Source organism: Protopterus annectens, chromosome 7.part0, assembly GCF_019279795.1.
Source record: "Protopterus annectens isolate FY-2018-M chromosome 7.part0, PAN1.0, whole genome shotgun sequence".
NCBI lineage: Eukaryota > Metazoa > Chordata > Ceratodontiformes > Protopteridae > Protopterus > Protopterus annectens.
In genome coordinates this window covers 682,897,181-683,041,359 of record NC_056739.1, presented here as the reverse complement: position 1 = coordinate 683,041,359, position 144,179 = coordinate 682,897,181, and positions in this window count along the sequence as shown.

Below are 144,179 nucleotides of genomic sequence, written 5' to 3'. Positions count from 1 at the left end.
TAGGAAGACAGTGATGCGATCTATTTGAGGAGTCTGTTGCAAATTTGGCAATTTTGTTGTAGCATGATTCCATTTTGTGAAGTTCGGTCCGGTGAAGGTTAGTTAAGATAGGGGAAGTGTAGAGAAGGATAGAGAGGAGATGGCTTCTTGCAATAGTGGCTTTGGTCTGAATAGTCATGAACTTTTATTTCTATAGAGTAGACCCAGTTTTCGGTTGACCTTTTTGATGGTTTGTGCTATATGGATATCATACTTTAGATGGTTATCAATGTCAACTCCTAGTAGTTTGGTGTGGTTGGTTGGTGTGATTTGAATATTGTTTTTGGAGTTTATAGTGAGGTTATAGTCAGAGTTGGATGATCTGCCAGGGGTGAATAGTATTAGTTTGGTTTTCTTTGGGTTGAGAAGAAGTTGTATTTTAGTAAACCAGGTTTCTGCTAGGGTAAAGTTGTATTGGGTGATGGTGTGTAGTTCCTTAATGCTGGTGGCAACACAGGTTATGGTGGTGTCATCAGCATATTGAACTACTGTAGCAGTGGGTAGTGAAGAAGAAATGTCGTTAGTGAAGAGGGAGAATAGCAGTGGACCAAGGATTGATCCCTGAGGGACTCCTATGGAAACTGGTAAGAGGGGGGAACAGATTTTCTTGCCAGAGAACTGCTTGTTGGCGTTCTGATAAGTAGCTGCTGAACCAGAGTATGGTGGCGGGGCAAATATTGAGACTAGTTAGAGTACTGAGGAGCAGATTGTGGTTAACCATGTCAAAGGCTTTTGATAAGTCGAGGAAGATGGAAGATACGAAAAGACCTTGGTTTCTAAAGTGATTGACTGTATTGGTATAGGATAGAAGGGCAGTGGTTGTGCTGTCCCATTGATGCTGTGTTTTTGCTTTGCTGAGGGCGGCTCTCACCTGGGCATCTAAGATGACAGGGAGGTTACATTCAGTGTCTGAAGGTCCCCAATGTCGCTGTATATGAGTTCTATAATGATTCTTTCCATAGCTTTGCAGACCAGGCTGGTTAAGCTTATGGGGCGGTAGTTCCCAGGGTCTGTAGAGGTGCCTCCTTTGTAGAGTGGGACCACTGTTGCTGTACGCCAGTGTTCAGGTACATATCCTGTAGTAAGGCTAAGGTTAAATAGCATTTTTATATGTGGGTTTAGCTCCTCTTGGAGTTCACATAGCACGCAACCGGGGATACCATCAGGTCCCATTGATGCTGTGTTTTTGCTTTGCTGAGGGCGGCTCTCACCTGGGCATCTAAGATGACAGGGAGGTTACATTCAGCTGGGATAAGTATTTCTTCTTTTGGGGGTGAGGGAGGGGAGAAATTTGCACTGAACCTGTCTGCCAGAATGTTGGCAATATCTGTGGGTTCGGTGACTTTTTTGTCATTGTGTACTAACTCTGAGCATATCTGAGGGTTTCCGCCCAGGTTTCTAACATAACTGAAGAAGGCCTTGTGGTTATATTTAGTGTCCTTGGCGATTTTTCTCTCAAAGTTGGCCTTGGATGTTTTTATGAGAGAACGTAGCTTTCTACTAGTGATGATCAGAGATGCCTTCCCTTTATGGGATTTTGCTCTGTCTTGCAGTAGCTTCCTTCTTTTGTTATACAATTTGTTTATGGTTGGGGGTCCACCAGACAGGACACTTTCCCTTGGTGGAGAGGGTCTTGGTTTTATTTGGGATTGCATGATCCATGCATTCTTGGAGAGGTCAGTAGAAAGCATTTGTAAAGGATTCAGCATTGTGGGATGTGGTTTCCACTGGCCCAGTGGGCTTAAAGGATACCATCTCTGTCTTAAGAAGTGTAAAGTCGGCTTTTGAGAAGTTTTTCACTGTAGTCTTTTGTGCTGGGGGTGGAGGTAGGATATGTATATCCAGGGCAATTAGTTTGTGGTCAGATCTCACTAGTGAGGGGTATACTTCCAGTGTGGAGCATTTTGTCCCCATGTTTGTGATGATCAGGTCTAGTATATTATCTCCCCTTGTGGGAGAGGTGACTAGCTGTTCCATTGCATTTGAGTTTATGAATTCCAGGAACCTTTGGGCTAGGGTGTTAGGGCTAGAATAGTGCACCCAGTCTATGTTAGTGTAGTTGAAGTCTCCCAATATGATGGTATTTGGTGTGACATTCATATCCTCCAATGTCTTCAGAAAGGCTGAATGGGGTTCTTGAGATTGGGAGGGTGGTCTGTAACATGCAACCAGTTGTATAACAGTTTTGCCTATGGTTAGTTGATTGGCTACACCCTGAAACACAATGTGTACCTGGACACAACATTGCTGTGCAAGTATTATCAGCTCTGCAATGCCCTGTGCACCATCACTCACAGGTATACATGCCATGGCTGCATGTGTTATCTGTGTGACACATAGATTTCCATGTCTGAGTACAGTGTCTGTGTCCATAGCAGATACTAGTGGGCACAGGTGTAGCACATGCATGCTATGTACACACATGTGATGAGTGGTGCATGTTGACATGAAGGAATCCCAATGCTCGACATGGCCAGTGTACAGTGGTTATGGTGAGTGTGGGACATATTGCAGATATGTCGGTGCCAGCCATGGCATGATATGCTACATGACTGCAACATTAAACACCACACATACCCAATGTGTGTCATGTGACCTACAAACCAACTAGCATTCCAGGACATATATATATATATATATATATATATATATATATATATATATATATATATATATATATATATATATATATATATATTTGTTTGGATGGCGACTGCTGTGCATATTGTGTATATTGGCATATGCAAGCACACACACAACATGCTATGCATACTGTGTATAGGTGCATATGTTTGCACACACACAACATTGAGGTGCACAGCAATGACTGCTATGAGTAGTACTGTGGTCACTGTAACTGGATGGGGTGTAGTACCCTGTTCCATCATCATTTTGCATCTTGTGGTCACTCACAGCTACTTATGTGTGCAAGACCACCGCCTAGCATGCTGTACCCGAACTGCAGTGCCGTGGCTACGTTCACAATTACACAGCCACTTTGTACATGGGTGTGTGAGGTGCCCAATAGGGAGCATTGCCTAACATGACTGTGTTATGTGTTGAAGAGTGTTGCACAGCCCCATGATATGCCTCTACCCCTGAGGTACATCATGTGTGTGTGCATGACATGTAGGACACTGAAGTGTGACCTTACAGTGGGTGTGTGGTAATGCCAAATGTAGCATGTTTTCGTGTACTGCGTATGATAAACGTTTTCTGTTGTGTACAGCTGTAGCAACTATGCATATCCAATGTGCAGTACAGTGTTGCCACAAATGTGTCTGCTGCTCTGTGCATTGCATGTGATTGAGACAGCTACTGACTTTACTGAGATGTTTAATGTCTCACAGCAAACATGCACAGCATGCATTATGCGCAGGTGTGTTATGTGTACATGGCCTACACCTCACCTATGACATGCACATGTCATTACCAATATTAAAGTGTTAACACACTCACCAGCATGTATCGTCTGCCCTGCTGTCACACCAGAGGGACCTACAAGAATATGACACAGTTTGTCAGTGGCCACAACTGTGGCATTGCTACTGTGAGTGTGCTAAACTACAGTAGAACAACAGTCAACAGTCACAGGTGTACAGATACTTTTCCAAATATCAGTATTGCACAAAACAGGCAGCACAACTGCTGAACACACAGTACACATCTCACATATGCATATTCTAACAATACAGGTAACAGTAGTTTACAGCTAGGGCATATTACCTGCACGCTCCATGTCATCATGTTGGGTGGCTCCGGCCTCCATGATAACACATGTGTGATGCTTTTGCTGCTGTAGGTCAGGAGCCACCATGCTTAGGAGCAGCTCCTCCACTCTGGTGAGGGGGGATGTATGGCTGCCCCACCACCTGTGGCAAGCTGTTGTGTATGGATATCAGATGCATGCCACTGGACATGTCTAATTAAATCACTGCAGTGATGGCGTACCTGCTCATATGTCTGGTTATGCATGCCTATGTCATTTACCTGACGAACAACATCTTGCCACAGTGTTGTACGCTCATGCTGGTGCTGGCTGGCCCTGGAAAACAGCAGTGTATAGTGCTGCACCAGGCTGTTGTGTATTTCCTGTTCCTCCTCAGCTGTATATGACTGATTGCATTGATGATCCATAACCCTGGAAGACAATTAAACGATATGTGTGAGCAAGTCATGTGGCACACGTAACATTATTAAGTACAGATATCACTTAACTGCCATATATAGCATGTGTTTGTCTGTCAGAGGATACACACGTTCAATACCACATATCAGTGCTCAGCCCACAACTGACTGACAGTGCCTGCCACACTCCATATAACAAACCAGTATACACCAGTACTTGACACACTGTTTGGGATACAATGCACAACCTCGCCACGGGGGTATATATCAAGCTAATGCATGAAGAAATATGTCATCCAATGCAATGAACATAAAGTACATTTACAGTATTAACAGTAAACCACACTAGTCTTTGATGCCATACCCCTACCTAACATATGTGCATGGTTGTTAATATAGCTGGCATACTGCTGTAACAGTGGATACATGTTGCTAAGTACACACACATACCCATAACACACATGCGATTGCAGACATGGTACAGGCATCATTACACACACATCAGACATACATACAACACACAAATGTATGCCGACACAGATGAGCATTACCTGTGTACCTTACAGTACTGTGTGCCCCTACTTACAGATACCTATGCCTGAGGTATGTAATCTGTGCAGACTACAGGAAACACACAAGACAGTGTTACCAGGGAATGTGAACATACATCATACTGTACTGTTTAGGGCTACAGCTTCAGGTAGTACAACAGTTCATATGTGAGCTGGATTCACCAGCAGTACCACTTACTGAGCATACATATATTGCTTCAGCCTACAATGGGACACCACAGTCATACACAAGGAACTACGTCACAACATATGCCATCCTACTATGTCTGCATCCCAATAACTGACACATCTTTCTCTGGCCTCACACCTAGGACACAAACTACCATGACAGAAACTACCTCACACTAAGCTATCACACCTTTACAGACCTTGCACACATTCACTGTCACACTCATTCCACCTCACATAGCAGGTATTGCACTGAGTACATGTGTGTGTGCATTGCGTCATAGGTAGGTAATACGCTATTGGCCCTAGGGCCTAAAGCAGCCTAACCATATGCTACCCTGGCCTTTGACACACATGTAATGTGATTCCACTTGCTCCTGTCAAACAGATACACAGAGGTGACTCCCAGGGCATAGTACCTATCTCCCAAACAATCATCAGGAGTATGTATGACATCTGCTAATGAGGAGCCTTGTTTGTTAATGCTGGGTGGTTTAGTCCAGAGTATGGTATATTTGTGGATAGGAACCTGTACCTCCAGTATGTGCTGTTTAGTGAGGTGGCGAGGATTAGGGCCCTAGGTCATGTAGCCCGGAGGGATTGTGAGGTGTTGACATGGTGGTTGGCTGACTGCTATGGGTGTGACATACCTCTGTATGTCCGGCAGAGGTAACCTCTGGGTGGGCGGTATGCAACGCACTCTAGCTGTGGTTTTGTGAGTTAGTCTGCATAGGGCATGTATTTGAGGGCAGTATTACCCTTTGTGAGGTATGTCTGTGGCCTTTCCACTTGCTGTAGTTGTCATGTGAGGTACATACCACATGGGGCATTGTGATGAGTAGAGGGGAGCACTAACCTATATTTCCATGGATGACACACCTTTTGTGATGACACGTAGCATGTAGACAGATTACAAGACTAGTGTGGCACTGTGATTATCAAAGGGGAGACTACTTTCCACCTGTTCCCATGTTCCCTTCTGACACCTTCAGTGTTAGGCAGGCTACCACCTATGTGGTAGTTACTGGGTAAAGTGGTTTGGAATGGGGTATGGCACTGCAGTAGCAACACTGGTGTTCAGTCCATGCCTTGGTCAAGAGGCACCTGTTGAAGTACGTATGACCCCGTGTCTCCCTCTCTCTCTCTATATATATATATATATATATATATATATATATATATATATATATATATATATATATATATATATATATATATATATATATATATATATATATATATATATATATATATATAAACATATATATATATATATATATATATATATATATATATATATATATATATCAAAAATAATGCACAAAGCACCAAATATTTCTTTTTTTTAACCCAACCATAGTAAAGAAAGGAAAGAGGTTTAGCGCATCTAGATAACTAGACTTCCTCAGAACATATCCATATATATCCATATATATATCTATATATATCTATACATATAAATATATATATATATATATATATATATATATATATATATATATATATATATACATATACATATCCATATATATCCATATATATATAATCTTTATATATCTATATATATATATATATATATATATATATATATATATATATATATATATATATATATATATATATATATATATATGTATATATATAGATCTATATCTGTATATGTATATATATATATATATATATATATATATATATATATACTTACATATATATATATATATATATATATATATATATATATACATATATATATATATATATATATATATATATATATATACACACACATACGTGTATACATCCATTGCTGTACATATAGATGCACATATAGGCACATATACTGCCCACCTTTCATGGTGGGGATGTCAATTATGCAACAGTTGTGAGACATACGGTTATGTGATAATATTGCACAGTGTTGTGCAGAATGCATTTTGCTGTCCTCAAGCCATATAGCTGTAGCAGACCTCACTGCCTGTAGCTCAGTCCCCCAATGGTTAACCACCACATGACATACCGGCACTGCTTGCTGTCGGCAATGCCACACACTACAACCTATATACATATGTGCACATAGCAACCTTCAACAACATATATATGTCCAGCCTTCACTAACAGTTGCAATATGCACATGTGCATGTACATATAGATACGGACTGCTGCCACATATGGATGATTCACAGTATGTAGAGTACCCTTCAGACACATCATTCGGATGCCAGAAAATTCATATCTGTCACATACCTTACCTTTGTATTCCTCATCTCCATCTGTTGTAGCTGTTGATTTGTTTTTTTTTTTTTTTGGTTTTGGTTTCCTCTGTGTGTTGGTCTTTCTTTTCAGTGTCTGTCTCTTACAGCCTGTTTGTCCCTGTCTGTCTGTCTGTCTCTGTCTGTCTGTCTGTCTGTCTCTCCCTCTCTCACTCTCAGTTGGTGCAATGATATTATTGCATGTGTGGACAGCAAGTACAGGCTGCTTTTCTAGGTATCTGCACATGTGCATGTGATGGCCTCTGCACCAATTGGCACCAACCATTTAGTAATTACATGCAGCCTGCTGTGTGGTAATTGCAGTACTCACTGTGATTGCAGGACACTGCTATAAAATGCTAGGTTAGGTAGGCATAGCCCTTTCAGTTGTGCAAGATGGGGCCAATGCTTGTTTGCTGTAGACACTGTTGTCTCAGTCAGAAGGTTGGTATATGTCTTATATCTGAAGCTAGGGTTGTAGCCAGTGATATGCATGTTGTACTGAAACCTGACTGTTGCTTCTTCCAGTGCACTCTTCTCAGTGTGTAAGTTTACTCACACCTCCTAATGCTAACATTGGATACATGGGAGTATGTACTTTCTTTTTGAATTAGAAAATTAACTGGCATACAACAGTAGTTATTGCAATGTGTTCCTATGGCTTTCCTATTTTCCCTTTACTTTCACTCATTGTAATGCATGATACATTTATTACAGCACCAAGTTATTCTATATCTGCTGTGGCTTAATGGTACTTCATGCAGATTGGTGAGTCCAAGGTGTGGGGTTCGAGACTGACAAGGGTATTTTATTTTGCTGCTGAGCAGTACAAGGGCCCTGTCATACACAGTGACGAAGGCACTTTTAAGCAGTGGTAAGCGGGTTTGCACGGGTTTGTGCGACGCTTAGCGACACTTAGCTAAGCACACACATGCGCACACTGGTGCAAACCCACTTACTACTGTTTACAAGTGCTGACTGTCGCTAACCCCCATGCTCATTTCTTTGACAGAAAAGTAAATGGGGAGATATGAATGTGGTGATAAAGGGTGCACAAAGAGGGTAAGACAGTAGGGAAACCAGCTCAGGATGTACAGGATGGGTGAGGGGAAGGTCCATAGCTGCCCGTTTCTTTACCAGCAACAGCTGTGCATATGCAGTACATTAGGAGTGAAATTTGAAACCTTCCACCCCTGAGAGAGGGGTGAGGACAACTAAGTATGCTGTACCACCAATTATGAATATCAGACACATGCACTGTTTGTGAACTGCTATACTGTCATTAGTATGTTACTCACTTCTGAACAGTTTGTGGTTTGTTTGTGTTGACATTAGCACAGTCTGCTCAGGACAAGTGGATATATTTCAGTACTGTGTATGCCTACCTACACCCGTGGGTGTGCCTGACTATACAGGTATATGGTACTTTTGGGTAGGGGTGCAGAACTGCGGAGAGCATTATTTATTATTGTGTGCTGTTTATCTTGCTGAACATGCAGAGTTGCTGTGTACCTTTTAGTCTATAAAGGCTAGTAGTTTGTATCAGTAGCTCCCACCTGTGGACATATCCAGATGGTAGACAGAGGTTAGCCTAGTATCCTTTGACTGTTCACCACACCAGTCGTTTCAGCACCTGAACAATGGCAGTCCTGCTTTCATCTCTTCAGGTCTGCATGGTGGTGACGGACCTCTTCACCAGTCCAAGGAACGCCTGTGGCACTGGTGACGTCACAAGCTAACTGGTTCCAAGCCTCTGCCTTTTACTCCATCCCTTGGAACTGGCCCTGCAGGAGTCTTGACTCGTGATGGTGGACAAGGAGCCAAACCATGTATTTGGACTACTCGATGCCCCAACGTTGCGCTCAGAAGCGTGTTTCCTCTCCGACACCAGACATTCTAACTGCAGATGTGAGCTACAATCAGTTATGGTGAGTATTCCCGCCTGTGGGGCTTAAATATGCCGCATTTCTCAAACTTTTTTGTGATTGGCCATTTGTAAAATTCTCGGCTGACTGCAGACCTGCTTAGTAATGGTTAAACTACCATTCGTAAGTATATGAATGTTAATAGTGGATGTTTCCCCTATGTTGTCATGGCTTATTGGTTCTGTACTTTGCTTCTGATGCACAGAGTCCTGGGTTCGAACCTTGTCATTCATTTTATTTTCATACTATCCAGACAGGCTAGGGGGTGTGGCTGCATTTAAGCAACTTTGCTCTATGTTGCTCCTCGGTGCCCTACGGTGACCTGGTTGGCGTGGAGCGCACATCCGCACAAACACATGTCACTGGATAAAGTACCATTGAACTATGGGCAACTCTATTGTGCTGGGTAAAGTGCTATGAAACAATGGGCAACTCTATTGCGCTAGGTAAAGCACTATTAAACTGTGGGCACCTCTATTGCACTAGGTAAAGCGCTATTAAACTACGGGCAACTCTATTGCGCTGGGTGAAGCGCTGCTTAACTGCAGGCAATTTTATATCAGGATCCTTTAAAATATTTATTTTGTTCACTAATACATTGGCCATTTCACTGCTTTTTAGTAATGTTTAAACATATTTGTCAGGTATTATTTCATATACTGATTTAAAAAATAAATACGAAGGGGAGTGGTGGGACTCGAATCGTGAATGCCTCTTCTTTGTGCGAATGCTCTACCATTACACTATTGCTATTTGGTGTGATTTGCATTAACATTCTTTCTTATGCTCTTCCATGTCAGAATTGCTAACTCTAGCTAAATAATGGGCACACCCACGCACACGCGCAAATACGGGCAGCTATTTTGGGGATTTAAAAAAATATATTTAATGTTTTGCGTTTTAGAACTGTGATAGGGGCTTACAATATCTGGGAGTGTAGTGTTGGGTGTAGGGACATTTAAGCGGAGTCGCTCTTGTGTGTGTGTGCTTTGTTTAGTTTTAAAACACTTGCAGGGGTGTGGACATTTAGACTGCTTGGCAGTCGGACACGCCCCCTGCTTTCTTCAACGGTACGTGTAAGACTTACGGTTGAGTCAGGGTGCCCTCATGCATATTCATGGCACGCTGACATTATACCGTTCAACTGCAGCCTCCGAGTAAGTCTTATTAAGTCTTACACGGATGATTAGTGAATCCGGGGGTAGGACTTCTTCAGAGTCACCATTTCATAATCACAGACTTCCTTTTATGGGAAGAAAAGGTTAATTGATAAAAGGTGTTAAAGGAATAGTACATGTAAAAACATGTAAAAACAATGCATATGAGAACTTCTTCACTCAATATTACCCCAAACATGACTATTAAAACATAGTATTTTACAAACACCATATTGAAACCACATATGAAGTAATTAGATGGAGCTAGCTCTAACATTAACTACTGGCTGCAAAGAAGTACTTTCATTCAAGCCTGAGAATATAGACGCCTGTAATCTAAGATGCCACTTTAACTCTTTTTTTTTTCAAGCTAAGATTTAATATCCCCTCCCCTAGGGGTAAGTTTTACTTGCTCTAAAATACCAAAGCCAAAATTTTTATAAGCCATCCCAAAACATTTAGCAAGATAGACCACCCATTTGGATTGACAATTACTTTTTACCAAACAAATTTTTGAATGTATATCATTTCCCAGGGTGAGAACACCTTCTAAAATAAAGGGACATTGGGCACACATTCCACATTTTGTGGTCCCTTTCTTGTGGGTATCTTATTCATTCTTAAACAAATTCTCTAATATTTCTCTTTAAGATTTGGACCTGCTTTGAAGGTGAAAATTGGATGGGTGCCCAATAATTTGTTAATGTGTTGGTTACCCCTTAATATGTTCCAATTGCTGTTAACAATATTTTTCACCTCCCTAGCTTGTGGTCCATATTCAACAACTAAGGCTCTCTCATAAATTCATTGTTCTTTCTTGTTGTTGGGACTATTTATATATTCTATGATTAGCTAAAAATGTATATTTTGTTAATTATTTCAATAGCTGTAACCTATAATGAGTAACTAAAACTTTATATATAAATATAGATATAAGGCAGCTTTGATCCAGATGTTCAAAACTGAGTTATCAGATCTAGAACCAGAAAAATCCCAAACATTATCTCACACAGTTGCAGTTTGTCTACTGCACACACACACACACACACACACACACACACACACACACACACACACACACACACACACACACACACATGTTGTTTGTCTTTAGGCTTTTTCCCGGTAAGGGGTCACCACAGCGGAACTCCAGTCCACTAAGGATTGGCAGTAGATTTTTATGAAACACCAAGGTGCCAGCTCGACGCACTACCTTCAATGAAGGCACGCCCATTTATGCACGCATGTCTTTCAGACATGCAGACTCCACACAGAAGGCACTCCCAAGCCACGCCGAGAATTGAATGGGAGAACCTCTTGCTGTGAGGTAACAATGCTACCGTCGTACCACAGCGGCATGTACACATACACACACACACACACATATATATATATATATATATATATATATATATATATATATATATATATATATGTATATATAAAATACACACACCACTTAAATACTGTTCCATATGAGACCTAGAAAAATGGGTTCTATGTCTAAAAAATTCTACATCTTACTTATCTTCCATAGAGGTATTATATAAGTTAAATAAGATAAAACAGAAAATTAGCACTGTCCATTTTCATGGTTTTTAAAAATGAACAGCTAAATAAATAACTAAAGAACCAATGTGGATGTGCAGACTCGTAGATAAGAAACCGCTCGTACAAAGGATGAAAAAGTTTATTCACAAACGAAGTTACAAAGTCACTGGTTAAGCTCTTTCAACTGGATAACCCAGTCTTCATCAGAACAATACTGTGATGAACAGCTGAGACTAAATAGTCATCAAAGCTCTTAATTAATTCAAAAAAAAAATCTTAATCTTATACATGAAGTTACTTAACTTAGATCCCCAGTATGGTTTGTGTTACATTTTAGGTAGTGTAGCTTTAAAGTTTTTGGCTGGTTTTTTTGAATTAATTAAGAGCTTTGATGACTATTTAGTCTCAGCTGTAACTTCGTTTGTGAATAAACTTTTTCATCCTTTGTACGAGCGGTTTCTTATCTACGAGTCTGCACATCCACATTGGTTCTTTAGTTGTTGTTCTTCACCTTCTGGATTGGTTGGTATACTCGTGATGGCAGGTCCGGATGATATTTCACCAACTTCATTGTCTAAGGATGAATTCTGCAGTCTATGAGCTGAAGTCACAGTTCTACAACAAGAGGTACACAGACTTTTAACTTTGGTCACTAGTTTAGTGACCATTAATGATGCCATTGGAGAACAACGCAAATATGCACCAGTCGTAACTGTGAAGACTCATAACAGGTCTCGTAGTTGCGAGACGGATTTACCCGAAAGGTCACATATACCAGATGCAAAGCATACACCGGATTGTGGGTTTCCTGCAGCATTACGGGAAATGGAAGATCATCATAATAGTAGCACTAACGGGATTGATTTGCCTGGTGAGCATCACGATGAGAATACTGACTGCTTTGGTTCTACATCTAATGTCGAAGAACATTATTTGGCTAACGAATGACTGTGTCTTTCACCTGCACAAGACTTTACATTAGATTTCAGTTTCAGTAGAGTGCGACAGGATGCCGAACGGACAGGGGCTCGTCCGAAGGATTTCATACCAATTAAGAAATACGGCAACAACAAACAGAAGGTTCATTCTGTTTCTAAAGGTACTGTGTCTAACAATGCTTCTAGTCCTTTTAAAGGACGTAAGACTTGTACACAAAGACAAAACGTGGACTATGAATATTGTGTGGTTAACAATAATGAACATAAAAAAGTGGCGCAGGAGGATTGTTTAATTGAACAATTTCTATGTGACAACTATGATTTTAATGATTATGTTGACAAGGTTCCAAATATTAAACCTAAAACTGTAGAACATGTATATGCTTCCTTGAAGGATTTGATATACGATTTTGGTAGGAAGTTGGTGTCATACAAAAATACGAAAATTGATAGTAGTTATTTGTCCAGATGTTTGAAACTCAAAATTGTACCGAAAGGCCTTAGATTTTTAAGTTGCCTTTAGGTATTGTGTACAGAAATGATACAGTAAAATAATTTAATGATTTATTTGATAGTTTTGGTTTTTCTTTTATTAAAATTTTAATTAAATATCAAGATGAGAAATTGATTACATTAGCTAATGAATTAGAACGTATGAATGAAGCTATAACCAAGCATAATGACTTTGAATTATGGAAAGAGCTTTTTACCAAGCAGTTTACTATTGCTGAAAACAAGACACATACAATGTTTGAGAGAAAGAACAGGAAAATATTACGGAATGTAGAATTATATAAATGTAACAGAGCCTATATTTGGCCATCTGACAGAGCTGCTGAGCATGTATGGGGGTACCAGGTCAATACAAAACAATCCAAAAGTTCCATCAGGGAGGAAAATTTTAAGGGGGGCAGATTTTTTTCTTCACGCAACCCCAACAGACAGTGGAACTTGCACAGGACATGAACAAGGACGCTTGTTCCTTATTTAGGCCATTAGTGGATGTTGATGAACATCCATCTGTTTCTCTTTTAACAGATTTTTCAGATGTAGAGTTAATTAGTAAAGATGACTTTGATTCATCTGGTAAAAATCAACAGAACAACCAACAGCATATTTTGACCATTTTGTCGATTCTGATTTTGTCAAACTAATGAGCAAGGGTATGAAATTCATACCTATTATTGGTATGGATTTAGTGGACAATATTAAAGAAATTAAATTATTTTGTCGTAGACATAACCTTGCCATACAGTTCGACAAGGGAGGTGAGAGATTGAACGGGATAGAAGGTACAGACCTTGGGAAGAAAAGCACATATATACCTATTTCTAATCCACAAATAAACATTTTTGAGAAGTTGGTATGCAAAGATATTTATTGGTTGTAATACAATTTTAGGAAAGGAAAAAAGGACTTTATGGCTACCTGTGACAATCTTTCAGTTAAAGAAAGAGAGAGTTTAAACAAAGTTATGTTTAATAGAGACATTAGGATCATGAAGCCTGACAAGGGGGGAAGAGTGGTAATATACTATACTGATGAATACAATTCTTGCATTTACAACCTCCCCCATGGGTCAGGTAATTATGAAAATGTTTCTATTAATCAAATTAACATAGGACACAAGAGAATTGACCTCAGTATAGAGGAATATCTTATCGACAACAGGATTTCCAATGACACATACACATATTTGAAAATAGATCATCCTGTCTTAGCTAAAATGGTTGGTATTCCAAAGGTACATAAATCGTTAGAGAGCCCACCATTCAGACCCATCGTGTCAGGTTCTAAATCTAAAACATTTCATATTGGAAAGCTGATAGACAGATGGTTAAAACATATTTACAATGTTATTCTGCACATCATGAAGGATTCATGGAATTTTTTAAGTTGTTTAACTAAGGACAAATGGAATCCTAATTTAATTTTTCTTACCATTGATGTGGTGGATTTATTTTCCAGCATTCCCAAAGACACGGGTCTGGAATTTTTTGCCAACAGCCTTAGGAAACATTCAGGGTATAGTTGGGACAGGATTTGTTTAATTTGTGACATGATGTCACTGGTATTGGATCACAACTATATAGCATTTCAAGGCGAGTATTTCAGGCAAACTAAGGGAGTTGCTATGGGGGCAGCTTGCGCCCCCATCTTTGCGAACTTGGTAATGTTGGAATGGGAGTCCGAATTTTTATTTAAAAGTGAGTACCATTCTGACATTGCATTTTACGCAAGGTATTTGGATGATATTTTTATTCTATGGAAGGCATCTTCAGATAGGTTACATGAATTTATGAATTTCATAAATGGTACCACCGAATTTTTGAAATTTACACATAGTTTTTGTCATAAAGAAATATCATATTTAGACATCTTGGTTGGTCACAATGATGATGGGTTTACCTCCAAAGTTTGCAGGAAACCAACTTTCTCTAATGATTACATCCACTTTACCAGTAACCACCCTCCATATGTTTTTAAAAACGTGGTAAAAGGACAATGTATCAGAGTTGCAAGAATGTCATCCACACAGGAATTTATGGAGGCCGAAATACAGAAAGTATATAATTTGTTTCTTAACCGTGGTTATCCTGAGAACATGTTAAATGACATCACCCAATACATGTCCAAACAATGGGGGCAGAAATACAAGCCATTGTTAGGCAGCTGTGATTCCAATAATACAGGTGGACAGACAATGGGCAACCAAAATAGTTGTGGAAAAGAAACTTTTGGAAAAGTGTGTGTGTTAACTTATACTCCGTATGTCGGTGCTATCAAGGAGATCTTACAGAGACACTAGGATGTCATTATTTCACACAATTTGGGGTCACAGGTTGGCAATTTACCTAAATGTGTATACAAGACAGCCCCCAATTTGAAGAGGCTATTTGAAAAGGCTGGTAGGTACACATACTGAAAGATTGGAAAGTCATAAGGGTACTTCCAAATGTGGTAGCTGTCGCCAGTGTAGATATATTAATGAAGTAAGGAATATCTTTTTAGATGACATCAACCACACTACTATCAAGTGTAGATCAGGTAGCTGTAATTCGAAACAGGTGGTCTACGTGGCAACTTGTATAAGTTGCACCGCCTACTACATTGGCAAAACAGAACGACAACTTAAAAAACGAATATACGAACACCAATATAGAATACAGAAATGTGATACTAAAAATGCTCTATATAGACATATTTCAGAGAGAGGGAATATGCATGGATTTCTGTTTGCCATTATAGACCAAGTTACGAGCACACCCCATGGAGGTAATTGGAAAATGTTTTTAGCATACCTGGAAAGTAAATGGCAGATATACACTGACGCCACTAGATTTCCAGGCCTTAATGAATTTATTAGTATCAAACCTTTTTTAGCTCTTTCCCCATAGAGGATTAGGTTTATGATGATTATCACTATTTTTACGATTATGATTATTACCATCTTTGTAATATTTCTATGCATATATTCACTTGTTGATATAGTACTGGTGTAATATATCATACAACAATCATATATCATATAACTATTTTATGACAGTCTGCAATTTATTTTTCTGTTAGTTGCTCAGTAGGGACTTTGATAAGGATTGATAGTTAGTTGTGATTTCTCACATAGTCCTATATTTCTTGGGCTCTGCTTGATAGTTATTTGGTTCTTATATACCCCTCTTCTTGTTTGGAGCATTTGGGTTCCACTATGAGACCTAGGTAGATAGAGCAGATTGCATATCCATCTAATATATTTATATTGAGTTTATGTATTATTTGTTACTGCTGTTTAAGGACTAGCAGAGTCTTGCATTCAACAGCGAGTGAAGTCTTAATATCTGCCACGATTGAGTGTGCTGCTATAGTGAGTTTTTGTCAAATGGTGTATTTTTGTTTATTTATTTTTTACCTGCTTTACTGCTGATGTACACCTTAAGTGTATGTTACAGCTTGTAACACAATGCTTTCACTTCTATATATGTCAAAGTATTGTGTGTGTTATGTTACTTTAACATTATGTAAACGAGGGTATGATGAATGCCTAGCAAGCTAGAGTGAGAGCCAACACAAACTGCTCTCTATAAAGGATTTATGAGCTGCTGTAACATTAAGGTGCTTAGTTAGCAATCAAAATATATATAAATATATATATGCTGGTTCTTTTGAATGGATTTTCAAGCTGTTATGCTTTCAGGTTAGTGACTTTTATTGTCATATGGTTCTGTTTTCGTTTGTATTCAGTTAGAGTTTTCATTGTGTTTACCTAATGTTGTCTTTTTTGCTTTCCTGGATACATCATGAACTAGAGTGTGATGTTTGTTTTTTTTAGATAATCCAACACTTTAAATAAGTTAAGTGCATTATGTGAATTTTATGTGTTTTCTGCACGCTGCAGTATTTGAAGCACTTGTTGTTCAGACTGTTTTATTTTATGTTTGCAACTCAGCTGCATTAGAGTTGCTGTCATCCAAAGGTGTTTATATGTTAGTTGTTGTATTAATCACCATATATAATGTTTTAATTATATGTACTTGTTTAGTGTAGATTTTAGCTTAGATATTGAATGTTAGTATATATGTCAGTAGTTTATATGACATTGTATTTTAGGCAATATATTTAATATTTTTTAGTATTGCTTTGAGGCAACTGTTTGCAGCATTTTCAGCATAGGCTTTTCATGTGTTAGATATGAGTTAATGACCTTGCTGTTTCATTGATAATTTATGACCAATGGTTTTCATTTCATTAGTTTTAAATAAGTCGATTTCTTATTTTGTATAAAGTCTGATGAAGCCTACGGCTAAAGCTTAACTACAATAAATTATTATCCTTTACTTGTGTCTCGTTTACTTGGATACTTGAAAGAGTTTATGACCTGTGTTCCTGAAGAGGACTTTATGACCTGTGTTCCTGAAGAGGACTTTTATTCCTGTGACGTGGTGAGAATTGAAAACTGAAACCAGTTGAACTGCCATTAGGTACCCACACTTTTATGACTGTTTTGGTTTATGAACTTTTTTCCTGTTTGCTGTGTGTGGCCTTTTTTTGCTATGAACAAATTACCACTTTAAACTGTACATAATTGTGAGACAGACTGTATTACAAAATCTGCACAGCACAGAACTAATACCTCCTAAAATTATTATATAAATATATATTGAATGAAATTTCAGTCATTTAGACTATGTGGATTGATAAATCAAAAAGTGGCATACTACAAAAGAAATTATAATTGCTCAACATTTAATCAGCAGGAAACATTGAGCACCCCACAACAACTACATTGTGTTCAAGTGCTGGTCAAGGTGTTCTGTTAGAAGCCAAACACAGAAGAAATCAGGAGCAAAAAGCTGGTTCAAATAAGGCAAACTGTTGAAACAAACAGATAACGAACCAACTAAGCGGCACTGGCGTAGAACCTCTTTAATAAACAAATAAATGCAAAAACTAAATAAAAAAAAAATTCAAGTATTTTTTCACTTACTCTGGGTGCTTCATCAGATCTAGGAAAACATCAGTAAAACACATTTAAATACCATAAAAAATTATCGACTCAAACCCCGTGACCTCAAAGCAGGTCTTAAAGGGATATGCTTGTTCAGTTCTCTACCCCTAGTTGCTTGCAGTAACATTATCCATTTAATCTCCAGACATTCTGTGGGAGTCCTTGTGTCACCTCCTCTTACATTAGCATAATATAACTCAAGAGCTAAAAACTTAAACACATGCATATTACTTGCATTAACCACATGTCTACCTAAGGCATTCCTAACATCACCTCTATTTAATATTATAAAGATGCTGTCTAATATGATCTTTAAGACAACGATTAGTCTTCTCAACATAATAACATTGACATATCTCACAGACTGCTAAGTAGACAACATCCTTAGTACTGCAATCAGCATACAAATTACACTCAAACACATGTCCAGTATCGGGATGTGCAAAATGGTTCTCCTCTTTAATGTACATTCAAACATTACATGCCCTACACAGGAAGGTACCTACCCTGTCAGATATTTACATTTTCTTTCTTGTGTCGATATTTAGTTGCTTATAACAAAGTATCCTCTTCCCAGAAGTGTAATTCTTAAAAGAAAAGCCTGGCTGCTCACTAAGGACATTCTTACATTTCTCATCAGACATAAGCAGTTGGCAGTGCTTCCTAATGATGTTGCATACAAGGGGAACATTATTAGAATATGTCAAACACATTCTTAACTGACTCCTCTTGTTCTCCAAAATGTCATTACCCATCCTTGAAAAATATGGCCTCACTCTAGTCTGTCTATGGGACAAACTTCATCTTTGCCTGGACTATATCAAAATCAGAATAACCTCTTTGACAAAACTCATTAGTTAAAAATTCAGTTAGGATTTTCAGTAAGAGGTGACTTGCAGTTTGCTGTATGCTGAGGTTAACACTGCAATGGAAAACAACAGGTCTGAGTACCGAATATGAAAACTGACTGTTGTAAAAGTTGAGAATATGGGCAGACTAATACTGTTGACAGAGGTGATTTTAGTGGCCTGCATCTATGCAGTATACTGGCACTGTTCCTTTCTGCTGCACAATGCACAGCTCAGCATAATCCAGGAAACAGAGGCCAGGGGCATGAAAGGCATTGCTATTTAAACAGACAAAACAAAATGTTAAAAACAGCTGATCAATTTAACTTTCTTGTTCCCTGGGTCAAACAGTTGTCCAGAATATCAGTCAGTCACTTTCTCTCATAAAGCAAAAAAACTTTGTACACAGATAGATTTTTCTCCTACCACACTATAGTAAAACAAATTAGCTTACCTCAGAATGTAAATATATACATTTTCTGACAACCACAGACTAGACAAAAAGCTAGAACAGCCAATCAATTTGAATGTTCTTGTTCCCTTGGGTCAGTTAGTCACCTAGAGCATCAGTTAGTTATGTTTTTTCACAAATCAACATGATTTGATGTATAGGGGATTGTCAATATAGATACATCCTGTAAAACAACAACAACAGGAGACCTATTGTGCAACTCAGTGCAGCCCAACAAAATATAGATGGTTGCTTTCTTTGGGTGTTAGGTTTACTCTGGCTTTGGGGGTTATTTTCCCCATTGAACAGCATTAATTGTCTATGGTTAGTGGAAAGAGACCCAGTAAACTGTCATTGGATAAATCAATAAATAAGAAGAGAAGAACAAGGAAGCATACATAACCAGTTATGCATAATATTAATTGCACACCTTTTAGCTACTGCCCTTCATTTTTTCAAGGATCTTTATAGAAATTCTCAGCATGGTTTTGTAAAGGAATGCCATGGTATCACAACTGAAAAAGCCATGTAGCTATCCCTACTATGTATACATTATGCACCTGTATTGTAACATTTATGACATTTGTTCTGGCCAGTTTGTCAAAGACTGAAAAGCATTGTTTTATTTAACTTGAACCTCTGCCAACATGACTGACACTGCCCGATCCATTTGTCCTTCTACTTTAAGATATGTCATCAGTGACTTCTGTCTTGGGTGACTAAATCTGTGTTTTTTGCTCATCCATTAAAGCTCTCCAATTCCTCTCTGTAAGGATTTTCTCCAGATTATTTGGCTTTTTTCACTTTCCTAACCAACAGCATTATGCTACACCAACCTTGGATTGTTTATACATATTCTGTATTCACCCTTGACCTTGCGATTCAGTTTATTGCTGAAAATGGCCAGGCTACCTGGTTAACAAATGACAAAATAAATAAGAAAAGAAAAAGAGGCCCACATTGGATACTTCTGGTACATGCTAACTCCAAGGTCTTGGTTTGAGACTGATCTCTGTTTACAGTCTTTAGTATTTTCTTGTTCTTCTTTTATCCATATGGGTGCCTTTGGAGTACTCCAGTTTTGCCACTCTCTTTCACTTGCCTTAGCCAACAGACTTATGGCTGAAAAGGCTTCATAAGATTTATCTACTTACAGAGTTCCCAAGCTGTCACCTACATAAATCTCTGTGTAAAAGACGAACATCTGAAAATGTTGTGCATGAATACTCTCTCTCACTCTTTTACAAGGAGATATTATAGTGGTCCACCTCATGCAATATAAAATAACAAGTATGCAGTTTTAATAAACATTTGTTATACATCATTGTGTTTTTGTTAATTGTTATATTTGCTTGAGATCCAACATTTTCTTTTACAGATGCATGTAATATCATTCTTGTATGCATGTAATAACATTGTTTTTTATGGAATTCAGGAAACTCTGAAGTCCTTTAAATGTTTGATGAAACAAGCCTAGAACTGCAATGTGGTATTACTCAAGGAGATATAGAAAGAAATCCATGCATTATAACACTGGCAGTGGGTTTATAAAACATTTTTTAACATAATGTTGCCTCATCCTATCGTATTTGTGCTCTATTTCAATAGTGGTAATTGTGCTGTGGGTTTAAATGTAAATGTACTCAATGTATTGATAGCCCGTGACATACATTGTGCTGTTATTGTATACATGCAAGTTGAAAACTGCATGTTGCACATTTTGATTTAAAGTTGAAATACTAGTTTTGCATTCCATTATCTTCTGATGGCTTGCCTTTATCTTTGAGGTGGACTCATACATTTATTGTGTATTTCTTAATAACAAATAATAATAAAAAATAAAGGCAAGGAATAAGAATGAAGTATTTTACTACTTTGATCACTGAAACTTATGCAGCTCTTGTCAAAGCAATTCAGCTGAATTAATTTTACAAACTGTCTTATCATCTCCATGCTGCAAATAATTTACTTCATGTCCCTAATGTTTTTCTAGTAAGGCTACTTCATTTGATTAAACATTCAGCATTGAAAAGTTCATGTTTTAGGTCCATCTGAATATACGAAATGATTTTACAGGTCTAAACTTTCTAGAAAGGAATAAATATCTGCCATTCATAAACATGGAAATATAGCAATGAATGGTTGTTATGTAGTTAATATTTTGTTGGTGTTTGTGTACAGCTAATGGGGGTTCTTTATTAAGCAAAAAATCATGTACTGAGAACAGAATAATTTCAATTAGTTTTACTAGAGAAACAAAAAAATAACATTGCCTAAATTCATAATGGACTTCAATCTTAGCATGGCAAAGTAAGTTACCAAAAAGTAAAAAAAAAAAAACATTTGAATATGTACAAATCAGTCATATCCACAACAGAAAACATATATATATCTCCTACATTCATTAGACTCTCTTCTCAATGTGGCAAAATAACTTACAGAAAAGCAAATTACACTTCAACATTTACAAAACGGTGAAAATCCACAAGAAAAACAATTGCTTAGATGTACTTCTGATTACAAAAATGTATAACCAACTTCTCTCTTAACAAGGTAAAATAAGTTACAAAAGAAAACAGTAAGAAACAAACAAAGGAATAATCACCTAATTAAATCAAATATTTATAAAAAAGTTTCAAATGGTAGCAACACGTATAATACTATATAAACCATAACTTCTCATTTAACCTTATATGATTCATAGGTAGGTACTAGGCTGTCGGCTGAGGGCCTATACAAGCCTAGCCATAACAATTCCCTGGCTAGACAAGACATACAATGACCACACAGTGCATCTTGTCAAATAAAGAAAGTCCACAAGACTAAAACAATAAAACAAATATAATAATCATAATGCTGAAAATGTCTGATAACTTCTTATTAATGCAAAATAAAAGAAAACTCACAGTATAATGCAGATCAAACAATGAATTATGCATTATTAACCAACATTGCAAGAGATGTTGTTTCTTGCAAACACAAATAACTCAAAGAAATACAATAAAACACTTGGTATAAAGTGCATAAATTTAAGAAAATGCACAAAAATAGATTTTCTGAGGATATTAATGCTCTTCTAGGTAGACATTATAGGGAATTAATAGTATACTATATATGAGAAGACCCTCCCCAGGATTCATGAAGCTTGCACCAGGTGCAGGCATAGCGTAGGCGGTATGTTGCCAAATATAGGTTCATAGGTTTATACTAGGCTATCTGCCCTAAGGCATTTATAAGCCTTATTGTGCCCATTAGTTTGTTGTGCCTCTGTCCAGCAGTGACACAGAGGTCAAGATTTCTCTTGTTGAACAGAGCCAGCGAGGTGCTCTGCCTCACATGGACCGGGATTTTATTCCACAGCATAGTGAGTCTCTGAGTGACAAATCTATCCCTCCAGCATGTCTTATTTATATCAGTGCTAAGGTTTAAGTCACTTGCTCTAGTGGATCTGGTAGATTTGGATTTTTTTGGACATGGCCTTGTATGTCAGGCACAGGTCACCTCTGAGCAGACGGTATGCAACTGAATAGAGCTGGAGTTTCTTCAGTCTGGCAGCATATGACAGATTTTGGAATCCCTTTATCCTTTTGGTGAGGAACTTTTGGGGTCTCTCCAATTGCTGCAGGTGTCGGGTGAGATACATCCATCATTGGTCTGATAAGTGAAGAGTACAGGGAACAATGACCTCACTTGATCTGGATGTGAATCCCTTCATGATCAGGTGGGCAATGTAGAAGGTCTTTCTAACCACTTTAGCGATGTGAGTGTCAAAGAAAGGCCACTGTCAACCTGGGTCCCCAGGTCCCTGATAACCTCTTCTGTGCTTAGTGGATTGCCACCTATATGGTAGCTTGGGGTTACCTTGTTTTTCCTGAAGGGTATGACTATACATTTTTGGCATTTAACTTCAGGCCATGGCTCTGGCACCAGCTATCAGTTTCCATGAGACCCTCTGAAGGATATCTGTGTCCGATGTACTTTCCACTCAGTTTGCAGTCATCTGCAAACTTTGTCAGCCATAGTCCTCCTATGTTTGCCTGTACTTCTGAGAAGTAGATGCCGAACAACAGGGGCCAAGGACTGAGCCCTGTGGGACACCACTTGTGACAGTCTGACATGGTGCCATCAACTCTAACCCTGTGGGTTCTGTCCTATCTTGTGACATATGGGTTTACATTTAAGCTGGTAAGTTTCTCTATAATACCTGAGTGGGGTATTGTGTCCAAAGCTTTTGCAAGGTCAAGGTAGGCTGTATGGACTGCCTTTCCCTCATCAATGGCCTTGGTGAATGTTTTGAAGAAGTCGACCAAGTTCAAAAGGCATGATCTGCTCTTGACAAAGCCAAACTGGGTCGGGTCCAATGTCTGCAAGTCCCCTATGTCTTTGTTTATGAGTTCCATTATGATCCTCTCCATAGCTTTGCAGACCAGGCTTGTTAGAGGCACCGGAGTGGGACCACAGTTGCCGTACGCCACTCCTTGGGCATGTATCCTGTGGTAAGGCTAAGATTAAACAGCTGCCTTATGTGCGGGTTTAGTTCCTCATTGAGTTTATGTAGCCACCATCCAGTCCCATTGATGCTGTGTTTTTAGCTAGAGAGCAGCTTATTTGAGATGTCTGGGAGGCTACACTCCACTGGGATAGTTATCTCGCCTTTTGGGGAGGAGAGGGGGGTGAAGTTTGCACTGAACCTGTCTGCCAGTATGTTGGCAATGTCTGTGGGTTCAGTGATTTTTGTATCATTTTGGACTAATTCTGAGCATATCTGGGAGATTCCACCCATGTTTCTAACATAGCTGAAGAAGGCCTTATGATTGTCTTTTGAATCTATGGCAATTTTTCTCTCAAAGTTGGCCTTGGATGATTTTATGAGTATTTTTACTAATAATGATCAAGGGTGTCTTCTCTTTTATGGATTTTGCTCTATCATGTAACAGCTTTCTCCTCTTATTGTAAAGTTTGTTTATGGCTGGGGTCCACCAGACTGGACGTTGCCCTTGGTGGAAAGAGTCTTGGTTTTATTAGGGATTGCCTGATCCATGCAGTCCTGGAGGTGTTCGTAGAAGGCATTTGTAAGGGCTTCCAGCTTGGGTTGTGGTTTCCACTGGCTCGGGGCCTTGAAGGATACCACACCAGTCTTGAGTAGTGTGAAGTTTGCTTTAGAAGTTCTTCACTGTGGTCTTTTTGTTTGGGGTGGGGCGGGATGTGGATTTCCAGTGAGATTAGTTTATGATCTGATCTCACCAATGAGGGATATACTTCTGGTGTGGAGCATTTTGTCCCCATGTTTGTGATGATGAGATCAAGTATATTTTTTCCTCTTGTGGGAACGGTGACTAGTTGTTCCATGGCATTTGAATTTATGAACTCCAGGAACCTTTGGGCTAAAAAGTTGGGGCTTGAGTAATGTTCCCAGTCTATATTTGGGTAGTTGAAGTCACCCAATATAATGGTGTTTGGAGATACATTTATACTCTCCAGTGTCTTCAGGAAGGCTGTGTGGGGTTCCTGAGTTTGAGAGGGTGGCCTGTAGCATGCTATAAATTGTAGAGCAGTTTTGCCTATGGTTAATTGCACCTGGATGGTTTCCGATGCTTCGTGCATTGCCACCAATCTGGAGGTGTGGGTATCCTTGATGAATATGGATACACCCCCTCCTTTTGTGGTGTGGTCCGGGTTTTGGGGCGGGCATGATATGAGGTAAAACCTGATAGTGCCGGGGTGCTCTCAGGAGCCTTGAACCAGGTTTCAGTTTCAGCACAGACATCAATGTTCTCCATACTGAGAAGGGCCTGCATTTTGAGATTTAGACTTTTGGCATTGAGCAGCATTACCCTTAGTTTCTTCCCATTTTTGTTTTCTAGGGTGGTAGGTTTAGAATTTGAGCCTTGCCTAAAAAGGCACTATGGGGTTGGCAAGTGCCTTAGCCAATATCCGAATCCCAGGGTGACAGGTGCAAGCCGTCCCTTGTGAAGCAGCGTGGCTTGTCAAGCATGTCATCCCAGGCAGACAGACACTGGATCCCCTTTGAATGACACCAGGAATTAAGCCAATTGTTAAAGCTGATCATCTTGTCTCTATGTTGTGGCATCATTCTTGGTGAAGGAAGGATACTGCTCAGGGTCAGGGTCATACCTGCCTGGGCTACATAATCAGAGAGCTCCTCTATGTCTCTTTTCATGTAGTCCAGGGAGGTAAGCGATTCGGGTACGATCCAATTCCACGTGCACTACCGGCGTACGCCAGAACTGCGCAGCCCCTGGCTTAGGTATGCTAATCACCCCATGCACAGTGTCGCACCATGCAAATGAAGGCATATAGTGATTCATGAAGTGGTGCAGGTGTAGCGCAAGCCCACGGAAATGTAAACCAAAAAACACGGTTTACATTTTCCCAAACAGAACATCGGAGCTATGGAAGCGGGCCAGACCCAGGTATCACAACGTTAACATATGCCAATGGCGAAATACACAGCCAATGGCATAAGAAAAGATGCACAACACGTAAATAACAACATTTAATGTCATATCCACAGTAACGCACAGCACAACCGCAGGGCATGTGTGCGGAAGCTGCAACCTAAAGAAATAATATAAAAATGCCATAAAATCGCAACATAATAGAAATCAGGTTTACAGCATAATACACAATGGTAGGCATGGAACACCACAACCAAGGTGCAAGGGTTGCTAAGGGCCTGCGATAGTGTCCGCGATGGTAACTATGAATTAGTAGTCAATGCCATGCAAATGAGGCAGATAATACTGAATCGCAAATGTCCCGCCGGATGAAGGTTGTACCATACGGCACAGTGGTATAACACAAAGGAGTGGCTCAGAGGAGATACTTGACATCAGCAGAGGGGTGTGCCACCGTAACAGTAAGCACATTGGAGCAATGCAAATCTGGCCTGTCTGTTGGTAAGCAAAGCTGCAGGACAGGGGTGGGGAGGAAGGTATCGAATCATTTAGCTGAGAGCACACATGGTGCCCAAAAGCGCATGTGTACGGGGATGAAAACATACCCGAAACCCAGTAATCAGACGCACACGCCATGAACAATAGCACAAACAGGAAGGTCAGGGGAAGAAAAGAAGGAAATGCTGAAGTAGGGTAATTGGAGTACTAATGAGCAATCAACACCAATCAACCCATGATGGACAATCGACGGCAGCTGACAAGTCTGCTTGCAGAAACCTGCAAGACAGGATAGGGGAGGCATTGGAATGCAAAGAAAGGAGGGGAGGTATTGGATTGCAAAGATAGGAGACCTGACACAGCAGAGCAAAGCAAACCAACAGCAGACCGGCAGTAGCACACATAACGCAAGATACGCCAGGTCCAGGAAAGTACAAATGAAAGTAGGCTGCAGGATGCATGCCAGAAAATGGTAGGTGCAACGTGCAGAAATGTAAAGGGAAGGTCAAGAGGTAATCCACGGCAGCCAAATGTAATTCAACACCAAAGGCACCACAATAGTAGTTCCGGCAGTAAAATACATAAGATACCCTGTAGCTACAATCGTACATACACACCCTATGACATCATCGGTGTTCACAGCACAATAGTATAAAGTGTGAAAGCACCCTACACACACCTGTGTATTCCCAAACACTGCACCATAGGTGTAAACACACAGGGAACTTTTAAAATGTACATGTTGGGAGCTGCCATAGCTGTGATTCATCAGCATGTGTTAGAGACTGACGGTGTTGTGGAGGATGATGCCGACAACCACCGCAGGTCTCGGAGGAGAAGGAGAGTGTTCAGACCAAGGGTAACCTACCAGGGGCTACATGACCTGGAGATAGTAGAGCATTACAGGATGGACAGGGACATCTTACAGCAAATAGTGGAGCTGTGCCGGCCACGCCTGCGAACCAGAAACAACAGAGGGGAACCCATCCCAGTGGACACAAAGGTATGTGTAAGCCTGCAAATACTGGCCACAGGTACCTTTCAAAGGCCAACTGAAGATATAATGGGTATCTCACAGGCATCAGCATCCAGGGTACTACACCAGTTCCTGGATGCTATGTTACCACATGCCAATGAGCAGATATACTTCCCCCGAACTCAGGAGGAGTTGGATAGCAATATGCGCCACTTCCACCATGTGGCACACTACCCGGAGGTACTGGGTGCGATAGACTGCACGCACATACAAATCAAGTCACCACCCGGTGAGCATGGTAGGTGCTACATTAACCGCAAGGGATTCCACTCCATCATCTGCCAGTTCATGTGCAATACCCAGGGAATTATCATGGATGTGTGCGCTGGCAGCCCTAGAAGCTACCATGACTCCCATATCTGGCATGACTCACAGCTGTATCAGGTATTTGTCAGGGGGGACATCCCACATGGCCATCTTGTGGGGGATGCTGGCTATGCACTGGAGCCATGGATGATGACTCCCATCAGAAATGCACACACACCCATGCAAGAACGCCATAATGAGGCACACGCACAAACCATAATCATCATAGAGCGTGTGTTCAGGATGCTGAAATCATGGTTCCGGTGCTTGGATACATCTGGTGGAGCCTTGCAGTACTTTCCAGGCACGTGTGCCCACATCATCATAGTATGTGCCATGCTACATAATATGATCCTGCGGAAGCAGCTGCAACAGGGACAAAATGGTGAAGGCCCTCATAGCCCACCACAATTGCCAAGGCCATTACAGGCAAAGAGGGATTCAAACCATGAGCACACTGTGCCAGCCCCAGTAGGCAGACGGAGGTGTGCCCAATATGCCTACGCCTTGGCAAAGAGGGAACGTATAGCACATACTCTGTCAGTGTAGGCCCCTATGGACTGACACCTCTCTACCTGCACACACAGTAAAATGGATGGCACACAAACATGACCACCTGTAAATTGTAATGTATAGGTGGCCCAATGTGTGACTCCTACATAGGCAGCCCTCAAACATTGTACACACAACAGCTAGTGGAACACAGAATGCCAACACCTGAACAGTACATGAGCCTTACAGCATATGGTGGTGCTGTGTGCCTGTCACGTTCCCCGCTAGATATATATATATATATATATATATATATATATGTAAACATATGCATATATATAATACAGATGGAAAGGGCAATAGAGTGATATATGTTGATATAGATGGATTCAGCGATATCTGCAAATATAATAGATAGTTCAACGACATTCATAACACCTTGGAGGTACAAATAAATAGGATACCACCAACTATGGAATGTGTAAAACACTGACATGCGTAACCATGAGGCTGAAAGAATGATAGAACACAGTACTGGAACAGTACAGCCACGAGTAATAGTATGATGATATGAAGGGACATTTAGTCACTGCTGCCGGTGTTGCGGTCCATGTAGGTACTGTGTTCAACTGTGTTTGTGAGTGGCGTAGTCTGTGTATGTGTGCATTGAGGGTGCCGTGTGCGTCTCCATGTGACTATAATGTGTGTGTGTCCGCAACATGTGTTTGTTAGTGCCAAGTCAGAGGTAGATCAGTACGGTAGGTGTGGGTATAGCTAGCCATAGGCATACGGTTACTACCTGTCCCACAGTAGGAAGGACAGCCCCACCCTGGGCAGGTGTGTCCTGACATAAAACAGTACAAAGGGCAAATGTCCGAGATGGTGGGACATTAATATGTCCCATATATAATGTAATAGTCGTATTTAATAGTTATGCCTGTATGTAAGAAACGTAAATGTTACATGCAATATGATAAGTAGCCAAAGTCCCACAACAATAGGTATGTATTGAGGATAAAAGTATGTGCTGTGTAGATGTATATGGAAAAACACATGCATGTTCAGGTGTCCATGCGTATGTGTGCATTGTCACTGCTCAAGTCCATTACGGCTGTGTCTGTGTTGATATGTGACATATACACAGCATCCAGGTCAACAGCATTACCGTGGACACATCCAGGCATGTGCAGATAGGTAAGAACACAAGTGCAGGCAAATAGACATGCCCACAGCAAGACAGCATTTACATGGAGTATGAACACTGTAATGAGGTGACACACATATATGGTGATGATATCCAATGCATAATGGGTGTGACGTGTGTGACACAAACATGTCAGTCGTGTCAGTGTCATGATGCTTTGCAAAGGTAACTGTGCAGATGTAGTAGATGTCATAGAAATGTATGTGCAGCAGTATCTCTGTACATCTCTGAAACTGTGACCTGTCACCATCATTATGTCTTACAGATAAGGCCCCATACACGCCTCCCAGCATACAGCCGCCAGGAGGATGATGTCCTCATCCCACAGCTCCAGGACAACTATGACTTGTTGTTCAGCCATGTGCCACAGCATGCCCAGCAGTGGGATGACCTGTGGCAGGATCTACGCATGAGGGTGAACGATGTGGGTGGCCATAACTGCACCTACCAGCAGGTGCGCAGACACTGCATGGACTTGATATGACATGCAAAACAGTGTGCCACTGCAATCGCCAGGGAACAAGGTGGAACAGTTGGTGGGCCATCAACCCAGCCCTCACTCACACACACCGAGGAGCTACTGGCCAGTCTGGGGACACCCAGGGAACAGCATCCACAAACACTAGCTGCCATCGTGGAGGTGGGTGTCTCCCAACCAATGAGCCTGGAGTTGCCTGGTAAGTCAGTACTGCACATATGGCTATTATATCCCATTTAGTTGCATGTGTCACTGTACATTATGTAAAGTAACAACATATGCAAGGTATGTGGACACATGCTGCATACTACAGTATGCTACGCTGTGTATGCACACATGTGCATACTATATGCTATTACACAGGTGAATGTGTTCACATGCACAGTGCAACCTGTGGCTGTCATACAGTCATGGATAATGTTCATACTGCTGTGTCACCCCTATACAGGTACCTCTAGCATGCTGCACAGACATGAGTCCATTGCAGGTGAGACTGTCATCAGTATCAGGCATGTTACAGTGTAGATCTATTTGCTATGTGGCCAGTTAACACTTGCACACCTGATGTTTGTTCCAGTCATGATATACAGGTCGCATCACCCATCATTCACACAGGCCACCCATGTGCAATATATACAAATGAAATGATACACCAACTTGAAACCACAGTACTTGTCATTGCGACATGTGTGGTCAGCTGTGCATACAACGGTGGAGGTGTTCTACAATGGAGGCATATGTAGTATGCATTGGAACAACATGAGCTGTACAACCTGGTCTGTACAATCTGGGGCTGTCAATTATACCCCGTGTAGGCCTCACAAATGGCAGAACTGTGTACACACATGCACGCACACAGCAAACACAACTGTAGGGCTCCACAACATCCACATGCATTCTGAACAGACATGTCCAATCAACTCACCGGCCCTTACACACACACATGATGTTATCCATTGGTGCACCCTATGCCGCTGGCAAACATATCACCCTGTGCATATGATGAAGCCTGTGCCACATCCTTGTCATCCACACCATCGGTGCAGGGTTATGCACAAATATTCTGATGCACATGGTGAACAGAATAGTGAGAGGTGTATGTAATATTACCTGTGTATGCATAGTGAGGGATGTGTATGTTGTAGTGGTTGTGTGTGAATACTGAGAGAAGTGTATGTGACATAGGTTTTGTACTGTCATACCATTTAGTGCAGGTGCAGCATGCATTGTGATGTGTTCACGATATGTGTCTTGGTTACATCTGTAGCACCATGTTGGTTGTGATACCCTGGTTCCCTCCTATGGTGTACTTGCATGTTCCTACAGGTAGCAGTGTTTGCAGTCCCCCACATGTAACTGTGTAACTGTGGATTACTCACAGGCACATCTGGCAATATCAGCATGCTACATGTACCCTCAACCTGACTGTTGGAAACCCCAACATGACACAGATGTCCGCACATATACTGCACCTGACACATGTGGTCAGTGCCACAGGCTACACTGGACAGAGACGTGACATACATAGCAGGACACATTACAGGTATGGTGACATGGTGCAGGGGTTGTACACAGTGGTCTGGCCAATGATGATGTGAGGTGTCACTTGGTAGCTAGAGGCCACACTGTGCAGCAGTAGGACCCTGTAACAGTACGGGAACAAGGCCACATTCACGGGGTGTACACCACTATAAAGCACACCCCATAGTGTTCAGGTGGGGACCCTTGCCTATGTGGTCATCACCCTCACAGTACTATGCACCCACACGATGTGTCACAGAGAAGGAACATGCACAGGTAGCCAGTATGGCTGGGACCTATGGCATCAACAGGGTAGTGCACTGCATCACCATTACGGGTTAGTCACCACGTGGGGTTAGTGATCATTTCTCACTGTATATTAGCATACACCCTCACACCAAGCACCAGACATACATACAGACACACACATACTATGGTGACCACACATGTGTATACGGACAGCCGACGTGTGTGATGCACCACACCGGCCAACGTCATGCTTCCCACACTGACGTATGTACAGATCTCTACAATGGTGTACAGGGATGTGTAACAACTGGGACATATTCCATGTGATATGTGGCATCTCTGGTCACACATTCAGACACACATGGCAGTGCTGGGAATGATACACCTGCCATATGATGACACGTTTGATAGACATGCAGTGGTATTGATTGCATTATGTGTACCAACGCTATATCTGGCAATTGTGCTGCTATATGCACACGGGAGGTTGTAGGTGTTACAGGTGCCATGTGACATATAGTTGGTAACACCTGACCGCTGTGTATGCATTATGTCAGCACCATCACGTAACAGCGACATAGCATACTGTTTGCACATGGCATGATAGGATGGTGTGTGACACAACTGTGAGCCACCCCCTGCACACATACATCTACACAGGTGGTTCACCACTTTATGTACACACATCCCTCCATACGTGCTGTTTGTATGTCACCATATACAGGTGTCAATGATGGGTCTGCATTGTGACTGCATGTCATAGTTAGGTGCAACTATGTTACGGACATCGGCCACTGCACATGCATGGTTGCTGCATGCACAGTACAGATGTCACATGTGTCTCCTGTTGCCATGTTTGTATGCATTGCTATTGTTGGACATGTGTGTTGACATACATAACACATGGACTGTGGTATGATATCACGGGTGTCACAGGTGACCAGTACAAGGGTATGTGTCCCGGTCAACATTGCTACCCCCTGTAGTGTGAACATTCAACAGACATGAACCCACCTTCCATTTGTGTGTGTAGCATTGATTAGGCCACTGTTATGCACAAGGTACATCAAAGGCTATGCTATGTATGTATGTGTTGTGTGTGCAGTCCATGCACACATCCACACAATCACATGTATGACATATCCAGATGTGTGTTCATTGGTGTACAGCAACAGTCATGTGTCACAGCTGTGTAAGGGCCGTGGTATGTCTTGAGCTGACCTGTTCATGTATACTGGTATGATTGCAATGCATAACACCTGTTGGATCCCTGTTGGTACATGTGTACTGTGCACAGCTGGTGTACACCTCTGTACAGCCCAGTGGTCATGTGTCACATGGTGTTGTGGTACTGTAAGGCTGTGTATTGCTGCACCGACAACATGGTGATGACTTGACAGCTACAGTGTACACTGCAGTGTGTACATGTGTGACCTGCACCTGTGACAGCTGTGATGGCAGCTGTGTATGTACAGGTCACTGCATGTGTGACCGCCCTGTGCGTGAGGACAGTTATACCTTACTGTGCCCTTCTGTACTGTGCCCTTCTGTGTGTACACTCCATCTGCATGCACGACAGGCCTTTGCAACAGCAAAGTGTGTGAGCATGCCCAGTATGCTGTTGTGTAGATGGACACACAGTAGAGTCCATGTATGCAGTTGTGTAGATGGACACACGGTACAGTCCATACTGAGACCTTCCGTGTTTACACTCCATCTGCATGCAAGACGGCCCTTTGCAACAGCTAAGTGTGTGAGCATGCCCAGTACCCCGTTGTGTAGATCAACACACAAGTACAGTCCGAACTGACGTATATTACCAGGTGTGCGGCCATGGCCAGTGACACCTTGTGTCAGTGATGTCCCTCTGTGCATGGGCATGGCCGTTGACATCCTGTATTGCCATGGTGGTCATCCAGGCAATGGATTTCCATCTTCAACGTCAGGATGGATGCCTACTGAGTACACACTGGGTGACTATCTGGAATGGTGTACTGTCTGTGGTGCGTACTGTGTCTATGTATTGTTGTTGTAGTGCTCCATACATGTATAGTTGCCCCGAGTACACCACGGCCGTGTGTTTGCATACGTCTACTGTGGGACAGTACTATGTCTGATCGTACACTCTCTATACAATCCCTGCCAGCGTCCTGGCATTTGCGGATGTTGACACGCGCCTAGAAGAATGCCTGTGGGACTGCTGTGTTTAGTAATTTTGGTAGCATGTTCTGTAAATGCGTCATGCTGTAGTGTGATAGGGTAGTTAGGTGTAAGTTCGATTCCCAGCCCTGCCAGTGTGCAAGTGTGTGTGTGTGTGTGCGCGCATGCTCCCGTCCACCTGGGGACTCAGGTTATGCTTTTAGATGCCTCACACCACAGATATATCCTGCTGACGTCTTTGCCTTTGCGGATGTCGACATGCACCTAGAAGGATGCCTGTGGGTCTGCTGTGTTTAGTAATCTCAGTAGCGCGTTCTGTAAATGCGTCATGCTGCAGTGTGATAGGGTAGTCAGGTGTAAGTTCGATTCCCAGCCCTGCCAAGTGTGTGTGTGTGTGTGTGTGTGTGTGTGTGTGTGTGTGTGTGTGTGCGCATGCTCCCGTCCGCCTGGGGCTCAGGTTATGCTTTTAGCCGCTTCACACCACAGATATATCCTGCTGACGTCTGTGCCTTTGCTGATGTTGACACGCACCTAGAAGAATGCCTGTGGGTCTGCTGTGTTTAGTAATCTCAGTAGCGCGTTCTGTAAATGCGTCATGCTGTAGTGTGATAGGGTAGTTAGGTGTAAGTTTGATTCCCAGCCCTGCCAAGTGTGTGTGTGTGTTTCCAGCTGCATGACAACAGTACATTGCTTTTACAGTATTCACTCACCATAACATCTGTGTGGCGTCTTTGCCTTTGATGCCGCTGTCTACAGGCTAGATGTATGCCTGTGTGATTTCCATGATCTACTAATCACGGTTGCACATTCTGTTACTGCGTAATGCTGTGTGGTACAGTGGTTACATTCGTGTTCTACTCACAACCCTGCCACGTGTGTGTGTCTGTGTGTGTGTGTCTGTGTGTGTGTCTGTAGCTCTATATGTATATATATATATATATCTCTCTCTCTCTCTCTGTATATATATATATATATATATATATTTTCTGCCCATAACTCTGCTCTTGCATGGACAGCTGACTGTTTCATGTATTGCATATTTGCATAGCTTTCACATACCAATGGGGTATGTTGCAAATCCCAACATTGTCCCTGCAACGTTTGTGTTACGGGCGGTGTTACACTCCCTTACAGGTGTTTGCTGTATAGCTTGGCAGACATCTATCCTTGCGGTACTCTCACTCTACTCGTACACGCCGGAGGCTTCATATATCATGGCCTAGTTTTGCTGTGTGTATGTCTATTTGTGCTGTGTGCATGGCTGTGGGTATGTCCCACTATCATCATTTGTAAAGGTGACAGCCCTATAGGTACGTCATGTAGACTGCTGTGTCATTTGACATGTCAGCACATACCTGCGGACAGTACTGAATGTCCTACTGCAGCGCTTTTCATACCTTCTGCGTTATCTTGCAGTCAATAATGCTGTTTCCTCACACATGTATCTGTTTCTGATCATACCACTCCACCTCCTAGAGCAAACATCTGGACAAAGCCTTAACTGATAGTGGGACACATAGGGGCAGTATTTACATATTGCTCTTACAAACGTAGATAGTTGACACAATAATAGGTTTTGCATTAGTATGACTTTTCTGATGGATTTGGTGTCTTAAACTCCCATGTTTGTCATTATTTCATGACTTCAGTTCTCAGGAATTTGCCAGAATGGTACTGATTTTAAGTGGAGCACACCAAACATATGAGGCAGAACTCTGCACATTCTGCGTAAATCTGTACAGTTGCGGGGTATGTGTCTGATACAAGATATCAACCTTCTGACACCAATACACACACTGTATGGCGGCATCACAGGCCACATGCCATTACATTTATATTGCAGGACACACCCACCCAGAGGGTTGTATTCCTCACACAGGCCAACAGCTGCTTATCCACACTAATTAGTCTATCATGTACCTTATGTATGCCCGGTATTTGCACTTTCCATCAGTGGCAGAGCTCACGTGCAGTATGGGGACTGGACATTGTAACGGTGACACTGCATGACACCTGAGGGACACATTTCTTTTGAGTCTATTAACCTTCCACAATGACTTATACAGGGCATACGTTGTCATTCACATTTGTCGGAGTACATGCGTATGACCTGTACATGTTTTGTCATTTGTCCTGACGTCTTTCTTCTCACCTGTCCACCTAGTATCACTAGTTCTGTACATGTATTTTGGACAGGTTACCTTCATAACCCTAACCTGTACACATTATGGGTAAACTCCCTGACGTTTGACCTTTGCTCTTGTTACATTTGTCATAATAATGTGCCTTTCTGGTAAATTACTGGCAAGGCATTACGAACTGTGCGGTTAGATAATAGTGACTTACATTTCTATGTCATGATTAGTAACCAAACAACACCTAGGCCCATTTCTGCATACCCATGATTCCCATACCTGACACCCCTCCACAGTACCCATTATACATGTTTAATGTGAGCGGTACTAAAGTCTGGAGACACTTATATGCACTCCCCATGCTCCGGATATCAGTTCGTACGTCATACATGCTATCGACACATGTGTCATTACCCTTGCACCTGCTACTGTTGCATGTACAGCTATATCGTATTTGCTGAGGTCACTTATTTTGCATCAATGACAGTTGACACTACGTATGGATCAATTTTTGGGGTCCTGCAATGGACACCTATATTCATGTTTAAAGTGTAGAACTTGCTGGACTGTCACTTTCTGGCCAATGGTTTGGAAAGCAGCAGTTTATTCACCTTTTGTGCATGTCTGTTTGTCCACCCATATTAGCTATGCCGTGGCCTATTTATGTACATATGTCATATCTACGGGGCATATGTTTGTTGTGTATACATATATACATGTATAGTCCTCATTTCATAATTTGCTTTGGTTTACGTCTGTGGATTATGTGTATACACATATATCTATATCCATACCATACCTTTCCACTGTACAGATTGTCGCAGAATGTACAGCTGGTTGACTTTTTATCTTCGGTGTGTTTTTCATAACCTTGTGCCTATCTGACAATGTAGTGGCATTTCATTAAAGACTTACGTTGGGAAATACTGGCAAGCAGTTCAGGTTACGACTGCATAAGAATCCATGCTACTGACACACCCGTTATTTTATCCACTTTCTATGTTTGTTCTGGCACATATCTGGGGTTTGTCCCTATTTGTACTGGTAGTTTGCATGCCTTTGCCCGGTTTCATACTTTACAGGGTTAACAGGTTTGAGCCATGTATATCTAACATGGGGGAAACAGCATTCATTTACTATGCTGTGAGCGGATCACACACGCACAGCCGCACTTGCATTTACATGTTGTGGGTTACATCTGTTTAATAAATGTGTGCTTGCACGGCCTTTCATACTTCTGACCATAATTATCTGTAGTCCGGTTTACGGATTGGTGTGAAACACACGGTTCACCTTTACGTATTTAACTGTGTGTACAGCACAAATGCATTCATTACACTTTACAGGGATATCTGCAGTGGTCGTAGGTCAGCCGGGACTGCATTCACGTTGGACGGATGCCGGAAACAGTATTCTGTTTCTGTTCTGCCTCATTGATATGCATACCCGTAGTACTTAGCTAAATCAACATACGCCTCACTGCTTCACTTACAACACAGGCATCCATTCCCCTGCTGTGGAAAATGCGGTACTGCATATTACACATTCCGTATTGCCTACTGCATTGTTAATCACTCCGAGGATATGCAGAACACCAGGGAAAATAGTCTTATCGCATACACATTTCTGATTGTCAGGGTGTTCATGTAGTGGTCTGGGTATGGGCTTGTCCGCCTGGTGAACAGAACTTCCCTGGCCGAGTTCAAATGTCAGATGAAGCATGTGGACAGGGAGCTTCTCCCTATTATGAACATTTTACCTGTATTTATAGACACATGTGTTTGGGCACCTATCAGGAGCTTATTCTGTTGGCTGTACATATGGGTGGGGTTGTTACGGTCCATACTTCCATTCACATTTGACTATTACCTGTATTCATTCATACGGGGATTATTTTCTTGGACATGTTGTGACTACAGGTATGCAGTTGTACATTACACAAATGTCATGGGTTGTTACTGTACATATGTATGGACTATACTCTCGACCTCTTTGAGCAACAAATCTGTGCAAACCCTACATGATGGGGAGAGTAAGAGGGACACATTTTAACTAGTTTCCTTACAAGCTTATAACGTTGATAGAATACTAGGTTTTGCATTGTCATGACTCTTCTGCGGGATGTGGAGTGTTATACTTAATGCTCATTATTTCGTGACGTCAATCCACACCTATTTACCGGACAGACACAGGTTGTCGGAGGCACACAACACTATGAGCCAACACTCTGGTCATTCTGCGAATATCTGGACAGTTGAGTGATATGGTACGAACCTCTGTGATACGCTGTTGTGTTCTGGCACAGCAGTAGCTCGGCATTAGGGACAGATGTCGGGATGTGCTGGCAGACAGTTGAGTTTCAGACTTCATACTCCGGACATTAATGCCATTGTGCAAACTGTCATTCTATGATATATCTATGTTTATCCATCCACATGGATATATTCCTGCTTGCACCTGTTATACATTCTATGGATCTCACTCCTCTGAGCTCTCCATACTCCTGCTCCTCTCTACCCTCCAGCTTAACCAGAATTAGCTGACACTCACTTGACTCCAAGTATGTCATTGTTGTAAATTTCTGTATTACCACTACAAACTTATTATGCACATGTTATGCATGTGTATTTCCTGACTGTATGCCTTTTACTCTTGTATTTTACCTTTAACATAATGTAGCCTTTATTTCCTTGTATTGCTTGTGGAGCTTTTCTACCCGGGCCTCCGCTGTTACTGGGCACTTCTTCGCCCAATGGACTTCCCGAGTACTCAGACTGCACATACATGAATAACTTCTAACAGCTATCTTTGCATATTGTACCTGCTGTTGTACCTTTGTCTCACTTGTAGTCATGGCTCTGTCCAGATATCTAGCTCACACAGGTTGTCAGGTATGGTCGGTCACGCCGGCACACACTAGGTATCCCTCACACTTCAGCAGGGTTCTCCTGTTAATGTCGGGTGTCTTCCTCACCCTTCTGCCGTTTGCCACTATGCGAGTGTGCCATATATTCTCCCGCATATTTGTGTGGGGACACGTGCATCACGGGAAAGTGTTTTATCCTGGGTACTGGGTTATGCATGACCACTCAGGTCTGGACAGTGTCTTGGACCTGTACTTCACGTTCTGACTTGTGTCCAGATATGTACAGGATTGGACATATTGTCGTCATACCCATTCTACTATTTACACAGGTTACTTATCCCATAAGGGATATTCCAGAAATTGGACCATTCCACATAGAAATGATATCAAAATGTATTTTGGCTTTATGAAAATATGCAGGGGGTTTAACATGCAGAGAATACATGGTTTGATATCCTGACACTGCCTAGGGTGACAATACCTACTACATATGCATAGGGGTCGGTATGTGTAGCTGTGTCTGCAACTGACCAGTGGGCCACGTACGGGTGGATTTGGTGGACGTTCTGTTACGGGGCTGGGTTGTGTGATGTGGAGGGTATGCTGGGTAGCCCATTATGCAGCCAGGTGTGTTGCATTTGTTATGGCCAGTTCCATCAGGACCAACCTGTGGGTATGTGACGGTGACATATCTATACATTTTGATCGCACATTTACATGATATGTTTGTGGGATTGTGTTCTACACTATGGACTGTCTGCTTGTCTTGCAGCTGTTTCTCAATGTGTTTGTGTTTATGTCCACTTCACCCGCTGCCCCCTCCTATACCTCAGGTTCACCTTTTCTGCGTATGACACAGTATCGCCTTTGTGGGTTTTACCATTACCCATCCACCCCTCACATGCAAATTACTCACATCCGATAGCTCACTACTTTTGTTGTTGGGCCATGACATGGCCAGAGTAGCACACTGACTGCCCTACAGGTGTCGGGTACCTTTATGGTTGTGTGGACTACCCTGCCATGTTTGCTTCCCATGTGCTATACCTCACACACATAGGTACACGCCCATACTTCACTTTTGTTACTTAGTTGCTATACCCGGGTATTACCCGTTCGGCTGTGTCACATACTAGTTTGGCTTCTACCGATGACTCCCGGGATTTGCAGACCAGTTGTACTCATTGGGGGGATGGCACCTTTTCCGATGTCCATGCTATTCCTTCCACATATCCTACTGTTGTGGACAATGCCTCCCCACAGTCTACGGTACTGTTTCCACCTTTTCAATTGACCACAATGTAACATTTGCGGTGGACACAACACATTTTCCGTGCCGACAGATACCCACGGTCAGTTCGGCAGATAGGACTTACAACTCTTGCCTATATCTAAGCTTTAGTCTTGTAGCATTTCAGTGGCTTATTCTTTTTCTTATGACATTTATGTAATATACGTGTGGAGAACAACTGTTTAATGCCACTATTACATGATGTCTGAGGGATAATTATGTCCTATAATCTCTGCACATTTGCCATGTTTACAAGCTTGTATCAGGACACATCTGGCCGCAGTGGTACTGTCACTTGCAAAGTGGGACAGGTGGTATTCTTAGTCGATGGTACGGGTCATACTGTTCCTTTCGGCCTACATGTGTCCTTATTGTTGTAGCTGTTTCTATGCTCCTGATTTGTTTACATGTGTATTCTATTCCCTATCACATTTGTTATGTGGGATACAGACATACCTTTTGTATGTGACTATTACATCCCTTGTGGGATATGATTCGGACATACAGTCACTACATATATCTACATTTCTCCTTGTGTATTTTGTTATGGACACATCTGCACAGCTATGTACCCTCCCTCACATTATGGGTCAGCTGGTGACCCTCTCCATTGGGCTGGATGTACCTCCTGGCGGCGCCCTAGCATATGATATGTTTCACTTTCACATGGTATAGCTATAAACACAATGTTGGACCATGGGCACGCCTTTTTTTCTGTCATTTGTTCAAGGGTAGGGACCTGTTATTCCCTATCGTGCATTTGTGTTTACTTCTTCATTTTCTGTTCGCAGGGACTATCTTGCATGCTTTGTATACGTTTCAGTCTCCACGGACACTGATAGGTGCGAGTATTACTGCAGGTGGACTATACTATTCAGCAGTTTAGGTTGCTCATTGACAGCCGACATTGACACGCCTCCCTCCGCAACTTTGGTACGCCCCATGCACTCGCGCACGTTTCCTATGCACGTGGGTGTGGTGGCTGCACACCTTCATTAATATGCATATGGCGCTACTACTCCATATATACGCCGCACGGCCGGCGCAAGCCTTACACCGGCCTTGCGCCAAGCTTCATGAATCCGGGGGCCTGTGTTATTGAATGGTTTGTTATTGTCCTGGAACGCATTATTGTTGACTTTGTGTATGGAACTTTAATAGGCTGAAGAACTGTGGTTAGAACACTCAGAATATTGTCATAAGTTCTTTCTTGCAAGAAATCCACCATCTTTCTACATATATTAATGTACTGTATAAAATGCTTGTTTCATTCATTACAGCTTTATAATAATAAAAGGAAATAATTTTGATTCCCAGTGAAACTGATAGTCTCTGTTTTGTTTTAATGAAATTTTGTAATGATTACCCATGAGGACTAGCAGCAATAGGGGTTCAACAACTTTCCTACGGACTCTTTGTCATGTCAGTCTGCCTGCACTCTACTACTGGAAGAGATTGATCTACATTTATTAAGATGACAAATTACTTTAAAAGGGAGTTAATATGTGGAGACTTCAGGTACATGGCTCAGATCCAAGACTCTTTAGAATTAACCTATCCTATATGTAGTAGCAAAATTCCTAAACAAATATACCACTAATCATCAACTGGAAGATACGGTAAAAGCCCAACAGCCATTTGAGCCCACTTTCACATTCTTGAGGTACGCTTCAATTAAAATATCTCATTAAGACCCAAAAGAAAGAGGAATAAGGTATGTTCACATTATACCTACTGCTAAAGATAGTAAGTATGTAAGTCACATGGCAAACATCCATTTGCTGTTCACTTCTAAAGTTTCAAAGATATATCACAACACTCAACTTCCCTTTTGCTTAAAAGTGAAGAATAGTATACGTTGAACGTTTATAAAAATTATATGTTAGGTTTCTAACTCAGATACTTTGAAATACAACTCTTACACATACTCTGATATTCCACGTGTATAATACATAAACACATGAACTCAACAAGATATTTGAAATTTAAGTTGTTATTCAGAATTTAAGTCGAACAATATTAGTCATTTTTTTCTTTACATTATGAACAATCAATCTACAGAGCAGAATTCTCTGGATGAACATCTATAATGCATTTATTATTCTAAGACTTCCACTGTCTGGAATATAACTTAGTGCACAGGTTCATAGGTATATGCTTGGCTGATGACCACGGGGGCCTTTGTAAGCCTAGCCATTTAACTCAGTTATATTCTCTGTTAATGTGCATCATAACTGGGGTTAGAGTATATTAGGAGGTTGCTAAAAAGTTATGTGGGGTATATGTTACTTAAGGAATGTTTATGGGGGCCAGCCCAGGGTTAAATTATTGATTTCCCATCCAATGGTCAAGGTTATGTTTAAATAGGTTTAGGGAAGGGATAAACTCTGCTTCACGTGGATGGGGAGTCTATTCAAGAAAATGGGGATCTTGAGTTACATAGGTATCTCAGCAGCTGTTCTGTTTGTGTAGCAAGCAAAGTTTAAATCCCTGAATCTGGTGTTTTTGGTGCTGATCATTTTGTTAATGTGCAGAAGTTTCATAAGGGCTAGATCTTAGGATTATTTATATGGCAAGCACAGATTACCTCTCAACAACTCTTAGGAAGATGAATATAGAGACAGGGCTCTAAGGCAATCTGTATAGGACAGTGCATTAATACCCTGGATTCTCTTGCTGAGGAAACTCTGTGGGCATTCTGACTATTGCATATGCCTAGTCAGGTATAAGCTGAAGGGATCACTATACTCAATGATGGGTCTGATAAAGGATGAGTGGTAGTATAACTTCATTGGACCTGGATGCCATACCTCTCCTTATAAGTTAGGCAGCACAGAATGATTTTCTACTTGTTGTGTCTTTCGGCTTTTCCCGGTTAGGGGTCGCCACAGTGGAACTCCGGCCCGCTAATGATTGGCAGTTGATTTTTACATGCCATGTTGCCAGCCCTGATGCACAACCTTCAACGAAGGTATGCCCATTCATGCATGTCTCCATGCAGAAGACACTCTAGCTGAGAGTCAAAACTGACAGCATCTTACTGTGAGGTGACAACGCTACTGCAGCACCACCATCATGGATTAGAATGATTTTTTTACTACCTTGATTAATTATTGGTCAAAGAACAGATTACTGTCTACATATGTTCCCAAATAACTAATTACCAGTTCAACTCTTAGGGGGTACCTTATAAATGGAGTAATTTGCCTGGGTAGATGTTTTCCCAAAAGGCACTATAATTCACTTCTTTGCATTGTGTTTTAATCCATGGCTTTATCACCAGTCATTTATTTGTGTTAGACCCTGTTGCAGGATGTTAGTGTCATGGGGTTACTTAAGATAGTTCACAATTTGCAGTAATTTGCAAACTTTTTTTTACTCAAATGATTTTGATTTTGATGAAATAACACAATAATTTAATACATCCATAACATTCAATAACTATTTACAATATTTACATTCAGCCTGACAAAAAAAGATTCAGATAAAACATATGTAACTAAATAATAACTTAATATATAAACTATGATAGTTAGGAAGAGCTTGGTTCCATCTGTAGGGTATCAATCAAATTCAAAACTTTCCTCCACAGGCTATTAACTAATGGCTTAGGAAAAGTTCTTAGCTCTTTAGTTCTTTTCTCCATTAGTCTCCATTTCTTCAGTGAAGATAGAAATTCCTGCACTGTGGGTGCTACATTAGAGTTCCATCTCCTGGTTATACATTTTCTGGCTATTGCTAACATGGTCCACACCAAATACAAGTAATTTGTTTTCATATAATTATCATTAACAACATTCAATAAAATTAAAGACTTTGTCAAAACAAAAATATCTGTATAGATAGCTTGATGAAATTTGTTAATCTCATTCCAATATGGTTTAATAGTAGTACTGTCATAAAAATATGAGACCAGTCAGCATTAGTGGACAGGTGACATCTCTAACATAACTTGCTGTTTGAAGAGTTCATTTTTGAGAGGTTTCTCAGTTGTCAAAAAGGATCTGTGTAGAAATTTCCAATGAAAAATCCAACAGAATTGTGAATAAAAAGTTAGTTTAACTGAAAGTAAAATGTTTGTTTTGTCTTCCATTGATAATGATACCTGAAACCCTTTAGTTAGGTATTGCCAGTAAGAATCTTTAGGAGCTGTCTTATAGACAAAGTGTTATACAGATATGATAGTTCATTGTTAATATTGATATTATTATAGAGAATTCCAAAAATGCAGTTTATAATTTTGGTACAGTTTTGAATGATGAGTTGTGTATTATTCTACACAAATCCTTAGTGTATGCTGTGACACACTGAAGAACTAACCAGTCATTAGGGAATAGGCCATAGGTTGACAATATACATTGTATGTTCAAAGCTTTTTGATTTTCTATACATTGCAACCAACAAAATAGATTACTATTCTCCCATAATCCAAAAATTTCTATATGTGTTTTATCAGGGAAATCCCTTGTAATAGTAAATGATATTAAAAATCTACACCACAGTTATATATCTAAATTCGTGTTGATGACTTTTCTAAAAACATCAAAAATATGGTTTATTAGTGTTAGTTTAGTAAATTTTGTGTATTTTTGATAAATAATTTTCATTCATTAGTACAATGGAGTGTAACTGTTTCCAATTGAAAGACGATCTAGGATTTATCCAATTCATCACTATTTTAATTATAGATGTGTTTATATAAGTATCAATTTCTAATAGGACTTGCATTAGAGTTGAAGTAATGTTGTGCTATATGTAATATTTTAGGTAACTAAACCATTTTTATCAGTTGTAACCTATCATCAAATATTATAAACATATTATTCCATTTGCTTACCAATGTCTTGATTATGTCTATGGTTTTGGCATAGTTAAGTTGTAAGGTTTCCCGTATATTTTTACCTAGGACTATTCCTAAATAATCTAAAGTTAAAACTTGGTTTCCAGTAATATGATTAACTGGAACCTGTATGTTCTTTTTTTATTTAATAATAAATATTTTGATTTTTATTTTGATTTGTTGAAGGAGAGTCCTGAAATTTTTTGAAAATTTGTTATTACTATATCCATTTCACCTAACACTTCTTTAGAGTTGGGTAAGATAAGTAGGACATCATAAGCAAACATCATTATTTAAGAAATATATATGCCATATATATTTATACCTCTTATCTTTGGGTTATTATGTATTAGGATGGCAAGTATTTCTATGGCCAGAACAAATAGGATAGGGGGCATAGGACATCCTTGTCTAGTACCTCTAGTGATTTGGATTGCTTTGGATGTAATGGGACCTATTTTGACATAGGCTAGATTATTTTCATATATTTTCTTTATCAGTGTTATAAGACTGTAAGACTTTAAGTAAATAATCCCAATTTAAGGAGTCAAAGGCCTTTTGAATATCTAGACCTATTATCAATGCTTCATGGTTTCTCTGTTGAGGTATTCTATTAGTGTTAATACTCTTTTAGTATTATCGTGTGTATGCCTGTTATGTATGAAACCAGTTTGGTCTTCATTAATTATTTTAGATATGGGTATTTTCAATCTTTTGACCATAATTGACATAAATAGTTTATAATCATTATTCAACAAAGAAATTGGTCTGCATGAGTTACAATGATTAGGGTCTTTATTCTCTTTTAATATAGGGGAAATTAGAGAATATCTCCAAGAAGGAGGAATTTTTGCTAATGTTTGAACTTCAAGAAAGGTTTTATGTAGGAGAGAGAGTATAGAAGAAGGGAACAGTCTATAAATTTTGATAATTAAGCCATCTGTTCCAGGTGCTTTATTAGACTTACATCCTTTAATCCCGTCTATAATTTCCTTCTGAGACATACATTTTTGTAAATCTAGCTTAAGTTCCTCAGAAATTCTTGCAATGTTGGGAACTATATTCTCTAATTTCTTACATTCATTTATACTTATTTTATCTTTATGATGTTCTGCATAATAATTAAAAGCCCCCAGAATGCCACCTATGTCCGAGACTTTCTTTGTTTGCCCTTCATGAAATATACTATCAATATTATTAGTTTTTGATTGCATCTTAACTTTCATAGATAGGTTATGAAGATGCCTAGGAGAAGTAGCATAAGAAGTTAATTTCAGTTTTTCCATAGCTAAATTAATTTTATGGGATAATATTTCATTGTATTTCTTATTTGCTTCTTCTATTTTCTTCTTATTGTCTACAGCAAATATGTTCTTATTAGATTTAAGAGACACGATTTGATTTTGGAGTTGCTGTAACTCTGAGTCCCATTCTTTAATTTTATTTTTGTAGCAGCTAATGGTTTTGCCACATAGATAGGCCTTAAGAGAATCCCATGCCATAATTGTGTTTGCTTCGGGTTTGTAATTAATGTCTAAGAAGAGCTAAAGTTCAGAAGTTATCCAGGATTTAAAGTCTTTAATTTTTATGATATATGAGGGAATCCTTGAAGTAAAAATTAGCTGATTGAATTCCAAGTGAATTGTTAATAAAAGGGAATTATGATCTGAAAAGGGACAAGGTTGTATTGAAAAATTCAAGATTTTAGAATAATGATCTGGTAAGATATAAATTTTATCTATTATAGTTTGGGTACCATGTATATAGTCTTGGCCTGAGAAGAGTAAAGAATTTGGTCCCAAAGCATTAAAGGTATCTTTTAATTTAAACATTTCTGTCCATTTTTTAACTGTTTGGCTGAAGACGATAGCCTAGAAGATTTCCTATTGGTAGTTTCTGAAATATCTGTGATACAACTGAAGTCACCTCCTAGTATAATATTACCTTTAGAAGTAGTTGTAATAAAGTCTAAGTGTTTCTTAGCTCGTCCAACCCCCATACCTGGGAACCAGTATAAGTTAACCATGGTCCAAATTCTATGTTAAACTTAAGTATAACTAAAGCCAAAAGTCCATCATTACCTACATGTTTATAAATAATTTGGGGGATTTACAAAAGTATTTTTCCATAGAATTGTTACTCCCCTGGTCTTGTTTTTATAAGAAGATTGAGCTAGTATTGTGTATTCCTTAGGGTCCCACATAAATGTGTCATTTATTTTAAAGTGAGTCTCTTGGAGAAAAACTACTTGAGCCTTGTTTAGTTTGATACCTTAGTAGGTTAACTCTCTTATATGGGTTGTTTAAGCCATTAGTATTTAAGGATATCAAAGTTAAATCTATATCAGAATTCTTTAAAGATAACAAATAATAAAGGTACTTGTATTATTAGAATCCTGTATACATAATACTTTTCCTGAATAGACAGCAGAATATCAATTTTTATATTTCTATTTATCTCAATCCAAATAACTTTCCCCATGAAAATTAAAAGTGAAACAATTGTGTCAGGCATTTCAAAACTAGAAAAACAGTTATATAACAAACAATTAGCATATTTAACTCTTGTATAAACTTTAATACACCCTATACATGGAATGAGATGCATTCCTAGTCTAGCAAACAAAACTAAATCTGCTAGACTACCTATCCCAACCATCAACCTTTGTTGGTTCGAGCCCATGAAAACAAAGTAAAAATGGAGAATATATTATAAATTAAGAGAAAAATAGTAGTGATAAACAACTAATCAGATATTGATTCCACTTAGGTTTTAGAAATAATAGTTACATACACTATTGCTAGAACATTAAACATTTATACAGTAATTATTCACTAAGGAAGCAAGAGACATATTAGGATATACATAATCTGAATTTAGTGCTTAATAGTTTAAAGAAACATCAGCTTTATTAACAATCTGAATGATTACACAATATACCTAAGCATGTCATCTGTATTGGTTTTAATAAAAAACTTGGAAATGACAGAACAAAATCAAAGAATTATTTAGCATTTATATTTACTTGCCCTCTGAATAAATCTTATCATGACAATCTCCCAATAAAAAAAAAAAATCACAAGAATTAGGTGTTAGTGCATAGTTGAGTGCATGTCAGTCCCAAAAGATGTTAACATAGATTCTTAGAAATATTCCATGAGACATATTTGTCTTTAAATTAGCTCCTAAACTTTTGGAATAGCAAATGTTTACATGATAAAGAATCAATAATAATTAGCTGGCGTCAGTTAATATGACAAAAATTTGTAAAAAACATTATTTATATAAAACTTACTGTGGATAACAGGTCTTAAAAGTGAATGACGCAAAGGCAGAATTAAAATAGAGTTAGGTGTAAATATCTACTTTAATAATAGTGTAATACTGAAACTCATAACTTCTTTGTTGTGTTATCACAAGTCATAGATATTACTGAGCTATTTCCCTGTCACAAAGTGCTAATATACTAATAGAACATGACTTTATAATAACTGAGAACATGACATCTGAAACATAAAATAATATCTAAGATACAATATGAAATTCATCATATTCAATGCAATGTAATTATAGTTCAATCCAAATTATTCACACATATATTGTCTAGGATTTAGTATAGTACTCTAGTATCCTTATAGTTATTACTATTAGCCATGAGCATTTCCTGTAAATGTATAAGCCTATACTAAACACTTGCTAACTGGATAGGAAATTATTAATAAAGATTTATTTGTGAAAAATCCAGTATATTTACTAGAAATAGTGACTATAATTAATTGTTTGCAAGAAAAAAATAACATTCCTGTATATATTTGAACACAAAATATAGTCACTATTATAAAAGGAAACCATGAATATGTTTGCAAACAGTGTAGCTCATAATTCTTGTAAAAGAAGCCTACTATGCAATATTAACCAATCAGAGTCTTGACATCCACAATTAGGCTTGCATATGCACATTAGATGTAATGTAATCTGATCTGCTTGCAGCTAATGCATAATGTCACGAGTTAAGTAAGAAAGCTTCACTTCTTAAATTTCAAACTGACATTTTCCCACTCAGCACGCTACACAGCACAGTTTCCTGACCTCACTCTAGCTGTATCACAAAATCTGCTTATTTACAGTAACAAATTTTAAGGTTTGACTGTCAAATACTTCTAATCAGTAAATTAACATCCAACACACAAGAAATCACCTCTGGACACCAAAATCTATACAACACACACAAAAAAACAGTGCCATACAACCTCTCACATAACTAAACTCTATATAACTGGCAAAATCAGAAACTCCAAACACAATCTTTTTAGAAGCATTCTAAAATAACAGACCTCTCCCATTGCGTAAAGACTTTCACATCCCAGCTAAAGTATCTAATATATTAGGCAGAATAGTCCATACATTCATGTCATCACTCTTTATTTTAAATACAAAGTCATTTTATGTAACAAGCACTTACCAGGTACACCAAGCATGAATGATCCATATTTTAGAGATACTCACACAGCTATAGACATCTAACAATAAACCACTGATGCTAATTAGATATACAAGAGATACATACTTCTAAAATCGAGGAAACATAGTGTCCCTGCCAAATACAAGTTAAATAAAGCAAGTCTGTTGCCAATGAGAGACAAAACAGTACTTTAACATTAAACTCTACAGGAACATAACTTGTAACCATTTAGAAACCTTGTGCCATAAAACATACAAGCATATAAATGCCAGGGAGACTCAATTTATGTCAAATGCCGGTAAACATCTTTTTGTTCACACAGGTACCAATATTTATTCTAAAACAAGCATAAATGATAAGAAATATAGAAACAAATGAATATATACTAAGTCATAGTTTGCCCTGTTATCCAATGTATCCAAAAGAGTTTTGATGAATTAATCTGAGCAGTGACTATACCTTGTGTACTAACTCGGAAGAGCGTTTAGCAGAGCAAAGGACTATATATTATTTGAAATAAAGCATGTCATCTTAAGGTTATAACAGCAGAGATAGTTTATTGCTTAATTATACAACGGCCCCCCATTAATATTCCAAAATGTGCATGCTGATTGGTCAGTGTGCACGTTGTAAATCAGAGTTATAGTAATGGAAAAAGTTCGGTATAACTCTTTTTTTTTTTTTTACAGCAATGGAGAACGCAAGATCTCCGTTGCTTTTTACAACCTGTCTCGCTATGTTAAATGAGTTTAACATAGCGAGACAGCTTTAAGAAAAGCAAAGGAGCATTTCCGTTGCTTTTTTTAATGCTGTCTCACTATGTTAAACCCATTTAACATAGTGAGTCACTTTAAAAAGCAATGGAGATCTTGCTTTCTCCATTGCTTTTTTTCAAAACTGTCTTGCTATGTTAAATGGGTTTAACATAGCAAGACAGCTTTAAAAAAAGCAACGGAGATTCTACGTTGATTTTTTTAAAGCTGTCTCGCTATGTTAAACTCCTTTAACATAGCGAGACAGTTTGTAAAAAGCAATGGAGATTTTGCTTTCTCTGTTGCTTTTGCCCACAGCGCTGATGTACTGCGTAAGTATACACATGCGCAGTACATCAGAACCACCGCAGAATACCAGACAGCTGCAGAAGGGCAGCAAGGAGGCATTATACAATGCCATTATTTAAGAAATGTAATTATTTTTTTTCTTAAATAATGTCATTGTACAATAGCAATAACCCACTTCTGGGTGTGGGTAATGCTGGATTTACCCATGGTTGTCTTTGTTTGGCCACTTGGGCTTCACCCTTGTGACCAAACCACACCGTCCGTGGGTAAATCCAGCATTACCCACATCCAGGCCTGGGTTATTGCTATATTATATCACTCAATAAACCAGTAATATTGTACTAATATACCAAAAAGCATAAAACAGTTATTTAATTTGTATATGAACAATAAAAGGTATAGATATGAAAAAGAAAAAAAAAAGAAAACAACAAGGAAAATATTGTCGTGACATACCTTACTTGAAATTTTAGCAAGTATAAAACAAATTAGAGTCCAGTTGCAGTAGATGCTTTGAGAGATTTAGTGGGAACAGCAATCTTTGACTCAGTTTTTTGTTTTTTCTTTTTAGTCCAAGAAGATTTATTTGTAACTCTCTTCAATGATGTAGATGTCCATTCCATATCTTCAGGTAAGGAAATAATGTTGTTGTTTTTAATAAAGGCAGTGGCTTCTTCTAAGGCATTAAATTATCTCATTTCATTCTGATATATAATTTTTATTCTGGCAGGAAAGACAAGCTGAGTTTTGATGTTATTCTGCTTTGACAGTTTTATGAATGGCCAAGCTTTTTTCCTCTGTTCCAAAACCCTAGTAGAATAGTCATTGTCAAACCTAACTGGGTTTTGATTATATTTTAATGGACTTTTCCTCCAGGCAGATTTTAGGACTAACTCTTTCTCCAGATAAGATAACTATTGATCTGGGAGGAGTAGAGGAGGATGTTGACACTGGCTTTCCTAAAGCTCTATGAGCCCTTTCAATACCAAAGGACAGACCCTCCTTTAAATCTAAAATCTCTGGAATCCAGGTATTCAGGAAAGAAATTATATCTTCTCCTTCAGTTCTCTCAGGTATGCCAAAAATCCTTATATTTGACATTGTCTCCCTTGTTTTCCTGGTCATCCACTTTATTGCGAAGCCAAGTGTTTTGTTTGATGAGGAAATCTTTCTGGCTTTCTTCTTCCTTCAGTCTTCCATCAAGATCAATCAGGGATGCTTCTAAGTTTGTTATTCTGGATTGATACTGCTGTATAAGTTCCTTGAGAGAATCTGTTTGCTTCTGACTATTTTCCTTGAGGTTTTGCAAATTCTCCTTAAAATTATCCATCTTTTAGTGAGAGTTCTCGTAGAGCAGATGTCACAAGCTGCATTTCTTTTTTTAAAGCCATGTCAGAATGAGAAGTCTTCGAAGTGCTCATCTCCACAAATGATATATTCTCCTTTATAATTTGACAGGAAAAAAACTTTCCTAAGTTTACCAAAGTTATTAATAATATAGTTTATACTTTCATCTTTCAATTCTAAGTATTTTTGCTAACATATAATAAGTTATTTCCTGTTTTTTATATTAGTTTCATGGAGCTCTGAAAAATGGCTGCTATCAGTTGGCCATCTTGGCACCACCACCCCAGTCATTTGCAAACCTGATGAGTCAGAGGCCATTGTCATTGGTATCTGCTTCACTGTGGTCAAGGCTAAACAAGGGTGGGTCCAGCATGTTGCCCTGTGGTACTCCACTGGTGATCTGCATATCGGTGGAAGTGTTCTCATCAATTCTGACTTTTCAGGTCCTGTTTGTAAGCCAGCTTGCAAACTAGTGAGTTGTGTAGGGATTTATGCCTAGTTCAGTGAGTTTATCCAAAATACCTGAGTGGGGTAGAGTGTGAAATGTCTTTGCTAGGTGCAGGTAGGTGGTATGCACCACTTTCTTTTTATCCATTGCCTTGGTTACCTTCTCAGATAGGTCTTACCAGGTTAAGTAGGCATGACCTTCCTTAGACATAGACTAAAACATAAACAACTAGTTAAGATGATAAGTACTTTGTATACTGTGATAAAGAAATATGTATCCTGTCTAACTCTATGTCATTATACTGCCTACGGTCCTTGCTAATATGTTATTAATGTTACATTTGTAGTAATCTCAGAAATAGTAATGGCAGTCTTGTACTTGTATGTAAATAGCCTATGTTTTTGTTAAGTTCTTTCAGCTCATTTACTGTACCTAATTATCAATGTAACTCTGTTGGAGCTTTTCTCCCCGGGCCTCCACTGAAAAAGGACATGTATCCAGTCGGACCATCCCGGTTAACAAATGTAAAATAAATAAATAATAATAAATAGACAAAACTAAACTGGTATGGGCACATTGTCTGTAGGCTGCTAATGTCCTTGTTGATCATTTCCATGATAATTCATTCCATGTCTTTGCATATTAGACTTGTCAGACTATTGGATCTGTAGTTTCTGGGGTGGTTGCTGGTGCACCTTTGTGAAGTGGGAAACTGTTGCCATCCTCAATCCACTTGGTATGTAGCCTGTTTTGAGAATATAGTTGAAAAATGACTCTAGTGTCCCTGATAAGTCGAATTTCAAACTATTTAGGAGGCAACCTGGGCTATTGATGGGACCCATTTAGGCAGTGATTTTATCCTTAGTGAGCACTGCTATTACTTACTGCCTGTTGATATTTTGGGGTTATGCTTGTAGGGACTGCACAAGGGTTGGTGATGGGGGAGTGGGGAGTAAAGTTTGAGCTGAATTTGTTGCCAACAGGTTTGCTGCGTCACTCGGCTCAGTGAAGGTGGCACAATTTACTATGAATTCAGCACACTGTTGCGTATTACCTTTGAGGTTTTGGATATAAGCTGTAGAAGGCCTTGTGGTTGTCTTTACCTAAGAAGCTATCATGATCTTGTAATTTGCCTTGTTGGATTTTAGTCCTGTTAGTTTTCTGCTTAGTTTTATTAGTGAGCTGTTGTCATTATGAGAGTTGTTCTTTCTAATTTTTACATTACTTTTTTTTCCTTTTGTTATGTACCCTGTTAAGATTGTTTTGTTCAATTTTCCAAGTAGATTTTTATTACTAATGAAAAAGTTTTGTGATCCAACCTCACCGGTAAGGTGTTTATAAAATCCAGGAAATGTAGTGCCTGAAAGTTGGTTGCAGTGTATGTTTCCCAGTCTTTAGAGCAGTGGTTAAAGTCTCCCATGAATAGAGTATTTGGTTGGATGGAGAGTGCTTCCAGTAGATCAAGATAAGAGTTGTAGGGTTGAGACATATATGATGACCTATAGATTGCTAAGATATGGCAAGGGACTCTATATAAGGTGATTTGCATGTGGATAACCTCCAGGGTATCATCCTGTTTAACTAACCTTGAGGTATACTTATTGCTAATGAAGATCAAGACACTTCAACCTTTAGTCCCTGTCTGTGTGACTGATCTAAATGTGTGAAAGACACTATAGACTTGCACTGCCGGAGTACTTTTTACAGCTCTAAACCATGTCTTGGTAACAGCGCAGATGTCTATATTCTTCAGAGTTAGGACAGCTTGAATGGTGTGGAGTTTCTTGTTAAGGCTTGTAGCACTGACTTGTTATGTTGGCAGTTTTATAACTTTGGCATTGCCTAAACGAAGCTGTAAGAGGGAATGGATACAATTTGAGCCATAATCTGGAAGCCTGAGGGATAGGTGCAGACCATCTTTAGCAAAGCAATGTGATATGTTGACAATGTTTTCCCAGGCTGACAGATATTGAGTCCCCCTAGACTGACACCGGAAACTGAAGTCAGTTATTCAAACCAGTAATTTTTTGTTCATACTGTAGCATCATCTTTGGTGACTGTAGAATGCTGCTGAATACAAGGCATGTACCAGTCTGAGGCACATATTCTGAGAGGTCCACAATGTGTCTTCTTATAATCCATGTGTCTCAGATCATTTAAGCCCACATGGACAATGACAGAATCATACTGGTACCTGTGGTGAAATGGCTTGAGTGCATGTATAACTTGACAGAACCTGGCTCCAGATAAGCAAGTGCCAGTAATCTTCTCCTTGTCCAGTCTAGTAAGTGTGTTTGTGTGTGTGTGTGTATGTGTGTGTGTGTTTGTGTGTGTGTGTGTGGGGGGGGGTCTATATCATAGGACTGAAAGATAAAAAACAAAATATCTAAAATTCAAAATAGCAAAGACATTTTTAATTTAGGGGGCAAGCCCCCTTGCACCCATATTAGGTGCCCCCCCACACCACCAGCTAATTATATATATCAGCTCCAAGATCGCATAACAGTGGAGAAGATGCAAATTCCCATTTTTCATGTTTAGAGCTTTCAATATTTTGTTTTATAGTCTTTTGAATTTTAGATTTTATGACATAGACCCTAGTGGGGCATCTGTGTTTTGTATAATGGAGTCCCCTATGACAAGAGCCTTGGGTGAATTCTTTGTTTGCCGTATGGGCTTTGTTTTTGGGGACCCATTAGTTATAGACTTATGTGCACTGTTTAAAGTTGCTTTTGGAGTGTTTTTTAGAGACTGATGAGGATAGATATGGTTATTTACAGGCTTTGAAGGTCTTTGAGGTTTGGAAAAATTGCAGATAGTTTGTGTCTGGACACTATGTAGTTTTAACAATACTGTCTCAGCTGAAGAACATTAATAGTTTACTTATAGAAAATTCAGTAATTTACTTACAGAAACTTCAAGTTGATGTAACCATACAGATCAGACACTATAGCTTATAGCCACAATCAGGTATACAGTATAGCACGTTATTACACTTTTCTGTAGAGCTTTATTTTCTTGAGTAGCAGTACTCATTTTCTGTCACTTCTAAACTTTGCAACATTAAATTAATAAAAAATATATATCATAGAGTAAGGTGTCTAACATCTTTTAATGCTGTTGGCTGATTAAAGGTCCACTTTTCTTCTGATTGCCGTTTGTTTGGCAGTACTAATAATGTTTTTCAGGAAGCTACTTTGTAGTATCATTTTCTAGTGACTGACATCTATGTTGTGTCACTGAACCTTGGTATTTTAGGGTTATTTTTAATTTCTCCATCTTTCAGAGTATAATCAGATTGCACAATGTAATACAAATAAGCAGCAACAGTAGACTGCTTTTGTTCTTTTCCCATAAGTACAAATGTTGCACCTTAGCTTACCACCTAGAAAAGTATATTTCTTAAAACTGACAATCTGCTGCTGTTTTACGTTTTGTTTTTCATTAGATTTTGTTTAAACATATATTCTTCATTTAGAATAGATTGCAAACATCATAATCCCTCAATATATACATATGTACTAAAGCTGCAGTTTGTAATATCCTGGTTTTTCAGCAACAAATATTGAAATTAAGGGAGTGCCATAACTGAGTATACAAAAGTCTTTTATGATTAGGCATTGTCTGTTTGCAAAGCATCACATGTCCTAGCTATGATTGCTGCTCATATATTTAAAACTGATGGATAGTCCCAAAATCCTTTTTTTTAAGTCCCAGAGATGCAGTTTGCTGAGTGTCCTCAATATATTGTTAGTCTACTTGGAGACCAATAACCTTATTGTAAAAAAAAGTTTTTGATAGAAGTACATTATGCGTTCAGTATTGCAATTAATTTCTATGGTGATGTGCTATTTCTAGCCTTTCTTGTACAACAAATATTTTGACCTAGCTTTGAAAGGACTAATTAACATTACACAGTCTAAAACTTTTAATTACTGTTACAAACTGAAAAGCCTTGAGAACTGCCATCTTTCTCAGATTTTTTGATATTTGTTTTGTCACATTAATTAATATAGGTGGCATGTTGTTTCTAATAACTTAAACAATTTTAGTATTTTTTCGTACAAAACATAATGGCAAATGCTATATCTGATTTATTTTGTCAGCTTAATCACATAATGAAAAGTAGCAAAAGAAGCTAAAGTAAACTTCCTCCGGACTTCTCTAAAATTTGCTAATTTCTTGGTACCTCTGTACTTCTAGATTTTCCAGTATATTCTTCTGTCATCTATTTTAAGATATTGATTACTCACTATTGAGAAATTTACATGCATGTCTCTTGATAAGCATTTTAAAACTCTATGCATAATATCAAAAACATGCCATATTTTTAAATGATCCAGTGACTTTTTTAGCATTCGAGTCACTTGATTATTTTCACTTTTGTCCTAAAGGCTAGCTGCTAAATCTATCAATAAAAGAATTTGGTCATTCCTCAAATGGCCTAATGTGCCAGTACAAAGGCATTTGGAAAATAATTGCCTTGTCTAATGAGTCTCCTTGTTGTCCTTTAGAATAAAATGTTTTTTATCAGCAAAACTAGAAATGGCTGAAAGCGAAGCAGAAAGTAAATGCCAAAAATGTAGTGATGTCCAAACTCCAATACGCCACTGGAACACTCGTTGAATTTCAATTATAAACACTGAGATCATAAGTAAATCAAGATTTTATTAGACAAGCGCTTTTGCTATAAATAGCTTCCTCAGGTCTGTTCAATACAAATACATTTAGTTTTGTTGCCACATTTATAGTCCTGAGATTCAATTAAAAGCTCATCTCATTACATACTTAAAAGGGAAACATTTGTTATTTAAAAACATGTCAAAGTGTGTGCAATAAAAATATAACAACTGTGTGCACAAGGATTATGTAAGTAAAAACCATATACATAAATCAAAAACATATATATATATATGAAACCATATATATGTATGTGAAAATAATAAATGTGTATATTAAAAGGTATATAAAAAATATATATAAAAATATATACATGTTTGTGTACACATATGCATATAGTCAATTCATGTATATCCTGCATGAATTAAATATAAGACAGCCATATGTGTGTAAATCAATACAATACAACATGTACATATTTATATGTATAAAAGGCTCTATCATTGCTCAGGTCTCAAACAATAGATGAATATTCATCATATGTGGTCCTGTAAAACCTGTATGCATTAACATATAAATACAAAGATAACTAAGCATATAAATAAATGTGTATGTAATAAATAGCTAAATATATAAATGAATATATCTGTAATACATATTAAAAAACATTTATATGAGGCTAATCAAAATTTTCTGCATGATAAAATTATCTGCATGTAAGTTATAAAATATATACATGTAAAACTCACATAGAACAAATATATGAATATATATACTCATACATACCTTCTAGCATAGAATGAAAATATACTTTCTGATATAATACAGAAATGTAGGACGTGATTATATATATGAACACATAAATATACCTAACAATGGACATCCTATTTATGTAGACATCTCACTTAATTTTCCTTCTCTTTCTTAACTTGGGTTTAATAGATACTCTCTCGTTCAAGCCTGTCCCACTATCTGCCCTTAGGCGTATAATCCAATCATTTTCCCTGTCCTCGGTATGATTTCTAATATCTCCTCCTCTCTTATTGGTTGGTATAACTTCCAATACTCTAAAGAGAAAGGTATGTGATGGATCATTGTCCTCCACGTGTTTAGCTAGGGCATTATTGGGACACCTTTTCCTAATGCTGTAAATGTGTTCTCTAATACGATCTCTGAATTTACGATTAGTTTTGCCTACATAAAAACACGTACATACTTGACATACTGCAAGATATACTATATTACAAGTCATGCAGTTAGCTGTAGTAGTGGTCCTAAAAGTTTTTCCTGTATCAGGATGTAAAAAAGATGAATTAGTATCTATATACATACAAAAATTGCATTTGCCACATGGCTCAGTGTTACCTAAACCTGTATTGATGTTATTGCCTTTGGTATCACATAACATCCTCTTGAGGTTCTTTCTGTTCCTGTACTGAAATTTCGGAGTGTCACCTACAATATCCTTAATGTCATCATTTATTTGGAAAATAGTCCAAAATTTACCAGTAATATCCTGACTCTATGACAATCAGAGGTAAAGAAGTCATAAATTTCACAACAGATGCATTATCGCATTACCAGTATTTTTACCTAAACCTTCATCTGGTCCAAAATATGGTGTTGCAATGGTACATCGTAGGTTGGGCAGGTCTTGTAAGCTATTGTCCACTTCATATCTATCATAACCTCTCTTTAGTAGCCTGTCTTTCAAATTATCAAGTTCATTACCAAAGCCTTCATTTGTGGGATTAAGCCTAGAGGCCCTTATTCCCTGTCCTCTTATAATATTTCTAAACACAAAAGAAGGGTGCATGCTTGACCTCATTAGCAGAGAGTTACTATAACAAGCCTTTCGGAATATGCCAGTATTTATCAACCCATTGGGCAGTCTTTCAATGTATAAATCCAAAAACTCAATCTTATTCATTGAATAATTCAGGCTAAATGTGAGAAAATTAGTTAAAGTATTCATGGTTCTTAAAAACAACTCTAATTGCTCCACCGTTCCCTTCCATAAAATAAAAACATCATCAATAAACGTCGAAAAAACAATACATATTTCATAAAGTGTTCTGTTCTAAGTAGGACACTCTCCTCCCACTGCGCCAAAAACATATTCACATAGCTATTGGCGCATGGTGTACCCATTGCAACACCATCGACCTGTTTGTATGTAGCATCATCGAACATAAAAATGTTATTGTCCAATACCAATTTAAGAAAGTATAATATTAAATCTATTTTCATTGTACTGTAATTACTATGCTCTTTTAAATAATCAGAGATAAATGTCAAACCTAGCTCGTTCGGTATAACTGTGAATAGTGACTGAATATCAAGAGTAACGAATATATAAGACTCCAGCTCAGTCTGATTTCCAATACATTCATAGAGATCAAGTAAGAACTGTTTGGAATCTCTAAGCACATATTTATTGTCATTTAGTATAGGTCTAAGATTCTTCTCTATGTACACAGAAAGATGTTCAGTGATCCAACCACGCCCTGAGACTATAGGTCTCATGGGAGGGTCATCTAAATTCTTGTGAATTTTCGGTAGTCCATGCATAATTGGTATCAAAGGTTCTTTAATAAATAAATATCCAAATAGATCTTCATCTATCAATTTGCTTAGATAAAGGTCTTGTAATGTATTTCTAATTGACCTTATGATGTTTGCTATGGTGTTAGCTTCGATGACTTCATAAAACCTGTCATTTAGCATATCCTTCATAGCTGTATAGTAATGGTCAATGTCCATAACCACCACTCGTCCTCCCTTGTCTGCTGGTCTAACTACAATGGTATTATCAACCTGCAGACTCTTCAAACTCAATCTCTCACCGTGAGTAAGGTTATCGACAAAATGATGTTTCTTATCTCTTCTTTCATTATAATACTTATGCAATTCTTCTTCAGTAAGTCGCTGGTATGTTTCTATGATTGGGTGATTAACTGGGACAAAATCACTAAGTTTCTTGAACACAAATTTTCTATCTGTGTGTGATGTGGAATTAGTGTCTTTAAAGAGTAACTTCAGCATAACATTTCTACAAAATAATTTCAGGTCTGTTACAGTTTCTGTAATTGTACTGTTACTTTTGGGTATAAAATTCATTCCCATATTTAGTAGAGTAATGTCATTATCAGTTAATATTCTGTTAGAAAGATTAAATACTGACTTATTGTTCATTTTTTCCACATTTTCCTCAACGTTTGACTTTGTGGGAACACTTCCGAGTATTTCCTTTTCTGGCGTCCGCGACTCATGGAGCGTGTACGTCTGGGACCCTTCTCCATACGTACAGGGAGGTGAAAAGAAACATTCAAGGCTGTCTCAGGGCCTGTCATTATCTGAGTGCCTTGTGTTTTCCTTCTAACCACTGCTCTACCATTATCATTGTCAACAACAGATTTATTTCTAATCACCTGAACTGTCGGGTATAAATTCGTTTCTTCCTGCATACTAGGATGTATGATGTGAATTACATCATTAGAATCATTTGAATTATTATTAATTAGTTCCGTGATTTCATCATGTGCTGTAATAGTGTCATCCACTTTTCCTTTTCCAACTAATGATGAAGTAAAACCTTGTCTACCATGAGTAATAATCTCAGTATGTAAATCATTACCATCAACTTTTGACATGACTACCTCACTCACAGTGGGTTGAATACCTTTAGTGCCTCTACTCGGGCTAGTTAATTCAGTAACACAATTCTTGTCTATTGTACTCCTGGGTCTATTTGTATTAATATTTATGTTGTTGTCACTCTTATTTCTATCAAGACCAGATATATCTGTATTACCAGAAGTCTGACTGCCATTGTTTACATTGCTGGTACTGTGCACTCTTGTTCCTGTCGTAATAGCATTGCTGTGCATTATAGCACCAGTGTCATTCGTCTTATTCATAAAATTCATATTTCTATTCTTATTATAGCTAGTATTCACATTGCCGGTATTGTATACTGTTGCACCGGATATATTCACATTGGCCGATACAGATTGAACATTAACAGCATTATCAGTATTACACATCATAGTACCAGTATCATGAACATGATTACTACTATTATTATTGTTATATCTAGGCCAAGTGAACACGTGGCCTAATTTAAAGTCATTTAAATCTCTGCTAATTTTATGTCTCTTCTGTTGTATCAGCTTTCTTTCTAGTGCTGACACACTGTCTAAAACGTTCTCAAAAAGCGAAGATACAATACCTTCTGTAAACTCATCACATATGGTTAAGTACTTAGTGTTAATGTCCGAAACCAACGCTTCCTCTTCTGGTACGAAGAAATTTATAAGTAACTCCAAATACCTCCGACTGGCTCCGATATTAAGTTTTTGCCAAGCCGATAAAAGTTCAGGGTAATCACGCCCTTGGCTAGGCATATTGAAGATGCGCAACCCTCGTGGTATGATATTCATATCTAGGCAATAGCGCAAATGCATGCGTTGTACTTGTAATCTTTTAAGTTTATAAAAGCTCCGTTCCATGCCATCCAAAAGCTGATGTAGCCGTTCCATGTTCGTCGTCTCTAAGGTGATGTCATCTCTGGGCGTCAATGCATCAAGGCGCCAAGCCGAAACAGCTGTGCAATCCAAATACTGTTTAAATCGGCGATGCAGTAATTCGTTCCTCTGGTGTTCACCACGAGGAATATAATCCAGCTCTATGTTGGCCATTCTTACAGCGTTCAAAAGAAAACAGAAAAGTCAGTAACTCAAAAATTGCTATCTGCTCCGTGAGGTGGCTAAAAGTGAAATACAATAAATGTCAAAATAACGTGATAGCCACCTCTGCGATGAACACTCTCAGCCAGATAATAATGGAATAATCAGCAAAACTAGAAATGGCTGAAAGCGAAGCAGAAAGTAAATGCCAAAAATGTAGTGATGTCCAAACTCCAATACGCCACTGGAACACTCGTTGAATTTCAATTATAAACACTGAGATAATAAGTAAATCAAGATTTTATTAGACAAGCGCTTTCGCTATAAATAGCTTCCTCAGGTCTGTTCAATACAAATACATTTAGTTTTGTTGCCACATTTATAGTCCTGAGATTCAATTAAAAGCTCATCTCATTACATACTTAAAAGGGAAACATCTGTTATTTAAAAACATGTCAAAGTGTGTGCAATAAAAATATAACAACTGTGTGCACAAGGATTATGTAAGTAAAAACCATATACATAAATCAAAAACATATATATTTATATGAAACCATATATATGTATGTGAAAATAATAAATGTGTATATTAAAAGGTATATAAAAAATATATATAAAAATATATACATGTTTGTGTACACATATGCATATAGTCAATTCATGTATATCCTGCATGAATTAAATATAAGACAGCCATATGTGTGTAAATCAATACAATGCAACATGTCATATTAGTTGGAAAAGGAAAAGTGGATGACACTATTACAGCACATGATGAAATCACGGAACTAATTAATAATAATTCAAATGATTCTAATGATGTAATTCACATCATACATCCTAGTATGCAGGAAGAAACGAATTTATACCCGACAGTTCAGGTGATTAGAAATAAATCTGTTGTTGACGATGATAATGGTAGAGCAGTGGTTAGAAGGAAAACACAAGGCACTCAGATAATGACAGGCCCTGAGACAGCCTTGAATGTTTCTTTTCCCCTCCCTGTACGTATGGAGAAGGGTCCCAGACGTACGCGCTCCATGAGTCGCGGACGCCAGAAAAGGAAATACTCGGAAGAGTTCCCACAAAGTCAAACGTTGAGGAAAATGTGGAAAAAATGAACAATAAGTCAGTATTTAATCTTTCTAACAGAATATTAACTGATAATGACATTACTCTACTAAATAAGGGAATGAATTTTATACCCAAAAGTAACAGTACAATTACAGAAACTGTAACAGACCTGAAATTATTTTGTAGAAATGTTATGCTGAAGTTACTCTTTAAAGACACTAATTCCACATCACACACAGATAGAAAATTTGTGTTCAAGAAACTTAGTGATTTTGTCCCAGTTAATCACCCAATCATAGAAACATACCAGCGACTTACTGAAGAAGAATTGCATAAGTATTATAATGAAAGAAGAGATAAGAAACATCATTTTGTCGATAACCTTACTCACGGTGAGAGATTGAGTTTGAAGAGTCTGCAGGTTGATAATACCATTGTAGTTAGACCAACAGACAAGGGAGGATGAGTGGTGGTTATGGACATTGACCATTACTATACAGCTATGAAGGATATGCTAAATGACAGGTTTTATGAAGTCGTCGAAGCTAACACCATAGCAAACATCATAAGGTCAATTAGAAATACATTACAAGACCTTTATCTAAGCAAATTGATAGATGAAGATCTATTTGGATATTTATTTATTAAAGAACCTTTGATACCAATTATGCATGGACTACCGAAAATTCACAAGAATTTAGATGACCCTCCCATGAGACCTATAGTCTCAGGGCGTGGTTGGATCACTGAACATCTTTCTGTGTACATAGAGAAGAATCATAGACCTATACTAAATGACAATAAATATGTGCTTAGAGATTCCAAACAGTTCTTACTTGATCTCTATGAATGTATTGGAAATCAGACTGAGCTGGAGTCTTATATATTCGTTACTCTTGATATTCAGTCACTATTCACAGTTATACCGAACGAGCTAGGTTTGACATTTATCTCTGATTATTTAAAAGAGCATAGTAATTACAGTACAATGAAAATAGATTTAATATTATACTTTCTTAAATTGGTATTGGACAATAACATTTTTATGTTCGATGATGCTACATACAAACAGGTCGATGGTGTTGCAATGGGTACACCATGCGCCAATAGCTATGCGAATATGTTTTTGGCGCAGTGGGAGGAGAGTGTCCTACTTAGAACAGAACTCTTTATGAAATATGTATTGTTTTTTCGACGTTTTGTTGATGATGTTTTTATTTTATGGAAGGGAACGGTGGAGCAATTAGAGTTGTTTTTAAGAACCATGAATACTTTAACTAATTTTCTCACATTTAGCCTGAATTATTCAATGAATAAGATTGAGTTTTTGGATTTATACATTGAAAGACTGCCCAATGGGTTGATAAATACTGGTATATTCCGAAAGGCTTGTTATAGTAACTCTCTGCTAATGAGGTCAAGCATGCACCCTTCTTTTGTGTTTAGAAATATTATAAGAGGACAGGGAATAAGGGCCTCTAGGCTTAATCCCACAAATGAAGGCTTTGGTAATGAACTTGATAATTTGAAAGACAGGCTACTAAAGAGAGGTTATGATAGATATGAAGTGGACAATAGCTTACAAGACCTGCCCAACCTATGATGTACCATTGCAACACCATATTTTGGACCAGATGAAGGTTTAGGTAAAAATACTGGTAATGCGTATAATGCATCTGTTGTGAAATTTATGACTTCTTTTACCTCTGATTGTCATAGAGTCAGGGATATTATCGGTAAATTTTGGACTATTTTCCAAATAAATGATGACATTAAGGATATTGTAGGTGACACTCCGAAATTTCAGTACAGGAACAGAAAGAACCTCAAGAGGATGTTATGTGATACCAAAGGCAATAACATCAATACAGGTTTAGGTAACACTGAGCCATGTGGCAAATGCAATTTTTGTATGTATATAGATACTAATTCATCTTTTTTACATCCTGATACAGGAAAAACTTTTAGGACCACTACTACAGCTAACTGCATGACTTGTAATATAGTATATCTTGCAGTATGTCAAGTATGTACGTGTTTTTATGTAGGCAAAACTAATCGTAAATTCAGAGATCGTATTAGAGAACACATTTACAACATTAGGAAAAGGTGTCCCAATAATGCTCTAGCTAAACACGTGGAGGACAATGATCCATCACAAACCTTTCTCTTTAGAGTACAACCAATAAGAGAGGAGGAGATATTAGAAATCATACCGAGGACAGGGAAAATGATTGGATTATACGCCTAAGGGCAGATAGTGGGACAGGCTTGAACGAGAGAGTATCTATTAAACCCAAGTTAAGAAAGAGAAGGAAAATTAAGTGAGATGTCTACATAAATAGGATGTCCATTGTTAGGTATATTTATGTGTTCATATATATAATCACGTCCTACATTTCTGTATTATATCAGAAAGTATATTTTCATTCTATGCTAGAAAGTATGTATGAGTATATATATTCATATATTTGTTCTATGTGAGTTTTACATGTATATATTTTATAACTTACGTGCAGATAATTTTATCATGCAGAAAATTTTGATTAGCCTCATATAAATGTTTTTTAATATTTATTACAGATATATTCATTTATATATTTAGCTATTTATTACATACACATTTATTTATATGCTTAGTTATCTTTGTATTTATATGTTAATGCATACAGGTTTTACAGGACCACATATGATGAATATTCATCTATTGTTTGAGACCTGAGCAATGATAGAGCCTTTTATACATATAAATATGTACATGTTGTATTGTATTGATTTACACACATATGGCTGTCTTATATTTAATTCATGCAAGATATACATGAATTGACTATATGCATATGTGTACACAAACATGTATATATTTTTATATATATTTTTTATATACCTTTTAATATACACATTTATTATTTTCACATACATATATATGGTTTCATATATATATATGTTTTTGATTTATGTATATGGTTTTTACTTACATAATCCTTGTGCACACAGTTGTTATATTTTTATTGCACACACTTTGACATGTTTTTAAATAACAAATGTTTCCCTTTTAAGTATGTAATGAGATGAGCTTTTAATTGAATCTCAGGACTATAAATGTGGCAACAAAACTAAATGTATTTGTATTGAACAGACCTGAGGAAGCTATTTATAGCGAAAGCGCTTGTCTAATAAAATCTTGATTTACTTATTATCTCAGTGTTTATAATTGAAATTCAACGAGTGTTCCAGTGGCGTATTGGAGTTTGGACATCACTACATTTTTGGCATTTACTTTCTGCTTCGCTTTCAGCCATTTCTAGTTTTGCTGATTATTCCATTATTATCTGGCTGAGAGTGTTCATCGCAGAGGTGGCTATCACGTTATTTTGACATAAAATGTTTTTTTATGTTGTCTTTACCTCCTATAAATACCTGCATTCTTTTTCTGAAAGGATACTATGACATGTCACAAGAAATAGTAAACAAAAAGCATGAAGAACCTCTATAGTGTAACAATTCTTATTCTCAGTAACAGTCTTGACATTATCCATATGTATGTATGTCATATTAATAGATTTTTTTCATGGATTAATACTAAGCTGTAAAATTGCCTTAGGCAAGGAAATACCTTAATAAGTATGTACACTGATAGAAATTAACACAATGCACAGCAGATATCAGCTGATGATTTTTTTCGGAAATATTTTCCTTTTGTGTTTACCACAAACACCTTTGTATTGATTACACTTAGCTTAAGGCCTGAAAAGGAGGCAGAGTGCTAGAGTATACTTTTATATTTTGCAGATTGTTTTCTGAGTCTTCCATTAATATCAAGCAGTCATCTGTGAATAACATACATTTAGCTTGTACATCTCCTCACTTCCAACCTTTGTATCTGTCTTGATTTTCAGTACTCATTTTTATGGCTCAGTCATTCCATTAAATTTCTAACCATCTGTACTATTATTTCCACCTGTTATTTTAATGGCATCGAGGGCTAGATGCTGCTTGTCTTAAAATTAGTTTTCTCTTGAATTCCTGATGAGTGAACTTTGTTCCAGATTCTGAAACAAGCCCTTCATCTATACTATATCTTTAAAGTACATCCTTGGGGTCACCAGTTCCATTGGCACATGTCAATTGAATTACCTTTAGGAACTTCACCTAATAATCTATACACAGTCAATTTCTCTTCTTTCAGTGAAATAAATAAATCTCTACCAATTTTGTTCCAAGCAAGACCAAGTATGTCATATGACATCAGTTCCTCCTTTTTTTTCTGATTATACCATCCATTACAGACTTCAGAGCTTTGGATCAGTTTCTCCATTTTCATAGTCTTCATTCAATATGTTACGACTTCTGCTCTTTCATTTGGCAGTATCCAAAGGTGCTATCTATGTATAATTTCTAACATAGCTTTCCTTAACTGGACATGATATTATCACTTTATTCAATTTAAACATTGTCTCTCTCATACACAGATGTTCAGGTCCGTATGGCTAATATAAATGAATATCATTGTGTACTACTGCCATCTGTTTAGTCTGCCGGATGCATTTCATGGACTTGTTCAGTGTTTCAGGTGAGACTAGTAGTTGTGGAAATATCCTCCCCAAAATCTTCTAGATCCATCTTCAGCAGATCCTATTTTTGTTGCTTTAAATGTGTTAGCTATGTACATTCCCTTTCATGGTTAGTACTGAACTTTCAGATTATACTTTTGTAAATGTAACCACATTATCTCTAAACTAGCTGGTGCTGTCTGAAATGATTTAGTAGCGATAATCTACAGTAGTTTATGAGCAGATCCAGTAATGTTAACTTGTCATAAATAAAATTAGAAAATTACTCGTATTGTATTTGCTTGTACCTTGTTAAATATTTCTGTTGGAATGTTTGATTTGTATGTTATTTTACTGCATCAGACTTGCTACCATTCTATGATGGTTCACATTTAGTTGCAGCATAACTGGCTAACATGCATTTTAGAAGTTAAGTTTCTGTCCCTTTACAATCTGTAAGCATCTGTGTTGCTTTGCCAGTCAAAACTTGACCCCATCATACTCTAGTTTCTTAGGAGACTTTTGAGATCTGAAAATTTGTGTATTAACTTTGGCATATATTGGGCCATTCCTAGAAAGCTGATTTATCTTTTGCTTGCTCCATGATTCAGTTTGGTAGCTTTCCAGAAAAAAGCAGATCATGAAATACTGACCACACCATCCATGCTATCAGTGATTTTTGAAATAGCGTTTTGAAAAATTCTAGCACAGAGGAAATACCCAAGTGTAGTCTGAAAATTCTGAACCTTTACAATGATGCAGAGTCTACAGTAGTCTGAGTTTCCCCAAACATCTTGGGTTAGTATCTAATGCAGGCAACCTGTAAGGTATAGTGCTATCTTTTAATTGTTTTATTTAACTCATAGTTGTCACTGTAGATATTTAGTTTGCGCTGTCTTAGGAAAATAACTGTGGATTTAGCCTAAGTCTTCCTCAAATGCATTGAAACCATACCAACATTATCCATTATTTTTTATTCTAATTTAATCCAGGAAAATAAATCTACATATTTATTCAAAATATCACACGCTTCTGAATAAACATTGTCATCAAATTGTTCCATTACTTATTTACTGTTTTCCTACTAGAAAATATATCCCTGCATACTAGAAAATATATACCTGCTTGTATATATAACTTCCTCTGACTTCCTTGAAAAAAGTTAATACCTGTAAGAACATAGAAATTACTTTATGTCTCAATTCTCTAAATATATTTTATCATGGAAAGCTTTTTTACATGTTCAGTGATCTAATATATTTGGCTAGAACTCTGCATTCCTCAAAGGCACAACTTGAACTATGAATTTATATTTAGTGTGTTTGTACTAACAAATAAACAAAAATTGTCCCATAGTCTACACTTTATGTCCAAAATATGTCAGCAAAATACTTCCTGATTTAAACACATCACTGATGCAAATGTAAATTCTCATAAAATATCACAATCTGTTCAAATATTCAGCTGAAAAATAATGCTTTCACCTAGAATTGCAGGCTTTTCTTACCTACATTACCCATACACTTCATACTCTATGCTGTACTCTGTGTGTGTGTATGTGTGTGTGTGTGTGTGTGTGTGTGTGTGTGTGTGTGTGTGTGTGTCTATATATATATATATATATATATATATATATATATATATATATATATATATATATATATATATATATATATATATATATATAGGTCCACTTCAGAAGCTGAAGTTTTCAGAAACTCAAAATTCTTATTGTCAGGATGATATGATCAAGTTTCCAAAAACTCAAAGCTTTTGAATGGAGATTGTGATACAGTAAGGATCTCAGAATTTACCCTTTTTTCTCTGTAGTGTGATCTGGGAGTTGATGTATATATAATATGCAGGGGTATGGGGGTTTAGGGGGGCTTATCCTTCTGAAAAAGCAAAGAAAAAAGGTAGATTTTTGTTATTTATTTATTTTTTAAGTTCAAGATTTTTGAAACTTGATCATATCATCTTGATAATATTCATTTTGTGTTTCTGACAGACCTATATATGCATGTAATATATGTATAGATTGATAAAGATATATATACTTAAAACCATCTAAACAGCATAATATTGACAACAAATAAAGATATATAACTACAAAATATTGGCAAAGCCTAATCACATCTAAATCCAATGTTTTGGAGGTAGGGGTAAGCTCCCCCCCTAACATCCACTACACCTCCTGTTAATTATATATACCAACTCTGAGGTTACATAACAGTGGATAAGCCCTTTCCTAGCGTAACTTCAATTTTGTCAATATTTTATGTTTGGAAATTTTTGTTTAGATATTTTGGGTGTTGATATTATACAATATAGATTGTTTTAAGTATATATACATATGAGTCTATATCACTTGATCAAAAAAACATATTTGTCAAATAACTATTCATCGACCCCAAATATTAGAAACCTCTCTTCATCAAATGTAAAAAAACTCTGTTGACACTTCTAAAGTTGCCAAGGAACAAAATAACGAAGCAAGGCAAAATCTTCGGCAAGGCACCACGGCTTAACTACTGTTAAATGTAAATACTTAACGAGGCAAACCCTTACGTAAAAAACACCTTTATTCTATAAAGATGTGTCTTTATAGAATAAAGGTGTTTTTTACATGTGTTTGCCTCGTTAACTTTATAGAATAAATGTGATTTTTATGTAAGTGTTTGCCTCATTGAGTATTTACGTTTAATAGTAGATAACCCATGGTGCTTTGCTGAAGATTTTGCCTTGTCTCTTCAACAAATGGCCATTTCATTGAACTTTTTCAGAGGGAAAAGCAATGGTTGGAGATCATCGTGAATTTGTCCCTTTCCCCACTGTAGTCTAATCTTGGGGTTGGTATATTTATTTAGGGGGTTTGTGGCAAAGCCCCCCACTTGGGTGGGTTTTACATATTTAGACTTTAGTGACAGGTTCAAAGTTGGACAGCTGTTTCTTCTTCATGTGAAAAAGTTTGATGAAACAACCATTTGACAAAGAGAGGTTTTGAATATTTGGGGTCAACAAATAGTTATTCGACAAATAGGTTTTTCAATGAATTGATATAGTCCCCCCCCCACAAACACACACACACACACACACACGCACACATAGAAATAATTACTACTGCACCTACAAATATGCCATCTTTTTAATAGACTGATATTTTTTTCTGTTAACTGTTTTGCAAAATAAACTGCCATCACACTACACATTGAGAAAGTGGATAGTACTGTTGTCTCACAGTGCTTGGGTCTTTAGTTTAGTTCTTGGCTGGGCTGCATTCTCTGTAGATCTTACACAATTCCCCAACTTCCCTATATCTGTAAATTATGCGAAGCAGGTTAACAGGGAATGACTGAATACATTTATAAGTGAATGATTATTTCCAGCCCATGACCTACAAGCTAATCATTTTTTCTTTTATGTTTTCTTTCTTTTGCTTTTTGTTAATGGCCTTTTACGCCATTGCTTTTATATTTACTTCAGGCTTTTGTTTTGTATGTCATTATTACCCAAAATCTAATTTTTGTACATTTTCAGGTCCTCGTCAAAACCTTGTAATAATTTTTATTCAGAAGTATTATTTATCTCTTAATCAGTTTAATACACATGCAGTCCATATGCACGGTGCTCCTTTTTATCACTAGTGGTTAGCTGTTTTTAATTCTTCCAGTCCTTTCCTTCCCTGCATTCTCCCATTTCAGTTTTTTATTCCATAGTATGTTAATATTTCTTTCCCTCTTTCTTTCAGTTCTTCTGACATCGTTGCTTGTTTTCTCACTCTTCCCATCACTGTTAGGAACTTCTTATATATGTCCTGTGTGGTTGTATTCCACTTTTTTTGTTTTTTTTTTAGTTCCATCATTACTCCTTTTCACAGTAATTATGTGCTTTTCTTATTATCACTCTACCTTCTCGGGGTCTTAGTTTTTGGAAGATCTGTTCAGATTCCTTCCATTCTTTTTCAATAAACAATAACTCACTATAATCTGTTTTAATGATTTAAATATTCTCTTCCATAAGTATTTGGCAGATTTTTCTCCTCACAATTTTCCACATTTCTAAATGTCCTTTCCTGTCTCTCTGAGCTATTCCTCATCTTGTCTCCATGTTTGCTCTCTGATTCATTGTTTCTCTATTTTCATTCCTGAAGTCCCATTGTTTTGTAGTTAAGTTTTACTCTACTTGTACCCCCCTTTTCATTCTTCCCTCTTCTTTTACCTGCCTGAAAATATTGAAAGTGGGAGAATAAACAGGGATACATGGCATACCCCCACTTCTGTCTGAACTTTCTAAGGCTGTTTCTTAGTATTGTACTTTTCCCCTTTTCAGCCCATTAAACAAGCTCTCTTTGCATCAACTTTAATTTTGCAGATTTCTTAATATAGAGGAAATTACTGGTAGAACTATATATGCCTTACTGCATTTAGGCTTCCTTCCTCATCTCTTGCTCTCTGTATTATGTCCTTTACTTTTCTTCTTAGTGTGTCCAAATTCTGTTCTACTTTATTACTTCTGCCATGGCTGCTCCTTCTAGTATTTTCTTGTTGACGTTAGTGCTGAGCTTCTCCTTCTCCTATATCCACTCTTACCTTGCTTTTTCTAATTCTTGATGACACCGTCTTATTGATGACACTGTCTTATTTTTACTGCACCCAATGCAGATTCTGCTCCAAACTTTCTACTTTTGGCATGGCGTTCTTTAGTGTTTGCTGTACTTCAGTTGGGATTAATATGCAGTTGCCTGCATGTAGTGGAAATGTGCTTCTCCTCATTCTTCATGTGTCCTTCACCTCTATTACCGATGTGACTAGTCCTGGATAGTGGCCATACCTGGCTCATGCCGTTTGCTTTCATCCCAACCTCTGATACCTCTCATTAATGATTACTACTAGCTGCCTATGATTATGCATGGCCTTTATTTTATTTACAAATCCATCTCACATTCCTCTATCCTTTAGAGCCAATCATACATATCCCCAGCTGACACTGTTGAAAACGTTTTGTAGGGTGAGCAGATTCACTCCTTCCCTTCAGCATTTTCTTTTTTTCCTTCACTTCCCTTGTACAAGCTCACAGGTTACCTTCTGCTTCTCTGTCTTCTGTGAACCCATTTCACCCCCATTGTAAAATCTGTGCGAGGATTTTATCCAGTCTTTCTGCTAATAACTTGATCATAATTTTCATGTCCATGTTTATTAAGAGAATGTTAGTAGTTTCCTGTTTTCTCAAATCCATTTGGTCCCCTGCATTCCTATATTTTTATTATTTTCAGTGATTTCTTAATCTAATCTCTTTTTATTTCTACCTCTATATTGCATGTTTTACACTTGTTCATATAGTGCACTTTTTTGCTCTGCTTCTTCCAATTCTGACATTCTGTATCTTGAAGTCCTGCTTTTTGTATATGTTTTGAGAAAAGCATGTTTAAGTGTTTTCCTAATTCTAATATCCTCTTTGACTTCAATCTTTTCCACATCTCTGATTTGTCCTGTCTTACCTTTGTCTTTCCTAGATTTGAGTATTGCCACTGACTGTTTGCCTGAATCTTTTCCTACTAGTCACCTATAGTCCTTCTAATTCCATGCTTATACTTCTATTACTGTCATGGTCTCTATATATGCTCTTCTGGCTGCTCTTCTTCACCACTTTTTCTTTGAATGCCTATCAGTCTAGCATTCACTGTCTCTACTTCTGTTCTCTCCTTCCTCCTCTTCCTTCCTGCCTTCTCCACAATCTTCCCCTCATTATGGCTTTGACTCCATCCCACTATACTGCCTTGTCTTCCACTCTGTCCACTTCAGTTACTATTACTGGTTATTTTATAATCTTTCCCAGTTCTTTCTTTCTTCTCATTCCCCCTCCATTTATACCTGGCCTATGTGTGTACTGTCCTCCCTACCTCTGATTCTTATATTTCCATTGCCAGTCTTACTTCTGCATGGACTGAGGTGTATCTCCCTTGAATATCTATGCTGTCTACATTTTCACATTCTCTTGGCTTATTCAGAAATGCATCAAGTCTGTTGGTCTCCATTAGATAATCCAGGTGAACGTACTCTCTGGTGGTTTTTCTTTCTGCACATTTTTTTTCACCATTCTTTTACATCCATTACTATAAATATTTCCTCATATTTCTGTTATGCTTTCTCTTTCTAAATATTCTATTATTCTGGGGTTTCCATCATATTAAAGCCCTTATTTTATTATGCACATCCCTGTGTCTCTTATACCTCTGTAATATGCAGCAAAAAAAATGCGGTGTTTGGAGTGCATATATTGCCTAGATTCCACCATACCCCTCTTATCTGCCTTTGTCAAATCAGTCACCTTCCTTCCCCAGTATTCCTCATCTACTGAACAGTCATTTGTAAGTTCTCCCTCAAGAAAATTGCCACCCACCTTTTCTCCTTTCCAGTTTTGTTGTCACTTTTCCACTTTGTGTAGTCTGTGATAAAATGTCCCCCACTTTCTTAATCTTTAGCTTTCCCTTCTGTATCTGTCATATGTCCCCATGTATTTTCCTGCCCTGTGTTTCCCTTTCCCTTTAATTGAGTTTAAATGACCGTCTGTATTCTGGGTCACAGTGATTATTCTGCTCTGCTTCCTCTCATCCACTTGTTTGCTTCTTCCCTCTCCACAGAAACCTCAACCAGTTGACTTTCCCTGGTCATTTTTCTGAATTAGATTAATCCTGCCTTAACTTACATTTTTGCTCAAACTTCTCCCTGCAGCATTTGAGTGTGGCTACTTTCCTGCACTCACAGTCCCTTTAAATGCTTGCCTTCCTTACCACATTTGCTAAGTATTCACTCTGTACTCCCCCCCGCATTCCCTCATCTCCATCTTTCTCTCTCTAAATTCTCTCAGTATGTCCTTGTTTTATGTATATCCAATTACTTTCACTGATTTTTTTTCTCATATTTTTTTTTCTCCCATTACAGTTCATTTTTCCTGTGCCTTTTTCTTTCCCTGTCTCTTCCCTTGTTGGTCATCCTACCAGCATAAATTTATATTTTTGTCTTGCTATTCCAACTCTTCTACTACTAGCAAAGCTGCTAAGTCCTGGTGTTCACAACCTTCTTCTTCCTCTTTGTGCTCCCAGTAGCATCTTCTCTCTCCTTCCTCTTCCTTTTCAGTACCCTTCATCTTTAATATTTCCTGTTGCTACCAAGAATTTTCATTTCCTGTAGCAGACTTATTAACATTATACTCATTTATCAATCTCTTACTTTTGTTTCCTTGGCAACATAATGCAATATTGCATGTCTTCCAATTGCTTTTTTCTCTTGCTCTTCCATTTTTCACTATGCACTATCCTTCTAGGCAAGAGCACTGTCTCTGTAGCTGAAAACCCTAAACAGCATACACATTCATACAATTTTGTGTGAAAGGGGCAGCCACAGTGGTTCAATTAGCACTTTCACCTCACAGCAAGAGGTTCTCCTGTTCAATTCTTGGCTGGGGTGCCTTCTGTGCAGAGTCTGCATGTCCTCTCTGCAGTCACGTGAGTTTCCTCTGGGTACTCTGGCTTCCTCCCACATCCCAAAGACATTCTTTAGGTGGATTGGACACTTAAAATTAGCCCTAGGTGTATGTCTTCTGTGGAAGGTTAGGCACCGAGCTGGCAACTCGACACTGTAAAACTCCACTACCAGTCGTTCTGTGGACTATTGTTCCACTGTGGCCCTAGTGGGAAAAGCTGAAAAGAAGAAAGATTTTGTGTGAAAGGAAAGTTGTAAATACTACAGTACCTCACTCTTCCTCGGTCCATCTCGTCTACCTAGTTATTGCTGTTTACTGATTCGTTTCTTCTTTGAGCCCTCTTCATTGTGCTACTCTCTATCTCCTGTCTCTGCTATTTTCTTCTTCTATTTTATCCAGCTTGTTCAATCCATCTATAGTCCTGCATTTCTTGTCTGAGTCTTCTGTGTATGTCCTTTCTCAGCATCATCTATTTCCAAGTTATTATCTTTTCTAGTTTGTGTTCTCAGTTCATGCTTTTTTTTCATTATTCTGAACTGCTTTTCCAGTGCCCTTCCTCTTGATCAAGCTTACCATGCCGGTTTATGCTCTGCTTTCCAATCAGCTGTCCTTTGGTCTATCATTCAATTCTCTCCGGCTATTAGACTTTCTCTTTTTAAGTTTTTGCTAGTGGGATGTCTGACTCCTGTTTATAGCTCACATTTATTCTCACATCTCTCTTTTGTCTTGTTTTATTTCCTTTGCACACAATTTCAGCTTGCTGTTTGAGATTTCTAGTAGCCCTCTCGCCCTTCTCTTGTCCTTTTCCTGCACTCATTTTATAAATCCATTAAGTTTTTCTTCGGTAGGTGGCTGTAGTCTCAGCCTTCCATATTGTTTTGACTAGCACAGGATACTTGATATGCATGTTAACTTTCAGTTCCTCTATTTTTATTAACTTTGCCTTTTAATGTTTTGTCTTCACAGTTTCTCCATCTACACCTTGACAATCATTGTGGACATCTTATGGCATGGGATACTCCTTACTATTCTCTTCCTGCAGAACTCCTTCCCTTTGAAAGTGAACTTGAGTACACATATACTAGGATGTGCATCAGGGGATCTGTCATGCTCCCCTTTCTCCCATTATTTTCACTTTATTGAATTTTATTGGTTTATTACTATCAATGTGAAAATGATTATTAGAAGAAAAAAACTGATTAGCAGAATTAACAAATGACTATTGAGAACACTCTCAGGGCTGCCCATCCATCACAAGTGTGATAGGAGCAGTATGTTCTCCCAACGCATCTACTTTACTGTGTAGTTACTACATCTCATGCGTAAGGTCTGCCAACAGATCCACAGTCCCAGGCAGTTCTTCTCATAGCATTGCTTTTTCCTCTTCCACTTCCTTTCTCTACTTTTGATCAGAGCAGAAGCTGGTTCATCTAATGCCTACTGCTAATATAAACTGAGGAACAAAAAAAAAACAGACTACTCATTCTTTAAAAAAATTGTAGCAAGCATTACAACTTGTATCACAAAGAAAACAGCTGTGCACAAAAGTAGTATCAGAATTCATATTCTGCACTGGCATACAGAAATACTGATACAGATAAGAATAGCAGTACTACAATACTAGTCGATCAGCATCTCCCGGTCGAGGACCCTAACAGCTTGCATCTGGGGGTGCCCCCTTCACCCCACCCTAGCTATGCTTCTGTTTTGATTCATCAATGCTCCTCCTCTTGTTATTCTGTTTGTTGCATTACTCTAGTGCCAACATATTTTAGCATCACAGGATTTTTTTTTTGAGCAACAAGCATAGACTCTCATCTTGAAGTCCAGTTAAAGAAACCACCATCAGACTGTCCATCTCTTCTTGTTCACCTACCTTTATTTGACTTATTTCTACTTGAATGGGAATGCTTAATGTTTATATAAATCCTAGGGCATACCTGATCGATTTAAGTGGTCATCTTTGTTGACTTCACCACTGCCTCCTATCCAACCAGGGTTGCTAGATTTCTGAAGGGCCAGGTAGAGACAAAAAAAAGTCTTTCACGCTAAGCAAAGACCAAGAAAAAAAAGGTCTTTTGTTCATGCAGAACAGCAGGCAGTTCTGAATTAAGCACAAGTGGCTCTGCTTTGCAATTTTTGATTGGCTCGTATACTGGCATACAGGCCAATCATAAATCGCAAAGTGGAGGCTATTTTGCCAGGATTTTAACCAGCAGTATAGGAGTCAAGATTGGGCTGCTGATCCCAGGACAGTCCCGCTCAGACAGGGATGTCTGACAACCCTGTATCCAACCCTTTTTAAAGGTACACTTGTTCCATTACTCACTCTTTATACAGCCAGTGCTTCATCTAATGTTAGTTCTGATTGTATCCACTGCATCCAACAGATGAAATATTTTGATCAGTGAGCACACCAGATTCCTTTCAGAGTAGGTACATTTTTTGGCACGGCATAAAAGTAGGTTTAACTTTTGCTAGCAGAATAAGCAGTGAAAATGTAAAATAAATAAACATGCATTTGAAAAGAAAGGTGAGTCAAAGTTCAGTCCACTTGTTGAGCTTACACCTACAACTTGAAGCAGTATGGATTACTTATACTTCCCTGGGTCACATCCTCATGAATGGGCTTGTAAAAATAAAAAAAATAAAAAAGAAATAAAAAAAAAACTTTGATCTTTATCATATAGTATGTCCCTGTACTCACATCAGTCAGAACAGATTCTGGAGAAACAGTGTCTGTTATTCCAGTTTTAAAAGTCTCGTATCAAGTTAGCTGTGCAAGGATTTCCTTTTCTTTCTTCACTATTAGTAACCTATGAGCAATCCACAGGTCTCCTGCCACAGTTGTCATTTTCCCAGGTTCAGATAGTATCTTTCTACCAATTGGCTAGACAGAGGGACCGACCTAGTAAAGATGTGCAGCAGGTAAGGGTGATAAAGGATAATGAGGGAAACGTACTCACAAATGAAAAGAGTGTGTTGAGCAGATGGAAAGAGTACTTTGAGGGGCTGATGAATGAAGAGAATGAGAGGGAGAGAAGGTTGGATGATGTGCAGATAGTGAATCATGAAGAGCAGTGGATTAGCAAGGAGGAAGTAAGGATAGCTATGAAGAGGATGAAGAATGGAAAGACTGTTGGTCCAGATGACATACCTGTGGAAGCATGGAGTTGTTTAGGTGAAATGGCAGTGGGGTTTTAACTAGATTGTTTAATGAAATATTGGAAAGTGAGACGATGCCTGAGAAATGGAGAAAAAGTGTTTTTGTACCGATTTTTAAGAATAAGGGTGATGTGCAGAGCTGTAGTAACTACAGAGGGATTAAATAGATCAGTCACACCATGAAGTTATGGGAAAGAGTAGTGGAAGCTAGGTTAAGAAGGGAGGTGATGATTAGTGATCAGCAGTATGGTTTCATGCCAGGAAAGAGCACTACAAATGCCATGTTTGCTCTGAGAATGCTGATGGAGAAGTACAGAGAAGGTCAGAAGGAATTGCATTGTGTCTTTTGTGCCTAGAGAGGAGTTGTGGTATTGTATGAGGAAGTCAGGAGTGTCAGAGAAGTATGTAAGAGTGGTACAGGCTATGTACCAGGGTAGTGTGACAGCAATGAGGTCTGTGGTGGGAGTGACGGATGCGTTTAAGGTGGAGGTGGGATTACATCAAGGATCAGCTCTAAGCCCTTTCTTGTTTGCAATGGTGATAGACAGGTTGACAGACAAGATCAGACAGGAGTCCCCTTGGACTATGATGTTGGCAGATGACATTGTGATCAGTAGTGAGAGTAGGGAACAGGTGGAGGAGACCCTTGAGAGATGGAGGTATGCTCTAGAGAGAAGAGGAATGAAGGTCAGCAGGACTAAGACAGAATATGTGTGTGTGAATGAGAGGGAGGATAGAGGAATGGTGAGGATGCAGGGACTAGAGATGGCGAAGGTGGATGAGTTTAAATACTTGGGATCAACAGTTCAGAGTAATGGTGAGTGTGGAAGAGAGGTGAAGAAGAGAGTACAGGCAGGATGGAGTGGGTGGAGAAAAGTGTCAGGAGTGATTTGTGACAGACGAGTACCAGTAAGAGTGAAAGGGAAGGTCTACAATAGGGTAGTGAGACCAGCTATGTTATATGAGTTGGAGACAGTGGCACTGACAAAAAGGCAGGAGTCAGAGCTTCACGTGGCAGAGGTGAAGATGTTAAGATTTGCACTGGGTGTGATGAGGATGGACAGGATTAGTAATAAGTGTATTAGAGGGTCAGCCCAGGTTGGAAGGTTTGGAGACAAAGACAGAGAGGCAAGATTACATTGGTTTGGACATGTGCTGAGGAGGGATGCAGAGTATATTGAGAAAAAGATGCTAAGGGTGAAGCTGCCAGGTAACAGGAAAAGTGGAAGGCCTAAGATAAGGTTTATGGATGTGCTGAGAGAGGACATGCAGGTGGTTGGTGTGACAGAGCAAGATGCAGAGGACAGGAAGAAATGGAAACAGTTGATCCGCTGTGGTGACCCCTAACAGGATTAGCCGAAAGAAGACGAAGAAGATAGTATCTCTCTCTTTTCACCATGAATACATCCAGATGGATTCCCCAGTGAAATCTACTATTTTACATTTGAGTTGTCTTCCCTTTCTAAGGCAGGTAGACAATCACATGTTCATACTTGCCACCACAGGCATGCTGACTTAAAGGGACATACCCCAACACATTGCTTTATTATTGCAATCATTGAATATAATGCCCCCTTTCGCATGTATCTGTCCAGACTCATGCAACAACTGGAACATCCACAGAAATATGTTACTAAAAGGACACAAGGCCTAAACCACATGTCCTACTTGGACCGACTCAAAGTACAGCAAGTCAAATAGCATCAAATGCACTTGGTCTAGTGACAGAACAACAGAATGGATCAGAGGGAAAGGTATGTCTTGCAGAGGATACCGCTGCTGTGGAACAGACTTCCCATCCACATAAAACAAAGTTAATCCCTGTCCATATTCAAGCTCACCTTAAATCTATGGATGGGAAACAGAAACTTTACCCTGAGATTGCCCCATTGCACTACTAATGAACAGAGGCAGCTCTTAAATACTTTATCCCATGCATGGATCCCTCAAATTATCAATGATATTATCCCAATTACTCCTCTTTAGGGGTTATTGACCACTGGATGGGTAAGGCCAGTCTATAACCAAATGGGATAGGTTATTTCAAGCACAAAAAGGGAAACTGGCTAGGCTTAAAAATGGCCCTCAAGGGCAGGCCTAGTACTAACCTATGAACCTATGAACCTATTGTCTGTAAACTCACATTAGCCTTTTCAAATATTGTCACATCCCTTAAGCACTCCCTATTTGCCCCTGACTTAATGCTAAGGCTTTATAACTGTTCTGCTTCTTTCCAGGTTGGTTTACCTGCATGACAGGTGCTTAGTTGAGCCACAACTCTATGTTGCACCCTTAAAAGGGTATGAACAAGATGCAGTGGGAAAAATGTATTTGTGTTTGCAGAACAGGCCATGGCCTCCACATCATGACTGCATGCATAGGAAAATATTACGTCTGACCTCCAGATAAACCCTCACAATTTCAAGAAATCTTAAGTAAGAAGTCATGATACTCTTGTTAGAGCCAGAGAGAATGCAGAGAGAAGTAGATGGGGAACAAAAGGAATGGACTAGACTCACTGCATACCTCTACACTGCACTAAGAAATGGATTGCTGTATAGGGTAACCAAAGATTGGGAACCTTTTTAGAACATGTGTAATAAAATTAGCACACAGACACATTCTTTGGGTTATTAGGAACCGACAAGACAAAACACTGGAGTTTTGGGTAAATTTTATTGTTTTGATATTATTAAGGACATAGAAAACGTTTGTGCTGCCTACGCAAAATGAAAACGATAATGCCAAACCCAAGACTGAAGAATTTTTTGATAACTTTTACCGTTGCCGGAGTTTCTTTCCAAAACATAGAAATGGACATTGTGTGTCAACTGGTAGAATCAAGTAAGTGACATAAGTATATCTTTATAATTATTGATTTTGCAACAAAATTTCAGAAGAATGTATTCCCTTCAAAGCGTCAATGCAAAGTCCATAGCAAAAGGACTGGTGATGCTGCTAGGGAGGTGAACCATGAGAAATTCTTATTTATGTCCAGTGAGATACATAGGCGTTACCATTGCTATAAAGTGGAACAGCTAAGACTATATATATACAGCAGTCTCAAACAGATGGGCTAGCCAAATGGTCTAATAAAAAATTTAAAGTTTATGTTACAAAAGGATATAGCATTAAATGACAAAAACTGAGACCATCTGATGACATACTTTCTCTTTTCAATAAAAGAAGTACTCAAGGTCTCATATGGGTTCACATAATTTAAAGTGCTATATAACAGACTTCCCAAAAATGTGCTAAATGTAATAGAAAAAACAACAGAGGAAGAAACAACCCTTTTAGAAGTGAAATACGTCATTTTATTGATTTGCAGAACAGGTTAAAAGCTACATTTTTATAATTATAGAACATACATAGGGATCATAGAAGGCACAATCTAGAGCAGAAAACAGAAACACTCACCTGAGAGACTACAAACAGGTACCTGCATTAGGTTGTGCTGATGAAAACAAGTTCTTTGCAAAATGGAAAGAATCTTTTGAAATTATAGAAAAAGAGTAGGTGAAGTAAGTTATATAAGGTAAGTAAGTTATATAAGGTAAGATGAATGGAAGAAAGGAAGCAAGGAAGGTTGTACCACATAGTTCTGAAACCGTGGAGAGAAAATTAAGTTTCTTTATTAATTATGTTGGAAAGGGAAGATAATGTTCCTACAGTATGCCTTGAATTCATATAGGGGGAGTAACTATACAGGTCTTAGAAACAAGAAGAAATTGACCATGGCTATGTTTCTGCCCTTTATACTTAACTAACCAACCTACAGGGTAAAAAGATCACACATAGAAACCATTCAGTAAACATTGCAAGAAAAAACAAGCCAAGGGACCTTAATGTTTATGGACATCAGCTGGGTTTAAAGACCCCATGTTTCTAAAGGATAGCTAAACAACCCACTTATGCTGTGCTGATGAGACACAGCTAGTGGGGTTTGGCTTTACTGGCCTCAATGAATCCATAAAGACTTAAAAAGTAAAAAGGCATGGGCATTCAGAAGCCATGTAGCCAAAACACTTGATGTCTTTTAGGGGTCATTTGCATATATCCCATGGGCCTCCATTACAGGAGATTTAAGATATCTTACAGTGAAAACTCCAGCCTGGCTGTTTTTTTTTTCCTTGCAGTTTTTACACCTAACTAAAGACTACTGATAAACTTCTCTAGACCCCGACTTTAAGGTGAAAAATAACCATTTCTATACCAGATGTATTGTTTCATTATAGAGTGCTGCCTTTTGTTATCCATGGAGTGCATGCAACATTCCAGAGGTCAACAGAAAAAATCCTTAGATCGCACATCAGATATGCAGTGCATGATGATGGTGCATTGTTCTCTAAAGAAGCAGAATTCCACTTAACCAGCATTCAAGTGAGTTTAAATCATCTGCATCAAGTTGCAGTAACAGCTATCCCTTCTAAGTTAAAGTCAAAAATGGCATAAGGATAGATAATCATAGGGATAGTGAAATCACAGGTTAAAAAAATTGAAGTCATGTAAAATTGGACCACAACAAATTAGAGACAAAAAAGCAAGTTAAGGTTCTTTTCAGCTTGACTAGCAATTAGCAGAAATTTCTTCCTGATATCAACAATATAGCTTGCATCAACTGATCTGGCTAAGGAAGCTGAAATGGACAAATGAAATGGAACAAATCTTTGGACAACTAAAGAAAATTCTGCATCTAGAGCCGATATTCATTACCCCTGACTTCACAAAATAATCCTTAGTACAGACACATGACTTTGAGGTAGGAAAGCACATTATTACTGCAGGTAGCAGATGGGGAGGAGCATCCAGCTGCAATAGCATCAGAAAACTGAGGAGAGATGAGAGGTGCTGCTTGCCTAATGAAAGACAGAGAGAGACTGGTTAGCCCTTACTTGACCATCAGGGTTGTGAGATATTATGAATATAAGGCTGAAATTAATTCTGTTGTAAATATGCTGAAAGATAAAGCATAGAATAAAAAGTTTGCTTGAATATATGTATAGAGTTTAGCAATGTAAAATGTACATTCATACTGTATGTATAACAAACAGGCTTCTCTTCACAGCATCAGAAAAGCCTAACAAATCAATATTGGAAATGCTTTTCTCATGTTTGCAGAACAAATATCTATTAACAGACATCCTTTTTTATAAATTCAGCAATACGTGATGTTTTTTTTCTATAGGAACAGCTTGTACAGATGTTTCCTTTCAGATTTCTGTTAATGGCATCCTCACATCAGCAAAAGTGCTTACAAGTAAATCACAAATGGACAATAATAAAGTCTGAAAACAGACATTAAGTGACTTCCCACAGAAGGCCAAAAAATATACCAAGAGGAAATAACAACATCTATGCGCGTGACTAGCACTCTATATAACAATTGTAGTAACTCAGTTATGTGAGAAAGGGACAGAGAGAGGTATTTTGTAGAGGTCGTCATTCATATCTGTAATGAAGGAAAATTTTGTAAATATATGCTACAAGCTAACAGAAATAGTACGTGTCATTTGTTATAAAATAAGTTATCTGTAACTGTGCTTATAGCTACAAAACATATTTCTTTATCAGTGTGCAATTTGAAAGGCTTGGTGCTTTAAACAGATTGCATATGGAGTCATGCAAAGCTCTGTGTCTCTGATTCAGCAGTAAACTGACTGTGTGTCTTAAGAAGACTTTGGATCCAGCACAGTATAGGAGCAGAGAGCGAAAATTAAAATAAAATTTTCAAGGGTATCTAAATACTACCTGTTGGGTAGAGACTTCATGTTTGTAACAGATCATACTCTGTTTCAGTGATTGTGCTGAAAAAAGATAACAATGCTAAGTCAACTTCCCAAATTAACAGTCAAACACACACACACACACACACACACACACACACCTACACACACATACATACATATATAAATAAATAGGCACCATTTGAATAGCTTCTTGTGTGGCCTTAGACAATAAAAGACTATTTCCATGCTGCACATGTCCCTAAAATTCATCTTGCAACAATGGACAAGACAGTATTAATTAGAGAAATGACTATATGCAAGAAGACGTACCTATCAGAATTGATTGCAGTGCTATGCTGGATGCTAGTACCAAAAATGCCATGACAGAGCATGAGGTGAGATCACGGAAAACAGCTAGCTAGCTGTCAGTTAAACAAAATAAAAAAATACCTTTGTTCCAGTGGTGTTAAAAAAGAAATTATAAAAAATTAGGGAATCCAGGGGAATTCCAACAACAAGTATAGCAGGTAAATTAGGTTTACAGAGTTTGATACTCACATATAAGTTACTCACGTATGAGACAAAAGTCAGAATTTCCAAGCTGTTGAGTGTATTAGTCCGTTAACTCACTTTTCATAATCACCAGTGGCTGTTGCATTAACTGAGCTGCCCTGGAGGGAAATGCAATGCAGATATTCAGATTGCAATACTGCAGCTAAGTTCAGCAATTAAAGTTTGGTTATACATAAGATCTCATGCTTCTTATATGAGACTATAGGTAAGCCCAGTGCAAGACAGAGAGAGATCAGCATTTTCCTTAGCCAAATATAACAATGATTACATTTGTACAAGATGATAACTTGATAGCTAGATGAACTGGCATAGCAAATATCTACTACTGCATACAAGTGCAAAAACTGGCAGATAAGGTTTAATTTCAAAGTAGATTGTCTAATGCAAAGTACTTCAAGAAATGGAAATTTTTGGTCACAGCTGCATCTAGTTTAGAGATTTTTATTTAATCATAGTGAATTGTTTGTCTTAGATTGATAAATAAGAAACAGGAAAACAAACTTTTCATCTAAAAATAGATTCTCTTTTAACAGTGTTGGTAAAAAAAAACTTGTAAGCCATATACAGTCTTGGAGAAGTCTAATTATTAAGCAATAAACTTATAGTTTTCAATTAAAAATCAGAATGCAGACCGTGGATGTGAATTTTTAACTAATGGACATTTGTGTCTGTCAGATTTGTGAAGGTGCATCAATCACTGGAATACAATTAAATGCAGCTCCTTCATGGAGACATACAAGAACTCATGATCACTAAGGTAGACTTCATAAAGCATTCAGTCTAGCTTCCTGGAATGATCTCACTCATCTGCAGTTATAGTATGAAAAGATTGTCGTTGGTATGAAGGTGTTTTTACAAAGATGCACAGTGCAGGGATGACCAGAAAAGAACTTCATACCTCTAAAAAAACCCCTCTAAAACAGGAAAATATTTTTGAAAAAAGGGAAGAAAGGCCATATGAAGAAATAACCAAACACTAGAACTGACTTCTGTCCTTTAAAGTGTGGTCCCATTTGACTGAGATGTTGTAGCTCAGGTGGGTGTAAAGATCTTCCTCCCAAAAAATAAGTAGGGGAAGTTTCCCTGTACCCTGACCAAATTTTCCTTAGTCAGTATGATCAGTATGAGATCACCTCATTCTTTCTTGAAAAGGGGTCTCTTCTTGTGGTTCTAACCTGGTTGACAAATAGTAAATAAAAATAAATAAAACTATGTCTGACTGAGATCATACCAACAAATTTCTCTAAAGAAGTAAATAATTTCACATTTGTGATATAGTACATTTACAGTCTGAGCTTTTTAAATTTTTTTTTGTTCACATTCCTTTAGTGATCAATAGATTTAATATTTTGGGGTGCTGAATGGAGACAGACAAAATCATTATTATGAACTAAGGTAGTTGTAGATCAGAGTGTAGTGTGTGCTTGTATCTTTAAGAAGCATGCAAGGATGTACGTGCATGTATATAACCGGCACATGTACACAACCTTAGTGCCATTTTGAAAGAGCAACTAGGGAGTGAGCATGTATGCTCATAGTCATTAATTGTATATAAGTTACTTAAGTTACAGTCTATAGTCAACAATAGTAATGTGTCTGTATATAATAAAGCTGCTTGAACAGAACCCACAAAGATTTGTTTATTCGTGTCCTAACACAAAAACGACATGGAAGAGAGAAGAATATTCCAAGCCATGAAATATAAAGATGACAGCGAAGGTAAAACTGAGAGAAAAGAGCACATCATAGCCAGAGAGAATCAAATGTAATGAGAAATAAAACAAATTATTTAGTCGATGCGAAGGACAGTAAAGGGGCATTACAAAGGCACAGACCACATTATCAGGCAAGTGGAAAGTATAAAAAGTTTGTTAACTATAGAAAATGTTTAAGATACAAGTATTTGATGAAACAATTAACTGTAAACCAAAATGAGTATGTTTAAAGCAGAAAACAAGTATGTTTAGAGCAAAACAAGTGTGTTTGAGGCAAAGTTGGACATGTTTAGAGTAAAACAAGCACAAGAAAAGTACATTGGGCATGAAAAGGGCTTAAATGAGCAAAACAATTGTAATAAGAAAAGAAAAAGGCACATTAAGCAGAATAAAACAAGGTGACTACATGTGTTTGGGCAAAGTGCTTTGTTTGGGCATAACTATGACTTTGTATTGTATCAAGGGTGCAACTAAAGTTATTCAAAGTTAAAGGGCTTACAATGTGTGCTTATTACTGTGCATGTACTTTGAAGAGTTCACTGTGTGCAAAGTGCAACTATCTCATGCAGTCCAGTCAAAGTATAGCTATTTCAAAAAGGTTCTTGCTCTGGGTGTGTCTAGTTACAAACTGATGCTATTGCAGAGTGCTTCTTGTACTGTAAAGAGTTGCCTAGCAAGGTATTGCCATTTTGGGGACATTTCAGTGTGCTGTATGTAGGTATTCAGAAAATATAATTGCTTTGAAAGTCATTGGCCGGGATTCACTAATCCTCCGTGTAAGACTAACTAAGTCTTACTCAGAGACTGCAGTCTAAGAGTATGACATCAGCACATCATACATATGCATGAGGGCATGCTGACTAAACTCTAAGGCTAACACGGAGCGTGAACGAGTGCAGGGGGCGTGTCAGACTGCCGAGCAGTCCAAATATCCATGCCCCTGCAAGTGCCTAAACAGCAAATGTCACCAGACATGAGCGAGTCTGCTCAAATGTTTATATCTCCAACACTACACTTCCCCAGATTCCAAGCTCATGTACAAATATAATAAAATGTAAAACCTTTTTTTTTTCTCATTCCCAATATAGCTGTTCGTATTTGCATGTGTGTGCACGGGTTTGCCCATTGCTTAGCTACAGTTAGCAGTTCAGACATCGAAGAGAATAAACTACTTATATGCAAATTAAGCCAAGTAACAGTAGCATAGTGGTAGAGCCTTCGCACAAAGAGAAGGCATTCCTGGTTCGAGTCCCACCACTCCCCTTCTCATTTTCTGTAGAAAATCTGTGCATAAAAATAATTCCTGGCATTTACCTTTTAAATATTAGTAAAATGCATTGAAATGGCCTATGTAGTAGTGAATGATATTTTATATATATATATATATATATATATTTATAAGAAGCTGAAATGGTCATGCATACTGATAAATTCATAAGTAATGTATCTTAAGCAGTGTGAAGCACTGCTAAGCAAAGTTAACCAGTATTAAGCATATTTAAGTATAATTGCTCATAGCTAAGCCATGCTTTAACTAGCACAATAGCTTTGTGTGGAGCTGCGCATCGCGCCAACTAGCACAATGTTGGGCAATGTCGGGCAACGTCGCTAAATGTAGAGCAATGTTGGGTAAAGTTGAGCAAAGTCGGCTAAACACAGCCACACCTCCTAGCCAGTCAGGCCAGTAGTAAAATAAAAAGCAATAACAAGCCTCAAACCTGGGATAGTGTGCACCATAATCACAGTACTGATCCACTAAGCCATGACAGCATTTGATGCTCATGGACTGTCAACACACATATACATATTAATCAAATTTTACCCAGTGCTAAGCAGGTGTGCACTCAGGTGAGAATTTTCAAATCAGGCCAATCACAAATAAGTGCGGGAAATGAGGCATATTTAAGCTCCATAGGCAGGAATACTTGCCATAACTGGTTGTAGCTCCCATCTACAGGCAGCAATGGCTGGTGTTGGAGAGGGCTCTAGCTTCCAAGCGCAACGGTGGGGCATTGAGGAGTCAAAAGTGATGGTTTGGCTCCTCGTCCATCATCATGATGCTAGACTCCTGCAGGGCCAGTTCCAGGGCAGGGAATATAAAGCGGAAGCCTGGGACCATCTCACACATGAACTCACCAGTGCCACAGGCATTCCTCGGACTGGTGAGCAGGTCAGACACCACCATGCAGACTTGAAGAGGCGCAAGCAGGACCAGCTGAACCAATGGATACAGGAGACCCATGGGATGGAAAATGCCTCACTATTGTGTAGGTAGCCATGGAATGAAGTATGTAAAAATTGCTAGTGTAGTCGATAGTATGGATAGGTATATGTCTCAATATCACTTAATTTACTTCACAGCTGCAGGTGTCCGTGCTGCGAATCAGCAAGCCTATGCAGATAGGCTGCTAAGGCTGCAACACCAGGCAGGTTAGTAATTATTCTGCATGTATTGTTATATAAAATAAGTGAGAGAGCCTGACAAAAAGTGTCATAGCCCAATAATAAAGGTATAATAAGGCTTGAATAACCTCTCTGCATGTACTGTTATGTAAAATAAGTGAGAGAGCCTGAAAAAGAGTGTTGTAACCCATTAATAAAGGTATAATAAGTCCTGAATTATTTCTCTGCATGTATTGCTATATAAAATAAGTGAGCGAGCCTGAAAAAGAGTGTTGTAAACCATAAATTAAGGTATAATACATCTTGAATAAGTCGTCTGCATGCACTGTAATATCAAATAAATGAGAGAGCCACTAGAAAAGTGTGTAATGTAATTAATAAAGGTATAACTCCTGTAGTGTGTCCATGTCACTTTCTTCGAAATGTTGATGTACTCTTGCAGTATAGAAATAGTAGTGTTTTATTAAGCGCTGTCAACCCACACTTGGGTAGGCCCATAGAAAGTGGATGAAGGGAGTACCAGTATCTGTTAAGCATATATACAGTCTTCAACTGTTGTTTCATGGCTAGCATGTATAGGTAAATCTGGCACATGAGTAGCTTGTTATTGTGCTCGCCAGAAATGTCAGTGTGCTGCTAAAAATGTAGGGGGCTGTTAAAATATAACTGATAATGTCACCTGAACACATCCAGATATGTAGACATATAAATATAAATAAAATATATAAATACGTAGCAGTAACATCTGCATCCTGGACAGTTTGTATGACAGATACAGGTCAGGTATATAAGGAACTACCAAAACCCATTTCACAACTTAATGGACATTGCCTAGTGTAATAATACATGTAGGGGATATATACCTGCAGTCAATAGGAATGTAATGTAAACTATAAGTACATATAAGTTGTTAATGGAGGTATCGTTTTACACCGTACTGTATGTGCATAAACAATGCAATTCCACACCTCAATGGGTATGTGTAATCTCAAAACATTTGTTGGGACATATGTCCTATTGGTTTATAAATATCTGCATTTACTTTGATGCATGGGCCCTGTTCAAACACCACAGTCTTGGAGGCCTGTTGCCACCAATCAATCCTGCATGCTGTTGGAATGTCCACTGTTGTTCTATATATGCATGTGTTATGCTTGCTGTTCAACTGTTGGAACTCTGGTGTGTTGCATTAATGTGAATATTACTGTATGCTGTTACAACTAATTTGGAATGCTGTTGGCTGTTACCAACCCATATTGTCATTAAATCCTCCTAAACATAGAACGTATGGGAAGGCCGATCCCAGCGGAACCACCTGTCCCACCTCAGCTGGCGATGGCACCTGGCACCAGCAGGTCCGGTGCCCAGCTCGGGACCTACTCCTCCGTTGGCCATGTGCCACCTTCAGGTGGAAGTGCTGCAGGGAATGGGGCTCATGCTCCCCTGCAAGCGTGGCCGGAGGAGGGCCACCTATCTCCCTCCGAATGGTCCGGGCTGTGGTGCGTAGGGAGATTGAGCGTTCAGTCACTGATCCTCCAAGCCAGCTCAAGGCAAGAGTGGCGTGACTCACAGGTGAGCCTGCCCCTCCTATGCAGCCCTCAGCACAGCCACCCTCTGGGCTGTGAAGCTGCAGTGATGACTGCCCATGGGTGGGGATCTCAGTTCCACTGTTGACATCTGTATGCTCATGGGCTTGCGATTTCCAAACATCCTTCCCCGTCAATGGTGTTCACCCACCCCATATGTCATATTCTGCCCCTGTATGTGTCTTGTTTGTCTTGTCTGTTTACCTCCCCAACCTACCTCCCAAAATATACCTACTTCCCCTACCCTACATTCCACTCTCATCTGAAAAAAAAATGGGCAATCTGCTCCTACAAAAAAATTACGACCCATACATAGCTGCCCATTTTGCATAAATGTCCGCTGGGTACATGCACTGAAATTTAATTGGCAGTACAACATACTTCGTTGTCCTCACCCCTCTCTCAGGGGTGGAAGGTTTCAAATTTCCCTCCAAATTACTAGTATATGCACAGCTGTTGCTGTTAAAGAAATGGGCAGCTTTGGACCTTCCCTACACCCATCCTGCACATTCCGAGCTGTTTTCCCTACTGTCTTTCCCTCTTTGTGCCCCTTTTTCACCACTTTCCTATCTCCCCATTTTCTTTTCTTTCAAAGAAATGAGTGCGGGGTTAGTGTGGGTAAGCACTTTTAAGCAGTAGTAAGCAGTTTTGCGTGAGTGTGCGCTTGTGTGTGCTTAGCTTAGTATTGATAAACATCGTGCAAACTGGCGCAAACCCGCTTACATCTGCTTAAAAGTGCCTTAGTCACCTTGCATATGAGGGGCCTTGTTCTGCTCAGCAGCAAAATAAAACACCACTATCAGTCTTGAACGCTGGACCTTGGACACACTAGACTGTATGAAGTACCACTAGGCCACAGTAGATATACAGCAGGTTGCTGCTGAAATATATATATCATGCATCAGAATGAGTGAATGTAAAGGAAAGATAGGAATGCCGTAACACAAAACCTGTTTTGTGGAACTTTACCAGCAGTTGTTGTGGAATTGCATTACATGACTGTGATAACAGAACCAGACATTCTAGCAGTAAATAATGTTACAGCAGCACTTTACAACCCCCACACAGTATCATAGCAGGACAATCCCCACCAAAATTTACAAATTACCTGTGTGTTCAAGGTACAGCAAGGATGTAGGTAGCCATACGCAGTACTGGTATTGTCCAGTTTTCATGAGCATCTTGTGATAATGTCAACAAAAGAAAAAGCACAAGCTGTGCAGAAGTGAGTACATTAATATCCACAGTACAGCAGTTCCCAAACAGTTCATGTGCAAAATGAAAACATCTCAATAACTACGTATGTATGCCAGCTAATTGTATAAGTAGAAAAGAAACTACATGATCCCATGTATCTTGTGTTAGCATTTGTAGGGGTGAGTACAATTCTACACTGTCAACTGTGTACTGGAAGTGGCAACATTCAGGTCTGAGTTCAACATTCAAATCACTGGCTACACCCCTAGCATCAGTTATGAGAAGTATACCAACCTTCTGACTTACACAATGGTGTCCACAGCAAACAAGCATGGTCCCCACTTTGGAAAGCTGAAAGGGCTATGCCTACCTGACTTAGCAATTTATTGTATTGGGTTGCTATGACAGTGAGTAATGCAAGTACCACACAGCAGGCTGCATGCAATTGCCAAATGGTGGCCACCAACTGGTGCAGAGGCCATCACATGCACATGTGCAGATGCCTATAAAAGCAGGCTGTACTTACTGTCCACACATATAATCATTTCATTGCAAGTACGAAGGGAGAGAGAGAGAGAGAGAGACGTACGGACGCAGACAACAGCAGCAGGAAAAAAGAAAAAAGATCAACCAAAAATATATTGAAAGAAAAAGCAATATATAGCAAAAAAATGAAAAACTAAAAGAATATATTGAAAAAATATATATTAAAAAAAAGTATATTGAAAAGAAAAATATATTGTAAAAAATAATATTGCAAAATAAATAATATATTGAAAAGAAAAATAATTATATTGAAATAAAAAATATATCTTGAAAAAATCATAAGCTATAAAAATAAAAGCTATTACAAAACACACAAAACAGACAAATATGAACATATACAAAGATAAGGTATGTAACAGCTATGTATTTACTGGCATGTAGTAGATGTTTGAATCATCCATATGTGGCAGCAGTACGTATCTATGCACAGATGCTCTGCATAACTACTGGCATGGAGACATCAGTGTGTAGCTGTGTGCAGTGGGATATGACTGTGACATATGTAGTTCGGCATTGTGTCAAATATCTGATCCATGTTATCTGTGTTCTGTACAGTAGTATGTACAATGTCTGTTTGTGGGAGTAGCGCATACAGTTATATAAAAATAGATGTGACAGAGTAACAAATGCATGATAGTCATATTAATGTGTAGCTTAGCATTGGAAACAGCTGTACCAGGCTAGTATGCTAATCTAGCATTTGCAGCTATATATACACCCTCTAATATTACTGTGTGCTCACATGTAACACCTGTTCATGTTGCAACAAGGCCCAAAAGGTCAGCCGTGAGGTACACCTTGTGTGTGTATGGCACACAGATATGGAGAGATCTGTCTGTGTCAGATATATTAGCATCTGTACATGGGCATAGAGCAAGGGACATACTGCAACTGTTTGTGAAGGGTGGACATATATATGTTGTTGAAGGTTGTTATGTGCATATTTCTATGTTGGTTGTAGTGTGTGACAAACAAGACAGCATACAGTGCTGCTATATGACATGTGGTGGTTAAACACTGTGGGTATGATTCGTCAGGTTTGCAGTGCTGCAGCCATTGAGGCCTGCTAAAGCTACATGGGCTGAGAACACCTTTAATGCATTCCACACAACACTGTGCAATATTATGACATAATGGTATACCTTGCAACCTTTGCATAATTGATATCATCACCATGAAAGGTGGACTGTATATGTGCCTATATGTATATCTACATGTACACCAGTGGATGTTTATATGTATGTGTGTGTGTGTGTGTAGATATATATATATATATATATATTGCTGTGAACATCTGGGTGTATTGAGCTTATAGCTCTTGATGAGCAGCATTTGGTCAGCCCTTAAGGAGGATTTTTGGCGCTGCTTGTGTCGGTATATTGAGTGCAACATATATAACCGGCTTTTTTCATTGATCTAAGCAAAACGTCAATGTAGATGCATTTTTATGTGAGCGGATCATTTCAATGGTCCGGCTTGAATAACGCTCACAGACATGAGCATTTAGTATTTTAATTTGAGGTGTTATATGTTTGATTTTTATGATTTTAATATTTTTATAAGATTATAATTTGAGTTTGACATCTATTTGTGCGGTCAGATGTAGTTGACACGCACGGCATTGTGTTTACATTAAGCGGTTGGTAATGGTAGGATATTGCTTTAAATGCTAGCGCAATTCTGTGTCTTTGAACGTATTAATGGACAAGTCACATGGGTAGGTGGCTGATTTCGTATTGGATTGGGGATTTATTCGAAATGTTTTTAAATTAGGTTTTGTAATGTTCATGTTTGTCTGATGAAGCGGGTGTAATGCCCGCGAAAGCGCTCACATCATTAAAACTTTTTAGCCCTGAACCGAATGGTTTGTGTTTTCTCAAAGTTTGAGTATTACTGTGGATCCAGTTTGGCTTTTTTTGGATAACGGAGTCCAATAGAGGACGGTCAGCGTGCATTACTGTGTTACTTTCTTCGCAGTTCTTCGGCTCAGCTCCTGGGGTGAATATACTTGTACTTTCTTCTTGTTTACGGCAGGGTGGTTTATACTTGTTTTCATCAGGGGAATGGAAGGAGCTGAGAGCCGTTCCAACGGGGCTGGTAATTCAAATCTGTTTGGTGCCAGACTTATGAACTTAATGGAAGACAGTCGTAATCCTTTGGTCAGTTTTGATGGCCATGTGCAGTCTGGAAACATGGAACCTGCATCGATGGATGAAGCGTTAGTTAAATCGATTAAGAGAGACTTGGAAAACGAACTGTACAAGTTTAAACGCCTCCAGGCCCAAAGATATCATATGGAGGCCAGCCTCGCTAAAGGCATTGTACCGAGGGGTTTACGCATCCTCAACATGCCTACATATGGGAACCTCTATCCAGCTCTGTTACATAAATGGCAACAAATCAACCTTAATGCCAGTCGGGCCTATATGCAGTTATTAATAGATTTTTTCTTTCCCATTGAGGCAGAGTGTAAAACTAACATCACCAGTTATCAAGAACGTTTGGTAACAGCATTGGGTGATAGTCCTACTGAACTGTATATGCATGAACTGTTTGATCGTGTTGGCCACTATGAAACTAATTTGTTAAACAACAAGCGCAAAAAAATGAGCCGGGATTTGAAAGACTTTGCTGAGCAACATGTGTTTGTTTGGCCTAGAACGGCGCCTGAGAGAAGGGATTCTCGGGCTCCAGGAAGGAGATCAGAAGCTCCATTAAGCAGGGAGCTGCCTATTAACACCATGACCAGTAATGGAGAGCATCCCATCAGTAAAGTTCCGGTTAATGGTATTCCCATTCAGTCCACCACGGGAGAATGCCCACAGTCCATCATCACAGGAAACAATAATAATATTGTTACCCTCCCAGTTATGGAGGATGCTCCAGCGGCAACAGTTGATGCCATCAGTTCACCAGTGGACAGCCATGCCTCATCCCTATACACCACTCCGAGTGAGGGAGTGGAAGGGACTGTGACATCGTTGGATAATCCACGTCCATCCATCACCAATACTACTCTGGCAGGAGCAGTTAGAAGAAAAATTCAACTCGAGAGAGTTGAGGTCCACAACCCCACAGAGGCCCCTTTTCCTATAAGACTGAACAGAAAGAGATCTTTGGAAAACGACAGTATCAGAGGAGCCAAAAGGAAAGATCCTTTGATGGGGCAACAACAAACACTCCAGAATTTTTGGAGTTGAGGTCTCTTGTGCATAATATTTCAGACTATTCATTGTCTACTTCTGAGATGTGGTTATCGAAGGTGAGACCATTGTCTACCTGTGTCTCTAAGTCTCTTATCACACTTTCTGTGTTTAGTGTACTGCCACCTATATGGTAATTCATGGTTACATGTTTTTTCCCAAAGGGGATAACAATACATTTCTTGGCATTGAGCTTGAGCCCATGGCTCTAGCACCAAGCATCTGTTTCTGTAAGGCCCTTTTGTAGAGTATCCACATCATTTGGGGATTCAATAATGGCTCCCAGTTTGCAGTCATCTACAAACTTTGTTAGCCAGAGTCCCTTAGTGTTGACCTGTACTTCAGAGAAGTAGATGCCAAACAAAAGGCCCCCAGGACTGAACCCTGAGGTACTCCACTTGTCACTTGTCTGGAGCTGGATTTGGAGTCGGCTACTTTTACAGTGTGTGTTCTATCAGTAAGCCATTTAGCAACCCATTGGGTGACATAGGGATTAATGCCCAACTTAGTAAGTTTATCTATGATTCCAGAGTGAGGGATGGTGGCAAAGGCCTTGGCAAGGTCTAGATAGGCTGTGTGGACCACCTTACTCTTGTCCATGGCTCTGGAGGCTGATTCAAAGAAGTCAATCAGGTTCAGGAGACAAGATCGGCCCTTCACAAACCCAAACTGGGTGGGGTCCAGTGTTTGAAGGTTGCCAATGTCTTTGTTTATAAGTTCCATGATAATATGCTCCATGGCCTTGCAGATAAGGCTTGTCAGACTGATGGGACGGTAGTTTCTGGGATCCAAGGTGGATCCCCCCTTGTGGATTGGGATAACTATAGCTCTGCGCCACTCAGTGGGCATGAAACCTGAGGTGAGGCTATGATTAAACATGACACTTAGGCGAGGTGCCAGTTCATACTGTAGTTCATGTGGTACACAGCCTGGGATGTCATCTGGTCCCATGGATGCTGTATTCTTGGCTTTACAGAGTGCGTTTTGTACCTGTGTGGCCGTTATTACTGGAATTTGGCAATCTTCTGGTATTGAGATGGGCCATTTAGGGGGTGAGAGTGGGATGAAGTTGGCACTGAATCGATCTGCCAGGATATTGGCAATATCCTTCGGATCAGTATATTTAATGCCATTCTGTTTTAGCTCAGAGCAGATATGAGCATTGCCATTTAGATTCTTGACATAATTATAGAATGCTTTGTGGTTGTCTTTGGAATCTTTGGCAATTTTATTTTCGTAACTAGCTTTGGAGGATTTTATGAGGCATCTCAGTTTCTTACTGAGGCTAGTAAGGGCGTTTTTTGCATCCTGAGATTTTCCTCTTTTCTGCAAAAGTTTCTTCCTTTTATTGTAAAGTTTGTTTATGGCAGGGGACCACCAGATTGGCTTCCTTTTTTTTGGATGAGAGCATTTGGTGGTTAAACACTGTGGTTATGATTCGTCAGGTTTGCAGTGCTGCAGCCATTGAGGCCTGCTAAAGCTACATGGGCTGAGAACACCTTTAATGCATTCCACACAACACTGTGCAATATTATGACATAATGGTATACCTTGCAACCTTTGCATAATTGATATCATCACCATGAAAGGTGGACTGCATATGTGCCTATATGTATATCTACATGTACACCAGTGGATGTTTATATGTATATGTATATGTGTGTGTGTGTGTGTGTGTGTGTGTGTGTGTAGATATATATATATATAACTATATATATATAAAACTATATATATATATATATATATATATATATATATATATATATACATATATATATATATATATATATATATATATATATATATATATATTTATATATATATTTAGAGAGAGAGAAAGAGAGAGACAGGGTCATATTTACTGCAACAGATGCCTGGTGACAAAGCCATGGACCCAAGCTTAATGTTGACACTGCATTAGCATACCTTCTTGCAAAGACTCTGTACCCATGAACTAACACATAGGTGGTAGTCTACTTAACACCGAAGGTGTGATAAGAGACCATGGGACACAGGTGGGCAGTAGCCACCCCTTTGATAATCACAGTGCCACACTAGTCATGTCATCTGTTTACGTGGCACACGTCATCACAAAAGGTGTGTCATCCAGGGAAATATAGGTCAGTGTTCCCCTCTACTCATCACACATAAAGCCCATTATCGAGTACAATGCCCCATGCGGTATGTACCTCACAAGACATCTACAGCAACTGGAAATGACACAGACATACCTCACAAAGAGTAATACCGGCCTCAAACAGATGCCCTATGCAGACCATTTCACAAACCCACAGCTAGACTGTGTTGCATACCGCCTACACAGAGGTGACCTCTGCCTAACATACTAAGCTATGTCAAACCCAGAGCTGTTGGACATGCTGCACGTAGACAGGTCACAATCCCTATGAGCTACACGCTCTAGGGACCTAAATCTTGTGACCTCAATAGACAGCACATGCTGGAGGGATAGATTCCTGTCTCAGAGACATCCCATACTCTGGAACAAACTACCTATCAATAGCAAACAAAGCTCCTAATTAGTTGTCATCATAAATAATCCTGATGATTGTATGGGAGATAGGAAATACACCCCGGGAATCACCTCTCTCTCTGCTTGACAGGGCCATGTGAAATGAACTTACCTGTGTGTCAAAGGCCAAGGTGGCATATGGCTAGACTTCTATAGGCCCTTGGGCCAATAGCCTATTACCTACCTATGAAGCAATACACACCCACATGTACTTGTTGCAATAATTGCTATGTGAGGCTGACTGAGTGTGATGGTGAATGTGTTGGTGAATGTGTCAGAGTTCTGTATATGTGTGATTGCTTAGTGGAAAACTGTTTCTGTCATGGTATTATGTGTCCCAGCTGTGATCCCAGCAAAAGATGTGTATGCAATTGCTTGGCAGAAAAAGCAGTATGCCATAAGGTCTGATGTAGTCCCTTGGTGTTGACTGAGGTGTCCCATTGTAGGCTAAAGCAGTACATGTATGCTTATTGAGTGTTACTGCTGGTGAATGCAACTCATGTATGAACTGTAGTACTACCTGAAGCTGTATGCCTACACAGCACAGTATGGTGTATGTCCACATTTTTTGGAACCACTGTTTTGTGTGTTCCCTGTAGTCCTCACAGATTACATACCTCATGCATAAGGCTTTGGAACTACTTACACACAGTACTGTATGGTACACAGATAAAGGTCATCTGGGTTGCCATACCTTTGTGTCTGGTATATTTGTCTGATGTGTGTGTGGGTATGCTTGTACCATAGCCTTGGTCATATGTGTGTTACAGGATATAAGTGCGTATCTAGCAACATGTATAGTCTAGTACAGCAGTATGCCACCTATATTAATGAATGTGCACATATGTTAGGCAGGGGTTTGCCATGAATGACTAGTGTGGTGTACTGGTAATACTGTAACTGGACTTTACAATCATTGCAATGGAATACATATTTCCTGATGCATTAGCTTGATATATACCTCCTGTGGCTAGGTGGTGCATTGTGTTGCATACATTGTGCCATGTACTGTTGTATAGTCTTACATACTGGTTTATCTTTGTTGCTGTGCAAAACATGGTTTGATATATAGAGTGTGCCAGGCACTGTCAGGCAGTTGTCTGATGAGCACTGATAAGTGGCATTGAAAGTGTGTATCCTCTGACAGCCAATAGGTTGTTATATATGGCAGTTAATTGATATCTGTACTTTAGAATGTTAAGTGTGCCACATGACATGCTCACACATATTGTTTCATTGTCTTCCAGAGTAATGGTCCACCATCGTAACCCCACCTACAGCACGGCAGAGGAGGAACAGATAACAACAAGCCTGGTGCAGCACTATGCCCTGCTGTTCTCCAGAACCAGCCAGAACCAGCATGAGCGGACTGCACTGTGGCAAGATCTTGTCCGTAGGCTTAATGACATAGGCATGCGTAACTGGACATATGAACAGGTACGCCATCACTGCAGTGATTTAATTAGACATGTCCGGCAGCGTGCATCAGATATCCATAGACAACAGCTTGCCACAGGTGGTGGTGTTCCCATCCACCCTCCCCTCACCAGAGTGGAGGAGCTGCTCCTGAGCCAGGTGGCTCCTGGCCAACAGCAACAACAATAAGCAACATGTATCATCATGGAGGCCGGAGCCACCCAGCAAGTTGACACGGAGCATGCAGGTAACATGGCATAGCTGTAGACTACTGTTCCCTCTATTGGTAAAGCATGCTCATATGAGATGTGTACTGTGTAGTTAGATGATGTGGTGCCTAGTGTTGTGCAATACTAATAATTAGGAATGTAATCTGTAGGCCTGTGACTGTCAACTATTGTACTACTGTAAGATTGCAGACACACAGTAGCAATGCCGCAGTTGTTGCCACTGACAAACTGTCTCATATCCTTGTAGGTCCCTCTGGTGTGACAGCAAGGCAGCATACCCATGCTGGTGAGTGTGTTCTACATTTAATATTGCTAATTAAATGTGCATGTCATAGGTGAGCTGTAGGCCATGTAGACATAACACACCCACGCATAATGCATGCTGTACATGTTTGCTGTGAGACAATGCACATCCCAGTAATGTGGGTAGCTGCCTAAAACACATACAATACACAGAGCATCCCACACAATTGTGGCAACACTGTAGTAGACATTGGATAGGCAGAGGCAATACACATGCACACAACATACAACTTGTCATCGCCATGCGTTACTGCGTTCACATGCTACACATGGCGTATTCAGACACCCGCTGTAAGGTCCCAAGTCAATCATTCACACCTAACCCTCAAGGCACTGACAAAGACAATCTTGAACAAACTGCAAACACCTTAAATGCTTTCTTTATCAAAGCAATTCAAGATCTTGCTTGTCAACTCTCTCCCCACGACATAACATCCATTTCTAACTATAACACACCTCCAGCTTTTCTTTTCCAACCTGTCCCCACATAATTTATTCTCACCCTTCTCCAAAAACTGAAACCATGTACTCCTTCTGCTGACCAACTACCATCTGAATATCTACAGTTAGCAGCCAAATCTATTGCCTACCTCATCTCCATCCTCATTAATAGAACCATCACTGAAGGATATATCCCTAAACTCTGGAAAGTCTCTCACATTATTCCCCTTCACAAAGGACGAGACTCCACTGAATTCTCTAACTATCGTCCCATAGCCCTACTATCCCTCTATCTAAGAACGGTGCGCATTACTGTGTTACTTTACTATTCACAGTTCTTGGCTCCAGCTCTTGGGTGAATATACATACATATATATATATATATATATATATATATATATAACCTACTATTTATATATATATTTAGAGAGAAAAGAGGAACAAGGGTCATATTTATAAACAGATGCCTGGTGACAAAACCATGGACCCAAGCTTAATATTGACACTGCATTAGCATACCTTCTTGCAAAGACTCTGTACCCATGAACTAACACACTAGGTGGTAGTCTACTTAACACCGAGAGAAGGTGTGATAAGAACCATGGGACACAGGTGGAGCCAGTAGCCACCCTTTGATAATCACAGTGCCACACTAGTCATGTCATCTGTTCACGTGGCTGCGTCATCTAAGGTGTGTCATCCAGGGAAATATGGGTCCGGTGTTCCCCTCTACTCATCCACATAAAAGCCCATTATCCCGGTACAATGCCCCATGCGGTATAGCCTCGGGATTGGTGGGAATAGGATGGTTGGGGATGGACATCAAACCACAGCTAGACTGTGTTGCTTACACTTCACAGAGGTGACCTCTGCCTAACATATAAAGCTATGTCAAACCCTAGAGCTGTTGGACATGCTACACACACATAGACGAATCCTGGTACAAACAGGCTACACGCTCTAGGGACCTAAATCTTAATGACCTCAATAGACAGCACATGCTGGAGGGATAGATTCCTATCTCAGAGACATCCCATACTCTGGAACAAACCACCTATCAATATGAAACAAAGCTCCTAATTAGTTGTCATCATAAATGATCTGATGATTGTATGGGAGAAAGAGAAATACACTCGGAAATCACCTCTGTGGCTCTGCTTGACAGGGCCGTGAAATCGAACTTACCTGTGTCAAAGGCCAGGGTAGCATATGGCTAGACCTCCTATAGACCCTAGAGACCAATAGCCTGGCCACCTACCTGTGAATGATACACCCACATGTACTTGTTACCGAAAATGAGTGCTGTGAGGCTGACTGGAGTGTGATGGTGAATGTATTGGTAAATGTGTCAGAGCTCTGTATACGTGTGATTGCTTAGTGCAAAACTGATTCTGTCACAGGTATTATGTGTCCCAGCCTGTGATCCCAACAAAAGATGTGTATGTGGTGCTTGGCAGAAAAACAGTATACCATAAGGTCTGATGTAGTCCCTTGGTGTTGACTGAGGTGTCCCACTGTAGGCTAAAGCAGTACATGTATGCTTATTGAGTGTTACTGCTGGTGAATGCAACTCATGTATGAACTGTGGTACTACCTGAAGCTGTGTGCCTGCAGCACATTATGGTGTATGTCCACATTTTGGAACCACTGTTTTGTGTGTTCCTGTAGTCCTCTGAATTACATTACCTCATGCATAAGGCTTTGGAATACTTGCACACACAGTACTGTATGTAATTTGCACAGATAAAAGGTCATCTGGGTTGCCATGCCTTTAAATATCTGGTATATTTGTCTGATGTGTGTGTGGGTATGCTTGTACCATAGCCTCAGTCATATGTGTGTTACAGAGTTTAGGAGTATCTAGCAACATGTATAGTCTAGTACAGCAGTATGCCACCTATATTAATGAATATTGCACATATATGTTAGGCGAGGTTTTGCCATGAATGACTAGTGTGGTATTCTGGTAGCAATACTGTAACTGGACTTTACAATCATTGCAATGGAATACATATTTCCTGATGCATTAGCTTGATATATACCTCCTGTGGCTAGGTGGTGCATTAAGCATACAATTATTACGCCATGTACTGTTAATAGTCTTACATACTGGTTTTATCTTTGTTGCTGTGCAAAACATGGTTTGATAATATAAGTGTGCAGGCACTGTCAGGCAGTTGTCTGATGAGCACTGATATGTGGCATTGAAAGGTGTGTATCCTCCTGACAGCCAATAGGTTGCTATATATGGCGATTCAATTGATATCTGTACTTTTAGAATGTTAAATTGTGCCACATGACATGCTCACTATATTGTTTCATTGTCTTCAGAGTAATGGCCCGCCATGCAGTAACCCCACCTACAACTTACGGCAGAGGAGGAACAGATAACAACAAGCCTGGTGCAGCACTATGCCCTGCTGTTCTCCAGAACCAGCCAGAACCAGCATGGCCCGGACTGCACTGTAGATCTTGTCCGTGGAAGCTTAATGAAGCATAGGCATCGCGTAACTGGACATATGAACAGTGCATACATGCCTCACAGTGATTTAATTAGACATGTCGGCCAGCGTGCATCCAGATATCCGCCAGACAACAGCTTGCCCACGGGTGGGTGAATTCCCCACCTCCCTCACCAGAGTGGAGGAGCTGCTCCTGTGCCAGGTGGCTCCTGTGGCTGCTTAACAACAATAAGCAACATACGCATCATCATGGAGGCGGAGCCACCCAGCAAGTTGACCGCAGACATGCAGGTAACATGGCATAGCTGTAGACTACTGTTCCCTCTGTTGGTAAAAACATGCTCATATAGGATATTGTACTGTGTAGTTAGATGATGTGGTGCCCTAGTGTTGTGCAATACTAATAATTAGGAATGTAATCTGTAGGCCTGTAACTGTCAACCATTGTACTACTGTAAGATTGCAGACCTACAGTATATGCCACAGTTGTTGCCACTGACAAACTGTCTCATATCCTTGTAGGTCCTCTGGTGTGACAGCAAGGGCAGCATATAACCAATGCTGGTGAGTGTGTTCTACATTTAATATTTGCTAATTAAATGTGCGTATCATGGGTGAGCTGTAGGCCATGTAGACATAACACACTTATGCATAATGCATGCTGTACATGTTGCTGTGAGACAATGCACATCCCAGTAATGTGGGTAGCTGCCTAAAACACATACAATACACAGAGCATCCCACACAATTGTGGCAACACTGTAGTAGACATTGGATAGGCAGGGCAATACACATGCACACAACATACACAGCTGTCATCTGGCGGTGCGTTCACATGCTACACATGGCATATTCAGACACCAGCTGTAGGACACACTCCAGTATCCCAAATATCATCCGCACAGCACACATAATATACCTGAGGGGCAGATGCCTCTCATGTGGCTGTGTGACACTCTTCAACACATAACACATTCATGTTAGGCAATGCCCCCTATTGGGCAACATACAAACCCATGTAACAACTGGCTGTGAAATGGTGAATGTAGCCTTGGTACAGCAGTTCTGGTACAGCATGGTATGTGCCAGTCTGGCGCACATTAGTAGCCTTGAGTGACCACATGATGTTGCATGATGATGGCTCATGGTACTACACCCCATCCAGTTACAGTGACCACAGTACTACACATAGCATTAACTGCTATACACCTCAATGTTGTGTGTGTGCAAACATATGGACCGATACACAATATGCATAGCAATCACCTTTTGTACAAAATGACACATATATGTCTTGTAATGCTATTGAGTGTATAGGTCACATGACACACAATGTGTATGTGTGATGTTTAATGTTGCAGTTGTATTGTAGCATGCCATGTCATGGCTGGCACTGGCATAGCCACAATATGTCCTACACTCAGCATAACCACTGTACAATGGCTATGTTGAGCAATGGTATTCCATCAGGTATACATGCACCACTCATCCTGTGTGTATACATAGCATGCATGTGCTAAACCTGTGTCCACATTTATCTGCTAAAGACACAGATGCTCTAATCAGAAATGGATATCTATGTGACACACAGATACACATGCAGCCATGGTATGTATACCTGTGAGTGATGGTGCACAGGACATTGCAGAGCTTTTAATACTTACACAGCAATGTTGTGACCATGTACACATTGCGTTCCAGGGTGAGGAGAATCACTGAACAATGGCACACATGCATCAAAGCCATGTATACTGTTATTAGCAAGGACTGTCTACACCCGCACTGCATGCTGTTGAGCAACACACATCCTGCATGCTGACACGTGTGATATAACTGTTTGCCTTGTGATACTGTACCTAACCATCACCCGCTATTGAGTATGTTCTGGATTGCTGGTGGTGTGTGTGTGTGTGTGTGTGTGTCTGTTTTAGTGAGGTGTGCATTCGTGTGCATTTGTGCATGTGTGCATGTGTGCATGTGTTCATGTGTGCATGTGTGCATATGTGCATGTGTGCATGTGTTCATGTGTGCCGACATCATGTACAGGTCGTAAAGTGTGTTTCCTGTCTTCCTCTCACAGGTGCTGACTTTGGGCTGGTTCACTGCAGCAGGGAAACTGATGTCACTGAGCAAAATAGTGATAATGATGATAGGTGTGTTGAGGCACATACATGTTTGCCAGGGTCTGTCATTGGGCCACCAATCGATGGTACACAAGTGTCCACCCCATCCATGCACACAGTCATACTGCCAATACATCCATCACCAATGCCCTTAGCTGAGGGACACCGTACAGTCAGCATTGGCCAGGACATTGTGGTATCCATGGCACATGCATCCCGACACAGCAGCCATACCCAGATGTCTGGAAGGGTACTACATAGGCAAATGTCCAGGGGTTCTCGTCGGAGCACTGCTGCTCATCATGCCACTGGCAGAAGTGCCACAGGTCTTACAACGTCACGCATGTCCCAGGCTGTCATGGAGACACAGGCATGTATGGAACGGTACACCAGACAGGGACTAAGGGCACAGAGGGCACATACCACCGTAATTGACAGTATCCATGACCTAGCTGGTGCCATCCGTAATTACACTGAGGTCACTAATAGACACTGGGGAGAGACATTAGATGTCCTCCGCAATGTCATGTCCATATGTCAGGACAGTGCGGGACGGTTGAGTCGTCGCCTTGGACATATGCCGGCAACATCAGCAGCTGGCAGATGCCGTGGATGTCCCTCAAGCCACAGCCGCTCCAGTAGTGCCAGTACCAGCCCCAGCAATGTTGGGGTGGGCTGTCTATAGAACGTCCTAGAAGACCACGTGCACGTGGCTCTGAACAGTCCCAGCAGGGACCTGGGTCCAGTGTACATCCATCCACCTTTGGGGATAGTACCTAGTCTGGCTTAATACCTGATAGTGTCAGTAGCACCCCTGCCAGGCACAGGTACTGTATCTGTGGCCAGAGATGGTAATCTATAAAACCTCGCAGGTACAGTCTGTGGCTGTCCCACAAATTCCCGTATATGGCAGTCACATGGTGGAACTGTGTGCATGCAGACACACACACACACACACACACACACACACACACACACACACACATATAATCCAGACACCTAAGTCTGACACATACCCACACACATTACATCAACATTGGCCCATACCAGCATTCTTGCCCCTCACGCACACACACACATACATGTCGATTGGATGGCTCACTGTAGGCCTCTGGCAAACCAACAACACACCCTGTGCATATGATGAAACCTGTGCCACCTCCTGTCATCTGTAACATCAATGCAGGAACAGGCTACCATGGTGCTGATGCACAGAGTGTCATTATAGCAGTATAGCAATATGAGCATGTTGTCAGCAGTAGAGTGTAATGATATGCTTGAAGGTGTAGCTGAGCAGGCATGATGCATTAAAGCTATGATTGTCATTGTAGTGTTGTTTACACCAGTGTTAGTTCCAATAGTGTATTGTCCACCCACGTGCCACTTGGCTGATGTGTGCAGTACTGGCAGCATGTGTTAGAGAGTGGACAGTATGTGTGGGATGTGTGTAGCACAGATTTGCATGTGTACAGTTGTGAACATGGTGGAGGTGCACTGTCTGCATGTACGTGCATAGTGGGCACATGGGCAGGGTGACATGCTCTGTATTACACAGTAACACTCCATAGTTTCTATTGGTGGCCAGTATGCATTTTACTACACACTTTTCGGAACCTGACTACACATGTGTGTATGACATGGTTTGACACTGTGCTGTGGGTGATACTGTTACTATCTGTCATTGTTTTGCATTCTGGTAGTATACATGACTTCAACAGCCTGACCATAACCAATCATTAGATGATGTCTTGACAACTGACACACAGATGTAGGACACACAGCAACATTTGGATCCTTCAGGTACTATACTATGCCAGTAACCAGTGGTATTCACCTGCACCCATTACTGAGACCACTCCTGTTTGGCATATAGCTTTCTTAGGTACAAGCAATCACAGTAGGGATATGTCTATCCACGTCTGGTAATGCATACTGTGGCCTATACTGCATTCTCCGGGTGACGCACACATCCTCCACAAGGGTATCATACAGACAGATACCTGTTGTCAAACCCATGCCGTAAAGCTATAGGCCAAACTAAGCATAGCCATCCACCTTTACGGAACATAGTATCCCCACAGTACCACATAGGTAGTAGCCACCAACATGATGAACAGGTACCGATGTGTACATGCAACCTAGTGTTATGTCATCTCTCCTTTGATAATCACATTTCCTAAGGTATTTTGAAATCCCTCAGTGGATCACATAAGCAATAAGGGGTCTGCATGCATATCCACAAAGGTCGTTGTACACCTCTGATGAATAGTCATCATTGACAAACTTTGCTGCATTTGAACATATCTGACATATTCCTCAGCCATAAACCCTCACTCACACAATTCAATAGAAACTGTAATGAGTGTGTGTGACACGGATGACCTAGGCCAGGCATCACTGCAGTGCCTGGCCTTGTCACAAGCATACAGATGTGACCTAAGATCTGGGAAGCAGCATCACAGTTTGGCAAAGATGACAGCTGTGTTCTTGGATAAAGCAGGGTTCCCACACATGCAATAATTGAGGTAACATGTATGTATATGTATTTGCCACACAGCTACCTCACATGTGCAATGCATACTGATATGTCATACAGTAGTAAAAGCGAAACCCACAACACATTGACCAACAGGATCACACACATAGAGAACACACACTCACCAAGCTCAGGATTCAACCCCCTACCTAACTACTTCATGGTACTAGAGGAATACACATTAACATGACGCGCTATACACATTACTGAGTGGTCTATTTTCCACAGGTATATTTGTAGGATGGTGACATCATCAGACTTGACAAAGATAAGTATACCACTTGTAAGGTGTTCTACTACCCTACAAAAAGGTTGCTCCTCTCCAAGGTAATTACACACAAAGCTGTCAAGTGCAGGATTCTAACCCCTTAGCTTTTTCATGATACTACAGGAGTACACATTAACATGACAGGCTATACACATTACTGGGAGTTCTCTTTTCCACGTGTATATTTGTAGGATGGTGACATCGTCACACTTGATATGCATATGTATGCCAATGTTAAGGTGTTCAACTCCTCTCAAAGGTGATTACACACAAACACACACAGTTGCCAAGTGCAGGATTCAAACCCCTATCTAATTACTTCATGATAGTAGAGGACTACGCATTAACACATTGTGCAATACACATTACTAGGAGCTCTGTTTTCCACAGGTATATTTGTAGGATGGTGACATCATCAGACTTGACAATGATTAGTATACCACTTTTAAGGTGTTTTACTACTCTCCAAAAAGGTTGCTCCTTTCCAAGGAGACCACACACACGTCAAGTGCAGGATTCAAACCCCTACCTAACTACTTTATGATTCTACAGGAGTATGCATTTATACAACACGCTATGCACATTATTGTGAGCTCTCTTTTCCACAGGTATATTTGTAAGATGGTGACATCATCAGACTATACAATGTGGGTTACATTAGGTGACATTAGGTGGGCTACATAGAAGGAATGTCTGAACATTTTGGCCATGTGACTATCAAAGGGGAGTTTGCTATCTACCTGTGTCCCCAGGGCAATAATGACTTTCTCCATACATACTGGATTACCACCTATGTGGTAATTTGTGTGCACATTGTTTTACCCAAAGGGAATGACTATGCATTCATTGGCATTCAGCTTGATGGCATTGTTTTGACACCAGGTATCAGTCTCTGTAAGACACTTCTGAAGGATGTCTGTGTCAGCCGTAGAGTCGATTATGGACAACAGTTAGCAGTCATCTGCAAACCTGTTCAGCCATGCAGCTCCTGTGCTTGCCTGTGCCTCTGAGCAGTATCTACTGAACAGGTGGGGTCCCAGGACCAAGACCTGTGGGATGTCATTTGTGGCTGGCTTAGAGTTGGACATAGCACCCACAACTCTGAACATGTGTGTTTGATCTGTGAGCCACTTGGCCACCCATCCTGTGACATAGCTGTTAATGTTCAAGCTGGTATGCTTGTCCATGATAACAGAGTGGGTAATGGTGCAGAAAGTCCTTAGTGAGGTCCAGGTGGGCTGTGTGGACTACTTTCACCTCCATCTACGTCTTTGGTAACTGTTTGAAATAAGTCAACTAGGTGTAGGAGACAGGATCTGCCTTTAACAAGGCGGAGATGTGTAGAGTCCAGTGTCTGGAGGTCTCCAATGTCTCTATTTATGGGTTCCATAACAATTTTCTCGATAGCTTTGTAGACCAGACTGAGTAGACATATAGGGCAATGTTTTCCAGGTTCTGTTGTGGCTCCCCCTTTGTGAAGCTGGATGACTGTTAATGTATGCCATTCTTTGGGTACATAGCCTGTGGTATGCTTGAGTCTGAACAGTGGAAGTAGGTGAGGGTGTAGTTCCTTTTCATAGGTTCATAGGTTCATAGGTTCATACTAGGCTATCTGCCCGAGGGCATTTACAAGCCTAGCCCATCGTTTTGTGGCTTACGCCACCCCTTTAGTATGGGGAACTATACCCATTATTTTGCTGTGCCTCTGTCGAGCAGTGACACTGAGGTAATCCCTGGGGTATAGCTGCGATCTCCCATCCATTGGTCAAGATTTCTCTTGAACAATGCCAGTGAGGTGCTCTGCCTCACATGTACCGGGATTTTGTTCCACAGCATAGGGAGTCTTTGGGTGATGAATCTATCCCTCCAGCACGTCCTATTAATAGCCGTGTTGAGGTTTAAGTCTCCCGCCCTTGTGGCTCTGATGGATCTAGATTTTTTGAGGTGAAGCATATTCATCAAATCTGGGTTTGACATGGCCTTGTATGTTAGGCAAAGGTCACCTCTGAGCAAGCGGTAAGCGACTGAATAGAGCTGGAGTTCTTTCAGTCGGGCAGAATAGGACAGATTTTTGAGACCATTTATCCTTTTGGTGAGGAACTTTTCTGGCCTCTCCAGCTGCTGCAAGTGTCGGGTCAGATACATTCCGAATGGGGCATTGTACTCAATCATTGGTCTGATGAGTGATGAGTAAAGGGAGACTATGACCTCCCTTGATCTAGATGAGAATCCCTTCATGATAAGGTGGGCAATGTAGAAGGTCTTCCTAACTACTTTAGCTACATGGGTGTCGAATGACAGACTACTATCAACCTGGATCCCCAGGTCCCTGATAACTTCTTCTGTGCTCAGTGGATTGCCACCTATTTGGTAGCTAGGGGTAACCTTGTTTTTCGAAAGGTATGACTATGCATTTTTGGCATTTAACTTTAGGCCGTGGCTCTGGCACCAGTTATCCGTTCTGTGAGACCCTTCTGAAGGATATCTGTGTCAGATGTGTTTTCTACTATGGCCCAGTTTGCAGTCATCTGCAAACTTTGTCAGCCATAACCCTCCTGTGTTTGCTTGTACTTCGGAAAAGTAGATGCCAAACAAGTGGGCCAGGACTGAGCCCTGTGGGACACCACTTGTGACAGGCTTGAGTCTGACATGGCGCCAGCAACTCTGACCCTGTGGGTTCTGTCACTCAGCCAGTTTGCAACCCATCTTGTGATGTATGGGTTAACATTTAAGCTGATGAGTTTTTCAATGATACCCGAGTGGGGTATTGTATGAAGGCCTTAGCCAGATCGAGGTAGGCTGTATGGACTGCCTTTCCCTCATCAATGGCTTTGGTGACAGTTTGAAAAAGTCAACCAAGTTTAAAGGCATGATCTGCCTTTGACAAAGCCAAACTGGGTTGGATCCAAAGTCTGCAAATTCCCTATGTCTTTATTTATGAGGTCCATTATGATCCTCTCCATGGCTTTGCAGATAAGGCTTGTCAAGCTAATGGGCCGGTAATTTCCAGGGTCTGTGGAGGCACCGCCTTTGTGAAGTGGGACCACAGTTGCAGTGCGCCACTCCCTGGGTACGTATCCAGAGGAAAGACTTTGATTAAACAGCTGTCCTAGCTGTGGGTTTAATTCCTCATTGAGTTCGTGGAGCACACAGCCGGGGACACCATCAGGTCCCATGGATGCTGTGTTTTTGCTTTGGAGAGCAGTTCTCACTTGGGCGCTGGAGATGTTTGGGGGCTGCACTCGTTTGGTATAGATATCTCCTTTGGGGGGGGGAGAAGTTTGCACTGAACCTGTCAGTCAGTATGTTGGCAATGTCTGTAGGATCAGTAATCTTCACATCATTTTGAACTAGTTCTGAGCATATCTGGGAGTTTCCTCCTAGGTTTCTAACATAGCTAAAGAAGGCCTTATGATTGTCTTTTGAGTTTTTAGCTATTTTTCTCTCGAAATTTGCTTTGGATGATTTTATGAGAGCTCTTAGTTTTTTACTTATAGTGATCAAGGGTGTCTTACCTTTTAAGGATTTTGCTCTATCTTGTAGTAGCTTCCTCCTTTTGTTGTAGAGTTTGTTTATGGCTGGGGTCCACCAGACTGACGCTTGCCTTTGGTACAAAGAGTCTTTGTTTTGCTTGGGATTGCCTTATCCATGCAGTCCTGCAGGTGCTGGTAGAAGGCATTTGTAAGTGATTTAGCGGCTTGAGTATTGTTTTCCGCCGGCACGGGGGCCTGAAAGGAGACCACACTAATCTTTAGAAGTGTGAAGTCGGCTTTTGTGAAGTTCTTTACTGTGGTCTTTTTTATTTCAGGTGTGGTTGGATGAGGACCTCCAGCGAGATTAGTTTGTGATCTGATCTCACCAGTGAGGGGTATACTTCGGTGTTGAACATTGTGCTCCCATGTTCGTGATGATGAGATCAAGTATGTTATCTCCTCTTGTGGGGATGGTGACTAGTTGTTCCATGGCATTTGAGTTTATGAATTCCAGGAACTTTTGGGCTAGGGTGTTTGGGCTTGAGTAGTGTTCCCAGTCTATATTAGGGTAATTGAAGTCACATAGTATGATGGTGTTTGGTGATACATTTATCCCCTCTAGTGTTTTCAGGAAGGCCATGTGAGGTTCCTGAGTTTGTGAGGTGGCCTGTAACATGCTACAATTTGCAGAGCAGTCTTGCCTATGGTTAATTGCACCTGGATGGTCTCCGATGCATCGTGCGTTGCCACCAGTCTTGAGGTGTGGGTGTCCTTGATGAATATGGATACCCCCCTCCTTTCTTAGTATTGTCCGGATTTTGGGGCGGGCATGATATGAGGTAAAACCTGATAGCTGGGGTGCTCTCAGGAGCCTTGAACCAGGTTTCTGTCACAGCACAGACATCGATGTTCTCCATACTGAGAAGGGCCTCAGTCGTGCATTTTGAGATTTAGACTTCTGGCATTGAGCAGCATTACCCTAGTTTTTCCTTTTTTGTGTTCTAGGGTGGTAGGTTTAGAATTTGAGCCTTGCCTAAAAAAGGCACTATGGGGGTGGCAAGAGCCTTTGCCAATATCCGGAATCCCAGGGGTGACAGGTGCAAGCCGTCCCTTGCGAAGCAGCGTGGCTTGTCCAGCATGTCATCCCAGGCAGACAGATACTGGATCCCCTTTGAATGACACCAGTGTTTAAGCCAATTGTTTGTGCCTAGTGTATGACACAGCCTGGGACACCATCCAGTCCCATTGATGCTGTGTTCTTAGCTTTGGAGAGGGCTATCTTCACCTGCATGTCCATGATGTCTGGGGCTCAGCATCCTTCTGTGATGGGCACAGGGCCATTTGGGGGTGATGGGGGTGAGTTTACACTGAACCTGTCCCCCTGGATGTGGGCAATGAAAGTTGGTTCAGTGTATTTCTTTCATTTTTCAGTAGCTGACAGCATATTTGGAAGTTGACACCTACATATCTGGTATAGCTACCAAAGGTTATGTGGTTGTTATTCTTACATTCCTTGGCTATTTGTCTTTAGAAACAGTCCTTGGATTATTTTATGGACGATTGTTGTTTCTTCCTAATAATGATCAGTGATGCCTTTCCTTTAGTGAAGTTGGCTCTATTATGTGTTCATTTCCTCCTTCTGTTGTCTAGCTTATTTATAGGCAACAACCACCTGATTTTTGTCTTATTTTTGGAGGAATGCATCTTGGATTTCTTTGTGTTATCTCGTTCCATGTATCCCTGTAGATGCTCATAGGATGCCCTTGTAAATGATTCTGCAGATTGTATACTATTATCCTATAGCAAGAGGTCTTTGGAACGTTCCACTTTGGTCTTGGGAAGTGTGCAGTTTGCTTTTAAATATGTCTTTACGGTGGTTTCATTGACTGGGTGGGGGGGGTGATGTGGATGTCCAGTGTGATTACTTTATGATCTGATATTACCAGCGAGGGGTTTATCTCAGTTGTGGAACACTGGTACAGCATTTCTGGTGATGATCATGTCCAGTATGTTGTCACCTGTAGTGGGCATGGTGACCAGCTGTTCCAGGGTGTTAGAGTTTTTAAACTCTAGGAAACATTGGCCAAAGGACATTGTACACGAGTAATTCTCCCACTCAGTGTTTGGGTAGTTGTAATCTCCTCATATAATGGTGTTTGACAGGACCTTTGTATTTTCCACTGTTTTCAAGAATACTGAGTGAGGTTCCTGAGACAAGATACATGATCTGTAGCAGGCTACAATCTGATGAGCAGCTTTGCCCAATGTTAGTTGCACTTGCATGGTCTCCTAGGCCTCATACAATGCCACTAAACTGAAGGTGTGGGTATCCATAAGGTAAATGGGTACACCCCTTCCTTTTGTATTTCACTCGTGGTTTTGGGTCCGAAGGTCAGAGGGATTGTGAGTGTTTTATGTGGAACATGTCCAATAGCTCTGTGTTTGACATAGCTTTTTGTGTTAGGCAGTGAACACCTCTGAGTAAGTGATATGCGAAGGAGTACGAATGGTGCATTTTGAGATGGTCTGTGTATGGCATGTATTTCACCCCGCTAATGCTCTTTGTGTGGTATTGCTGCAGGATTTCCAGTTGCTGTGGTTGTCTTGTGACGTACATAGCAGAAGTGGCATTGTACTCTATTATAGTTCTAGTGAGTGATGAGTGGAGGGGAACAATGTCCTCTTCTATTCTGCATGAGACACATTTTGTAATGAGGTGTGCCACATAGGAGGGTTTCCTGACTACTGTGGGAATGTGGTTATCACAGTTGTGTTTACTGTCCACCTGTGACCCAAGGACTCTTGTCACACTTTCAGTGGGAAGTATACTACCACCTATGTTGTAGTTCTTGGCTACAGAGTTTTTAACAAAGGGGATGACAATGCACCTTTTGGCATTGAGCTAGAGCCTATAGCTTTGACAACAGCCATCTGTCTCAGTGAGGCCCTTTTGTAGGATGTCCACATCTTTAGTGTTTACAATTATGGCTCCTAGTTTGCAGTCCTCTGGAAATTTCAGTTGCCACAGGCCTTCCATGTTAAATTTTACTTCAGGGAAGTAGATGCTACACAGCCTGGGATGTTATATGGTCCCATGGCTGCTGTGATACTGGCTTTGGAGAGTGTTTTTTACCTGTGCAGCCATGATGACAGCAACTTTGCAGTCTTCCATTATAGAGATGTGCTCTTTCATGGGTGGGGGGATAAAGTTAACACTGATCCTATCTGCCAGGATATTGGCAATATCAGTTGGGTCTGTATATTTAGTGCCATTGAGCTGTAACTCAGAACAGATCTGAGTGTAGCCATGATATGGACCTGTCTGCTGGGCAGAGATCTCCTGAGTTGACAGTATGCAACAGAGTACAGATTGGGTTACATTCAGTCTTGTTGCATGGGGCAACTATTTGAGGCCAGTAATCCTCTTGTTAAGGTACTTCAGTGGTCTTTCTGGCTGCTGAACATGCCTAGTCAGATTCATCGCAAGTGTGTTGTGGTACTCTCTGATGGGTCTGATGACCGATGAGTAGTTGGAACCTCCTTTGACCTACATCCACAGACCCTGGCAGTTTGTGTGAACACATAGCATGATTTCCTAACCACTTTGTGAATGTGTTTCTGGAAGTAGAGATGACTATCCACATTTGTCCATAGATCCCATATTATCACATCCGTATTTAGCCTAAGTGTGTGAGCATGCCCTGTATGACCTTTCAGTGTGATGCTGAATGAAATCCACTACATTTGTTGGAGTGTGTGAGCATGCCCAGTATAGGCATTTATACTATATGTGTATGGCAAATCAAGTTGTATTTTTGCAGCAGGGCTCACCTTTGTGTCATAGATCAACAGGGATCATGCTGTGCCTGCAAAGCTTCCATGAGACACTTTACATAGACTTATCAACATTTCTACATACAGGGGGGACAGCTATTCTTTGTACATTTCTACCCCGGGGGCACACCTGATTGTTACTGTGGGTGTACATAGGATGAAGGTTTCACCTGACAGTTATACACATTTGCTATGCCTGCACTGCTATGTACGGTACACCATTTCAGTCTGTACTGTTGCCTATCGTACTGGCTTGAGGCATACTACTATGCCTCAGATCCTAGCGTCCAATGTCACGTATATTAGATTGTGACTTCATAGCCTACACAACCCACATCACACCACCTGGCCTGATGTTCCCTGTCTGCATAGGCCTGTGGGGGAGTTTATCCATATGCCTCTTTAGGGGCATGATACAGCATTTCTTTGTGTTTGCATTAGTGTACAATTGTCCTGCTGTGTCAGTGCCACTGAAATGCTATCATGGCTTAGTGGTTCAGTACTGTGACTATAATACACAGTATCCTGGGTTTGAACCCTGTCACTGCTTTTTATTTTCATGCTGGGCAGACCAGACTGCTTAAGGAACAGTAAAGCAAATATGAGCATGTTTACCTGACTTTGCACGACTTTGCCCAACCTTGCCCAACATTGCTCAACGTTGCCCAACATTGCGCTAGTTAACACGGGCAATTTTGTTTACATATACTAAATATTGGTAAATGCTGCTTAGCACTGCTTTATATTGCTTAAAACATGGCAATCATGCCTCAGGTGGTGCTGCAGGGCTGCCTATGTCAGATGCACATAATACACTCTCTATACATGTTTGGAAACAGTTAGTGTCAAGTTAGGCATCCCTTTTATTTTATGTGCGAGTCAGAGAGAGGTATAATTTCCAGGGTTCCTACTGAGCCAGTGTATGTGCTATGTGTTGCCTCTTTGCCAAGGCCAAGGCATACTGGGCACGCCTCCTTCTGCCTACTGGAGCAGGCTCAGGTTGTTCCTCTTCCGAGTCACGCTGTGCCTGTGCAGGCCTTGGCAATGGTGGGGGGCTGTGTATCCCTGCCCCATGCTGTTCCTGCTGCAGCTGTTTCCCCAGGATCGTATTGTGTAGCATGGCACATACCATGACAATTTGGGTACATGTAGTTGGTGAGTACTGCAAGGCTCCACCAGATGTGTCCAGGCACTGGAACCGTGACTTGAGCATCCCAAACACATGCTCAATTACATTTCGTGTTTGTGCGTGTGCCTCATTATGGAGTTCTTGTTCAGGTGTGTGTGCATTTCTGATGGGTGTCATCAGCCACGGCTCTAGTGCGTATCCAGCATCCCCCACTAGATGACCATCAGGGATGTCACTACTGGCAAATGTCTGGTACAGCTGCGTCAGATGCCAGATATGGGAATCATGGTAGCTTCCAATGCAGCCAGCACACACATTCAGTATTATGCCCTGGGCATCGCACACGACCTGGCAGTTGATGGAGTGGAAGCCCTTGCAGTTGATTTAGGCCCTACCCTGCTCACCGGCTGGTGCTTTGATGTGTATGTGCATGCAGTCAATTGCACCCACTACCTCAGGGTATTCCGCAATTTTCTGGAAAAGGCGCATATTGCTGGCCAATACCTCATGGGAATTGGGGAAATATACATGATCGCTGACATGTGCTGACATGGCATTCAGGAACTGGTGCAGTACCCTGGATGCTGATGCCTGTGAAATCCCCATCATATCACCAGTTGGTCTCTGGAAGGTACCTGTTGCTAGTATTCTTAGTTCAACACATGCCTTGATTTCAACTGGGATGGTTTCCCTTCTGTTGGTTCTATGTGTGAGGCGTGGCCTGCTCAGCTCAACAATTTGCTGCAGGAGGTCTCTGTCCTGTCTATAGCGCTCCACTATCTCCAGCTCATGTAGCCCCTGGTAGGTTACCCTGGGTCTGTACACTCTTCTCCGTCTCCTCACTGTGGGTTGCTCAGCAGCATTTGCAATGGCACCACCCTCAGCATCTTGCATATGTTGCCTTATAATAGCAATGGCAGTCCCTAACATTTTTTTGTCTCAGTTAAGCTTTTTAAGTTTTCACTTCTCTTTGTAGACTGCAGTGTTGCAGTGTTTCTGAGAAAAACATGGGGGAATGTTGTTTGCAGAGTTTTAAGTGCTGAGCTGGGCTGGGCTAGTGTGCTGCCTGTGTAATTGGCTGATTTTGATTGATTTCACCTGGCAGCTCTGCTAGTTATCCTTGGTTAACTTCCTACTACTTCTTTTCCTTCCTTTTCCCTTTCTGTTTCCATAGGGGGCAGCGACGCGTGAACAAGCACAAACACGCGCACACGCACACACACAGCCTTACACAGACTTACACAGACTTAGGAGGGTGCAGATGCGCGCACACTGGCTTAGACAGCCTTACACAGGCTTATACGGGCACACACTCACACACACAGGCTTAGACAGGTTTACAGGTGCGCACACGTGCGCACACAGTGTAAGCATCTTTGCAAGAAACTTTAGTGATAGCCACAGCGTACACCTTCAGTTTCTGGGTTTCAGTTCAGACAACTGTAGACACGCCTCTTCCAGTCCAGAGTAACTCACAGCAAACACATGCCACTCTGCTCCAATAAGCTAACAGTCTTTGATACATACCCCCTCATGATGTCACCTATCTTCTACTCTGTTACTCCCCTAATCCTACTCTTACACTCTAGGGACATGGTTCACATGGCAGGGAAAATTGGGATTCACTGTTCATATACTCATTTGAATAGGATTACCTACTAATGCTTGGTTACATCTCTCAGACTGAGCTTCCCGCCTTAGCAACCACTACTCAGTAGCTATGTTGTCTTCAGCCTACCATTCAGCTGCATGGCAGATGAATATATCTAATAAAATGCCTATTTTTAGAATGTTTTTTTCTGGTTTTTAGAGCGCCGCATGTTTGCGCGGTGCTGAGCTATGCTTAAAAATAATAATGCCAATGGCCTTATATTTGGCCATTGGCATGCTTCCTCAACTGGATACATCCTTTATTTGGAGCTGTCATAGCTCTGTTTTGCTATTTGCAGAACGGTACTCAGTTACCAATGGAGTACATTTCTGCAAATAACACTACTCTTACTCGGACAGGTTAGTGTTTCCTGGATCGCAAATTTACCTCATTTGCATAGCTTTCAGCAGCAAATGAGGTAATTTGCATATCCTAACACTGTCCGTGCAAGAGTCATTTTAGGAGCTCTCATGCATGCCCCTGCCGGCTGTTCCTGGATCGCTCGGCAGACATATTGGCTGTCTGGAGTCTTACTCTACTCTTAGACTCCGTGCAAGCCTTCGTGAATCCAGTCCACTGAGCTTTGGGCAACAGATGTTCAATTTATTCTCATTGTGCAGTAGCTTGGCATGTTTCTTACACTGATAAGGGGTGTTTTCTTGCAAAAAGATGACATTACAAGAATATTACAGTGCTTGTGAGTTATTCAGTTGCATCATAATGTTCTCGAATATTTCTTAAAGTGATGACTTTAACAAGTGATGGTGCATGACTGTAGCATTTTTGCCTTTATTGATAAAATTTCGAAAGTATAACAAAGTAATGGTAAATAACTTTAGCATTTCTGCCTTTACCAGTAAGATTTATAAGTGATGGTAAATTGCTTTAGCATTTTTGCCTTTACCATTAATATTCTGAAAGAATCGAGAAGTTATTCCGCAAAGTTAAGTAAAGCATCGAAAAAGTTATTTCGCAAAATTCAGTAGTAAAGTATTAAAAAGCCCAAGAAGTTTATTTCGCAAAATCAAGCTATCCTAAAGTACTACAAGTTTGTTCATTCACATAATTCCGACTGCCGAAAATATAAGTTCAGAGCATGAAGGCATTGGACAAGTTCTATTTATGCCCAAAACTTCTGCATATGTATATGTATGTATATTCATGCTTATTTGCAAATAAACTCCCTTCACTGGTATGTGTTAATATAGAAGATGGATTTTGAAAACCCCTACCACCTGTGTTTGATCAGAATGTTGTAGAGAACTGGAGAATGTTTGAGGAAGATTACGATATTTTCATACAAGCAGCTTATGCAGATAGACATGCATGCACCAGGGCATTCATTTTACAAAACCTAGCAGGGTGAGAGGCCATAGAAAGAGCATTCATTTGTGTATGCACTAGCAGTATATGAAGAAGAAGGTGCAGACCACCATATTGTACAAGCTGAGTCAAGGGAAGACCCCGAGTGTTTGAAGCACAAGTTTAGAGAGATGTGCAACACCCAGACGAATGTTACATTATATAGTCATTTGTTTTACACAAGAGATCAAAAACCAGGGGAAAAGTTTGCAGCTTATATAACTGACTTGAGAATCAGAGCTAAGATGTGTCAGTTTGATCTAAAAGATGAGCCAATAAAGGACAGGCTTGTATGTGGTATTAATAGTGCTACTGTGAGAAAGATTTTACTTCGTGACAGTGATTCAACATTGAGAAAAGCCATAGAGGTTTGTCAAATCCATGAGGTGACAGAAAAATGTATGCTTGTGAGTGACAAAAGCAGTGGTTCAGTTGGCTTCAGAGCACATGTAGACAGTATGCAACACATGACAAATAAGAACAGGCCTAAGCACATGGCAGCTACAGGATTTCCAAAGAATCCACAAGGTTTTCTAGAAAGTTGCAGGAAAAGTGCAAGCTCCAGCGACAGCTCAGTGCAACACAAACATGAATCAGCAAGACCCAGATCTAGCTTTATTATTAAATATCACAATTGTGGTGTGAATCATGAGTCTAAAAGAGAGAAGTGCTTAGCATTTGGTCAGCAATGTCACAAGTGTAAAAATTGGAACCATTTCCAAACGTTTTGTAAATCAAGTAAGCCTCATGCAGTTGTAAATAAAGGTCACACAAAGAAGCAAGTTGATCAAGTAGAATTGAAACAGTCAGCTTTCTATGTAGATGGTGTATCAGTGCTTGGTGAAAGAGATGATGCAGTAAATGTTGACAAGGAGTGAAGTGTTTTGTACAGTCCAAATTAATGGAAAATCCACAGAGCTCAAAGTAGACACTGGGTTAAAGTGTAATGTTATATCAATGGACACTTGCAAAAGTAAGAACTAAAGAACAACTCAATGTAACCAGTAGTGCGAGACTTGTTGCTTATGGAGGTGAAGAAATTCAAACCAAAGGTTCAGTGATACTTTCATGTTACTTGGCTGGGAACTGTTACAACTGTTTATGTATTGATTTATTTATTTTACAGTTTGTTTACCAGGATAGTCCATTGGGCTGAAGGAGCTCATTTTCAAAGGACTCCTGGGGAGAAAAGCTCCATAATCACAAGTGATAAAGTAATTAGACAAACACACCAAAAAATGTTAAAAGTATATAAAAGTAGTAAAATTTTTAGTATACAATGAAATAAGAGATATACTAACAAAAGAAATAATAGTATAGCATGCTTTTACAGGCCAATCAAATATACCATCTATGTGCATATATATTTACATAGTCTACACAAGTGAACTTCTCAAGTCAGATTACAAAAGAAACAAGAAACAGAGAAGGTGGAAGTTAATGACTAATAGGCAGAGTGAAGATATAGGTATAAAAGGAAGAAGTAAGGAGCATAGATGTAGATGGAAAATTAGGTAGGAAGCTAGATAATGGGGATCAGAGTTGAGAAAATTGAAAAAGAGAGGTAGGTAGGGTGTGGAGAAGTAGGAGAGAGGGATCAGAGTTATGAGAAATTAGAGGAGAGATAGGTAAGATATGGTTAAGTAGAGGAGGGGTGGGGGTGGAAGCAGGAGCATTCCTGGAGGGATGGATGTGGTAATGGAGCAAGGTTTTGAAGGGGGAGTAGTTGTTGGTGGTATAAATTTGTGGAGGAAGGGATTTCCAGAGTCGGGATAGAGAGAAGGACAAAAGGAATTTTGGGGAACTTGTTATACTATGTAGTCTGAAGGCCAGTCTAATTTTTATTGGGTCTCAAAGACAGTTTAAGAATGAATTTGGTTTATTTTGTTAAAGAAGTTCATCATGTAAGTGCAGTTCCAAGTTCCATTTTCTCCAAATCCATTTTGTCAGAGTATGCTGATGTTTTCAATGAAAAATTGGGCAAGCTTCAAGTTGTATGTTCTGTGATGTTAGAACCAGAGATCACTACAGTAGTCAGACCCAGCAAGAAGAATTCCAATAGCTATGCAAGCTAAAGTAAAAGTTCATTTGGATAAAATGGTGCAGCAAGGTGTGATTTGTCCAGTCACAGAACAAACTGAATGGGTATCGTCCATGGTAGCCACTCACAAGAAAGGCTCAGATGAAATCAGAATATGCATTGACCAAAGAGATTTGAACAAAGCATTTAAAAGGCCGTATCATCCAATGCACACAGTTGAAGAGGTTGCAGCTCTAATACTGAATGCCACTGTATTTTCTATTTTGGATGCAGAGTTCATTTTGGCACATGATGCTAGATTGCAAATCCTCATTTCTAACTACTTTTGGTACTCTATTTGGCAGATACAGATTCCTAAGGATGCCATTTGGAATACATTCTGCAAGTGAAGTTTTTCAGCATGCAATGCAACTAATTTTTTCAGGTTATTAAACGATCTGTTAGTGGAAGGCAATGGTGAAGCAGAGCATGACAGAAACCTCAAGAAAGTTATAGACAGAGCACGTGAAGTAAACTTAAAACTCAATCCTCTGAAGTGCAAATTCATACTTTCAGAAGTTATGTATGTAGGGCATTTGTTTATGAGTACAGGCTTGAGACCAGACCCAACCAAGCAAACAGCTATTCTAGAGATGTCAGTGCCAGACAATGTACAGTTTGCAGCTTTTTCTGGGCATGGTCAACTATGTGGGCAAGTTTATATCAGACTTCAGTGAGTTAACAGCATCTTTAAGAGAGTTAACATGCAAAAAGTTTGCAGGGTCTTGTTTGGAACATCATCAGAAGGCATTTGAAGACCTTAAGCAGAAAATGACCCCCCCCACACACACACCTACGTTAAGATACTATGATGTGAACAAGCCAACAAACCTGTTATTCTTTCCTGTGATGCATCAAAATTTGGTCTAGGCACAGTAGACCAGTAGCCTATGCATATAAAACACTAACTCAAACTGAGAAACAATATGCTCAAATTGAGAAAGAGCTTTTGGCTATAGTATTTGCATGCTGAGTTTCATGAGTATATTTATGCTTGAGCTATTCAGACTGAAACTGACCATCAAACTCCAGTTACTATTCTAAAGAAGCCTATGTCTTCCAGTCCAGTGAGATTGCAAAGAATGATGCTCAAATTGCAAAAGTACAATTTCAGATTGGTCTACACTAAAAGCAAGTTGCTTTACCTGGCTGATACTCTATCCAGATCTCCTAGAAACACAACAGCACAGTTTGATGTAGAAACTTTTGACTTTGATGTGATGTCAGTGCATTATTTTTTCACCATAAGACTTGATGAGTTAAGAGATCACACTTAGACTGATCCAGTTTCACAGATGCTCAATCATTGTATTAATGTTGGATGGACGTCTAAGCAATCTAGTGTGTCACCTGAGGTGCAAGAGTATTTTTCTTACAGAGATGAATTGTTGATGGAAGATGGCATTATTTTTAAAGGTCCTAAAATTGTTGTTCCTGCTTCCTTAACACAAGAGTCTATTTAAATTTTGCATCGTGGTCACCCAGGATCCACATCCAGAAAGAGAAGAGCAAAATAATTGGCATTTTGGCCTACATTATCAAAAGATATTGATAGAGTTCTTTCTTATTGTTCAGTATGCAATTGTACTAGACCATATTTGCAAAGAGAACCGCTTCAGCTAAATCCAATTCCTGAACTACCTTGGTCTACTGTAGCAAATGATATCTTTGAATGGAACAATCATCGCTACTTAATTTTGGTGCACTCTTATTCAAATTGGTTTGAGATTGATCTGCTACCAAATTTATCCTTATCTACTGTTACTACTAAGTTGAAACATCATTTCTCAGTTCAAGGTAGTCCACACAAACTTTTTTCCAACAATGGTACTCAATTCACTAGCCAGTTGTTTTAGAAATTTGCAAAAGAATATGACTTTGTACATATCGCTAGTAGTCTTGAATATCCTCAGTCCAATGGTCTAGCTGAACGAGCAGTACAGAGTGCAAAGCAGTTACTTTGAAAGGTCAAAGCGTGACAATACCAATGTATTCTTGAATTTACTTAATCACATACCGCATGATGATATTCTTAGCTCACGTGCTCAAAGACTACTTTCCAGGCAAACTAGAACTGTGCTACCTATTTCCTCAAGTTTGTTGCAGCCTAAACACAAGAACAATAAAACCATCGAGGCTTAATTGTATAAGAAGCATAATAACTAGAAATCTAGTTATGACGGATTGCGCAAATTACTTTGTTTGTTGAGGGAAGGAGAGGTAGTACAAATCCAGACAATGAGGGTTTTGATCGAACAGGACAGATTACAGGCATCTGTACAGAGCTGAAAGCTTACTTAGTAAATTCCAAAGGAGTGAAGTATAAGAGGAATTGCAAACATCTTCTTCCTTTACCAGAACCATTATCATCATCATTGCAGTCACAACATTGTATCTGTGATGCCAAGTCTAAATCAGAGGATGAGTCAGACACTGTTCCAGACCAGAGTGTGTTCAAAAGTCTAATTCTGTTCCTGAAAGTGATTCAAATGTTCCACAAGTCAACCATTTTGCAGAAACTGTCCCAGTTGCTAAATGTAATTCCCAGTTTTATGTCACACGATATGGACGAGTGTCTAAATCAAGTCTGAAATACGCAACAACATGGACTTGATTGTACATACCTATATGTTTAACATTGTATAATGCATGTGTGTAGATTATCTGTGATTTCTGCATGCCTAACACAATTGTATGGCCTATTTCTCAAAGAGGGAGGATGTAGATCAGAGTGTAAAGTGTATGTGCTTGTATCTTTAAGAAACATGCAAAGCTGTATGTGCACATATATAACCTGCACACATGCACAACCTTAGTGCCATTTTGAAAGAACAGCTAGGAAGTAAGCATGCATGATCATAGTCATTAATTGTATATGTTACTTCAGTTACAGTCTGTAGTCAATGATAGCAATGTGTTTGTATATAATTAAGCTGTTTGAACAAAACCCATGAAGATTTGTCTATTTGTTTTCTAACAGGAAAGTGACAGTAGTGCAGAACTTTGGTGTGTTATTTATGTTTGTAAATCGGTAAAGAGGAAAATTGTAGTGGGAAAACAGTTCATACCATGAAGCAAACATACTACTGTAAATAGCCATTGTTTCTCCTTGGTGGGTTAAAAGCAGTGCAAGTAGCAGGAAGAAACAACTACATTCAGAGTGTGTGTTGGAGAATAGTAAACTTATTAATTTAAGCACTCCAAGTTCACAGTAAAAACCACTTGTCAGCATTATATAGGTGTCACCATTTACACACAGCAATCAGTTAATACATTAGCAAGAACTGAATAATCAGTAAAGCAAAGTCAGAGGCACACAGAATATGTTGCTGCTGATGTCGCTGCACATTTTAATTATATGATACAATGTGATTAATAAAAGAAATAAAATGTCAAATTCCAATCTTTTCTTAAAGCTTTTAAGAAGGCAAAGGGCATTTGGTTCATTCAAAACTCATTTACCATCTGTATACAAAGAAACTAAAACTTGTTCTTCATGCAGTTAGCAGATTAATTACATCTGCTTCTTTTATGCAACAGCATCTTCCTGAAGAAGATGGTCTTCCTATCATTAATAAGTCATGGATTTCATGGGTTGCATCTTGTACCCCCTCCAAACTTAAATCACTAGAAAATTATTACCTTCATTTTGCATTAAAGTCATGTGTAGAAGGAGTACTTTCACTAGAAAAGAGATGCAGAGCTATCCACACAGGTGGCAGATCCAACTTAAAGAGATGCAAAAACCTTAAATGCATTTCTAGTGTGCTTTACAAGTATGAGCATTAACCTTAAAATATGTTCTTTAAATATGATGAATATTCTCTGACTTTCTGCATGGACTCTAGTCTAAAAAGAATTTGGAATGAACTATTATCTGAGTGAAGTCTGTTGTTTTGCTTTCAGTTTTTGGAGCTATGAACTTTTATTTGGCATCTAAAGGTCAGTAGTGTCAGTGTCAAAGCAGGTAGCACACTCAACTTTGGTGTAAAGAAGACCAGAAAACTGTAGGAGGTTCTATTTGCACTCTGATTGGATCGCTGACAATGTAGTGTAGCCGGGGTGGGGGGTATACTTCTTTGGATGACTTGTTAAAAATCAAGGCCCCATCTGCTTGAGTTGGTGGTAGCTCAGGTGGATGGAAAAGATTCCATGGCACCAATCAAAAAGAGTAGGAGAATTCTTCCAATTCCCCTGGCTAAATTTATTCTAGTAGTTGAAATACCACATTCTGTCTCCCCTGAAAGGGGAACTAACCTGGTTAAGAAAGGATAAGAAAATTCATCTCAGAATATGTCTTGCATTATACTTATAACAGTTTATGCAATGCAATCTGTTTTCTGAAGCCATTTTTATGTCCCTAATAAAGCAAGAATTGCATACAAATGGAAATATTTATTGAGGCTATTACTCAACTTTACAGAAAGAGGTAGTTGCACATCTATGATAAATGTTTCCTTTATTAGGACAAATAAGGATTGTAATTTTAGAAGCAAATTTTAGGACAAGCCTGAGGACTCTGTTGACCAAGGAGCAGGTCATTGTATCTTGCTTTTTCAGCTACTTGTTCTCTAAAGTGTTCAGTTGCATCTTTTCTGCTGCATTTATTACTGCTTGTTTTTAGCCTGTTTAAATCATGCTATTCTAAGCCTCTTAGTTTTGGTTTAAGCACTTGGGCTTTAGGCCTACCCCTTAGCTCTCCCTGGCCTTTCTCCATCAGATTCTGACAAATATGGCTGGACAATTTTTTATGGTTTCTCCTGCCAGCCTGGTTGATATGGACATCCTGAGACAGCATAGCAACTGTCGCATGTACATGGACAACTGTCTACTATTACTACCTAGGAACACAATTTGTGAGAGATGCAATTACCTTAAAAACCTAGAGTCTATGCTCGTTCCCTTACTAGGCAGTTTATTTGGCATTAAGAAGGTTATCAACACAATCACTACACGTCAAACACTATCCACAACTGCACATCACACACCCACATATGTGGAGGTTCTCAACAAAAATATACCCAAACAAAAGAGACCTCAGAGGCAAAAACACACGCGAACGCCACAACCCTCCACGCCACATACCACACATAGTCCACACACCTGTGTCTCCCAGCCACAAAGGCCTAACCATAAACACAACATATTAGTCATATGAGACTCCATTGTGAGACACAGAGATGTGACTCTCACCAGGCTGGATAAGGAAAAAGTCACGGTCAGTTGTCTGTCAGGTGCCAGAATATACCATATCTCATATGCACTCAAGTCTCTCAACAACAGGTACTGTTATGACTATCATAGTCCATATTGGGGTGAACAACTTGAGATGTATCTCTCTGCACTGTATGAAGAGAGATATGATTGAGCTTGCTTAATATGTGTCCCAGGCAGGTATGTCCCTAACCTTAAGCAGCATTCTACCATCACCCAGAATAATGCCTCAATACAAACAGAAAATGATTGACTTTAACAATTCGCTTAGTTTCTGGTGTCATTTAACAATTGGCTTAGTTTCTGGTGTCATCCCAGGGGATCCTGACAGCCTAGGAAGATATGATCGACAGTCCACGATGCTTTGCTAGAGATGGCCTGCATCTGTCTCACTTGGGCTTCAGGCTTCTGGAAAATGCCTTTGCTTCCCCCATAGTGCCTTTTTTAGAAAAAGTCCTGAGGTTGATGAAACCAACATAAAAACTTCAGCAATATGCAAAATAAAGGTCATGCTGCTAAATGCTAGGAGTCTAACCATGAAACTGCACTCATTGCAAGCATTCTTAACCCTGGAAGATGCTGACATTTGTGCAGTCACCGAAACTTGGTTCAAAGCTTTGGAGAGCACCCCAGCCTTACCTGGTTATTCAGCCTATCATACATTCAGACCCCAAAATGTTGGCAGAAAAGCCAAAGGAGGTGGAATTTCAATGTATATTAAAGACATACACACACCTTCAGGTTGGTCAAACAGTACGATGCACAGGAGATACTGCAAGTGCAGTTAACCATTGAGAAGACCCCTATTCAAATCATAGCTAGCTACAGGCCCCCATATTTGACTCAGGATGCCCATTCCAACTATCTGGACCTCTTTGAATCTATTAAGATTCCAGCCTTTACCCTGATCCTGGGCAACTTTAACTACTCAGCCATAATTTGGAAAAACTACTCATACTAGAAAGCAAATGTCCAGAGATTCCTTGATTTTATCAATGCAAATACCTTGGAACAGCTATCTGACACCACACAAGAGGTGATAATATCTTGGACTTGGTATTAACCAGCATGAGTAACTACTGCAGCACTCGTACAGTATCATCCTCCCTTGTAAGATCCGACCATAAAGCAGTCACTTTCTAAGTCAGCATCTACCCTGCATCCCCCCCCCCCAGCTAGGGTCAAACAAAAAAACTTCTCCAAAGCTGATTACAACCTCTTGATGGATGGTATAAACAGCTTCACAGCCCCCTCCCCCCTCTGTTGCAACTGGTGACAATGTCCAAATCTACACCAAAGTACTATATGAGCACTTATATAAATGCATGGAATCAGGAATACCTGACAGGACAAAATCATCCTCCGCAAGGAAGAGTAAACTTGGAAGAGTAAACCTGTCTGGTTGACATCTGCAATAAATAAACTATATAACAAAAGGAAAAAATTGCTCTCCAGGACCAAGAAGGAGCATGTACCCAACTGGAAGCAATCTCTCCTTAGTCTGAACAAGCAAATAAGACCACTAGTGAAATCCTCTAAAGCCAACTTTGAGTCCAAATTGGCCACATCTACTAGAGACAATCATAAGGCCTTCTTCACATATGTCTGCAATCTCAAAGGAAGCACCCAGATCTGTTCAGAACTGGTGGTCAAGGACATTGCATACACAAATGCTGGAGATATAGCCAACCAACTGTCTGACAGATTCAGTGGAAACTTCACCCCTCTGCCCCCCCCATCAGTAAATCAGGACATCCCCGGTACTTGTCCCCTCCCGTTATCTCTAGGGAACAGGTCATCACTGCCCTCTCGAAGGCAAAAAATGCAGCCTCCATGGAACCCAATAACATCCCGGGCTGCATCCTATATGAACTCAGGCATGAACTCTCAGCACCATTAGCCAGCCTATTCAACCAAAGCATGAGTACCAGCTTTGTCCCAGCCAAGTGGAGGACAGCCACTGTCATCCCTTTACACAAAGGCAGAGCATCCACCAATCTGGGAAATTATAAACACATCAGCCTAACTAGCCTGATCTGCAAGGCCATGGAATGGATTATCAAGGACCTCATTAACAGGGACATTAGCAACCTCCAAACACTCTACCCCACACAGTTTGGCTTTGTCAAGGGGAGGTCATGTCTGTTAAATCTGGTTGACTTCTTTGAAACAGTCACCAAAGCCATGGATGAGGGGAAGATGGTGCACTCTGCCTACCTTGACCTGTCCAAAGCCTTCGACACTATTCCCCACTTGGGCATAACAGATAAACCCTCTCAACTAGGCATCAATCCATATGTTGTCATATGGGTCGCAAACTGGCTCACTGATAGAAGCTACCTAATAAAAATAGGGGAAGCCACCTCAAGCAGTAGACTTGTAATGAATGGCATACCCCAGGGATTGGTCTTGGGGCCTCTGTTATTCAGGATATACATCTCTGAAACAAAGGCCAAAACCAGTGAGCTGTGGCTGACCAAGTTTGCAGATGACTGCAAGCTGGGCGCAGTCATCAATTCCCCAAGTGATGTAGACGTCCTCCAAAAGGGTCTCACCCAAATGACGAGTGCCAGAAACATGGCCTCAAGCTGAATGCCAAAAAATGCATCATCATCCCCTTTGGGGAGAGTGATGTCCCGACTTATTATCACATTAATAACAATGTTCTAAGGATGCAATCAGTCATGAGGGATTTGGGCATCCAGGTTGATAGCAACCTGACTTTTGATCACCATGTTGCTTCTGTTGAAAAGAAAGCTTTCTACATGGCCACCTCATAAGTAAGGTTATCTCTTCCAGGGACAAGGAGGTCATAACATCCCTGTATTCTTTCCTTATAAGGCCAGTTATTGAGTACAATGCCCCCTTCTGCATGTACCTCACAAAACACATGCAGCAGCTGGAGAGACCACTGAGGTTCCTCACCAGAAGAATTCAAGGCCTTAAACATTTACCCTACAAAGGTAGGCTAAAAGCCCGGTCCCTCTACTCAGTTTCATGTCTGTCTGGCATACAAAGCAATCTCATACCCCTCCTTGATGGGACTGCTGCATATGCAGAAGTCAAGATCCACTCAAGTAACCCACGAGAGTGACCTCAGCCTGGTCTGTGACATCAATAGGACTTGTTGTCGGGACATATTTGTGTCCCAGAGACTCCCCCATCTCTGGAATAGACTCCCTCTTCAGGTCAAGCAGAGTGCCTTATTATCGCTTTTCAAGCGCAACCTGGATAACTGGATGGGAAACAGAAAATACACCCCTGGGATTCCACTTGTGTCCCTGCTGGACAGGGGCCTTGGGTGCTGACGTGTCTAAACATGGGCTAAACTCTTGGCTAGGCTTATAAGGGCCTTGGGGCCAATAGCCTAGTAGCCTATGATTCTATGCTTTGCTCAGGCTTGCCACATCAAAAATAAATATGTAAAATTTGAGTCACAATAAGTAGGTAGAAAAACAGGGCACAGTGAAGAGAATATATTTATACACTTAATGTAGATAAAAATGTGTTTTTGTTCCTTTGTCCATCCTTATCCATTCCTGAAATAAGTTGTCAGCAGATTACTGTTTTACCATGATTAACAACTGAAATAATAGAAATAAAATGATACATAACAATGTGCCAAAATGTAAAACTTCACTGAGACCACTATTTAAATAATTTGTCTTATTTTTGTGTTATATTTTAACATTATGTAGTATCTCCACCTGCACCCCCCCCAAAAAAAAAAAGCTCCTCCAGGGCTGTGACTTGAAGCTGTTAAAACAGTAGCTTTTTCACTTTTGTAAAATTTTACATTACTGAAATCTGATGTTTTGCATTATTTTTTTGAAGAAAAGCCCACAGATAAAAGGAAATACAGTGTAAAAAGCATATCCCTGATTTCACAGTGACTGCAAGCATTTTTCGACATGTGTCACTGTTATCATGGCTTGCAGTTCATTTAGAATTACTATTCACTCTGATTTCAATGTTATATTGTACATGATGGGTACAGTGCAGTCTGTTGGCATTTGTAATACATGCCATTCACAAGCTACTGACCTCTTGATCTTTGATTCAACAACCATGACTGAAACAAATTGAATGACCCAACATGCAGTGGTAATACTGAACACATCCTGATGGCCTGTCCAGCTGTTTGATGCACAACCATGCATTCCCAGCCTTAGGTTACTTTCAGGGTATTTTTGTGATGCAAGTTTTGAATGAGTGATAAATGTTTGCAACTACTGCGAAGCAAAATGCAGGCCTATGTGATATTTGCTCTGTACTTCAACACTTAATCATGAAGTATACTAAACAAAATGGGAATGATGGAGTTTATTACAGTACATTGACTATTACAGCCTTAACTATGATACTGAGACTTTTGGTTCTGAAAGGAGGCAGGACTTGACTTTTACTGGTATCTCTCTTAGATCTTTCAAAACATCATCCATGAAACTATCATCATGGGTGATATAAATATTAATTGTAATACCCAGGATACTGACTCTCCAAACGCCTCAATTAACCTCTTTGGATTCTCTCAGCTAATCACAAATCTAACTAATTTCAACAAACACCAATTCTGGCTACACTCTCATCTGGGTCCTCACCTACAACCCTAATGTTTATCACAACCCCTCTATCCTGCCTGATGCCCTTACTGTTCACCATCCCACCTCAATTCTTAGACATTCTCCCCAGCTCATTACACACCATCTGTATAAAGAAACTCAAAAACTCTCTAGCTTTAACCCAGACACTTTCAACCATCTACTCTCCTCAATCAACTGATCCTTCCTCTACAATTTCCCAATAGAGGAAGCTGTCCTATCCTTTAACAACATCTTTCTAGAAACACTTACGTCCCTGGACCCCATCAGGAAAGTCAGGATCAAAACCCACTTTGCCCCTGGTTAACACAAGTCACTTGCATGACCATGAATCACAGAAACAGAGCATGGAAAAAATGGAAGCAATCCAAATCCTCCACTAATTCTGAAACGTACAGAGAGCTCTGAAACTTAGCCCAAAAAAAGGATACCCTTGATAAACAAACCTTTTTCCATAAACCACTTGGGAATCAACACTCCAACCCCCCAAAATTCTGGCAATCTGTAAACAAATGACTACATCATGGATGCCCATTTCCCCCTAACCCCTGCCGTAATATCTCTCCCACAGACACTGCTACTTTTTTCAATAACTACTTCATTGTCTCCATCCACATCCTAACCAGAAACAGTAACATTTGTGACACCACAGCCCCTACTTCCTCCCACTCTACCATCTTTTCACTCAAGCTCATCTGCTTAACTTATATAAAGTCCCTTCTGTCTAAACTTAAAACTTGTTCTCCATCAGTGGATACCTTACCCCCTCAATTCCTAAAAATAGCTGCTAATTCTGTTGCTTTTCCCATCTACATATTAATTAACTGATCCATTAGGAAAACTCTGTGCCTAATATCTGGAAAAAATTCTGTCATACCCCTTCATAAAGGTTGTAACACAACTGAACCCACTAATTTCAGACCTATTGCCATTCTATTATCCCTATCTAAAATAATGTAGATATGTATCCACAAACAGCTCCTTGATTATCTCCTCCAAGAAAAATGTCTTACCTCCTCTCAGAATGGCCTCTGCCCATAACACAGTACTGCCACTGCTCTTATTTCCTTCAAAAATATTATTGCACTGTCCCATGACAATAATAAACTAATTTCCTACCTATTTCTTGATTAATCCAAAGCTTTCAACACTGTTTCCCATAAACTACTACTTTCCAAACTAATCTCTCTACACCTGTTTATTCTTTATCCTGGTTCTCTAGCTACCTCTCAAACAGATTCCAGGCGGTTAAATGGCAACCCAGTTTCTCTCCCTTCCTTCCCATCCAAACTGGGGTTCTCCAAGGCTCCATCCTTGGACCCCTACTTTTCAGTGTCTTTATTAATGACCTTCACTCCTCCTGTCAGCTCTCTACAATAATTCAATATGCTGACAATTCCACAATCATTTCCTGCTCTGACAACATTATTCACCTTCATACCCTCACCCAACAGTCCCTGCACTCAGCAATTCTACAAACGTTTCCTGCTCTGACAACATTACTCACCTTCATACCCTCACCCAACAGTCCCTTCACTCAGCTGAAAGATGGCTTAACTCTAACCAGCTAGTACTTAATCCTAAGAAGACTAAACGTCTCTTATTTCTCCCTACTACCCTCCAACATCACAAGACTACCTTCTCTGTCTCCTCACTCAACAACACCATTATCTCCACTGAACTTCACACCAAACTCCTTGGTATCATCATTGATGACCAGCTAAAGTGCAATCTCCATACTCAGCAGTGCATAAAAAACACTCATCAAAAACTCTAGACTCCTAGACAGACATATAAAATATCTCACTCAATCCTCCAGATTCTCTCTTGCCAAAGCCTTCCGTCTCCCACATTACTCTATGCAGCCCCCATACTTATAAATCTTCAAGCCAATCTCCTGACTAAACTTGAACTTACCTATAAGAAAATTGCTAGATTTGCTACTAATCTACCCTATCACTCACCCATACCCATCACTGTATAGCCCTAAAAAACCTGCAACGGCTAGAATTTCAGTACCAAATTATATTTCCCCAGCTTCTCAAAGCTCATGCAGTCCTTCATGATCCATCTTTCTGCTCCTCTCTCTATTCTCTTATCCAGCCTTATACTCCCATCCATGCTCTCCATAGCTCTCAACAGAGTCTATTACAAGTCTATAAGCCTAATAAATATATTGGCTTATTACTGTACAGCCACACCATCTCAAATACCTGGAACAGACTACCACTGCATGTCAGAGCTATCACTAATTTCTGCTCCTTCAAAATAACTCTTAAAGATACATACCACACGTCATGGTTATGTCCTTGCAATGACCCAACATAAAACATTTTTCTACATGTTATGTAGTCTGCTTACTACTCACCCTTTCATAACTGTAACATCTATACAATCAAACCGAATATAATAATGCAAACTGTTGTCCTACCTACTTCTACTATCCTACTCTTTTGCATACCTCCTACATAGGTCCTTATTTCCCCTAATTAACTCTAGTGCCTTTTTTCTTCCTGTTGCTACTTTTATCCAACCTCTCACTGCACCTCTCATCTACTGTTATCTAACCTTTCACTGCACCTCTCTTCCTTACTGGCCTACTACTGCTAGCATCTCAGTACTTTCTTCCTGACTTTTTTTTCTTCCTGCAGCTACTTTCTATCCAACCTCTCACTGTACCTACCTTCCTTGTTGACTTACTACTCCTATTATCATAGTATTTTCTTCCTGCACTATTACAATATTATGCACCTTATATAGGCAGCTCTCTGTTTGTAGTACCATTGGCTAGAATTTATGATGTGCAATATATTTAGTTATTTGTCTCTTCTGAAAAAAAAATTTCTTAGTATTGTCATGTACATATTTTTGATTATCCTGTTAGTAAATTTATAAATGTTACTTTTTTAATCATATTAAGAAATCTTATAACTGTTTATCTACTACAATTGTTTTATCTGTTGTTTTGTTGTGGAGCTTTTCTCCTTGGGTCTCTGCTGAAAAGTGGTCCTCTACCCAGTCAGACCAACCTAGTTTGCAAATGTTAAATAAATAAATAAACATTGTGTATTATCTTCCAGTAATGCTGTTTTGATAATAACATTTTTAAGAAGAAATGATGGTATATAGCTGTACTGTTGGAGTACTGAATCAGTGGCATACCTCTCAACTGTCCAGATTTTTGCCTCAAAATTTGGTCTATTCCTCATAATTTTTTTGGTTTTCTGGCAAATCACTGAGATGATCTAAGGAATGAAATTAGTAAAACATGTCTTAATTTTGAGTTTCAGACTTCATGCCATTTAGAACATGCATTTAATACATACCCTGTTACTTTAACAACTTTCTAAGTTTATAAGAGCAATATTTAAAATCTTTCCATGTTTGTGAGCCTTTGTATCCCCATTATGTCAGGCTTTGTCTAAAGTTCTTGGGCTAAGATGTTGAGAGGTATGCTCAATGGTATCACTGATTGTTTTTGTGAAAAATAACATGTACTGTAGTGTCTCTGAAGAAAGACCAGAAATTATTTACTGTCTTTGTGGACTGTATTGTGGAAGGGAATAAATGCCAGTAAGGTGTTCTTTGAAAGGTAATGAATGATTCTTACCTTGAGTTATAAGTAGGTAGAATTATACTGAGAGTTTAAGAAACCATTAAAGGACAGTCTGTAGCATCCCATACAAGTATAGGCACACAAAGTTTTACCCCGCCGTACTACTTTACTAATGCCTGCTAAGCCTAGCCCTAACCCTGCACCTTACCTTAGAAAACCCTATCCATTTAACTGCCACTAAACAAGACAGGGTCAGGCACAGATCACATGCACCAACACACCACTAAATCTAACCACTTACTTACCCTAACTCACATAAACTTGTGCAACACTAAATCAAGTATCTTGCCTAACCATTATCCTTACCTGCAAATGATTGCACACATTTCTAACCAATAATACTGAAACCCTCTTGCCTCCATATAAAACACTAATATATTGAGCACCCCCCCATTTCAATATACATGATATTCACATAACACAACATTTGACTACTTGCATACTTATAGGTTCATATGTATATACTAGGGCCTTTATAAGCCTAGCCATGCAACCCAACCCAAATGCATCTCCTGGTAACATGTGATTCATAACTGGGGGTTTGGTTTGTAAGCAGGGGGGCATGTTTATGTGTCTAAAACTTCACTGACCAGATATTTAAATAATGTGCCTTATAATGTGCAGTGGTAGGGTCAGAAGAGCGCAAGCACACATGCACACACACACACACACACACACACACACACACACACAAAGGACTATCACTAATTAATCATTAAATGTCTCATAATAGTGGTAGCAAATTACTTGTCCTGCATTGTGAACCAGTTCTTTGGCCCATGGGTGGGGCATCTGACCATATTGTTTATGATATAAGATCAACTAATTGTCTAGGAACCAGGAAGGTCAGAATGGGATTTATGCTAAATTACCAATTGCTGACTTGCATGTCTGAAAGGGATTAAAGGAAATCACCTGCAGTTGTATGATGCACACTAGGGAGTAGAAGGATGTGACTTTAAAATTACCATATGGTTAGAACATGCACTGAGCCACATACATGGGAGTATGTATATTTGCAAGCAACATGTTGTTGTTTGTCAACCCAAGTAAACTTTATTGCCATTCGGAAATCGCGCAAGTGCAAAAACTGAATGAAATTCCGTGTCTCTGGACTCAATGTGCAGACAACATATAGACTATTTTCACAGACATTTACACACGTAACACATAGCTATTACATCACGGATATGCAGGTAGACAGACTAATACTGCACATAATTAGAAGCACATTTTAACACTTTTCGAAGTGAACACTTACTTGCATGAGACTTTAGTATTCATAGATGCTTGGTTAAGACATTGCATTGATCCTTGCTCAAAAAGATACATTTAAGTATTGCACTGTGAACATTACAGTATTGCACTGTGGACCTTACTGTATTGCATTATGGTTATTTTATGAATTTGTAACATGTATTGCATTGAAAGAAGAGATATTGTATTGCATTGCTACTACTCTAGATGGCCTATAAGTTAACAGTCATGGTGAATATTGCACAAGTATTAGATGAGACTGGTAACCAGGTTACTGCACAATATAAGACAAGCTACTGTAGTTTCTACTGACCCAGATGGCCATCATGGAGCATAGTTGTTACTAGAGTTCAGCAGCCTGATGACATTAGGGAAGAAGCTGCTCCTGAATCTCATACTTCTGCAACATATGCTTTGGAAGTGCTTTCTGGATGATAGATGCAGGAGCAGTCTGTAAGCAGGGTGAGTGCAGTCTTTAGTTATTCCTCTAGCCCTGCTGAGACATCTGGATAAGTACAAGTTGTGGATAGATGGCAAGGTGGTCTTGATGTCCCTGTCAGCTGTTTTCACCACTGTCTACAGGGATTTGCGCTAAAGGTAGTGTAGCTTCCATGCCATACTATGATATTGTTTGTCAGGATAATTTCTATACTACCTCTGTAGAAGGTAGTGAGAACTGTCAATGGGATATTCACTCTCCTCACCCTTCTCAAAAAATACAATCCCTGGTGTGCTTTCTTGACTATGGCATTTGTATTGGTGTTCCAAGACAAGTCCTCATCAATGTGCACTCTCAGAATCTTTGTGCTTCTCACTCTTTCCACTCTTTCCCTATTGATGGTGAGGGGAGAATGTTCCTTGTGATTTTTCCTGTAGACCACAATTATCTCTATTGTCTTGTTTACATTTAGTGCTAAGTTGTTATTTCCACACCAGGTAATCAGTTGTTCCACCTAATCTCTGTACGCTGTTTCATCGTCGTTACTAATGAGGCCCACTATTGTTGTGTAATGAGCAAACTTGATGATGTGGTTTGTATTGGGGTCTATATCCTATTATCAGAATTCCAAAACATCAAACACCATAAGCTTGACCTTGGAATCTCGAAATATGATATCAACGAAATCTCAGAACAGCAAATTTCTTCCCTGGGAAAAAATCCGCTGTTCCGAGAAACACACACACAACACAAGCACACCAAAAAAACAGCAATCCACACACATACACTTAAAATCCTACATCTAATCCTACACTAAACTGTACATACACTACTATCTATCCACTTACCTTAACCCAAACCCTAACCCTAAGGTCCGTCACTATTGCACACTCATCTGTCCCGCACCCTAACCCTAATTTACCTACCCTGCCCTAACCCTAAAGTCTGTCACTATTGCACACTCACCTCACCCACTCCCTAACCCTAACTCACCTAACCCCCACCCTAACCCTAACATCTGCACAATCGCACACTTACCTGAAGCCGAACCATAAATTTCCACTACAGTGCTGAAAATAGCGAAGCCACAGAAATGGCCAATCAAATTCTTTCCCTAGGAAAAAATTTGGTATTCTGCAGCTTCTCTATTTTCAGCGTTTGCTGTTTTGGGGTCGATATTAGAACATTCGATGTTTTAAAACGTTGATGTTCTAATATAGACCCTTTCTATTGTACCTGGCTGTACAATCGTGTTTAACAGAATGAACAGCAAGGGACTTAGTAAGCATCCTTGTGGGACTCCATTGTTAAAAGTGATGCTATCTGAGGAGTTATTTCCTGCGCACACTTTCTGAGGTCTGTCTATGAGAAAGTCAAGATTCCATTTACAATGTGGAGTGTTGACATCTAGCTGGAGTATCTTCATTACCAGATGAAGAGGGATGACCATGTTAAAAGCAGAGCTGAAGTCAATGAATAGATTATAGATAGATTAGTACTAAAATAACTGCCCTTGCGAACAATTTTAAGCCTAGCCAATTATTCCATGTGAGACTCAAACCTTGCACCTTGTGTTTGTAAGGCAAACACCTTAATCATTAGGCCACCATCCCAATAGTACCCTTACACAGAGGTTTTAATTCTCAAGGTGTTCCAGGGATAGATGGAGTGCTAGAGAGAGGGCATCTGCCATAAAGTCATTTGCTCAGTAAGCAAACTGCAGAGGGTCAAGCTCAGCAGGCAGCCCAGATGTTATGGTATCCTTGACCGGCCCTTCAAAGCACTTATTCATTGTGAAGGTGAGGGCTAAAGGGCAGTAGTCATTTAGGCAAGCTAGTGGAGACTTCTTTGATAATGGAATGATTGTCGTGCCGTTGAAGCATTTAGGAACAATTTGTTGACTCAGAGAGTTATTGAAGATATCCATGAGGACATTTGTTATTTGGACTGCACAGTCCCTGAGCACTCACCTAGGCTGTTGTCAGGTCCAGCTGCTTTTCTCGGGTTAACTCTGTGCAGTGTCGTCTGGACATCAGCTGGGTTGAGGGTGAACATCTTCTTGTTATGGCCAATGGGCATTTTCTTCACTGCTGTTCTATTCCCTTCCTCGAATCCCATTCAGCTAATTTAGGAATTTCTCATTGTCTTCACATTACGAAGATAAGGGTCTGTAGTCAGTTATGGACTGGATACCCTGCTATAGGTGCCTGGGTCTTTTTGGTCAGATAAGTAGCTCTGGATCTTTCTGCCATAGGCGCATTTTGCTTCCCTCACTCCCTTCTTCAAATTTGCTCTGGCTGTCCTGAAGGCTTCCCTGTCTCCAGACCTGAAGGCTGCATTCTTTTCATTTAGTAGCTCGTGCACCTCCCTCGTCAACCAGGGTTTCTCTCTTTCAATTTCTCCAAGTCTTTTGGATTTCTGATACCATGATGGGAATGGACCCCATTCCAAAGTCAATGTATGATTAAAGTTCATGAAATTAGCATTGTTTCACTCTTTGATGTCAGCCAGTAGTGCTCTTCGCAGCACCTACAATGTACCCAGTAATGTGTCAACATTACCCATCTATGTGATACATTATCATCCTGTAACTGTCATTTTTATCTGTATGCTTCTTTTATACTGTTTCATATTTGGAAATTCCAAGTTCCTTTTTAGTCAGCTTTTGTAAGTTTATGTATTTTTTTGTAAGTTTAATAAGCTTTTGTAAGTTTTTGTAACTGGAGCTTTTCTCCCCGGGCCTCTGCTGAAAAGGAACCTGAGTCCAGTCGGACTTTCCCAGTTAACAAATGTAAAATAAAATTAATAAATAATGACTCCTTCTGCAATTCGTATGGAGTTACATATATTGGTAGCTTATCTTAATATGATTGTAGACTCTTTTTTATAAGACCTGTTGCTCCTACTACTATTGGAACTGTCTGGGTATCTTTCTTCCACACTGCTTTCATTTCTGTCTGCAAGTCCTGATATTTTATGACTTTCTGTCTCTCTGTATGCAAGACACTGTAGTCACTGGATGTGGCGAGATCAATGTTACTTTTGTCTTCTTTTCATGGACCACTATATCCGATTTATTAGCATCTATTTTTTGGACTGTTGGTAATGGATGACCCCATGTAATGTAGACTTCTTCATTTTCTATGATGCTTTATGGCTCATGTTTCCAGTGTTTTTCAGCCACTTCACTACCATAATGTTTACGCAATCCCAGTGCAACAGTCCTGCCACATTATTATGCCTTTCATTATACAGTCCTTCTGCCATTAGTATGTTGCAGCCAGCAACAAGGTGTGCAACTGTTTCCAATTTGGTTATACAAAACCTACATTTGTCTGTTTCTCCTACATGTTCAATAGACTTTGTAAACCATTGTGTATGCAGCCCACTATCTTGGACCACCAATATTAACCTTTCATCTCTTGGTTTGAATTCACCTCTCCTCAGCCATTGCTGCATTCATACCTGATCAACATGAGGTTCTCCCAGAAGTTTTCCATACTTGCACCTATATTTATGCATTTTCCACATTTCTTGTCTTCTCATCTGGTAATTCACCTTATATTCTTTCTTTTGTTTTTTGGCACATTCATTTGCTGCCTGATTTTTATCTACTTCTGGTCTGATTTCCATTCCTGCTTCACACTGATATGCTTTTGCTAGATTAAGCAGAGAAGTCATCTTAGATTTATTCTCCTCATGTTTCAAAACTTTTACTACATTCAGGTCTTGTGAGGTCAGCAGATATGTGTAGAGTCCCACTATTGCAGATCTATACATATAATCACTTTCAAGGAGGCCCATCCCTCCTTTGGAATGGAGAATATATAATCTTAGTATGACCTTGCAAAACTCCATGTCAAACTGGACAAGTAAAGATACCATGCCAACCTACAAGACAATCAACAAAACAACCAAAAACATTTTTGGTCATCACTAAATAAACTACTCTACCCTGGCAAGACCAACACTCCCTCTCGAAAAACAGACAGTATGACAGACTCTATCCCCACATAGTTTAATTCCTACTTTATGCAATCATTATTATCTCTCTTAGACACTAATACATCTGCTCCCCTCTCTTTACCCCTGTCTTACCAAAACCACCCACATCTCTTTAGTTTTAGTCCAGTACCCACCTTGCTCATAATGAAGTTGCACCTTAAAATAAAACCTACTTCCATAGCTGATGATCAACTACCATCAGATTACCTAAAAATGGCAACAGAGGTCATAGCCTTCCCTGTGTCCATACTAATTAACAGGTATGTAGCAGAAAGACAAGTACCATCACTGTGGGAAAAAATCTTACATCATACCACCGTACAAAGATGGCACATCTATTGAGTTTAATATCTACACCCCAACTGTGATTCTCCCCCTCTCTAAAATATTAGAGAAATCCATCCATATGCAGCTGAAGCAATACGTAATACTTAACCTCAAATAACCTTCTCTTAAAAACACAACATAGCTTTAAGCCACAACACAGCACCACTACTGCTGTGCTACATTGTACCAATATAATAAACCAACATAGAAACAATGGTCTGCTTGTGTCCACCATGTTCTTAGACTTGTTAAAGGCATTTGATACTGTCTCACACCAGCAACTGCTCATTCAACTCTCCTCAATAGGACTTTCACAGTACTCCTTGTTGTGGCTTCTTAGTTACCTATCTGGAAGGCAACAAGCCGTTAAATGGCAACAAACCTACTCATCCTTTAAACCAGTTACTACAGGTGTTCCTCAGGGCTCTATCCTGGGTCCTCCCCTATTTAATATATTTATCAATAATATATTTATTAACAACCTCCACACCTCCACTCACCATGCTAGTTTAGTTAAGTATGCAGATGACACAACATCAATATGTGTGACCTCAACAATAAATAAGCTCCAAGACATTACCCAAAAGTCTTTCTCCACTGAAGAAACCTGGCTCAAGCAATCAAACCTCCTACTCAATCCCAAGAACACTAAATTCATGCTTTTATACCGCAAAAAAGTTGTCAAAATCAAAAGTAATGTTTTACCATAAAGTCAGCAAATAATACTGTCATTGAATCTGTAACTCACAGTAAAGATCTAGGTGTTCTAGCAAATGACAATCTCAAATATGACCAGCATATACTGCATACCATTAAATCTACACACCAAAAACTAGGCTTCCTTTATAGGATCAATGGATTCCTAACAGATACTGCAAGAAAAACTCTAGCCTACACCTTCTGATCGCCTCTCCTATGCTAGCTAGCAAACTTAAACAAATATTCAAAGAAAGAAACTTACCTCCTGCTACAATAAAATAGGTACATTTGCCAACAATCTTCCTCATAGGACCCACCATTGTCATAGCTTAAAGCAATTAAACTGGCTTGAACTGCACAATTGCCTAACATATTCACAATAACTACAGCACACAAACTCATTTGCCATCCAGAAAAATACCCTACACTGCAAAGCTTTTTAATACCCTACTGTCCAGCAAGGGACCTCTGTTCTAGTAACAAATTCTTACTACTCACACATAAGGCAAATAATGTTGCAGGACACTCACTCTACTCTCAATATGTTGCCAAACACTTGAATGGTATCCCTATACAAATAAAACTCTCCAACAAACTGAACAGTTTTAGACCACTGCTTAAACATCTTAACCATGCACATGCTCATCACCAGATTAAGACTTTGTGCTCACTGTACAATATTCTCCAAATACTATCCTTAAACAGAATAATTTCCACCTCTCACTGAAATGACAAAACTTTTTATACATAACTGCTGCTAGTACAATCCATTAACTTGCACATGGTTTTCTCTTTAATGACTTCTACCTGTATACAATCTTAGAATGTATAAATGTAACTACTATATGTGTAAATTGTGACTAGAAATATAACTAGTCTGTGTTTAACTGGAAGTAAGTATAATGTAATGTAAACAAATGGAGTTATTCTTCCTGGGCCTTAGCTGAAAATAGGTATTACCCATTTGGACTGTCGGGAGAACAAAGACTAAATAAATAAATATATAAACATCAGGAAAATCACAGCTGACACTCAAAATGAGTCCACACTTTGCATAGAAGGGAAAAATCATACTTGGTAAGAAACAAGCCTGTGTTTCTATGAGAATGAAGAGCCACCTGGCAATGGAATGCATCAAGGTATCACCCAGGAGATATATGACAAGTGGAGATAAATCAGCCATATAGGAGCAAGTAAAGGGCTCAAATGTCAAGGACATACCTGCCACCCTCCAAAAGAAAAAACAAAGAAAAAGAAAACGAAAAGAAAAGAGCGGAACTAATGTGCTATTACTATCACTAATCTAAGAAATGGCACCAAAAACAAATACAATTTTCAGTTATAATCTAAGCCTTCTGTATGGAATGAAACTCACCTTATTTACCACTCTTAACAAAAGCTCTTAGAGAAGAATAACAAATGATGCAGCAGGAAAAGCTTCATTATTAACTTGTCTGGTAACTGCACCAGTATCAGTGTTTCTGCTAATCCAAATGTTACCAAAACTATGGTGGTAATGTTCAGATATGCAATTTCAGAGGATTTGGCAATGTGTCAGAATATCAAGCCCTTGACTTGTCAAACATTTTCTGCTTTACTAGCTCATTTTTTATCAAACATCCTATGGTTTATTTATTTTATTGATTTTAGTTTGTTTTCCAAGGTTGTACACTGATTACTATAACCCATTTGCAAGCATAGTCCAGGTGAAGAGATTCACAAAAAAAAAAAAAAAAAAAAAAAAATAGAACACATTTGCAAATATAGAGTAATCACAGAAGGCAGATAATCCTATAGCCAACGGATGCAATATGTAAATAATATCAGCAGAGTAGAAAATCAAATGTGAATTAATTTTAGCAGTAGATATGAGAAGGAAGCAACAACTGAGAACAGAGGCTCAAAATAGAAGTGATGCAGGTGAGGAGGGAGTTAGGTTATATGCCCAGTGGCAAAGCACTTGCAGTCAGATTTTTGATGAAGGTGTCTTTTGAGTTGAGCTCTGGAGGTCGGTAAAGAGGAGACTTCTTTAAAGTAAAGGGAGTTGGATTGCTAGAGTTTATGGGCATGAATAGAGAAGGAATGGTTGGTACAATTCAGTTTAGTTTGGGGTGTCTGGAATGAGGGGGTTAATTGGGAAAGGTTGGGGAGGTTGTAGGGGGTAGTTTTATTAAGGTGTTTGCTTGCAAGAGGTGAGAAGACACCTGGCTGAAGTAGTTTGAAAACAAGAGACCCTGGGAGTAACTGAGTTCTGTAAGATACCTGTAGCAATTCAGCCTTGGAGAGGGTGATGCAGTGGTGTTCCTGAGGGGAGGAACTGAAAATGAGTCATCAGATTTTGTTTTCAATGTAATGTAGAGTGGATGAGATTTTTTATGAGGCGTTGGCTAAAATGGGGAGCCTGTATTCAAGTTGAACTAGGAGGATTCCTTTGCCTCTGCAGTCAGTCTTTAAAGTAAAGGGAGTTGGATTGCTAGAGTTTATGGGCATGAATAGACAATGCCAGACACACTTGTTATAGGTGACTCCAAAGTCAGGCACACTGACGTCCCACTCACCAGACTGAACAAGGAAAAGATCACAGTAAGCAGCCTGTCAGGCGCTAGAATCCACCACATAACACAAGCACTCAGGTCACTCCACAGCAAGTACAAGTATGACTCAGTCATTGTCCATGCCGGTGTGAACGACCTGAGACATACCTCCCTGGACTACATGAAAAGAGACATAGAGGAGCTCTCAGATTATGTAGCCCAGGCCGGTATGACCCTGACCCTGAGCAGTATCCTACCCTCACCAAGAATGATGCCACAATACAGAGACAAAATGATCAGCTTTAATAATTGGCTAAATTACTGGTGTCATTCTAAGGGGATCCAATGTCTGTCTGCCTGGGATGACATGCTTGACAAGCCACGCTGCTTCACAAGGGATGGCTTGCACCTGTCACCCCTGGGCTTCCGGATATTGGCAAAGGCTCTTGGCACCCCCATAGTGCCTTTTTTAGGCAAGGCTCAAATGATAAACCTACCGCCCTAGAAAACAAAAATGGAGAAAAACTAAGGGTAATACTGCTCAATGCCAGAAGTCTAAACCTCAAGATGCACACCCTCAAAGCCCTCCTCAGTATGGAGAACATTGATGTCTGTGCTGTGACTGAAACCTGGTTCAAGGCTCCTGAGAGTACCCCAGCACTATCAGGTTTTATCTCATATCATGCGTTCCGGCCCCAAAATCCGGACTGAACCACAAAAGGAGGGGGAGTATCCATATTCATAAAGGATACCCACACCTCCAGGTTAGTGGC